The following is a 103,530-nucleotide window of genomic DNA, read 5'->3' as shown; positions in this document are numbered from 1 at the left end:
AACCTAAGGCTTTTTTTTTTTTGTGTGTGTTTGGTTTTTTTTTTTTTTTCCTTTTTAATAAAGTGTTCTTTAAAGGATATTTACAGCAGTAATTTTGAAGGCTCACGAGTCCCTTGTTTGGACCAAGAAATACCAGTGGCAGTGTGTAGTGCTTGGCTTCAATTAATGGTTTCTTTGGCAACACGTCAGAAGCACATTGGGACTTTCCTTTGCACCAGCCTTGAGGGGCAGAAGATGAGCTCTGAGACAGCAGAATGCGTAGTGGGAAATCCATTTCACCTCTCCTTTTTAAACCTCTGCCAGTTCCCACTCAAAAGGAAGAGTGAATCCTCCGTCTCTCTGTGCTGGCTATGAGGAGTAGAGTCACTGTCTGTTCTGCAGCTAGCTGAGGTGTCTCCAGGTGCTGGACTCATTGATGGTAGGAGTAGACCTTCCCTGTTTTGGGGAGGAAGAGGCCAAGATGTGGTAGAGGCAGGTCTGCGGAAGTTCTTCCCCCTGCAGGAGCAGAGGAGAATTTGGAGGACATGCCATTTACCCACAGGTAAGTGGCTGAAATGTGAATGAGCAAAGGGACTTGAGAACAAGAGCTGCATGGGTGTGGGCTCAGGTGAAAAGCCATGGGAGGGCCAAGCTTGGAAGCTGCTGAACTGGGATGGCACATTTTTGTCTGTTTTCTCTCATCCTTGACTCTCCCCAGGGCTCCTAGTTTTAGAGGCAGTGAAGATGGCTGCTGGGCACTTCGGTGAGAGAGAGGCTGGGAGGTATGTCTCCTGCCTTGTGCTGCCCTGGGTGTAGCTGGAATGCAGATTTACGGCATGGTTGTCACTTCGAGTAGACGAGAGCTCAGGTTTTCTTCCTCGGGAGAATGTGCTGTTCTCGCCCAGTGCCGGTGTGCGCTCTCCACTGTCCTGGATCACGCTCTCACTTTATCTCCATGGCAGGCATGGGGAACACCTCGGAAGTCTCTTTACCCTGGCCTTGGCTGAGATTGAGCAAGCACCCTGGTACTTGTGGTCCCCAAAGGTATTTCAGCCTTGGAGCTTTGTATAAATCGAAAGCAATTGCACATGGGAGCTCATCAGGGAGGGTTCCTCTTGCTTCTAGGACACCTGGCAATAAATACCGTTGACATTTCATGCCAGACAATGCCATGCTACCTGACAGAGCTCCCTCCTCGAGGGGAGATAATGCTGCATCCCCCTTCTTTGCCCAGACAGCTTGTTGGGCTAAGGGTCCTCCTTGGGGTCTAAAATGTTTGGTTCTCCCAGGGACTGTTTCACCAAAACTGAGGCACTGTCTTTAGGTGAATGCAAGTGATGGGACTGTTCCAGGTGTTTGAGGAAGCCACACAAACTCCCCTGGGAGATGGCTTTCGATCAGCTTTGAGCAAATACTGCATCAGTGCATCAGTGGCACATTTTGGTGGTCTGAATGTCTCAGTAAATGCCTAAATTGCACCCCTTGCCCCCCTCCAGCCATGACTGGGTGTGGGGTCAGTGCACTGAGCTTTCTGTGCTACCCTAAACTGATCAGCTCCCTTGTTTGGGTTCACAAAAGTGGTGCTGAATGATGCCAGCCTGCTATGTTTTGTTGCTGCACTGTGAAGTGGCATCCTCCCCACTGCAGCTTGTTTCCACCGCCAATGCCACCACTTCCCTGGCGCTCCAGGAAACTCTTGTGTAAGAAGGAGATAAGGGAATAACCGCAGGACTTGCTTCGAAGCAGTCTGGCATTGCACAGGCATGATTCACTCCTCAGTGTTTGTGGAGCTGGATTAGCTGCCCTGGCCTGCTGCAAGGAGCCCTGTACTGTGTGCATAGATGCAGGTGTTGGGTGCTGGGTGCTGAGTGGGAGAGCCAGGTCCCCAGGAGGAAGAAATGCTTTCCAAATCCTGCTGAGCTCATGATTGTACAATTGCTTTAATCTGCCCTTAAATCTGTGCTCTAGAAGGGCTCCAGCATCTCTCATTTACCAGTTCTCATGCAGGTAAGGTGAGCTGGATCAGGCCAAGCTGGTGAGCGCAGCTGTGAGCACAGCCGGTTCCTGGCATGATGTGCTCCAGGTCTCCCTCCCTGCTGCGAGGGGCTGGTGCCAGCCCCTGCGGAGCAGCTGGAGCTCCTACCCCACCATGTGTGGATTTCAGTGTTCATCTCTGTCCTGCAGAGAGCTGGCACCCGGGCTGCAGCCTCCGTCCCCAGGAAGTGCTCTGGCATCTGACCTACACCCGCTTAGCTCCGCTGGCCCCTTGAGTTACTGTGCTCCCGTGCGGGGTAGGCGGAAGGTGAGTGGGGGCTGCTGAGCACCTGAGCGCAGTTTTTTCCCGTCAGGGGAGCCCAGCCCTCCTAATCAGAAGGCCGCGAGCCAGCCCGCTGGCTTCCCTTCCCCACCCTCCCTCTGTTTGCTTTGGAGGGCGGGTTTTGACCACAGAAGACGTGATTTTGTGCTGGAGAAGCTGCAGGGCTGGGAGAGAGCAGAGCCGTGTTCCTGTCCTCGCCCCCGCGTTCGGGCCGGCGTCTTTCGGAAGCCCCTGTCCCCGCGCAGGGCATCAGTCCTGCCCTGAAGCGTGTCCGCTGGGGGCTCTTCCCTTCGCCTTCCTTTCCCAGCCCTGGGAAGGGAGAGCGCCCAGCACTGTGCTACCCGGATCCCTGTCCCCAGCGGGCCTGTGCGTCAGTGCTGCCCCAGGGCGCGCAGGGACGGCGCCGTCGGGGTCTGGCCGCTGCGGGGCACAGGGCAGACATCAGCGGAGCGCCTCCCCGACCCCCCCGTGGCCGGGTGCTCCCCTCTGCCCGGACTGGGCCGGGGCCCCGGAGGGCTCAGGCCGGTCGCCCCGCAGGAGCCATCCCCTGCCCAGAGCCAGCCCGGTGCCGCAGGGCTGAGGAAGGCAGAGCAGCCGGGGCTGCTTCCCCGTGTCCTTCGGCGGGGGCTGTCAGGCCCGTAGGGCGCCGGGGCGGGGAGCGGGCGGCCGAACCGGCCGGGCGAGCCGAGGCTGAGTCACTCCGGGCGGAGCGGGGCCGAGCGGGGCAGCGCTGCCCGCCACCGGCTCCATGGCGCTCAGCGTCGGCGTCCGCCGCCTCTCCCGGCTGCCGGGCCATGGCGAGCGGCAGGTGCAGCTCAGCTTCCGAGGTGGGCGCCGGCCATGCGGGGCGGGAGGGAGGGTAGGAGGGAGGGAGCACGGGGTCTTGCCTTCCCCGTGGCGGGCGGGCCGCGTCGCGATGCCCCGCTGGCACCTCACGCCTCCCCTCTCCTTCTCAAGGCTTCACCCAGAAGACGAGGAAGATCCACTGCGGCCCGGAGGCCGTCTTCGGGGAGGTGAGGACAAACCGGCGGGGCGTGCAGAGCACGGGGGCTCCTCTGCAGGTGTCATCCATTGGACAGAGAGGGGACACGGTGGTGTCTTGGTCAATGCCTCGTGGGGCAGGAGGGGGTAACGGGGGGAGCAGGGACAGGGGCTGGGCCGGGAAGTGTTCCTCCTAGTGCCCATCTTCACCGTCAGGTCCCTGAAGCCTGTAAAAGCCCGGCCATACTGGGCTGGTGGGTGGTTCTCGTCTCCCATCCCATCTGGACGCCTCTGTGCCGCCTGGGGCAAGGAGAGAAGGATTGGGGGACAGGAGGGACCTTTCCCTCTTGCAGACCGCAAGGCAGCCAGCCAGTTTGGGTGTCAGGTGAATCACAGCCTCAGGGTGCAGCTTTGTGACATGCCTTAGCCTGATGGCTCCCTGCTTGGGGTGATCTCTTCTCTCCAAGTACTTCTGTACTTTCCCATGCCCCATCTCAGCCCACAATCTGCCAGCTCAGGGACCTCAGCAGGCACAAGCATCCTCCTCTTTCCAGGGTGATGATGCTCTGGCTTCTTTAGCAGCCGGCCTGTGGCTCTGTGCCACTGGAGCGGCTCTCATTCCCCTCCCCATCCTTCCTCCATTCTCAGCTGCAGGGTCTGCCGTGGCCAGCGGGAAAGTAACTTCCCACCGTAGCAGGTTTTAGTCGTGCTCATTGCATGTCACCTTGCAGAGGAGACCAATCAGCCGCCAAACATAGGAAAGTGTGGCTGGAAATGAATTATCATCTCTTCCTGCTCTGTTTGTTTGTAGATCTTCCACTGGCCTCACTACGGGAAGCTCGTCATGGGAGAGATGCTATCCATTAAGGTTTACAACTGCAGCAAGGTTTTCAGCAACAGGTAGGTCCTTTGGTTGTTGAGGTGACCAGCAGAGGTGGGGGAAGAGACATATTGGGCTTTAAATTTTCTACTGGGAGTAGAAAATATTTATTGGAAATTTGATGGAAGGAAGATGAGCAGGATACAAGTTATAGAAGAGGGATGGAGCTGGTTGTTGTAGTGGGGCAGCAGTATTAAGTTAAATAAGGGGAATGATTCAGTTGCGCTAGCAGTAACAAAGACTACCTAAGGATCCAGATCAGACCCCCAGGTGGGACAAAGGTAAAATAGGGCCCTAAAAAATAAGAGTTACAAGGGCAGGACTTGCAGCAGAGTGGGGACCTGCTCTCACCTTGTAGATCCATGTGGTGACTGTGACCATCCTGCACCCAAATTCAACATGCCTATCAGTAGGGAAAAGCCCTGAGCCTGTGGTAGTATGGTTTAACCTTTAAAAAAGATAGCAATTTAAATTTAAAGGATCAGCCAGAATTTAAAATGCTTCTAGGTGGCACAGGCACAATACTGTGAACTCAGCAGCTATTCTAGCAGTTGTAAAACACTTCAGGGAAACCCAAGAGTAGACGTGACAGATTGAGTAGTGGTGGTGGAACAAGCGAGGGAGCAGAAGCATGTCCTTCCAGGATATGTGAAACATGAGGATGCAGGGAAGGGTGCCAGCTCTGATAAGCAAAATGTAAGAACTGAAGGAAAATCAACAGGAGCAACTTTCTAGAGGCAGCTAATAATACAAGCCTTTTCAAAGCCATCACAAGCCTGCCAGAGAGGGTGTGGAGGAAACAGATGAGTATAGCACATGTGAGATACTTAAAGATAAAGCCAGAGCAGAAAATGTGGCTGAACTTCATGTCACTGTTTACTGGATGCTTTCCTTATGGGAGCTGGATCAGAGGAATTGTCTCTGATTGAAATGTCAATAGAAACGGCTGTAGGACAAATAGGTAAAACAAACAGTAACAAATCACCAGGACCTGATGGTGCTGAGAAAAGAAGTCTAATGGGAAATTATTGGACTGGCACTGGCAGCATCTATCCATGCACGTCTGCTGCTGGGGAGTAGAGTAATGGCAGGCGACAGACATTACAGTTTAAAAGCAGTTGGTCAGCACACTGGAATGATCAAAAATAAGTAGAAGGAGCGTGTGGAAGGACAGAAGGGAAAAAATTGTTATGCTACTCTATCGATCTGTGGTCTCTGGACTTAAGCATGTGCAGCCTTTCTGTGGCAGCAGCACTGAGCTGGAAAAGCTGGAGAGGAGGCGGATGAGCAGAGAGACTCCTTCCTCGGGGTAGGAGACTAGACAGGCTCTGCGTCTCGGAGAAGAGGGAGGTGAGAGGGGATACGAGAGATCAGCAGCTCGCAGCTGAAATGGAGGTGACTGGGGAATGATTCCTCCTGTTTTGGTCCCAGGCGGGCAGTGAAACGCTCTGATGGTGGTTTCCAACAGGGAGCTCTGCTTCACATGGGGCTTAGCTTGGCTGCCAGCAGAGCTGTCATGGGGAGATGGAGGCCAACGTACAAACAGGCTCCAGACAGCAGTAACACAAGGTGGGGTTAGGAGCAGCTGAATGCAACCCCATGTGTGTTACTGCTGCTCACAGCGAGCCAGATGACCCTTCCCCAGGGAGAAGCCCCTTTGGAGTGGGTAAATTTTGGCCTGACTTGCTGCGGACATCCCTGCGGTCACGGCTTTATGTCCTATTTCTGTATTTCCTTGTGTGGAGCTTCTGCTTCCCAGTTTTGTATGGGAAGAGTCACCCCAGCTCCGCCGCGTGCCCAAACACAGGCTGGCTCCTGTGAAGCCCAGCTCTGCCAGAGGGGAGAGCTCCCTCACACTCAGTGGGACTGGATCTGCACAAGCCTTTAACCATTGATGGCAGCTCAGTTGCAAGCAGCTGCCTGGGCATGACTGGGATGGAGGCACGACCTGCTGCAGGGTCAGTGGCTCTCAGATATTTTGGCTGCCGGACTCCCTAAGGAAAGTGCTGCAGCAGTTTGCTGTCTTCACTGCAGCTCGGAGGGGCTGTGAGCAGGAGAGCGGAGAACCTGGTACTCTCTTCCCCTGGGATGTAGGCACTGATGCTACGTACGGTATTGCTGCAGCCTCTGATTTTGTTCCAGGCTTCTCGGTACCCTTGTCCTCAGCCTTCAGCACCTGATGACATCCGGGAGACTGATCCTCCGCGAGGCCCTCGTTGACAGGAACCACAGAGTCACCAATGTAAGTCCTCCATGGGCAGCCTGGCCATCAGCAATCAGGAATGCTTTGTGCGAAACCTTGTGTGGTGCTTCCCAGGTGGATTTGAGGCTGAGGGGGAATCCAAGGTGCTGCTTGGAGCCTGGGAGCACTGTGGCATTTGTGCCCTCTCTGCACAGGGGGGCAGCCACTTCATACTCATCAAGTGGTTCTAGGAGCAATAAGATACAGTGGGATACAGAAATAGGGCAGGCAAGACTGGATGCTCATCCAAGAGCAGCCTGAGACCCTCTCCCTCAGCTCAGCTGGGAAGAGACACATCTCCAAGGGAGAGAGGCTATTTCAACCACTGCTCCTTTAGCAAAGTGGGAACAAAGCCCTTCCTGCTATTCCAAGTCCTGTTCTTCTCTGGGACTTGAGTTATTTGCACCCCTTTTTTCTCCTGGTGGTTTGAAGGGTTTTTTTTCAGAGCCTCAGCTATTCACCCAGCTTTATCTCAGGCTTCTGCATCCATCCAACCTTTGCTGCTGTCTTTCCCAGCCACTGTACTACCGCTTTCTTGGGCTGTACTTCTCCTCCCAGAAACGTGTGTTTTCCAAGGACTGAGCTATGAACCCAGATTGTACATCCCATTCAGCCTACTGAGAAGTGGCCACCTCCATGGCTGTGATTTTGGCCTCTGCTGGGAAATTCTTGTGTGTTTGTGTTGGTTTGAAATCAGGCTGGTCACCTGCAGACCAAGTGTTTTCATATCTGTGCTGGCTGTGCTGATACCCAACATGCCCGGTACTTCTCTGGCTGTCCTTCTTCGTCACTAACACTAAGTCGATGTCTCTTGTGATGCAGACTCTGGGTGTGCTTATGGCGTCTGTGGTGTTTTACACGAAGCTGTCATGCCTGGGGATGCTCTGACAGCTGTCTCGTGCCTCCCACAGAGAGACTGCTCCAACCTGCTCCAACCTGCTCCAACCCCTGCACGTTAGTTTGCTCTGCTGCAGGTGTCTCCGTGCTTTCCTTGTCAAAAGTGCCCCAAGATGGCTCTCAGGGGCTTCTCCGTGGTATATTTTAGATTTGGAAACTTGAGCCAGCTTTTATTCAGTGAATCCTGGAGTTTGGGAAGCTGTAGGGGAGGGAGTTTGGTTAGCTCTAGCTTGTTGATGGAGGCAGACGAGGAAAGTATGGTATAAATAGGCTTCTTGTGGGGTTGTGCCCTTCCTCTCCACAAGCATCTCACTTCTTTTTTTTCTTCCATGCTCCCCTTCCCCTTTTCTGTGACATTTCTACAGTTGCTTTGTGACTGCCAAGCTCTCAGGCAGTTTTGTTTTCTGTTTGTAGATCTACATTGAGTTGGATTTGCGCTACCAGCCTCCAGATGGCTCAGCTGGGACCTGGGCTGAAGAGGACTTTGTCTGTCAGATGAAAGACAGGTACTGAAATCCTGGGAGGAGCAAATTTCTGGGCAGCTTGTACAGCTGCCTTTGCCAGTGGCAGCCTTTGGGATGCAATCCAGCTTCATTTACTCTCCACCTCTGGCCAGGCTAGTGCATCTCTGCTCTACAGCAGCAATAAGTGAGCAGGGATCTTAGAAAGAAAATACCTTGTGTTCAACAAAGAGCCCGTGACTGCAACAACCCACTGCACCCTGGGAGTCCTTTCAGACTTGAGAGCATTTCTTCAGCCCTCCTGGCTGACTGGGAGCAAGACACTGTGGCTGCAAAGTTGCAGAGAGCATGGCTTTGGACTGTAGCAACCCCAGGCATCCTGCACACAGGTGGTGCCCAAAGCCAGGAGAGATGCAGGTGTCTGGGCAGATAGGATGACAGGCAGCAGCAAGGTCTGGGGAGTGTCGCTTCTGGAGTGCCAGAGGCAAAGCAGGAGGCACACAGGGTGCACAGTGGAAAAGCATCGCTTAGGAGGATGCTCGTGTCCCTGACAAGAGCCAAGCAGGAGCATGACTGTGGCACTGTTACTTAAATGGATCAGTGAACAGCTGCAACACGCTTGTTTTTTTTCAGCAAAGCATCTGTTTTTCTTACAGTTTGGAGTTAATCATCCGCAATCCTGGATTTGAGCACCTGGAGTAAGTAGCCCTACTTAAGTGTATTAGCTCACCCTCCTGGGAGGAGGAGAGCGCACAACCCGCTCATCAGGACTGAGGATGTGGCATGTGATGTGGCGGGGGGTTTGTAGGGCAGCCGAGGGGCTGAGAGCGAGTGAACTGGACAGGAGGGCCGCCGCGCTGGGCAGGAAGCTGGCGAGAGGCCTGGAGACTGATGAAGAAGAGGAAGAGGAGGAGGAAGATTTCTATGATGTGTCCGAGATGGAGATATCGGGCATTGTCTTCAGCCCTGTGAAGAGGTATCTGTGGTGTGCTCTTCTCTCTTGCCCCTACTTGGGCACTGGGGTGGAAAGTGCCAGCTCACGGGGTGATTTCTGGGGGAATCCTGCATCTCTTGGCATTCTGCTTCTGAAGGATGTCAGAGACCTTCAACCTCTAATGGCCCCAAACAGGGACTGTTGGGGATCTGCTCCTTCCAAGGGCAAGGATCCATTGTTTGCCAGGGTTTGCATTGCCCCCCTTGGTGGGGGGGCTTGCTCAGGTCCATGTAGATGAAGAGACCTGCTCACCGGGATTGTTTTTCTGTGCAGCCGCTCCAGACTTTGCTCCGCACGGGACCTCTTTGCCACCCCAACCCCACAGAGCTTCCAGGTACTGCAGCATTGGGTGCGCATCCTTACAGCTGCCTCTGGCCCCCCAGCCAGTCTGTCACTGCCTTGCTGCAGGCTTGGGCTTCTCTAGTTGCCCCGTACCCTGGTGAGGCCTCTAGCATGAAGATGCCTTCTTGCTTTGTGTGGCTTCCTTGGGCAAGGTGTGAGATTCTCTGAACGAACTGCACCCACGAGTGCTGGCTCCAACATCAGTCAGCCCAGAGCAGAATTTCTTTTCAGGCCATGTAGTTAGCTATGGATGTACAGGAGAAGGGAATCAGCCTGACAGCCACATGTGCCACTGCAAAACACTCCTGAGCAGAGCTTTGGAGAGCACCCAGGCAGGGCTGGTGCCTGCCAGCTTCCCCAGGGCCTTGCCTGGACCCCCAGGGACATCTGTGGGACATGGCTGGGGGTGGAGGGCTGCTGCAGAGGCTTTCTTGGAGATGCCAGGAGGCTAGTATGAAGCTGTGGCTCTAGCCGATGCTCTGACATCAGGTTTATTTGAAACCACTGTGAAGTTTGGAAGTGGAGTTCAGTCCCATCTTTTGCCCTGCAGATTTCAGGGCAGGTCTCCCAGCCTGGCTAGGCGTTTAAATCCTTTCCTGGTTCTAAGTAAACATGGACTCTCATTTGGGTCTCCTGCCTTTCAGGGCTGGGTCCTATCCACCAAGCAGGAAGATTTTGTGGGGGGTGGAATTTCCTACCATCCTTTTCTTGAAGCTGTTTTTCTTCACCTTAACAACTGCCTAGTTGCTTGTACTGAGAGCAAACATGAGAACATTTCTCCCATGTCTTAGACCCACAACCAGTTGCAACAAATGAGACAGCCACCTTCCAGTCTTTCCAATGGTGTCCATCTCAGTAGGATTCAAAGAGAAATATTGACAGAAGATACAAAGAGCATCTTCTCCAAGATGCTCTGTGGACCCCACCATGTAGGAGCAGTGGGTTTGCATCCCCTTGGGATCAAGGACTGAGTGGGGACAGTGCCGCTGCTGGGACAGTGCCACTGGGGAGGCTGCTCTTGTCAAAGGGGATTTAACACTTCGTTTCCTTGCTTGTCTGAAAGAAACAAATATCTCAAATACCATTTTGGTTTGTCCTGGCTATAGCAGATTTCAGCAGCCATGCTCTTGCCTGCCCCAAGCATCCACCCCTGTGGCGAGAGGGCCCTGCACATTTGTGCACTGGTATTGCCAAAACAAACTCAAGATGGAGCTAGAAACGAGGAGAGTGCTGATCCAAGGGTTTTCTCCTACATTTTCTTAGGTTGGGATTAATATCATTGAAGCACAGAAGCTGGTGGGGGTGAACATTAACCCCTTCGTGGTAGTCAAGGTTGGAGAGGAGAAGAGGCACACAGCGACACAGAAGTCAACAAACTGCCCCTTCTACAATGAAGTATGTGATATGGACAGAGGCTGTGTCCTTGGCCTACCAGTGTTCCAAGTGGCTGAGGCCATTCTTGCAGGGGATGTTTGGGATGCAGCTGCTCTCAGGCAGAAGCACTTGTGGGGCCATGTTGGGAGCCCCAGGCTCAGCTGTCTTGCTCTTCTCTTTCAGTATTTTTTGTTCGAATTCCATGAGCCAAAGGACATTTTATTCCACAGACTCATAGAGATCTCGGTAAGTATGTCCTCCTCTGTATCCTTTGTTGGTAACTGATACAGCCCAGTGCTTCTGGATGTGGACGCTGGAAGTGATGGGCAAATCAAGGGTACCAGTACCAGGCAGGTTTTCCAGCCAGAGGCATCTGCCCTGCAGAGAGGCCAAAGGACCTTCCTGCAGACACAGTGGGGCAGAGACCCAGCCCCACTCTGAGCCAGCACTGGGCAGTGCTGCCTTCCCACCTCCTCTGTGTCAGGTTTTCTCTACATCCAGTGACTGAAGTGGGGCCTCTGGGGCATTTTCTTGCCCGTTGCCTTGCTGCCCTGCTGTTTTGGGGGCGATTCCTTGCTGCCCCTTACCCTGGAGCCTCATCCTGCAGGTTGTGGAGGTAAATGACTGGTGTGAGGGGAGCTCAGCAGTGATTTGTGCTTGTAGAAAAGCCCAGGCAGGCAGAGAGCAGTCTTCAAAAATCCCCTGGCCCAAAGCTCAGGGGCTTCTCCAAGACATGGGACTTTTCTGAAGATAGCTAAACCCAGCCAGCATCTCCTTTGCCACACAATCTCCAGCGCTTTCCCTGTGAAAGGCTGCACGTCTCTTCTGCTGGTGTGGGTTCAGCAAGCACTGATCAAGGCTTGGGTTTTGGGAGAGACACTAGCCTGGGGGGGGAATGGCTCTGCCATGACCCAGCAGGATATGGACATAGGATCCCTTGTGGGAAAGCAGGTCTGGCCTTGGTCTGTCGTAGGGGTTTGGCTCATCTGAGGCTGACAGAAGAAGCTGAATTGGTTGCACGTGAATTTGCCTTGGCCCAGGTTTGACTGAGGGCTATGGGCTGGTGGGCTTTGTAGGAACGGTTGGGTAGGAATGGGTTTGTCCCAGGGCTAGTTCAGATGGGTCAATGTGTATGAGGAGCTTGCAACCGCTGCCTGAGCTGTGTGTTGGAACAGGCATCTCCTAGCAGTCCTGTCCTCCTCAGAGGTGTCTGGATGTGTCACCTGGCTGCCCACATCTCCTGGTGCTCAGGGGGATTTGTGCTGTCTACAGGTTTTTCACTCAAAGAAGATACCATTCCTGGGAACATGCATAGGAACGTTTAAGATGGATGTTGTGACGGTGTACAGCCAGCCAGGTATGACCAACTGCACTGTGTACCTGCTCCCTGACCCCGGCTTTGTCTGAAACTGATGTTTCCTTCATGCTCTGCTGGGTCTGGTGAGCGCCCTGTCTTTAAAGCACTTAGTTCACATGAGGACCAGCACTTGCTTCTCCTCCCAGCTGTCTGAGGGCTGGTGACACCTCCTGCACCTTCAGAGGCAGGGTCAGGGCAATCTTTGTGCACACATAGTTGGGATGTGAAATGGTAACCTGGGCTCTTCGCAGGGAACTCCTTCCCTTCCCTCTCAGATCACAGGTTTTTCCAGAAGTGGGCTGTTATCAGTGACCCCACGGACACCCGGTCAGGTGTGAAAGGCTTTGTGAAGTGCAACATCTCTGTCACTGCACGTGGGGATGTTGTGGGCTCCCTTCCCACCTCCTCCAGCAGCCGGGATGAGGATATTGAAAGGTAAGTGCAGTGCAGTCTTGCATGGCCCTGGCGAAAACAGTCATGTGTCTCTTCACACTACCTTTTTTGCCCCATTTTTCCCCCTTCTGAAGGGGAAAGACCCAGGGAAAGAGACCTGTGGTGGAGCAGGATCCAAACCTTCTGCAGTCAGGGCATTTCCCAGCATCATGTTTCCTGAGCTCCAGGAGAGAGCCAGAACATGAATTTGTCTTTCAGGAACCTGCTGCTGCCTAAGAGAGTCCCTGCAGAGAGACCGTGGGCCAGGGTCTGCATCAAGCTGTATCGTGCTGAGGGCCTGCCCAGCATGAGTGCGGGCATCATGGGTGGTTTCTCCAAGATCATAGGGGATAAAAAAGTCTTTATTGACCCATACGTGCAGGTCTCGTTCTGCGGGCAGCAGGTAAGTCTGCCAGGGGGTCTGCGTGGGGCCAGGCTGATCCTCCCTTGGCTGTGCAGCAGTATGCACTGGGCTGATGCTGCCAGGAGCCTTCATGGGACACAGCAATCCCACCAGAGAGAGGCTGGGAGAGCCCAAGTCTTGCTGTCTTTGGCAGTGGCCTGAGCTGTGTGGCTGTGGATGTGTGGTGTCTGGATGAGAAGGCTCTTATGGGACTTTTGTCTCTGCAGAGAGCTGCACAGGGGACAGCCCCAGTCCTGAGCACAGCCACTGGCTGAGCTACAGGCTGTGCAGGCAGAGATTTCATATCCCTAAATGTAGGGAGAGGGTCAAATAAATCCTGGAGCAGAAGTCCTCTGTGGCAGGCTGGACTCAGCCTGACACCCTTGGGAGAGTTTACTGAGCTAGTGGCCCTTTTCCTGCACCTAAGGCCAGGGTTTCTGGTCCTGTGATATCCATTAAGATGAGAATCAGTCCCTGGGCAGCCTGGTGTGCCTGGGGGTGCTCCCAGGGGACCCTGTAACACCTCTGGGTCTGGTGGTGCTGCCTACTTGCTTCCAGTGTTCCCCTTGGCTGTGCAGAGCACGGCCAGAGCCGTGGGACAGCCCTGCCTTGATGAAGCACAGAGAGCAATTGATGGGATAGTGGCAGGAGCAGGGACACTGCCACGTCCAGAGCTTGCCCAGCACTGTCTGCAGGTGGGACAGGAGGACATGCTACTTCCAGAGAGGCTCTGTGGCATCCCTTGCTCTGGCCACTGACTGGGACTGTGTGGCTTTCACACTTTCTCCTTCCCAGGGGGAAACGTCGGTGGAGACCAACACCACCGAGCCTGAGTGGAACGAGCAGATCAGCTTCATTGAGATGTTCCCGCCTCTGGCCAGGAAGATAAAAGTCCAGGTGCTGGATGATGCTAACATTGGTGACGTGGCCATCGCTACACACTACATTGACCTGCAGCAGATCTCAGACCCTGGCAGGAATGGTGAGGCCTGGCACAGCTGCCCCTGGGGCAGGGTGTCCTGGGCAGCCCCATGCCATGCACCCTCTGCTCGGGCATGGTGGTCTCCTGGAGGTGGGAAGCAGGAATGGCCAAAGCATGCTCACATCCCTGTGTCCTGGGCTGTCTTCTTGGGGGAAGATCTCTCTGCAGCAGCACCCTGTGGTGTAATTAGACCCTGTCCCTGTCGCTGCAGGCTTTAACCCCATGTTTGGCCCAGCCTGGGTGAACCTGTATGGCTCGCCCCAGAACTCAGCTCTGCGGGACATCCACAAGGACCTCAACGAGGGCGTGGGCGAGGGGATCTTCTACCGCGGGCGCATCCTTATGGCCATCACGGTGGAGATCTTCAGCAGCCCCAGCATGGCAGAGAGGAAGCTTGGGGACAAGACGAAAGGTGCCCTAAGCAAACTGAAGCTGAAGAAGAAAAGTAAGAAATCCAAAGAGAAAGCCAAAGAACTGAGCCGGCTGCCAGGAGAGGAGGACGCTGGGGGCTCTCAGGAAGTCGAGCAGCCCGGGGAGGTCACTGTGGAGGTGGAAGAGCTTCATCCACTCCCTGAGGTGAGTCCTGCCATGCTGGTGTGGCTGACCCACGCCAGCCCGCAGCATGCACAGGCCTGATGGGGAGGAGGCAGTGGGATCATTTCATGGTGTAACAGTGCTGGAGCAAACCCAGCCTGCCCATTGCTGGGCCATCCAGAGCGCTCTCAGCCTCTGCAAGGGCTGAGGCCACACCTGCAGCCACAAAACTGCCTCCCACGTTAAGGCTGGAGCATCCCCACATGTGCTGCCTTCCTGGCACAGGGAGGACTCTCACGTGGGTGTTATTCCCAGGGCACAGCTGCCAGCATGTACTTTTTCTCCCCTGGAGCCAGGGAGCTGTTAGCTGGCTCTGGGTCTCCACTTGGTCTGGGAAAGGCAGGCAAGATGCAGCTGTGTTGGTACAGTAGCCATCCCTTAGCCTGCAAACCTGGTCAGTGGCTTCACGCAAGCATCAGCCAAAGCCCTGGCTCTGCACCAACCTCCCAGGATTTCCGAGAAAACTTGTCTTGCGTCTGGCAGCCCAGAAGTGGTGACCTCAGCAGCGTCCCACTGATGTCTCTTGGGAGGGCTGGCAGGCACTGGCCGTGCCCTGGTGCTCTCTGAATTTCTGCTGAGGCAGTGTTTTGGCATACAAGGCACTCAGGCTGATTTCTGTCTCCTTGCTCAGAATGCGTTGGGGAAGAAGGAGAAATTCCTTCTCTTCGCTGCCTTCTTTGAAGCCGCTATGATGGACTCATCTCTCAGCTCCAAGCCTGTCAGCTTTGAAGTCTCTATAGGTGGGTATTCCCCAGGGCCCCATGTCCAGAAACGATGGGAACAGTGCAAATCTGCCTCTGACAGCTCAAGTCAGCACTGTGGTCCTAAGGTGCCAGCCCTTGTACAGCTCATGCCTCCGAAACAGGAACTCAGGAAGGGCAGGGGATGAGGCCAGGGAGTGTTCACAGTGCTTTAATTACCTTAAAAGTGTGGACGCCCTCCTATGGGATTGAAGATTTGCAGTATTTGTCTGAACTGCCTGTTTGGGGAGAGTCGTTGAAGCTCTCTAGGGAAGTGGGGGTGAAAAGAGGTAGAAGGGTTTGAGAGCAAGAAGGGGAAGCTGGGATACTGGGGTTGGCCATGTGGTGCTGAGGGGCTGTGACAGCGGGTGATGAGGAAACAATAGTAGGAGAGCAGGTCCAAGCTCCTACCTGCTAAGCTGGATGCTGGTAAGCCTTCCTGAGTGACTGCTGCTGACCCCAGTGTAGGGATGTAGATGGCAGTTAGCAGGCACTTGGTGGAGCTGGTGGAACTTGAAGGCATACACAAGGACTTCCTTGCAATTGCCTGGGTCCTGTCAGACCCTCTGCTTGTCCATGTGATGCTCTGATGGTTGGATGCTACTGAACTGCTAGTTCCAAAAGCACTGCATGCCCATATGCTTCTCTTGGCAGGATGATTGCACTCTGATTTTGCAAGCTAGTAAACTTGTTTAACAGTGATCCCACTTATCTGTTTACTGTTTAATGCTTAACTTCAAGGAAACTATGGCAAAGCTGAAGAGGTGGTGACCAAAGCGTGGAGAAAAGTGGAAAAGGGAGAAGTGAAAGAAGAAAAGCAGCCTTTGCTGGACCCTGGTTCAGATGGTGAGCTGGATGTTGAAGTCCTGGCCCCAGCTTCAGCAGCACTGAACAAGTCAGTGACGAAGAGCCAGAGACCGGAGCCCATGGAGTATGACAGGTGAGTCTTCTTCGTCCTTCTTTCCCACCTGCCCAGGTCCTGCCCCAGCTTCCCAGGTTGGTTATTCCAGATGTTATTAGAGGTCTGCTCAGCAATGCGACTCCTATGCAGGTGTTTCTCCTTTTTGCAACCCTGCAGCTTGCCATGGCCTAGCTGGCTGCCATTGCCCATTAACCCTACAGGCCCTATGGTGTCTGCTTGATGTGTGCAGGTGGCCAAGGACAGGGTCCCAGGGAAACTATTACCCATCAAGAACAACAGTCCCTTTTCTAGTTAACAAGCAGCATCCTAAGGGCTTGATTCCAGTGAGGAGGAAGGAGAGGAGTAATCTGGAAAATGCTGTCCTATGTTGGACAGGCGAGACACATACACAAGCTCTTCTGATGATATGTTTCCTCTGGGAATGCTGCCTAGTTTGTCCCAGAGGCCTGGCAATGTCTTGGTGTTTGCATTGTGAGCCCTGTGCCTGCTACTACTCAGTCCCACAACAGCAAGAAATCTTGGCAGCTCTTGTCAGCCGCATTTGTCTGGGCATGTGCTGCTCTCTCTGCTAGAAACCCTGTGCACTAGTTTGGGATGGCAAAGGGCAGATCCAGCAGTTTGCATCCATGTCTGTGGTGCAGGGCCCAAAACAGCCGGTTCTCTGCGAGGAGGACAGAGCCCAGACGCTGCTCCCTGCACTGCGTGCACAAGCACTGCATTGTGACATAGCATGTGCTTTCTGCAAACAGCAGCCGTAACCTCCTGTGCCTGCTGCCCTTAGGTCATACAGCTACCTGCCCATGATGCATGAGAAACCCTGCGTGTACGTGTGGAGCTACTGGGAGGATCACACCTGGAGACTCTGCATTTCCAACTGGATTGTCAAGCTGGCAGAGCGCCTGGTAGCATGTTCAGGGTGTCTGTGGCACGGTCCTTCCTGGTGTGCTTTCCTTGTAGCATATGCAGTTGCTCTGTGAGACATTTGCCTTAAACATCCTCACCCCCCATGCGAGTCCATGTCTCTTGCAGGGCTCAGTCCCACCTGCTCTTTAGGCATGTGGGGTAGCTGTACCACAGTCTGGTGGTGTCTCCTGATGGTGTGAGTGACACTATGTCTGTGACAAAAAGCTCCTCTGCTGCCGCTCCTTAGCTGCGTGTGCACTGGGGAGATGCTGCTGCAAGCAGACTCTCAGCCTTAGGCTGTCATCAGCAGGGTGCAGTCTCTGCCCAGGGCCTTGTCTTTCCCTTTTGGGCTTAGAAATCTGAAAGTGGAGCTTGCCAGTGTGTTTCAGTGGCTGCTCAAGGACTGAGACACAAGGTGTTGTAACAACCAGTGTTAAGGTTATCCCCAGGCTCCAGAGTCCCTGGCAGCACAGCGCTGACCGGCAGCACAGCACTGATCTGCAGCACTCTCACGATCCTCAGCTCCACAGAAGGGCACAAGCCATTTGTGGCAAAAATCCTTGCAATGTTTCACTCTGACCCCGCAGCTAGGTACAAGCTCCCTGAACATTGTGCTTTCCCCATAGGAGCAGGGGCTGGATGATGTGGAGAAGCTGATGAGAAGGCCAAAGGCTAAAGCAGAAGAGCGGCTTCGAGAGGTGCTGGAGGAATTTGTAGCTGGATGCAGGTTAGCATGTCCCTGATTTCCTAAGGTTTCTTGTTTTCAGGTTAGGAGGTTGTATCATGTTCTGCCTGGGCTGTGCGCAGCCTGATCTCTTGTCCTCTTGAGGTGGATGAGCGGAAGGAAACCAGGATGACCTGGGGCTCTTCAAGCTTGGAGAGGAGACCCCAGTCCTGGGAAGCACAGGGGTCACAGACTGCAGCCTCGATGTTCCTGGACTTCTGGGTGTTTCCTAAATGTTAGGATGTTTCCTTCACTCTGCTCAATCATGCAGACAAGAGACTAGTGTTTCAATCACTGTGACTGCCCAGTGGGGTCTGGTACGCACTTCAGTCCCCAGCCTTGTGATGGAGACAGTAGAGAGGGAGCTTCAGGTGCTGAGCAATCCCCAGCGTACCTTTGGAAACAAAAAGCTTGCAGAAGAGAGGGCATTGCAGAGAGGGGGGTTTCTGATGCATCTGGATTAGTACCAGGGATTTGGAGCTTGTGCCCCTGCTGTTTGAGCTGAGCTCTGCTTGCTGGGTGCAAGGGACCCAGCAAAGAGCCTGTGTTGCTTTTCTCATTGCAGACAATATTCGCTCAACACAGAGAGAAAAACAATGGCACATCCAAACAACCTTGACAGATGTCGGATGAAATACCTGATGCGCAACATCGTAAGCTGTGGGGCTTAGTGGTGGTGGTGGGAGCCCTTGCGACCCCCAGTCTGGAGGATGCTTCTGGAGGCCCAGCTAGAACTGATGCTAAGAAAGAAACCTGGGGCTAAGACTCCTGGTATCAGTCATAGGCTTTTACTGCAGCATCTCCCACTTCTGCTCAGAGCAATACAACTTCCAGCACAGGGAACAGAGGCAGGGACTGGCCATGGCTGCCTCCAGTTTTATGCAGATGCTGTGCCCTGACACCATCCATCCTCTCCTGTGGGGCACGTCTGGCTGAGCACATACATGTTGCTGCCCAGTAGGTTGCTGGAAGCCTTTTGGTGCAGGCTATTCCTGCAGACAGTTTTGGGGGAGCTCACTGAGACCCACTGCCCCCGGAAACTCAGCCCATAGGCTGGGTACCCATCCAGCAGATCTACAACAGCCATCCATCTACCTGTCCCTGGAGAGGGCAACATCTAGGCACTCATAATCCTGCAGACAAGGCCAGCTAGCTGAATGAGAGCCCTCCATCACAACACAGCAGAGCATGGCTGTAGTCATAGTCCCCATCAGACTACAAAGCTTTGAAAGGCTGACCAAAATGCAATGACAGCAGCAGGAAATAAAATTTAGACATGTCTGGATCCCGGATTCCTTCCCTCTGCCTCCCTGTACATCATCACCTCAGCTATGGTGAAGGTACTCTGGTAAGTCTGAGACTCTCTTTCAGAGAGAACCAGCCCAAGAGATGAGTTTTCTGGCCTTATCAGTCTATACTGGGTTTACACCCTGAATTCCTTCTGGATTTCATTATTAGTTTTGGTTCATCACAAAGTCTCTGCTCAGATGTGTACACTGTCAACTAAAGAACATGAAAGCCCAGCCCTGTCTTCCAGTTTCCTACGTCTTTGTATTCCCATACTTCTGTGGCCCCAAGTCACTCCTTGTGCAAAGCCTCCCCCAGGCACTATCTGGAGCCTTAGACCACCAGCTTCTGAAATGTTTATTCCTTATACATCTTTCTGCCCCAAATGATGCTCATGGACTTCTGTTACCTGCTGGTATTGGCAGAGCTGATCTCTGGAGTCTCCAGTTCTTGGCACCCTTCACTAAATGGCTTGCAACAGGTTCATGGAGGTTTTCTCTCAGCAGCTGGGGAGCGAGCCATGGTGGAGGTCAGGGTGTGATGGGGCAGGATGGGTGCGATCAGCACACGGGTGCTTCCTTGCAGAGCCCCTGTGAGGGGTACCAGTGTGGCGTGCCTGGATCACAGCTGGGCATGTGACAGCCATGCTCTCTGTTCAGATCCTGTATGCAAAGCAGGGGCTCCGCATGAGGCGGCGGCTGACTCGAGCCAATGTCAAGGAGAAGGTTAAGGAGACAAGGAGGGTCCTGACAAAGCTACGCTTCATGGCTAAAGAGGTATGCTTCATGGCTAAAGAGCTGCTCCCAAGGCACCCTGTTTCTGAGCAGGAGAGGGCATGGGCAAGGAGAGGGTGCTGGGCTGGCTGCCGGGGCTCTTGCTAGCCTAAGTTGGGGCTTTTTCCCTGCTGTCTTTCCTTGCTATGTAAAATCCCAAGTTCCAGCTGCTGGAAGTTACCATATTTCATGTAACGGCTCTTATGAGGAATTAAGTTTGGCAGCTTTGCAGGGCGGTTGGTGACAGAGCAGGGGTCGAAGCAGCTCAGCGGTGGGTTGGAGGCAGAGCTGGGCCAGCTCCAGGCCACCTGGGCCTCCCTGCCCTCTCTGCCCAGCCAGTCCGAGGCCATGCCTGCAGTGGGGCTGCAGGCAGTCTGCCTGGGAAAACAGCCTTGCCTGTGCTGCCTGCACTCCCACCAGGGACTGGCCTTGGACACTTTCTGCAAATTCAAACTTGCCTTGAAATAAGGTCTCTCATCCATAGTAGAGACTCCATTTTCAGAGTTTCACTAAGTAACTCCAGCAAATGAGTGTGTTTGTGTAGTGTAAACCAGAATGCAATGTTTGCTGGAGTTAGTTGGACAGATGTTGCAGTTTGGAGACATCTTTTGCTAAGTGAAGTCAAATAATTTTCACATCTTTAGCTATGTGAGGGTAGACTTTAGCATGACCAAGATGTCACCCCTCGCACAACCAGGAGGAGAAGCTGTCCTCAGGCTCCAGCCTCACAGGCTGGCTGCAGCTGATCCCCCAGACAGAGAGGAACCTCCTCCCATTTAGCTCCCTGTGATTGGGTGGGAATGTTGCTGTCTCTGCAGAGTCAGCCCTGCACATACACTTGCCACTTTTAGTCCCTGCTTGGAGGCTGGCAGTCTTGGTTCGGATCAGTAATAAATTGCTTCAGCTACTTGTGTACTGAAAAATTGCAAGTACAAGTACCCAGTACAAGTGCAAACACTAAGGGCAGGGAAACCAAGATGAGGAAGAGAACTTAAATTAGAGTTTAAAAGAAGTTATTGCTTCCGTCTGTGCATTTGCTTTATTCCAAGTCCTGCTCTCAACCCAAACTGCAGCTTTATGCTGGGCACTCATGTTGCTGGGGTGCCAGCTAATGTGGTTCCTTCCCATGGATCAGCACTTGGGCTTCTGTCAAAGGTGTGGGGTAAAATGCCACTTCGCCAGTCTCGTGGGGGCTTCCTCTTCCCGACATGGCATGGGGTTGAGTGCATCCTGCTGGTGTTCACAATGAAAAACAAGGCGGATCACAGAACCCTCCAAGAAACCTGCAGAGCCATATTGCAGGGCTGAGACTTTCAGAAGCACGTGCCCAACATTAGGCCTTTCATTTGCTTCTGGATCTCCAAAGCACCGTGCAGCCAGCAGTCCCTCCTGCGAGGAGACGAAGCTTTCACCATGTCTGTGGAGGGAGGACAAGATATGTGCTGTTACTCTGCTGTGATGTTCCTCTCTTTCCTCCCTCCAGCCCCAGTGCACCCTCCCTGATGTCCTTGTCTGGATGCTCAGCAACAACAGGCGTGTGGCATATGCAAGAGTTCCTGCACAGAACATCCTCTATTCAGTAGTTGAAGAGGAGAAAGGCAAGGACTGTGCGAAGATCCAGACTGTCTTTATGAAGGTAGGGTTTATACCAAAACAGTGTGCTCTCACTTGCTTCATGCTGCTTCTCTCTCCTTGCTTCCAGCCCTCCTTCCTGAAATCCTGGAGTTCACAAGGAAACACAGATCTGGCTCCACCACTGCCTTTTGCCTCTGCCAATGTGGTGTTCTGTCTCCTGTGCTCTGTGGTCACTGGCTGATGGTGATCATCTTGGTCTGAAGGGGGCAAGGCTGAGATGGAAAACCTGCTAAACCTCCTGTGCTTTCAGGTCCCTCACTTACACACTGGTGAGATCTTTGCCAAACTGGAAATCTACCTGTGGCTTGGGGTAACCAAATATGCGAAGAACTGTTTGGCGGAGCTGCCTGAAGAGTTCAAGTACCTCTCTGAGAGTGGACAGGAGATAGCCCAGTTCTCAGCGTACAATCCTCCCAGCCGGCTCAGCAGGGATGGTGAGTGCAGATGCCATTTTTCCATGGCTTAACTGTGAGTAGGAGAGCAGAGGGGTGTGAGTTCCTGCCCCATGGTCAGTGTCCAAGGAATAGGACCTGATCTATCATCTCCATGTCCTCTCCAAGGCATGACTGAGACAGGCAAGTCCAGTTTGCTCTCATGAGGACGTGTTTGCACACCCACAGCTGGAGCAGCAGGCAGGACATGTGCTTTGTAGGCACTGAATGTGCTGCCAAACTGGCAATGGACATGAGGTCTGCCCCTTTGCTGAGCCTGGTAGCACTCCCCCACACAGCAGATGCTCACAGCAGATCGCTGCACATTTCACATGTCATGTCCTTCCCAGAGCTGTCTGGGGAGCCCACTGAGCTTGTCTTGCTTGGCCAAACTTTTTGAGATGTGCTGACCTTCTGAGAACCATGGTGAGTGCCCCTAGAAGTGGTACCTATTCCTTGCAGGATGTGCCCACTCCTACCTGGCTGGCCCTCTTCTTCGTGCATTTTTTGGCCTCACACAGTGCTGTATTGGGGAACTGGGACATCTCTTCTCTTTTTCTTACCAGATTTCAGCTATTTCCAGCTCCGAGCCCATTTGTATCAGGCTCAAGGGATCCTCCCTGCAGATGACAATGGCCTTTCAGATCCATTTGCAAGAGTGGTGTTTTCGACTCATTGCCAGACCACCAGGGTGAGACCACTTAAACTCTTGCCTCTGCCTTCTTGGGGACTTGGAGAGAAAAAAATCATCATGTCCTCACTGACATGTTGAAGGCCAGTGCTGTGGCAGTCCTCCTGGAAATTTTGTAACTTCAGGCACGAGGTATTTGTGTGCTCTGAGTGGTGTGACTATGTTCAGGGAACATTTGACAAAACATATATATCATTGAGCATGGTCTCAAAGGTTGATTGGCATGTGCTAGTTGGCCCCAAGTGCTGATTTCACACTTCTACCATCTCGCCTCCTGCCAGGCGCCAGCTGCGTGCAGCTGCGTGGGAGAGGGGATCAGTCCATGCTTCCTCACTCTTTTTACAAAGTGCATGTTGTTTGTCTTCACTGGCTGTGGTACGCTGAGGCCTCCTGTCTCTGTCTGCAGATGCTGGAGGAGACACTGAGTCCCATGTGGAATGAGCTGCTTCTGTTTGACCAGCTCATTATTGATGGGAAAAAAGAAGAGTTGAAAACAGAGACCCCCATTGTTATAATCAACCTTTTCAGCCACAATAAATTTGTAAGTATGGCCATGCTGCCCTCCTGCTATTGTTTCCAGGACAGGGAGGGCAGAGGAGCTCTGTATGGGTGCTGCGAGCAGGCACTTAGGAGCCACATCTCTGTTTGGTTTCCATGACTCAGCTTGATCCTGGTCCACTGGTGGCAGTGAGTCCTGGGGGCTGTGGCTGAGGTTGAGACTTTCTGCAGACTTCTTCTATGAGCTGGGGTGAAGCTGCTGGCTGCAGTGTGCATATGGCTCAGAAATGACCTGAGCTGGGGCCTGATGAGTGCTCAGTGGATCCGGGATCTCTCCTCTTTGGAGAAACACTGTGCTTCTCCCAGCTGCCTGCCCCTCTTCCTCAGCAGGGTCACGTTGCAGAGGGCTCGTAGCCAGGGGGAGACGATGTAGCTCTTAGGGCTCTTCCTTCCCCTCTGTCCCCCAGGTGTTGTCTTCCATCCCTCCTCAGTCCTCCCTTTTCTCTCTTCATTAGTACTTTGAAGTCTCACTCCTCTCCTGAGGCCTCTTTGTTATCATAAGGGGAATGGCACCGGATTCTCCTGTGTAGCTCAGCAGCTTTCCTGGGTCCGTTTCCTGGGTCCCAGTATAAGACAGACACTGACATACTGGAGTTGGAGCACAGAACAGAGTGAGGAGAGGTGGAGAGCTGAGTATATTCAGCCTGGAGAAGATGAGGCAAAGGCAGTGTCTTATTGCTGCCTGTAGCTGCCTGATGGGAGAGAGTAAAAAAGGTGGAGTCAGTCTTCTCTTGGAGGTACCCAGGGGCAGGATGACAGGCAATGGACATAAGTTGGAACAAGAGAAAAATCCAACTTGATATAAGGAAGCAATTTTCACCCAGAGGGAGTTCAAATGCTGGGCCTGGAGCTCAGAGAGCTTGTGAGATCTCCATCTTTGGAGACATTCAAACCCTGGCTGGAGGAGACTCTGAGCAACCTGATCTAGCTTTGATGTCGCCTGGTGCATGGTCCCAGGCCGTTTGTCCAGTTCTGCCTGGAGATGGGTTGGGAGTTAAGAGGAGCTACTGCAGGCATGTCTCATCTGCTCCTAGCTCTGGATAGAGCAGAGGAAATCAAAGCAGAGGATGGCAAGGATGGAAGAGTGGTCTTGTGCTGTCCCAGATTGGCTCAAATTCGTGGTGTTTTTTTCTCTGAGGTGGTGAGATAACACAGGGATGCTTTGACCCATTCCTCCCTTTCCTGTAGGGCTCCCCCAAGTTCCTTGGCCAGGCCTTTGCTGTCCCGCAGGTGAAGCTGGTTGATGAGCTGTACACCAAACCTGCCCTGCAGTTCTTCGATTTCTACAAAGGCACCAAAGCAGCGGGAGAGCTCATTGCCACTTTTGAGTTGATTGAGCTGGATTACAGTGGCTATTTGGAGGTAATGGGCTTGTAGGAAGCTGCACGTGGTTGCCAACTGTCTGGGGAGAGCTGTGTGGGTGAGGAGCTGTTTGCATGGGGCCTACCAGAGGATTCCCTCTTGAAAGCCACATCTGGCTTTCAATGGAAGGGAGGCTTCAGGGACAGAGCCTGTGAGCATGGATCAAGAGGGGAGGGAGAGGGGGCATGGCATGGAGTGGAAATGGCTTTCATCGCTTGGTGTACCCTGGCTCCACCTGTTCAGCCATCAGTGCCCAAGGACGTGGAGCCCAAGGAGCCCAACTACCTGGGAGACCCCCGTGATGGACGGTTCATCATCCCTGAGGGCATCCGCCCAGTGCTGAAGGAGTTTCGCATAGAGGTGTGCTGCCTTCTACTGGGCTGGCTCCCCACCAGGCTGCCCCAAGCAGACAGCACAGCTGGTCTGTGCAGAGGGCAGGGCTTGGGGAGGGAGATGGGTTTGGAGCTCAAATGTGCCTCTGAGGCCTGAGCAGATGCCAGAAATGCAGGCACTTGACATGAGGGAGAAATCATCTCAGCAGTTTAACAGCCAGAGCTGTTGGGTGGCTGAGTTGGGAGAGTGGCCTCATGCCTCTCTTGGGGTCTGTGTCCTGCGAGGTGAGGGGGGTGGCAGCACCGGGCAGGGTTGCAGGCTATGTGGCCATGCCATGCCTGGCATGTCTCAAGCAGCCCAGCTGCTTTGTGTTGTGCTTCAGATTCTGTTCTGGGGCCTGCGGGACCTGAAGCGAGTGAACTTGTTCGAGGTGGATCAGCCCCAGGTGATCATTGAATGTGCTGGCAAGAAGGTGGAGTCGGAGGTGATCGTGGCCTACAAAGAGAACCCCAACTTCACCGAGCTGGTCAAATACATGGATGTGGTGAGTGGGAAGGGGGGGTCCTGCCATGCCAGGGTGCACTGTGGCTGTCCTGCATCCGTGCACTGCCTGTCTGCATGGGGCAAAGTAACAGGAGGGGAGCTGCTCCTGGGATTTTGCTCTCCTGTGGCGACATGTTTCAGCTGCAGATCAAAGCCTTTGTGAAATTGCCCACCAAGAGCAGTCTCAGCCATTGCCTGTCACTGCAAGGCTTTGGTTTTTGGGCAGAGCTGCAAGGCACGATCAGACCTCCCTGCGTGTGGTGAGGCTGCCACGGGTATTGCCCTTCCTCCTGTGAACGCCGTGTGCGGTTCTTTTGCAGGAGCTCCCAGAGCAGGTCTACCTGCACCCTCCCCTCAGTATCTTCGTGGTGGAAAAGCGGGCATTTGGGCACACTGTGCTGGTGGGTACCCATGTTGTGTCTGATGTGATGAAATTCTCTCCCAGAGAGCTGGAGGAAGAACCAGAAGATGTGCCCAAAGGTGAGCTGCTTGGTGAGGTTCCCATGGAGGCAGCAGGCAGGTTCTGCCAGTGGCAGAGATCCCTGGCCCTTCCGCTCCCTCCTAGCCAGGCAGCAAAGTCCTCTTCTGAGACCCATAAAATGCCCAGCAAAAGCACAGTGTGGGGCAGGTTAGGGTTGGAGGCAGGTCGTCATCCTGGTCTGTAGCACTCAGCTCCAGACTAGTGTTCAGGAATCATCAGCAGCCAAGCGATGGAGTGCTGTGTAAGGGCTGGCATCCCTCTTTGAGAGTAGCAAAGGGCAATTTACAGACTGTTTTCTCCAAGGTTAGCTTAACATTTGCCTCCCCACCACACTGGTAGGACTATTCATCTGTGGATGTGGCATCTCCTTGGGGTCTCTTTCCCAGACACTTTTTGTCTTACATTTGTAGAAACTAGAGGAGGGAGAATTACTCATGAAGATGTCTTAGTCCAGCAGGACATTTAGCTGGGGCTAGATACTAGACTGTAACTTATCCACGTGGAAAGTTTGTGTCTAGAATCAGAGATGTTTAGCCTGCGAAGGACTATTGTATTCACCTATTTGAACCCTCTGCATAGGCAGGCTGGAGAGCTGTCCCCAGTGAGACCTCCATCAAGCTCTAGGGAGCTGGTCCACTAGGACCAAGGATTGAAAGGTTTACACTTCTCTCACATTATTGGGTCAAGGTCTGTTCATTGGGTAATGAGTTCACTAAATAGCTCTGTGATAGCACCAGCCAGAGCTCCTGATTTGGAAGTGAGTAAATAAATATGGCATGAAGGGGAAGAAGCAAAGGATTCGTCAATCTGTGGTCACTTCCTAGTAGGGAAGGTGTATCTCATAAATCTGAATTCCAGGGAGTCAGCAACAAGCATATTGATGATGGTGGCCAGTCTCAGCACTGTACTTGGATTTCCAATAATATTTTTGTAGGGTCTGCTATCAAAAGCTTTAAAAGCAATCACACTGTAGTGGGGTAACAGGGAGCTTTTTCCTGTGGAATAACAACTGGCTAAAAAGTAGGAAGCAGTGGGCAGAAATAAATGCATGGAAACGTGAAGCTCTTTCTCTTCATCTCAGCTCAGAAAGTCTCATCTCAGCATCTTCCCTCTCAGACTGTGGTAAACATTGGCCTGACAGCTGGTGACCCAGGTCCCAGCACTCACCCCCTGAGTCTTGTGAAGGTGAGTGATGTGTTGGACCCAGCAAATTTTGAAGGTTGGAAAGGCAAACTGAAGGTTACAAACAAAAAAGAAAATTCAGAAGTTCAGAGTTAAGTTTCAACTACCAGTTTTTGCTCTGGGCCCAAACACTCCTCTCCCTTGCCTGTTCATTGGCACTGCTGCATGTCTGGGCTCTGGCACAGGGAGGAGTGTTGCCTTGTGCCTTGAAAACTGCTGCTTTTGTAGCAATGCACAAACCTGGGGCTATAGGTAGCTTTGCACCTCCTGTGCTCTGCCTGAAAGCTGAGCCTCTGCCAGAGGCTCCCAGGGCTCTAGAGCAGGGTGTATGGGTGTCCTGGGTTGTCCTTTCCTCCCTCTGAACCCTTTTCTCTGTTCTTTTAAGGCTCCTTTGAAGAAAATTCCTATCAATAAGCTTGTAAAGAAGGAGGATGAATACGAAGAGGAAACACCAGAGCTGGAAGAACTGGATTGGTGGTCCAAGTACTATGAGTCCCTGAAGGAGCTGTATAACCAGGTAATCTTTTGTGACAGCTACGAGCAGAGGGGAAAAGTGGCTGCGCTGGCTTGAGGAAGATGTTTTCAACAGCACTGAGTGTCATAGGAGCCCTCCTGGCATGGATCTGCAGGTAGATGTGGGCTTTTGTGTGTCAAGCACACTTAAGGTACGCCAGGTATCAAGCATCCACCAGGTGGACTGATTTCAGTAGGCGATGGATGTTGAAACATCCCTGAGGCTAGGTGCCCAAGTGGTTTTGAGAATGCGACCGGGCTTTTGTTGAGGTGCTCTTGAAAATGTGACGTTGCTGATTTTAGCTGCAATACAAGGGCTTTCATGATGCTTGCTCTCTGTCCTGGCTGTCTTCCCAGGACATGCTATGGGAGCAGGTCTGCCCCAAATTTCCTTCCTTGCCCTGTGTCCCTTAAATCCCAATCAAAAAACCAGCAGGAAGATCTGGGGAGAAGAAAAGGTCATTAAGGCACTCATTGGATACCCTCCTGCAATAATGTTAATGATAAATGATCTCAGACTCTGCTGGCAGGAAAGCTTTGACAGTGTCCTGTGCTTGGATGGAGAAGCCTTTGCTGTCAGAGATGTGAGGTGACTGTTTGTGTGTGTTTCAGACACACAGTGATGAGGAAGATGCTGAGAATGATGACCTAAATGATGCAGGTGAGTCCTCTAGCAATACCCAGCTCTTCTGTGGGGAGAGCCAGGACTTAAACCATCCCAGAGGGTGCTGGGCTTGTGGGAATGGGGTCTGAGCAGGCAACAGCTTTGCAACATTTAGCATAAACAACACAAAAGGGAGCAGAGAGACTGGAAACATTGGTGAGGGCTAACAAAGGCTATTTCAAGTTGAAAACACCAAACCTGCCTCAGAAAAGTTTGGAAAATCATACTGAAGCAAGAGTCTTCCTGAGTGAGCAAAAACCTGCGGAAAAATCAGCTGCAAGGATCATGGGATTGTCAGGGTGAGAGGAGGAAGCAAAGATGGGATGGAGAGAGAGGATGGCGGAGAGGCGAAACTGTCCAGGAGTTGGGCATCACTGTGCATGTGGGATACTTACCTGGGGTACAGGATTCACTATGAGGTAACAGAAAGACAGTAATAATAGATGATCTGAGAACAGTGTTACAGCTGTAGGCTCAGGTTTGCAGGGGTGTAAGCAGTGACTTGCCTAGCAATGACCTGGGGAGGTGAGACAGTAAGTATAGAAATTATGTAAATCCTATTCAAGGAGAGGGCTGGAGGGTACCTGCACACCATTAGTGCTCAAGGGATCTAGGGTCTTTGGGAAATGGGGCAAGGACGCAGCCTCTCTGCCCTTGGGTCGCTGGTGCCCCGGAGGAAGGTCTAGCTATGCTCTCTCCATGTGCAGCTGCCTGTTCCCAAAGTGGTAGTGATGCTTCAGTTAGACATCCACCCAAAACAGCCGTCCATCAGATAAGCATCCATCCAAAGAAGAGGGTTAGCTCTCATTTGTGCCTTCCCTGACAGGACCTGTGGGCTGGTCCAGCCACCTTCCTCCATTTGGTCTCTGTCCACTTCCTTCCTAAACAGTAGCCATGCAGGCAGGCAAGTCTGTGCCAATTTTTGTGTCTGTCGTCGTCGTGTCCCGTCCCCCCCCCCCACCCCCCCCACCCCCAATCCAGCCATGCCTTGCTGGGAAACCTGAGATGCCGTAAGGACACCTGTTACACATAGTGATAGCTCCAGTCAAAGCCCTGGGTGAAAGCGAAAGCTGTTGCTGGGATCATTTCATGGACAGACACTTGAGATGATGGGAGAGATCAGAGCATTTCCTAATCTCCTATTGCCATTTCTAGATGGAGGGAATTTAAATGCATCCTCCATTGACATGGAAGCAGAAGATGAGGCAGTAATTGAAGCTGAACCTGCTCGACCCAAGAGGAAGCTCATTGCCACCCTTCAGGTGATTGTTGGGGTGACGTATCTGGCCTCTTTCAATCCCGGCCCTTTGTCCTTGTCCTTCTCACCTCTCTGCAGTGGGGGTTAGAGTGGGAGGAGAACCTGCAGTGTGTTCTGGGCCCCTGTCGTTGCTGGGCTTTGAAACAGCTAGTGAGACCTTGGAGCCAAGCTGGGATGTGTGTGCACATCTGAGGATGGACCTGGGGGGATAAGGGAAAACCATAACACCCTGCACTGACGAATACAGGGGTAAGGTAGGACCAGGTGAAATGGTTGAAGCAGGGAAAGGATGGTTTTTCTGACTCTCCTCTCCTTCAAGATGGCAGGAGAAAGCCCAAAATGACTTTCTACTTATTTCAGATCTACAACTCTGAGCTGGAAAATGAGTTTGATAATTTTGAAGACTGGCTGTGTATTTTCCCCCTTCATCGTGGCAAAGCAAATGAGGATGAAGATGGAAATGAGGATGAACATTTTGTGGGGAAGTACAAGGTACTGTATCATCTGAATGACACTTGTGCTGCATGTGAAAGAAAATCCTTAGGACAACCTGTATGTATATCAGAGCATGCTGACACCAGCAAAACCTTGGAGAGTGCATGTGTGTGCAAAGTGATGTGAGGCCACAGTGCAGCATGGCCAGGGTACTGTTGGTGCCTGTTGAAGCAATTGTGTACTGTAGTCCTCTGTTAGCTGATAAGTGCACCTGATTTAGATTTTTTAGCTCTTGCAAGGAGAAAACATGAAACATAAAGGACTCTTATTCTGGCTGGGGCCTCTGGGTATGTTCAGTATGCAAATAAGAATTAGTGAACTTCACTGTTTTTAAAATTAGTAAACCTTGTTTAAAAGAGGCATCATCCTCCCACCCAGGAGTTCTTGAAGGCTCTGAAATATCAACTACAGAAGTTGATTTAAGAAGGTCCCTAGAAAACCTTTGGTGCCCCCTGCCTTTGGTAGTCCAAAGTGCCTGGAGATGTTCAGATCTTCTGGCATTGGCAGTGGTCTGACAGCCTGCAGCCTAACTTGCAATCAGGGACTACCTGGGCCATGTGGATATGACAGTGCCTTTAGAAAGGACTGTCGCCATGGGCACAGGGTGTCTGTGGTCTGCATGGGGCTATGGCTCAGATTTTCCAGTTGGCAGGTGAAGCTGGTCTTGGTGGTTCCAGTCCCATCTGAGATACTCTCTTTTGTATCTAGTTGTTACTTGCAATGTTTTTTCTGCAGGGCTCCTTCTATGTCTACCCCACTGAGGAAGCCAGCACAGAGCCCAGGGTCTCCCAGGGTGTTCCAAGGAACAGACCCATCAAGGTTCTCGTAAGAGTTTACATTGTTAAGGTAAGTCTCTGGTGGTGGTGGCAGTCTTACTTGGAGGTGTGTCCCTCCCTGTGGACCTCCCTGCCATTCTCTGCTCAGTAAACATGAGCAGTGGCACTTGTGAAATCTTGATGCTGGCTTGAAGGCTCTGCCTGTCCAGTGAAAGTCAGCTACATCTTGTCCATGGGGAGCCTTCTATGCTTTGTAGCTTCAGGATGTGCTACAAATCCAGATGGGCATTTCTCGGCTCCTCATCTGCCTTGAGACAGTGAGCAAGTAGGTGGTCCGACAGCTGCAGATATCGGTGGCTTGTTGACTGGGGATTTGTATGGGATCAAGTGCCTGTTTCACTGCCGGGGCAGCTGCTGGACCTGACCAGCGGGCTTGGGTGGTCTCAGGCCTGTGCAGTGTTCCTTGTGCAGGTTGCTCTCTGCAGCTGATGTATGACAGAACCTCTTGTGTATTCCAGGCTACGAACCTGTCTCCAGCAGACCCCAATGGCAAGGCAGATCCCTATGTGGTGGTGACTGTGGGGCAGGAGCAGAAGGACACAAAGGAGCGATATATCCCAAAGCAGCTCAATCCTGTGTTTGGAGAGTATGTGGGAAGTTTTCATCTAGCAGGTTTCATAGGAACACTGCAAATCTGGGGCTCAGGCTGTGGCCCAGCATGTGTGGTCTTCTGTTCCTTTCTGCTGGAGAATCTTGTGCTGTAACACAAAGGTCCCAGGCATGTCTCTTGCCTTTGGCTGACATAGGAGCTATAAGTGTTTTGGGTTGGGAGGGGAGCACTCCCAAAGGCTTAACAGAAAGTAGCAAGCCAAGCAGCAACAGAGCATTGGAGAGCCTGTTCCCTAGCTCCAGGACCTCTATCCAAGGGCATACATTTCTGGAGAACTCCTTTGTTTGAACAGGCACACTGAAAACTGCACACACTGCACTTCTGGAGAACCAAACTCTATCAGATGTCTTTGAGTTTTCAAATACAGTTCTTAAATGTGTAGGATGATCAAAGCAGAGCACATGTTTCATTTCCATCCTCTTTGCTAATTGCACTCTCCTTGTCTGCTTTTCTCCAGAGTTGTGGAGCTGACAGTCTCCTTTCCCATGGAATCAGAACTCACTGTGGCAATATTCGACCATGATTTGGTTGGATCTGATGATCTGATTGGGGAGACCAAGATTGACTTGGAGAATCGATTCTACAGCAAGCACAGGGCCAACTGTGGAGTGGCTTCTCAGTATGACATGTAGGTACCAGTGTGACACATCAGGGCCATGAGATGCATTCTTCTCACCTACCATTTGGGTGGGTAACAGAGCACCTCCAGTTTTGCAGGACGGAGCTTGCATCCACAGTATCCTTCGAACAGGTGCCCCACAGATTCACTACAAGTCACATGGATAACTCCATCTCCTTTAGACTCCTACCAGGTTCCTGTGACAGCTCTAATTCCTACTGCCAGACTAATTTATTTTGCATATAGTAGCAAAAAAATTCTTTAATGCTTTCATATTGGTGTTCTGTGAGAAAAGCACTCACTTGACATTGATGTGATTTTGACCTCTTTCAGAAAGTATGGCTGTTTCTCTGGCAGTAGCTAGTTCTGTGAGCAGCGAGACTCATGACATCTGTTTTCCTTTGGCCTCATTCAGTATGGGTTCTCTGGTGTCTTTGGCCAGTTTTCTGTAAACTTCTCCTACCATGCTATTGGAGAATTAGCTGTGGGCATGGAGTTGAGTCCCCAATGCTGCTAAAACCTCTCTCCCACTTATGAGCTGCACCTGGAATTGCTCCTGTTGCTGCTCTGAAGCTAATGGTTCTGTGGAGTGCAAGCCTGGCTTGTTCTGGGGGAGAAGAGCTTGTTAAGCTTTTCATTCATTAAGCTTTTGTGTGCCTGTGGTTTTCCCAGTGAAAATCTTAGCAGGGATCGGGTGGCATAGTCTGTGCTGTAGGGAAGGCAGCATGTTTCACAGCCTAGGAAAAAAACCTGTTGTGTCTAAGCAGATGATGTTCTTGATGTTCTCCCTTCCATGCAGAAATGGCTACAACATGTGGCGAGATGCTTTCAAGCCCACGCAGATCTTGGATAGTTTATGCAAGAAAAACTCGTTCCCTGCAGCAGAGTACAGACGGGAGGAGGTCAAAGTGGACAATAAAATATTCAAGGTCCCTCCAGAGGCTTTTCCTGAAGGTACAGAGGGCTTGGAGAACAATGACTGCTCCCTTAAACAGCTGCCTGCGCTCAGCAGTGCCCATGCTGGTGAGAGGTCTGGGAACCCACCAGCCTCTCTTCCCTGATGTGTCCAGGCTGGCTGCCCTCACTCTGTGCCCTGCATGGCCCAGCTTTCTGGGTCACAGTGGGGAGCATCCTTGGTGCTCAGTGGCCTGGTTTCAGTGGCTGACGGTGTTGCACTGGGGGAAGATGTGATCCAGGCCGTTAGGTCCCAAAGTGGCTTCCCAGGCAGTGGGTGGAGCAAAGTAAACCTGCTTGCATGGCAGTGGTGTGCATGGGGGTTTGATGGCTTGTACAGCCAGAGATAAGTAGCTTATTCTGATGGCTGACACTGGCACAAAACTGTACTGATGGTGCTTGTGACCACCATCAGCAAGATACTGGCGTCCTTTTTTTTTTTTTTTTTTTTTTTTTTGGGGGGGGGGGGGGGGCGCTTCTTCAGTCTCCTTTCCTGTTTTCAGCTGGCTTTGTCCTTCAGGGATGCTCTCTGCTTCTGGTGGCTTTGGGTTCTTTGGGTCACTCCCTACTGCTGCTCAGTACTGTAGATTTCCTCCTTTTTGGCAGCTTCTGCTTCTCCTTTGCTGTTTTTCTTTCCTCTTCACTGGTGTTACAAACCCTGAGCCAGGGCCGTGGATGTCCAAGAACACAGCAACCTTTCATGCCCTCCGCCAGCAGTGATGGACAATTTCCCTGAGCACAGGCCTATCCCTACTGTGCCCATTCCCCCCAGTGGCCAACACCTGTGAAATCAAATCCAGCCTGGAGGAAAGGATGGAGCAGATGTGGCCTGCTTGTGGATGTCTGGGTCCTGCAAGGCAATGCTATGTAGCCCATAGGAAGGATGATCCCTGTGCCTGACCTGCCCAAAGAGGGGGGACCTATGTGTACGGCCAACTTTACTTTCTGCTCGTTTCAGTGCTGCTGTTCCTCAGCTTTCTGCTGGCCTCTATGGCTTATGTCATGAAGGGGAAAGAAATCCTGCTCAGGAGAGGGCAAGGAGCCTCCAAAAGCCCTTTTCGCCTTTTCTCAAGTCACTGGGTAGCTGGGAAGGGAGAAACAAGGTGCTCTCCTGGTATTCCCCTGAGAACCGGCTCTGGTTCACACGTAGCTGCAGTTGGTGCCACATGAACCTCTGCTGTGCTCGGGGACTGCTTGGGATGGTTTCGGTCTCAGACTGATCTCCAAAGGGCAGATGCTCTCCATAAACACAGGGGTGGGTGGATCATTGTGTCCTTGCCTGTAGGTTCCTGCTTTTCTCCCCACCAGCAGGATTTGGTCTTGAACTGCCATTTGGCTTCACTGTGTCAAATGAGTCAATTAATCACACAGACTGTTAATTAATGGGGAGCACAGCTGCATGTCACTGCCGAGTGACACGTGGTGCTTTCCTGGAGCACTTCTAGGGCAAAACCTCTCATCCATGGATCTGTTGGTACTACCAGAGAGACATGGGGGCTTAAACTGCCCCAGAGGGTCAAATCCTCCTTGGTGTCCCCTGGATCCTTTTCCCAGGGCCATAGTAAATTCTTTTTTGCCCTTTTCCTCTTATTTCTCTTAGCTTGTTTGTCTTCCTGCCTACAGTTTTCCTCATCACTGTAACATACGGACCTCATTCCCTTCATCCTCGCCCTCCTGCTTCTCCCCATTTTGTTTTTCTGTGGAGGTGCTTGTTTGCCCAGTCCATCATCTTCCCTTATTTGTGCCTGTGACTGACGTTGTGATGTGGCTCTTGCCAGCCAGATGCCTTTATCTTCTACCTGGATGTGTCCTGCTGCAGAGGCCTCTGTGAGGAACAAGAGAGGAGTGGCAGATGAGAACTGGTCAGTGGATGATGAACATAAGGCTTTGTACGTCCTGCAGCACTGGGAAGAGATGCCAGGATATGAGTACAAGCTGGTACCAGAGCATGTGGAGATCCGGTCCCTGTACAACCCGGAGAACCCTGGGCTTGTGCAGGTGAGATGTGTTTCCTTGCCCAGCCTAGATATTGTGCTGGGGAAGGACCTTCAGGGCAGCTGGTTCCCAGCCCCCTGGCTTGTCCCCTGTTGTCCTTTTGTCTCCTCATCATGGCATGAATCCCATGCGTTGCCCTTTCCTGGATGAGCAACTGGAGCTGTGTCTATGGATGTCTGGCCCTGCTATTAAGTGAGGACTGTTGGCCTTGGGTGTCCTTTGCTCAGATCCACCCTCTAACCTCTCATGGTGTTTCTGAACGCCCTTTTCTCAGGGGACCTCTGTCCATTGATGTTGTGGTCACAATGCTGGTGGCCCAGGGTCCTTCCTGTCTCCTCAGGCCATGTAGCACTGCTCTGATGAGGGTGCTGTGTGGGTGGCAAGGGACCTGCTCTGCCTTCTGAGGCCTGCCACCATGCACCACGGTGGGTGGTAGTGTCCTCGCCTATCCCTGCCTTTTCCTCTGCTTTGTCCCATATCACTGCTGCTTTGCTCCCCTGCAAGAGCCCTGTTCTGTCCCCTTGGCTTCTCCCTGAGGGCATGACATAACTGCTGGCTGGAGGAGAAACATTCCACCTCAGTTTTATGCAGTGCAGTGATCTGAGCTCAACCTTTTCCATGTCCTGCACAGAACATCTTCTGTTCCCTCAGGTACCAGAGGTCTGTAACAAAGCAGAGCTCTGCAGTCACTCTGGCTTTGGCCAGCATTGGAAACGCATGTGGGGAGGGCAGGGTTAGACCTATCACTTTGTAGTTTTCTTGGCTATGCTGAAGCATTGCATCATCGTATGCTTCTTGGTAAGACAGAGGGACACGTTTGCCTTTGTTTGAAATGAACTCAGTTCAGCTGAAATAGTTTTTCTTGGGAGCAGGGTGGGGAGGGAAATAAGCAATTTTTCATAGTTTTAATTTTTTCCCTATCTAAAATCCAGTCACATGTCACTCTGAAGTGCTGGGGATGGAGAGAGCCAAGCAGTGGCTGTCTGGTGAGAGCTTTCCTTGCAGGACCAAGCCCTTGCTCCTTGAAGAGCTGGAGGGTGGTCTGTCTTTTGAAGTCTCTCTGCTGTCTTCTCTCATCAGGGCTCCTTGCACATGTGGATTGACATGTTTCCAAACGATGTCCCTGCACCGCCACCTGTCAATATCAAGCCACGACTGCCTGTCAGGTAGCACCCATGGGAGCAGGGCTGGGGCTGGTGAGCCTGCATGGAGGGTCACTGTCCCTCACCATGCCTGGAGGGATGTGCCATGGAGTCCTGCACAGGCTGACAATCTGTGCTAGCCTGGCATGCAGTCCTCCTCTCTGCTTCAGCTCTGGCCATGGGATGGTCTCCTGGGTGTATCGGCATGGGGCATAAGCGCTTCAGCTGCATAACTGTTTGTGAAGGGCAGGGTTGATCTCTTTAAGGCTGGACATGAAGGTGATAGAAACTCAGGTCAGAGCTACTCATCTAGCTCTATTTTGGCTAGTGGACAGATGTCCTCTGGGTGCCTGGAGAAGTGAAGGAGGAGATCTGCTGTTTTCAATGATCTAATGGGGCTATTGAGATGGAGGGTCCAGATTCTTCTCAGAGGTGCACATGAAAGGACAAGAGATAATGGTCACAAGTTGCAGTGGGGGAAACTCCAACTGGATATAGGGAAAACATTTTCCCAATGAGAGTGAAGCTACCCTGGGATAGGGACGGAGTGACCCAGAGAGGTGCTGGGATATCGATCCTTGGAGATACTCAAAACTCATGCAGACAAGGCCCTGAGCATCTGATCTACTATGAAGTTAGAACAAGAGGTTGGAGCCAAGACTGCAGAGATCCCTTCCTGCCTAAGCCTTTCTGTGCTGCTATGGCTAAGTGGTGCTGGGTGGGTTTCCCAGGCACCAGGGATTTGCTTTGCAAAAGCTGCCTGTTTTGACTGTGGGTGTTTGTCTTGTGGGGTTGTAGTTCCCCAAGAAGGGCTTTGTGCATGGCAGCGAGACTGCTGGGCTGTGCTTGGCCAGAGGAGCCCTGGCAGGGGACCACAGTGCTAGGAGGGTTCAAGTCCTGCTGCTCTGCCGGTGTGGGCTTGACCTGCCCTCCCAGGCACTGGGGGCAAGAACATGTGTCTCACTCACCCCTGTGTCCTTCCCACAGCTACGAGCTGCGTGTGATTATCTGGAACACAGATGACGTGATCCTTGATGATGTCAACCCAGTAACAGGAGAGCCTTCCAGCGACATCTACGTGAAGAGGTCTGATGGGAGCCAGAGGGAGGCCAGAGCCTGGCTGCCCTGCTCCCTGCCCTGCCCCACACCCTCACTGTCTCCTCTGAACCTCTGCTCCTCCCTGCCTCAGTATGAGGTGCCCCACTCCAGTCCCCTGCATGGAATGCTGTATCCCCAAAGGTGTTGGTCCGGTTTGGCTCTTCCTTTCCTGCTACCCCGTGGGGTTCAGCCCCACCATCCTTTTGCTCTGCTTTTGGGGCTGGCTGACAGCGGGTAGGAGATAACTGAGTTTCTCCTGCAGCTGGATAAAGGGTCTTTACCACAACAAGCAGGAGACAGATGTTCACTTTAACTCCTTGACTGGGGAGGGCAATTTCAACTGGAGGTTCATCTTCCGCTTCAACTATCTCCCGACTGAGAAGGAGATCACCTACAAGAAGAAGGACTCTGTCTTCTCTGTGGAGGAATCAGAGTTTCGGGAACCAGCTGTTCTGGTCCTCCAGGTCTGGGATTACGACAGGATTTCAGCTAATGACTTTCTAGGTATGGTGTGACCTGCTGGAAGTGGGGTGACCTGTCCCTCACCTTGCTGGAGTATTACTGCATTTCCCCTGGAGCTCAGCTCTGAGAAGGGACACCAGGAGCATCAGATCAAGCTCTTCAGCTCAGCAGTCACCTGGGCTAGTTCTTCACATGTGAGCTATAGGCAGAGCCTGGAGATACACACCTCTCCTACCCAGACATGTTGAGCTTGCGTGCTTGTCCCAGATCCTTGGTGTCCCTTTTCAGGGCCTGTTATGCCACAGGACTTCCAGGTTCTGCTTCCTCACAACCTTTCTGATGAACTTGCTCATTTTCCCTACTCTCACTTAGACCTGCAGATCCCAAGACTTTCCCAGGAGCTTACGTTGTGTCACAGGGACTGGCAACCTTTGTGAGACCATTTGCACTTAAGTTGTGGCATCCCATTACCGGGGGCTTGGAGCTCCCCAGCTGCTCTGGTACTTCCTAGTAACCAGACCTGCTGAGCTGGGCATGCAGCAGGGCCTGGTGACAAAACTGGGTTGGTGGTGATTCCACCACACTACGCTAGCACAAACACTGCTGCTTCTCTCCAGCTTCTGCTGCCATCCCCAGATTTGTAGCACTCCATTCAGTTGTCCCTCCCTTCTTCAAACTTTGGCCTCCCTGTTAAAAAGCAGCCCCTTTGCCCTGCTGTCTCTTGGGCAGCATAAAACTCTCTTTGTTCATCAACCTTCCATGGTGTATTTAAAGGGCTTTACCTCCATGAGGCACTTCCAATGGTGATTGATTCAGCCATGCTACTCAGGCACTGAAGAAAGTATTAAGACAGCAATCCCAACGATTCCTCGCATGTATGATCTCGGGAACTTCTAGGCAGGAGGGGACTTTTGCAGTCTTTATTGCAACCTCCTGCTCCAAGCAGGGCTAGATGCAATGTAGGTTGCTCAGGGCATTATCTGGGTGAATTTTGAGTATCTCCAAGGATGGAGATCCCAGCACCCTTCTGGGCCCCTTTTCCTGGCTGCACCATTCTCATAATTCTCAATTTTTTTTTTACCTGCATCAACTTGTGTCTGTTGCCTTGTGTGCTTTCATCATCCACTTCTGAGGAGAGTCTAGGTCCATTTGCTCTGTAGTTTCCTTTAGGCTGTGAGAGATGCAGTAAGATCTCTCCCTTGACCTCTCTTCTCTGGGATGAACATGTATGGGTATCTCAACCCATTCTGCTATGGTGTGTACTCTAGCCTTGACCATCTCAGCCACTGGACTCTCTCTAGTTAGTTGACACCTTTCTTGTGTTGGGGGCCCAAAACTGGACACTGTATCCAGATGCAGTCTCACCAGAGCTAAGCAGAGGAGAACACACACATCCCTTGGTTGCTGACTATGCTTTTGCCAATACAGACCAGTACATGAAAAGACTGGTTTGATGCAAGGGCTTAGTGGCAAAGTGGGACAGGAGCTTCTTCCAAGGAGGACAGGGGTGCAAGGCCAAGCAGGGAAATGAACTAAGGATGTTTCAGATGTAAGACAGACTGGAAACCTTTAAAGAGTTTCCCAGATTTTATAATTTTTTATTGACATTTGCAGGAATGAGGGGGGAAGAGGAGCTTGGACATGTGAGGAGAGCAGGGTGGGACATGGTAAAGGAGTGAAAATAACCCACTGTACCACATGCAAACCAAACTGGCCACATCAGAGACGAGACAAGACCTGTGGCTTCTGCTTCTTAGTCTCTAACTCTTGGGCTAGTCCTTATGCTGAGCTTCAGGTCTCCACCTGTAAACGTGCAGGACTCTGCTAGATCATTGTGGCAGCTGGGACCTACTCATAGTGGTGGGAGAGTGGCTGAGACAGAAAGGCAAATGGTGTGTGGGGCGGACCTCAGGATTTCACCATGAGCTCTCCTCTTCATTATGCCTGCAGGCTCCATTGAGCTGAAGCTGCATGACATGGTGCGGGCAGCCAAGAGCTCAGAGCATTGCACCATCAAAATGGCCAAGGAGAATGCAACACCTCGCTTCTCCATCTTCCGAAACAAGCGCATGAGGGGCTGGTGGCCCTTCATCAAACTCAAAGATCAAGAAGACGAGGAGAGAGAGGAGAGGGAGGACAAGCAGAACAAGAAAAAGAAGTGGAGAAGCTCAGTCAAACCAGAGGATGTGGAGTTCACAGACCCCAGCGGGAACAAATACCTCCTGACGGTAAGGCAGGGTGCTGGCACAGGTGAGCAGAGAGCCAGTGTTTTGCCTCTGCCTTGACATGGCAACCTGTCCTGCATGCACATAACCTACAGAGGCAGCAACGACCCAGCTGTCCAGGACTTTGTGCAGGGTCCTGGAGACTTGTCCCATCTGCTGCAAATCCAGAGCCTCATCTACCCAGAAGTGCCAGCTGCAGTTGCATGCAGGGGGTGTCCAATTTCATGTCTTCCTCTGAGCTTCCCATAGAGCAGTGCTCAGTGAGGGGAGCAAAGCAAGAGGCATGTGGCTCCCCATCGACCAGACAGGCGAGCAGCAAAAGCTTGTCCTAGGGTCTCTGCCTACCCCAGACAGGCAGGTGCCAGCTGTCCCAGGGCAGACTCGCTGCTGATGGCCCTGCTAGTGGATCATTGTTTTTCCCCAAGGGTGAGTTTTGCTCAGTGCCAGTGTGGGAGGCTGCAGACAAATCCACATAGCCGGGCAGTTCATTACAATACAGTCCCTTGTCTGCAAAACAGTTAGTTTCTGGCCAGGCCACAGTTTCCACTGGCTGCGAAGTGAGACACTCCATCGCTAATGGCTGGAGAGAAAAGTTAATTGCTCTGAGCATCTGTAAGTGGAACTGGGAGAAAGATACCCAGTCCTGGCAGGGCGTATGGTCAGCAGGCAGGTCTGCGAAGCAACACGTGCGGCTGTGGCTCAGACATGTTCCCCCTCCAGGGTAAGGTGGAAGCAGAGTTCCAGCTGCTGACTGTGGAGGAGGCTGAGAAAAGTCCTGTTGGTTTGGGCCGAAAAGAGCCTGAACCCCTGGAAAAGCCCAAGTGAGTATCTGTGTTATCGCTTTTAACGTGGATGGACATGCCATGACATTGCTTGTGAAAAAAGGGCAGCTCTGGTTTAACCATGTGAACGCACCCGTTAGCCACATGGGTGCACAACAGCTCTGCCCGGGCTGTCCTGAAGCTCGGGTCCTGTTTTCTCCAGCGCTTTCACAGGCACCATAGTTATTGCAGCCCCTAGGGTGATCCTGTCTGGAAGCAGCAGGAAGAGCTGGCGACCCATGAGGGTGGCAGGGCACCAAAGCAGAGGGGTGAATGTGCTGCTCTGTGGATTGAGCCTGTGCTTATCTATTCTTCCCCTCCTGTTCCAGCCGGCCAAAAACTTCTTTCAACTGGTTTGTGAATCCCATGAAGACCTTTGTGTTCTTTATCTGGAAGCGGTACAAGAAATACATCATTGTGCTGTTCATTGTCGCTGTTCTGACCATATTCCTGGTTCTTTTGATCTACACCATGCCTGGATACATCAGTGAGAAGATCGTCAATGGATAAGTGCTCTCTAGCACAGGACTACTCAAAGACAGGGGTGATTATTGCAGGAATTGAGACTGGACCAGAAAGTTTAAGGAAATTCTGCAGGTGCAGAAGCAACCTTCACAGAGAGAGACCTGCAGAAGTGGCCTCTCTTTGGGGAGTCACATTTCATGCTAAGTACCCATAAGATGCTAAGAAACCAAGTAACCAACCTACTAAATAAGGCAAACTCCTTGAAGGACAGTTACAGCTTTGGGAAAAAAATTGTTCTTTGTGGGACTGGAGTGGGAGGGTGGGAAAAAGGGGTCTCATGGGGCTGTCCCCACAGACATGGCAGCTGAAACCAGCTCTTGCCATTGAGAGCGATTCTGGCAGAGATGGAGACATACAGAGCCATCCATGCCCCAGCTTGACCACACTTGGCACTTGCCAGGCCTTTGCCCGAAGAGTTCAAAACACATTGTACAGGGGGAAGGCAGGTCTGGTGTAGGGTCATGGTGGAGGTAGGACCTGGAAGACATTTGAATGGGGCTCCCTATGGAGAAGGATGACAGAGCCAAGGTAGCCATGAGCTTCCTGCCATGCCAAGACCACAGGAACAGCTCTTGGAGTTGGAGTTGATTCTGGATGTTGTAGCACTCCCCGGGACGTGGACTTTCTGGCTATCACTCCTTACAAGCTGCTTAACAGCTTTTTCTGCTTATGTTGGGTTGGATTCAGGCTTGCTTCAAGCTTCATTTTAGCTCTTCATTTCCACAGGAATAAAAGCTCCTTGGCTGCTCTCTCCGATGTTTTTTGTGTTTTGTAGCTGCATTCTGGAGCTGAGGTCCAGCCTGCTGCAGGCAGTCTTCGCTGATGCCCCTTTGCCCCTCCTCCTGGATAACACAGCGCTGGGATATTGGCATGGGGTTGTCAGCATGAATCTGTATTGTGGTGTTGGGCTGATGTAAATTAAATGAGACTTGTTCTCAGCATGGTCTCTGGTGCCCCAGAGTCCCTGTCTTCTGCACAGACAAGCCCTGACATGATCTGATCTCAAGTGGAGGTGCTTCACCCTGAGTTTTGACAGGACAGATTCCTTCTGAGCGGTCTCATCCTGGTGCAGGAGATGATGCTCAGAGGCACCATTGCATTTCCAAAGAAATTAACTGACAACGGATTTTTTTTTTTTTAAGATGGCTGCCTGATTGTCTTTTCAATGGGGCAGGAATAGAGTAAGTTTTGGGGAGAAAACTAGCTGGGCAGAGTCAGGCAGACAAGTAGAAAGCAGATGAGGACTCTGGTTGGACCTGAAGCCAGGTGCAAGTGTGGGGCAGACATGGTGCTCCCCCAGGGGGGCCAGAGTTCAGCTGCTGGGTGGGGGCCCCAGAATGGCAAAGGGGGAGCCCTCCCCCCCCCACCCCCCACCCCCCAGCAGACCCTTGGGCTGCAGGGGGAGTGAAACAGGCTGCAAAGGGTTCAGGTCATGTAGTACCTGTGTGGACCTAGAGCAGGGCCCTGGGGTGCAACAGTGCTGCTCCCAGTGCTGCCTCACCCCCAACTTTCTGCAGAGCCTGTTGCATGGGACGTTGCCTTCACAAACAGTGCCTGGTGCACCCCAGCAGTGACCAGTGCATCCCAGCACACCTGGTGCACCCCAGCAATGACCAGTGCATCCCAGCACACCTGGCACACCTCAGTGGTGGTCAGTCCATGCCAGCAAGCTCAGCGCACCCCAACACACCCAGTGCATGTCCCCAGGCAACTCCTTGGCTCTTGCAGCCATGCTCAGCTACATTTTCCACCACACCACCGGGCTGGGGCTCCCTGTGACTCAAAGTGTGTCTGCCTTAGGCTTCCTCAAAATATTTCAGCTTATAATTGCAGGATTTGTAGCCATGCTGCTGTGTGCCTGGGTGTGTGTCAGTGTGTCAAGGGGTGTGTCTGTGTCTATTCAGGGAATGGGTGTGCAAGACAAGGGGCTCCCTCCTGCCCTTGCTGCTGGCAGCAGTGTGACCCCAACCCTCCGCCCCAGCCCTGGCGTGACCACAGCTCCTGCCGGCAGTTCCCCTTCCTGGCGTTACCTCACCACAGCACCATGGCGGCCCTCATCTCTGTGTGCGACTTTGTGCAGCAGGCGCAGGAGGACCTCAGCTCACCCACCACCTCTGCCTTTGCCAGCCACATGGGCCGCTGCAAGGCCACTGTCAACAGCCTAGAGGAGGTGAGCAGGGGTGGGGGGTCACGGGGGTGCACCCCGAGGGGTTGGAAGGGCCATCCCCTCGTGGTCCTGCAGGATCTGCGCCCCAGTTCAGGCATCACTGTATCATTTTTCACTGTGATTGGAGGGTGGTGCAAGCATCTTTGGGTGTTTGCAAAACACTCAAAGCAAAGATTTGGTGAAGGCTTGTGATGGGTCGTGGTGGCCGGGTACAGGTCTCGGTGGGGAAAAGAGCAAGGGGGAGGGAGGTTTGTGCAGGAAGGCCGTACCTTGTACTGGGCTCACACTGCGTGGTAAAGAGAGGACAGAACCCTTCAAGCATCAAGCTACAAGCAAACCAAAAAATTAAAGGAAGTTCTTGGGGGTGGCAGGATGGTTTCCTCACTTGTACAGAGTTAAGCTGTGGGATAGGCTGACGTGGGATGTTTGGAGGCGAAATGCATGAGCGGTTCCAAAAATTCACAGAGCTGGGGTGAGAGCTGGCTGCTGAGCACAGCATCCAACACAAAACTTATTTGGGCCAAATGCCTTTGTTTTCTGACTGATGGAAAAAGCCAGAAGATCCCGATAGGCATCATCAGGCATGGTGCGGGCAGGGAAGGGGTTGGTGCATGTTGCTGGCACATGAGGGAGTGAGCAGCAGAGCTCAATGTCCTGGGAAGACCGTGAGCAAGGGCCAGATCAGCTCAGTGGAGGGTCCAGGCTTCCCATCGAGAGCATCCCACTGCCCACCTAGACCCGCCTTGGGACTTAACTGAAAACTACGGCCGGTATAGTGTAACCATCATGCTGACCTGTTCCTGGGCAAATCAAGGTCCTGACCCCCCATGGAAAATATCCATGAGATGTTGCCACTGTAGTGGGGCTCTCCATATGGTGGTCTAGAGGGCTCTGAGCCTTTTGGTGCCTCCTCCTGATAGGTCTGGTAAATGTGCTGGAAGCGACCAAACCGCACCACCACCATGTCACCTCTCGTTATTTTGTGTTTTCAGCAGATGAGGGGATGGTGTCCAGGATTTTATCAGGGCCTGTCTGTGCGCTGTGACTGCTGCACTGCCCTGAAGTTCCCCAGCGCCTGCAGGCTTGGAGCAGATGGGGAGCTGTGCCCCTGTAGATCATTTTGTCAGTGGTGGTCACTGAGATTTTTTTCTTCTCAGGCCTCCAGAGGCCAGGACTTACTGAGGAGCCTCTGGGCATGGGGCAATTTCCTTGTGTTGCTTAATTTTCAACTGTTACTTTATCACTTGCACCCCAAACAAAGCTAAAACTTCAGTCCTTTAAAACAAACAGAGCTGCTGCTGCATCAGGAAGCTGTGGTTAGAGAGAAACGCTGCTGAACTTGTTCATGTCTGCAGAGCTCCTGGCTTGGAACTTGCGTGTCAGAGTGGACATAAAACTCAGGACACTGATGTGTGGCAGCAACCCCCAGCGCAGTCTGCAGGGGATTTTTCTGCAGTGAAAGCAGGGAGTGGTGGTGTGAGCTGCACTGGCCAGGCAGCAGCATTTGTGTAAGCCGAGAGATACGGGGAGATGATTTCATCTTTGGGTGCAGATCAGGGCTGGACTGACCAGATGGCAAGGAGAAATTCCAACATTGTGGGGTATCCCCAGTTGCTCTTGCTTGGCCGTTGGTGTTGGCAGGAGCTGCCTGTCCTAGAGGAAGGTCCTCTCTGCCTGCATCAGCGCTGGCCTCTGTCTTGCTTCCTGTATGGAAGCATGTATGGATGTAGTCAGTGACCATCTTCTCTGCATTTCTAGGCCTTGGATGCCGACCGAGCTGTGCTGCAGAAGATGAGGAAAGCAGCCAAGGCAGAGCACAGCTGTGGACAAGGTCAGGGCAGAATGGAGCCTCAGGATGGGGGGAGGGGGTGATGGCTGCATGAGGGGAGTCCTCGCTGCAGATCAGGTTGACTGCAGCAGGGAATATGGGTCTCAGGGGTCACTATAGCTGGGTGATAATTCTGGGGGCAGCAGGAGGCAACAGGAGCTGGCTCAGGTGTGTGAGCAGAACTGGGCATGGTGACTCCCAGGAGGGAGGCAGGGGTTGGGTGTTCATCCTGACCTTCCCCCTGCACTTGCTGGAGACCATCCATGTTCCCCCAGACCTCATCAGCCACCTCGAAGCCCACATTGCTGCCCAGGAGAAGTTCTCAGCAAACTACCAGCTGGAGGGCGAGGAGCAGCTGGCCAGCGCCTTTAGCACTTTTGCTGCCTTCTCCCGGGAGCTGCTGACCGCTGTCAGGAGCCTGGTAGGCAGCTCTGTCCCTTGCATGTACATCAGAGTGGTTTGCAAGGGGATGCTGGTGGGGGTCCCCAGGAAGAGCAGCAAGCCACAGCCTGGAGGTCCAAACTCATCCCCTTCCCCAGACAGAGGCAGGAGGCCATGGTGTGATGTTGCAGAGCCAGTGGCACAGCCTGCACGGCCAGGGCCATCTGTGCAGACCTCTGAGGCTGCTCAGAAGAGGCCTCTGAAGGTCTCCTGTCCACCATCCTGCTTGAAGCTGGGCTCTCACCAACACTGGGTCAGGCTGGCTGTGGCTTTTTCCAGCTTGGTAATTTCCAAGGATGGAAGCTTTCAGCTGATTGTTTTCCAAAGTGGTTCCTCTGTAGGCTCACAAACAGTTCTGCTTTCTCTGCGTAAAGAGCGGTGCAGGGGTGCAGTGCTAGCGGCATGATCTCTCTCTTTCCTTTCCAGTGGCAGAGTTTGTACCACAACATTAACTTTTCCCTGGAGTCATTAATAAAGGGTGACATGAAAGACCTCAAAGGGGTAAGCAGGGGCTGAAAGGGCTGTGCCGAGGTGGGGCTGGTAAGTGACTGGCTGGAGACAGAGCGACTACCAGCTGTGGGGTCTCATCCCTGGCTCACATCTTGCCCTCCAGCAGGGACACATGTTGGAAAGACAGGTCTGCCTGCACCTCCTGTGTGCCAGATCCTGCTCCCTCCTGAGGCTGGTGCCTCACACCACAGATCAAGCTAGTGGTGCCCCTTAGCTGGGACCTCTGCCTGTTTGTAGGCACCTGGCCGAATCCAGGGGAGTCTGGTGGCATTTGTTATGTGGGGAAAAATCAGGGTGTTGTGCACCAAATATTGATATCTTCCCTGGCCATCAGTGCACAAACTCCTCCACAACATCACAGTGAGGTGCCCCTCCCAACAGACCCACTTGTGGCTCTTGCATTTACATGTGTGAGCACACACATGTTGGTGTGAATCTGAGCGTGCATGTGTGTATCTACCAGCTGCAGGTGCCTCTCAGGGACTGCAGAGTAGCAAGTCCTGAAGTGACCATGCAATTTGATCTTCAGCGCTGTAGAGATATCAGAGAGCTTCACAGTGCTCATTAGTGTAGATTTTAGGAAAAGCATTGAACTTGTATTTAATTTTTGCTTTTTTTAACCAATGGGAAGGTCATCATGGTCCTTGCTAAGTCTGCACACACATTCCTTCCATTAAGTCCCCAGGGCTGTACTCAGGCCATCAGGTCTGCATGACTGCCCCAGGTACCTCTGCCTGCGTAGGGGTGCCCATGCCTGTGGGTGTTTGGGGTGAGGAGGCTGGACTGATCCCGATTGCGACGCTGGAGTGAGGTCACTGTCGAGGGATTGCTGATCGTAGCCTGCATCTAACATGGTGAAGCACCTGCCAGTTGTGACCTGGCACCATTCCTCTCCGGGTGGTTTTGGGCACAGAGACTCCGCAAGCAGGGCATGTATGACTTGAAACAGTAAAGCAATTATTTATCGGCTGATGCACACACAAGATTATTAGGATTTAATGAGCTTGGCGTTAATATGCTCAGCATCATGATGAGACACCTGAGGACTCATGCTGGCTGGGCAGACCAGCTTGGGAGGAGCAGGGACAGTGCTGCTGCTCCCTGCAACAGATTCTTGCTATTGGTCATTTCTGTCTTCCACCAGACCTGCTGATACTCTGACAAACCCCCTGTGTTTTCTTCTTTCAGGATTTTATACTTTTCCGTAATACTATTTTTCCTCTTGAATGCTTTAGCTAGAAACAAACCTGTTTCAACAACCCAAACTCTGTAATTTTACCTTTTTAATCTTGTATGGTTCCACTCTGTAGATTTTCTCCTAGTGCTGCAGTTTCCTCAGATGCTTGATGAAGGTTTTGCAGCTGGGCTGTATCACATCTGGGGATCCTTGAGTAAACAGCTGAACCTCTGGGAAAGTGGAGGGAAAGTTTTGGACAGGATTGCAGAAAGAGGGATGGGAACTGTGGCAGGGTTTGGGGACTTCCAAAGGACTAATTGCCAAATACTGAAACAAATTATGACCATTTTGGCATCTGTTTGGAAGCTTGTGCTATTAAAATACGAAGGAAAAAATCCACTATTTGCATTGTTAAGAACCATGTCAAGAAGACTGGGAACCAAGAAAACAGGCAGAGAGAGAGGAAAAAAAAACCCAGCTGTCCAAAAGGAGTCATGATAAAGCTGAAGGGATCCAACAGGAATCAGAGGCTGACCTGAATCAATTTCACATTTTCCTTAGGATAGAGATAAATGCAAGATCTGTCCCTACAAGGTTCTGCCTTGACATAAATAAAGAAATTTCACCTCAAGGGAGAGAGAGGCATTGGGATAGGAGCCCAGAGAGGCTGTGGGATCTCCATCCTTGGGGTTTTTGAACACCTGCCTGCACAAAGCCTGATCTGAATCCAGTGCTGTCCCTGCCGTAAGTGGGAGGTTAGACTAGAGACCTCCTGAAGTCCCCTCCAACCTGATTTAGTTTGTCTTTCTTTGACACAGAGGTTTGCGGAGCAGTAAGTGGTGAGAACAGGGCACAACATGGGTGATCTGAGTAAATGAATTTAACAGAGAAATGCAGAGCAACACACCGAGATGGTAACCACTGGAGAGAAGCTAAAGTCATGCAAAGTCAAATGAGAAACAAATGATGGCTTTTTAGCAGCAAGACTAATTCATCTTTAAATGAATACCTGGGGGAGAATCAGATTGTGCTGATGTTGCCAGGTTTGGGTGGGTTTCTAATGTCTCTCTGAATGCTGTTTTGGTTAAACATGACATTCTGACTTCAGCAGGTGAGAGCCTGGTTGGTACTTTCTGGCTTGTGCATGTCTGAGCAATTCCTTCTGCCCTTAAAATTGTGAGTCTGTGAAAGGTGTTACGGCTGGGTACTGCTATGTACATACCGATGTGATGGATATATGCATGATGTACGTTTTGGAGCCTATTTTATTTGCGTGTGTGTGCAAGCATTTGCCTGTGAGTGAACCTGCACTGGTGAGCACACTTCACCACCATGCACTGAGGAGAGGCGAAGACCTTCCAGGGGAGGGACACTCCTGTGGACAGCCATGTCCTGGATCTGCAAGGGCCTTTATGCTAGGGTGACCCAGTGGGAACGCAGTATGCTGAGGATAAGGAAGGCTCTGTCCCAGTCGTAGTCGTTAAATGGTGCCTTTGGCTCTTCCTAGGAGTTCAAGAAGCCCTTTGAGAAGGCCTGCAAAGACTATGAGAGCAAACTGTAAGTCTTCAGGCTCCCTCACCCCAAGGTCTGGACTTGGAGGCTGTTTTTTGTCTGCCTTCACCAGCAAGCAGTCAGACAGAGCCTTTCACGCGTTTCTCCTCTTTCCTTGAGCGCCAAGATTGAGAAGGAGAAGCGTGAGCTGGCAAAGCAACACGGCATGGTGCGGAGTGAAGTGAGCGGCGGGGAGATTGCTGAAGAGATGGAGAAGGAGCGCAGGACCTTCCAGTTGAACATGTGTGAGGTAAGGACAGGGGCCAGCCTGTGCCACATGGAGCGGTGTTAGAGTCGCCAAATCGGCATCCAAGGGATGAATTTGCCTTCCATTGGTGCACAGCCCTGGCAGAGCCCAGTCTGGAGCAGGCCAACATCAGCAGTGACTCTCATACTGGTGTTTCTCACTTGCCCTCCAACCTGAGAATGTTTCAAAGCAGCTTTTTTTTCTGAATCCACACTGATTTTTCATTCAGAGCCATCTTGTATCCCTGGTCAATGAGTAATGCTTGTGTCCAGGCTATTGCAGGTCCCTTTCTGCCTTCCTGGGATGCTGAAGTCCCCCAAGCTCTGCTCTGGGCACCAGCAGCATCCGGCAGCTCCCTCTGCTTGGCCTCTGGGGACCAGCACTGAGGTGGGCTGCAGATCCCCAGGGACTGTTGCTCAGCAGGTCACGTCTGTTGTGCCGGCACAACCATGGGCATATACCCTCAGTTGGAGAGCTGCCTGGGTTGTGCTAGGCTCAAGCCAACCTGGGGCAGGGGCTGATCAAGGAGTTCAGCCAAAGCTTGAGCCTATATTAACCTGGCAGTAGAAATATCAACTTGGGAAAAATCCCATGAAGGCTTTGGATCCAAGTTTCTTCCTGACTGCCTAAGGTGGGCTCTGCGGGCACTGAGGCCCCTGCTCACTCTCAGGTGGTTCCACCATAGCCCTCCCTCTGCTTGTTGGGATAAACTCAGCCCAACTCCCCTGCAAACAGGATTTCCTGCTCCCACTGCGACACTCAAGCAACAGCATGAGTAAAAATTGGAAGACACAGATTTCATTCAAGATATCCAGCTCTTTGTAACCATGTTTTTGGAAACAGTTACTGTTTCTGTACTGAAACTGTTGCTCTACTTCAAATATCAGAAGCCCTTGTGCTACAGAGCTGCATCCTCCTTAAACAGAGCCAGTAGGTCAGGTGGAGGTTTCATTCTGTGCTAACGTGAATCCACACATGGCATTTGGGTTCCTGAGAGGCTGTCTTGTAGGAAACACTTCTTCTGAAGGATTGAGGATGTTTTGAATGGTCCCCCCAGAATAAATACAGGGAATTCTGAGGTTGACCATGTTGAACATGTATTTTGGAAGGTGAGTTACTATGTTGGCCTGTGGGTCTTCTGGAAATGGTTGGTTGTTGCTGTTTTTACAGTGGTTGCAATGTCAAGAGAGCTGATGCTGGTACAGGAGTAGTCCAGAGATGGATGAAAAAATACTCAACGTGTTTCACAGCACAACACACTGTTGCCATTGCCATTGCCAGTCCACTGAGTGAAAGGGCCAGTACTGGTTTTCATGGATGAGGTTGTTATGGTGGATGATAGGCTGGGTGAGGTGGCAGATAAGTTTGGGCTGGAAATCAATGTTCAGCTCATTTTTGAAGGTCCTCAAGGGAGGCTGAGATCCCAGCTGCATGTAGGATATAGGCAGGCAGGCTTGCAGCACTGACATTGTCAGGAGGGTCAGGTGGAGGTGGTGCAGTTCATGGATCACGTCTAGTGGATCTTGGAGGAACTTAGCTCTTGAGTGGTGAGTTTTGAAGGTTTATAGGAAAGTTGGCTGTTCTTCAGTTAAGGCACCCTGAATGGTTAATCTTTGAGGGTGTATTAACTGAGTGTTTGCCCTGCATAAGTAAAGCCCAGCAAGTCCAAGATCCATGCCACCACCATGGATCTGCCACTGTATTAGCCAGATCAAAGCACTGGGTCCTGCTTAGACCATCTTCTCACCCCATAAAAGCCACATGAGCTGCTCCCCTCAGGGCATGGCTGCCAGGATGGGCCACAACACACTGGGAGAGGGACCATCAAAAAGTGCATAAAAGGCATTTCTCTCTAAGCTACAAATTTAGTTCTTGTGTCCTTTTCCCTTCAGTATCTAATCAAAGTGAATGAGATCAAAACCAAGAAAGGGATTGACCTACTGCAAAACCAGATCAAGCACTGCGGCTCACAGTTGAAGTAAGAATGACTGGTAACCTGCCTGCATGCCCTTTTTCTCCTGAAGCACTGGCTGTAGAGGGGACCTGGGGGTGGCTTAACTTGCAGGACCTGGGTTCCTGCAGTCGGCTTGGTCTGTCCTGTAACTTGCCAAAAGTCCTCTTCTCCTGGAGGTGGTGGAGGCAAGGATCTCAGCGGGGTGTGTTTCCTCTCTTTAGCCTGACATTTTCATAAGCCAGTGTAAAGCAGAAATCTGGGATGCAAAGAAGAGTGCTGAGCACTCTCCCTGAATTTGACTGCCTCCAAATCTTTCTAAAATACATCTTCTAAGAAAGGGTTTTTGTTTGTTTGTTTGTTTGTTTGTTTGTTTGTTTGTTTTCCAACTATGAAGCTAAAGCACTACCTGCTGAAGGCATGATGGGTTCTGAGGCAGGAGCTCAGGGGAGCCTGGGGTCTGTAGGCTTCACAGCCAGTGCTAAGAACAGGATTTCAGGACATGCCCTTACGTTAGCCTCTTCTCTCAGTTTTTTCCAGGAATGTTTAAACACAACGGCAAAACTTCAGAAGTTTACAGAGAAGCTCATCCCAGAGCTGCAGAGTGTGAGTATTCATCTGAAGTTGAGTGTGGCAAGCAGGAGCAGGCTGGAGAACAGGGATGTCTTCCCCAGGGCCTCCTCTTCCTCTGCAGAAGCAGAAGTGAGGACTTTTGCAGCTTTTCACATTTATTAATCATTATTTCCTGATCCTCTGATGTGCAGTGGCCCATGGAGGGGTGAAATGCAGCCATCCCTGGGAGTGGGAAAATTACGGTGCCGTATCCCAGGACACAGAGTAGGAAGAACAAGCATAAACATGGGTACCAAGGAGGCACTAATGTATTCATCTGCCAAAGCTGCTCTGCAGACTTCCATATTTCTCATTTGTGTTCTTAGCTTTCCATGCTTGTTGCTGCCAACTCAAGCTCTTAATGCATTTCCTTGGGGGTTTTGTTTTGCTGTAGAGGCAGGTCATGTAAGCCTTGTGAACTTTAGCTTTTGACTTGGGGGCTCTGTCAGTCATACACAGCCTGGAGACGGAAAGAAGTTTTTCTAAGTGGCAAGGCTTTCAGAGACAGTCTGAGCACTCATGTCCCAGATGGTATGATGTCTTCCAAGTGCAGCAGAGGGTTTATGTCAGTTTCAAAGCATTTCTAGATCTCTGTTCCAGTTTGCTTGCTCATCCTTCTCCATACCTCCTTGCAAGTCAAGATTTGCAAAGGCTTGGGATATAGTCCTCACTCAAATACTGTGCCAGCATCACTTGTACACGTCTCCCCTGGTCCTGTGGTGCAGGTCTCCTCCGGGCACCTGCTGCTTTGTTTGAATTAATCTGCTTTAGGGGTGTTACCCTGCTTGTTCCATAATTCGTAATCATTCATATTAAAATTCATTATGTAAATAACAAAAAGAGGGGAGGCACCACCCCAGAGCAGGGTAACTGAGCATAGCAAGCAGCATCTTATGAATCCCTCATGCAGACAAACCCTGAGGCTCTGTTTCAGGGCCACATTCCTGTGCTAAGGTCCATCAACTTTTTGATGGCTTGGTAACCTTTTAATTATTTTAATTACTGACACTACCAAGGGAAAAGAAAAAAAAAACAACCACCATGGTGACCTTCAAGCTGTTGGTTGTTTTTACACTGTGGAGAGCTGCAAACAGCTGTTTTCTCAGTAAAATGCACACTACTCTCCTGTGGTCTCATATTGCAGGAGTTGTGGCACTGGGGACATGCCTGTTCCCTCCCCTCAACGAGATTTCCACTGAAGGGCTTCTTGCACATGCCACGTACCATGGCACGGGAGGGGACAAGCGGAAACCTCCCACCATAGGAATGGGGCTCCATGCATCCCACAGATGCAGGGAGGTGGCGAGGGCAGAGGGTGGCGTGGGGGCACCTCCGCTGTGCCCGGGAGGAGTGGGATGCTGCAGCTGAGGCAGAACCCTCCTGCTGCCATGTGAGCAGCTCACTGTGCTCTGGTGCCTTTCAGATGAAGATCAGGCAGGATGAAGAGAAGCAGCAGCTCTGCTCCCTTCGTGATCAGCTGAAAACGGCATTGCAGCTGGAGCAGAAAGAGGTAAAGTCTGATCCTTCTTGCAAGGGAACACAAGATCCTTCTTGCAAGGGTGGTGCCTGTAGAGGGCATGGCATGGCAGCTGTTTATATAGTGCCTGCCTGCCAATGCAGAAAACTGTGGGGTTCTGGTGAGCTCTGAGGGAACACAGGGTCCCTGGTAGTCCCATGAGAACATGCTCTTGGTTGCCAGCAGTACTGGTGTGGTAGGGCCTTGCTGCTATTTCTTTCCTTCTGCCAGGACCCTGGGAACAAGCCAGCAGGGTACAACATGCACCAGCTGCAAGGGAACAAGCAGTACGGCACGGAGAAGTCAGGGACCCTCTTCAAGAAAAGTGATGGGTAAGTTGGGATCCAGCATGCTGTTGGGATCCTCTCAATTGTGCTTTGGTGACCTGGGGCCACAAGGCAGAAGAACAGGACAAGCATGCTTGAAGGTGTGCTCAACACTGTCCCAGCCTCCAACAGGTTTCGACATAGAGCTCCAGGCAGCTTTTGTCCATCTTTTAGCTCTGAGGGCATTCCTCTCCCATGAAGCTGCCCAATGTCCTCTCAAGCCCTCTGAGCACCGGGGATGAGGACCCCTGCACTCACCATGGGAAGCCAGAACCAGCTCCCCATCTTTCCTTCAAGCAGGGATCCCATTGCCTTCATCCAACACCCCATGGTCTTGTGCTGGGAGGGATGGGAAAGGGTCGGTGCCTCTCCCCCTCTCCCAGGCACTCATGGCTTTCCAGAATCCCCTCCATCGCCTCTGCTCTGGGATGAGCAGCCTGGACCCCTCCACCCTTCCCAGGTGGGAGACGCTCAGGGGTGCCCTGGGGATTTATATACAGTCCTGATAGTGTTTTCTGTTCTCTTCTCCCTTCCCTTCCTCCCCAGCCCTGACTTGTCCTTTGCCTTCTGCCCTCACAGTTCAGTACTGGGCTCAGCTCCCTGACTGGGAGAATTAGGGGAAGAAGCAGAAATGTGGGGTGAATTAGACATGTGGGTCAGTGCTGCCTTGTAGATGGCATTGTGGTCCAGAGGGGAGAGAGCCAGCAGCCATCCTGTGCCCCGCTCCCAGGAGCCAGACCCTGAGCTCCTGGAAAGCACTCCACTGTCTTTGGAAAGAGGATCATCTTTGGAAAGAGGATCATCTTCCACCAGTGTGTGGGAGGATGTTTGCAGGGAATGTTTGCAGGGAATCACAGGGGTCCTGTACTGGAAGACTTGCACATCTGGAAAGGACTGTGAAGTGTCCTAGAAAAAACCTGAAACTGGACAGAAAATAATGAACTGGGGCTCAGGAGTCTCCTTCACTGCAGACTGAAGTTCAGTCTCTCTCCCCTTTTTCATCTCTTCCACCTTCACCCTGTACTACGGCCTGCCATGACTGGCAGGGACAGGAAAGCCAGCCTGGGAGCAGTTTGGAGGTAGTGGTCTTGGATGTTTGCTGAGGGCTTCTGCAAAGGGTTTCATGCTCTGCTAGCAGGTCCTGCTGCCCCGATTGATGCTCCGCACCTGTATCACCTTCACAGCAGCTATGCTGCCTCTCTGTACAAGCCTGTCTTATGCCATATGATGGGTCTTTCTCAGCCCAGAACAGACCAAGAGTGACAGATCCCACCCATGGCAGCCCAGCCAGCATGTCTGATGAGAGCTGCAGCGCCCCGTGCTGTGCCTTGCATGGCTCTTGCATTTGCCAGCACTGCACTGCATTGCACATCTGCTCCTCTGCATGTGTGTCCTCTCAGCTCACCCTCTGCTCATTTCCAGGTTGAGAAAAGTCTGGCAGAAGAGGAAATGCACCATCAGCAATGGCTACCTGACCATCTCGCACAGTATGGTAAGAACCGCTTCTTTTACTCTGCTCTGCTCCTGCCCCTGCAGGGTCTGCAGAGCCTGCCACTGCCAAGCACACCAGTGGCTCCCTGGGGCTCGTCAGATCCCTCGTGCCTGCTGCTTGCCCTGCTGGGCTGCCCTGACATAGGAGGCTTTCTGTTGAGACTTAAGTCCCTGCAACCCAAGAGAACTTTAGACAAACACAGGAGGTCCTCACGTGCCTGTGTGCACAGAGGGGTATGAGCCTGGGGACTTTTAGCTCCAAGCATGGGGTGGCTGTTGGGAAAGAAAAGGTCCGTGTGCTATTTCTTGCATTTCTCCTGAGAGTGGAGCCAAAGACAAAGTGCTGGGCACAAGGCAGATCTGTGGTTCTGTCTTTAGAGCCAGGCGGTGCTCATCACCACTGGACCACAGCCCTTTGATGCTGCATTCTGCTTGTAGCTCAACCGCCCACCAACCAAGCTGAATTTGCTGACCTGCCAGGTGAAGCTGAACATGGATGACAAGAAATGCTTCGATTTGGTTTCCCGTGAGTGCTGGTGCCTGCCCTGCAGTTCTGCTGGGAAGGGCCTGGAGAGGTGGCAGTGCCTGGACAGCCAGGACAGGCAGGGATGAGGGGAAGCTCTGCAGCTTTGGTCCAGCTTGGGGGGATTACCCTGGGGAAACTGTGCTAGGAGACAGCTCTGCTCAGGACCAGTGATGCACATGCAGGGTGTGAGATATAGGCAGGCCTGCCATGGGGCAGTGCGGGGTTTGTGAGGACCATACAAGTGTAGTTCCCGGGCTGCAGCTTAGCTAACACCAGCGTCCCTTGTTCCTGGTACAGGAGCAGGTCCCTTTGCCTGGGGTGCACTGGGGAGGGGCTGAGTGAGACGGAGGTGACTGTTACCCCAGCTGTCCAGGCTGGAGATTACTTCCGACTCTGCTGAGCCCAGCTCAGCTGCGGTGTGCCCTGCCATGAGCCTGGTAGGCAAGATGGATGAGTGGGGTGCCTAGAGGAGAACCAGCTCTGTGTGTTTCAGACAACCGCACATACCGCTTCCTGGCAGAGGACGAGCAGGACTGTGTCGCGTAAGTACTGCCAGTGCCTTGCTGCGGACCAAAAAGTGCTCCTCTGGCTGCCAGTGAGGAGCCAGCTCTTTGGATAATTGAGCAGTAAGCCGCAGCCCCTTGTTTGATGCCCTTTCCATCCTGACTGTGTCCTGGTCACTCTGGGGGGGGTGGGGTGGGTGGCCAGCTGCAAGCAGGACATGGAGCTTGATGGAGGCTCCTGGCATGCAGTTTTTTGCTGGAGTCCCATGTAGGACCTTTGTGTGTGGTGGCTGCTGTGCAGGCTGGGACAGAGCAGGATCTGCCCTGCAGCAGTGGGATGAGCCCTGCTGCCCTCCTTGCCCTGCAGCCTGAGTGTGGCTGCACAGGGCCCCACTCTTAAGCCACTTTCTGCCCATGCAGCTGGGTGTCCGTCCTCAGCAACAGCAAGGAGGAGGCACTGAACGTGGCCTTCAGCAAAGCGCAGGGCAGAGGCGAGAGCAGCCAGGAGGAGCTGACACAGGCCATCATCAAGGAGGTCAGAGGCATGCCTGGGAACAGGGAGTGCTGCGACTGCTCAGCCCCAGGTGAGAGCCAGCCCATGGCTGTGGGGCCACTGTGCTTCCTCCCCGCTGGCCAGGTAGAGCTCTGCCCTGCCCTCCATGGCATCCAGCTCCTAGAGACCCACAGGCACCTGGGGTCTTGCCCTTCCCCTCTGTCCTGCTGTGGAGCTTGTGCCCTGGGGTGGTGGTGGGGCTGGCAGGGAGGAGAGGGAGGAGATGTGCATAAGCCTGACGGTCTTGTCTCTACAGATCCCACTTGGCTCTCCATTAACTTGGGCATCCTGATCTGCATCGAGTGCTCTGGGATTCACAGAGAGATGGGTGTGCATCTCTCCCGCATCCAGTCACTGTCTCTGGACAAGCTGTCAACCTCTGAGTTGCTGGTAGGATGCTGCCAGTGTGCTCTGTCCTCAAGCCTCCCACTGCTTCTGCTCTGGCCTTCCTTGAAACTAAGTTAATTCAGTGGGTTTTTCACCAGTTAAACTGACCCATACCCAGCTGTAATTCCCGGGGTTTAGTGGTGATTGTGGCAGGAATTGTCATCTTCAAAGAGGAGAGTGGGGAGTCATTTCACTGTTGCTGGGTCACCTGTCTCCCTCGGTCCCCTTTTCCCATCTGTATCCACTGGTGCAGGGGAGCTGTGGGGCAAGGCCAAGCTTGAACTGGGGTGGAGCAGAGTATGGGGTAGGCAGGGGGTTGGAGACCTTGTATGGTGCTGTTTTAGGGCCACGATGCTCCAGGTTCTCATGGGTTTGGTAGGGGTGTGATGGAAGCTGCTGACAGCTGATGGGCATCAGGGCAGGGGATGGGAGTGTTTGGCAGGGATCATTGCTCATCAGATTCGAGCCCAGGGGTCAGCTCTGGGGTTGATTGCACTGCTGGAGTTGGGAGATCTCAGCAGCAGGAGTCAGGGCAGAGTCTCTGGCCATTTGGGTATACACATTCTTGACATCCCCTCAATACCTGGTCAGGATCTCAGCCTGGAGCCCACTCTCCTGCTGCCACACATATAGAGCTGCTGTATGTCCCATATCACCTCTAACTTGGCTGTTTTGCAGCTGGCGAGGAATATCAGCAACTCTGGCTTCAATGACATCATGGAAGCAAATATCCCCAGTTATTCCTTGAAGCCCACAGTGCACAGTGACATGTGAGTTGCTCTGCAAGAGCTGTCTTTTTGTGGGAGGTTATATACAGGTGCCCTCACCCGTGGGCATGCTCGCTGTGGTCCTGTGTGCTCCCTGCAGTGACCAGGCCCATGGCACTGCCCGAGCTCCTCCCCAGACTGTAACTTCTCTTTAGATGAAATTTCATCAAGTCCAGCAGGAAAGGTTTGATAAAGGAGAGAAGAAGAGTGAGGAAGAGCCAGCAGGAAAGCTCAAGGATTGGCCTTGAGGTCAGGACAGGGACTGAGGAATCAGTGCTGGAAAGGGAAAGGCAAGAAGAGAAATAAGTGGAGCTGCCAGGCAGGATGGCCCTGCCTGCACATCAGCAGGGCAGGGAAGGGTGCGAGGGTGGAGTGGGATGGGGGGCAGGGACTTGCGTGGTGCAGAGCAGTTCACTGTGTCCAGTGGCTGGGGCCCAGGGTCAGCGGGATCAGTGTAGGCGTCGAGCAAGGACCTGCTGAGGATGTGGGAACCCTTGTCTTTCATCCCGGAGCGCCCCAGCCTCTAGGCTCCGCAGAGGACAGAGGAGAGCTGGGGTGGTATGGCTGGTACCAGCAATAGCTGGGGGCTTCTCCAGGGCTTAGTGCCATAAACCTGGGGTGCAGCAGAGATCTTGGGGGAAACATATAGCTGGAGAGCTTATTGTCAGGGGCCAAGGAGACTGGAGAGCAGGCAGACCAGGCATGATCAGGTTCCATTACGGGCATGTAAGTCCTGACTAGGGCACTGTTTAGACAGCGTGGACGTACCCTGCAGTGAACAGGTGGATAAGGAACTGCACTTGGCAGGGAGAGAGCAGCAGAGCTGGGGCAGCAGGAAAATACAGCTGGAACAACATGGTCAAGGTTGCCAGATCCACCCTTCTGCTTCAATGCTGGGGAAACTGAAACTGCATGAAATTAATAATTCGGTTCTTCCTCAATGGCCTTTTCTGTTTGGAGCACTCCTTCACACCCAGGGCACCTGCAGCCACCCCACATCCTCTGAGCGATCACCGCTTCTGCTGTTCTTGATCTCTCCAGGGGTAGAGACCCAGCTTATTCGGCTAGTCCTTGTCTGGAAGCTGTTCCTGACCCATGAATACTCTCGGCCAGTTCATGCCACGTAGTGTTTCCCAGTCCTTTAGATTACTGCTCCTTCCCCTAATTCTCCCAGTCAGGGAGCTGAGCCCAGTACTGAACTGTGAGGGCAGAAGGGTCTGAAAGGCAAAGGACGAGTCAGGGCTGGGGAGGAAGGGAAGGGAGAAGAGAACAGAAAACACTATCAGGACTGTATATAAATCCCCAGGGCACCCCTGAGCGTCTCCCACCTGGGAAGGGTGGAGGGGTCCAGGCTGCTCATCCCAGAGCAGAGGCGATGGAGGGGATTCTGGAAAGCCATGAGTGCCTGGGAGAGGGGGAGAGGCACCGACCCTTTCCCATCCCTCCCAGCACAAGACCATGGGGTGTTGGATGAAGGCAATGGGATCCCTGCTTGAAGGAAAGATGGGGAGCTGGTTCTGGCTTCCCATGGTGAGTGCAGGGGTCCTTGCCCCTGGGGGCAAGTGCTTGCACTTTAAATGCATGAAAGTCAAGTTCTTGTTTAATTATGTAACTGCAGGAGAGGAAGTTTTAAGACAACCACAGTGTTTTGTAAGAGTTACTATGAATGTTGATGCAGAGGAGTTTGGGGAATGGGACAGAGAGAGGAAAGGTGCTAAACTGCCTGGCAGGTCTGAAGGAGAGAGAGCAAAGGTGGCTGGGGCAGTGGGAGAGGTGGGGGGTGGCCCTGGGATGCTCACTGCGTCACTCTGTGGCCCCTAACTCTCATTCGGCTGGCCTCTGCCAGGGCCTTTCGGAAAAATTTCATCATTTCCAAGTATGTTGAGAAGAAATATGCCAAGAGGAGCCCTGCTGCTCAGTGCTCCAGCCTCCCAGAAGCTGTCAAGGACAAGGACATATTTTCTTTGCTCCAAGCATATGCGGAGAACGTGGATTTGAGCGAGCCTGTGCTAGCACCTCTGCAGGTATGGCCACCCATCCCATGGGCCTGTATGGCAAACAGCTTTGCCATCACCTCTCCAGCCTGTCCATAAGGGTGCCTGTGCCTGGGAGGGGACAGGAGTTTTCTGACAAAAACGATGCTTTCTGTGAGCCAGGAGCAACAGGCAGACTCAAGAACATCACAGCAGAGGGAGGTTTTCTGGCTGCAACCCCACAGCCCTCCTCATGCTGGGGGGGAGGGGGCAGGGTGGGCCAGAAGTCATAACCACAAGCCCAAGGCTTTCCAAAGGCCAATTTGTAACTGAGATTTGCTTGTAAACTTCTAAACAGATTTTCTCAGGACATCCAAGTCTCACTGTAGGCTGAAAAATCAGGACAGCATTTTTTCCTGCAAAACTACAGCATGGGTCCTTGCTGTAAGTGCAAGAAGAGAGTGCAGCCCTAATTCTCGGAGCTGCGGGCATGCTGCTGTGCCACCCCCTTTGCTGGCAAGGACACTGGTGGGTGTCCTCCACAGTAAAAGCGAAGGAGCAAAATGCTGCAGTGAGCAAGAAGCACCATCATTATGGGGTGTCTTGGGACAAACTGGCAAACGAAAAGTAGCTCTGTGGGGAGCAACCGTTGCACACCTCAGGGATCTGGTGAGATCATGGACTTGGCAAAGCTCAGCTACTGGCCTGGGGAGAAAAGTCACCCTTGGTTGCCTCAGTTTCTAAATGTGAAAAGGGGATGATTGATTCTTCTTCACGAAGCCATTAGCCATGGCTCTACACATGTTAACTAGGTTCTCACCAGCCTTGGTGGCCATGACTCTGAAGAGACAGTCAAACCTGTTCATCTCTTAGGGATTTTAAATGTGTAAGGACAGTCCCTAAAGGACAGTGCTCCTGTCTGTGGTGGTGGTGCAGTCAGACACAGTCTCATCTTTGCTGTATTTTTCTTCATTACAGGAACCTGGGGAGACCATTCTTCACCTGGCAGTGCTGTTGTCTGATCGAACCTCTTTGCATATTGTCGATTTTCTTGTCCAGAACAGGTAAGCTCATGACACCCAGTCAGCTTGTCATGGCTAAACTGTGCTAGTGAAAGGAGCAAGACTGATGATCTTCTCCAAAATGCTGCCAAAAAAAGACAGAAATCACCAGGGCTGGCCTCCCAGCAAAAGTGACTTAGGCTGGGCTTGGGGTAACTGCCCCTAGATCAGAGCGGCCTTGGGTTCCCTCATCTCCTCTGTGTTGAGGTGTGACGGTGGTGGTGACCACCTCTTCAGGTGAGGTGGGAAGAAGGACATATGTGCCAACACCAGGCAGTGTTTGCTGTGGCTGGGGCTGGCAGCTCTTCCTGGGGATGCTGACATTATCCACCCTCTGCTGCAGTGGGAGTCTGGCAAAGCAGACAGTGGAGGGGAACACGCCGCTTCACTACTGCTGCTATCACAACAAACCCGAGTGTGTCAAGCTGCTGCTGAAGGCTAAAGCCAACATCGCCATCCGTGAGTGGCCATGGGACCCCTCCCTCCCTGTGTACACATGGTGTCTTCTCAGCTCTTCACTGGAAACACCTCCTTAGCCTTGCTAAAGTGCTCAGCAGTGGTTGTCTGCAGCTGGGGAGAGGCAGGTTCATGACAGCGTTGGGTGGGGATCCTGCCCGCGGGGTGACAGCCTCAGCCCCAGGCTCTTCTCTGCATGTCCAGCAAGGTACCCTGCTCTGACACTGCTCTTGGTTGGCTCTCCAGGCTCAGCAGAGTTCACAAGCCGGTTTGGGGTGCACATGGCCCTCCGTGAGTGGGGTGACCACATCTCACAGGTTCCTGCTCTCGGCAGCCTGGGACAGAAGCGGTGGCTTTGCTGTCCAGCTTGGAGCAGGGGATGTTCCTCTCTGCTCCCTAGGGAGGAACCAGCTTGCTCTGGGGTGCTTCTGACCCCAGGGAGCTTGTGCCTCTGCCCCACTTCACTTGTCCCCCTCACAGGTGGGCAGCCACAGTCCTGCCTGTGACTGGCAGCTCTGTGGTGGGACTGCGCTAGGGGAGAGGGTATCACCGAGCTGGCAGAGCCCAGCAAGGGAAACACTGCCTGAGCTGCTCTTCCACATGAAGCACATGCACAGCAGGAGCTGAAACAGGCACTTAACTCATTTTCAAAGCCAATGCTGGAGAGCAGGTGGGAGGGCTGCCAAAGTGCTGGTTAAGAGGCAGTGTGTGCTGGTGCGCTGGAGCCCAGATCACAGGTCCAACCATTTATACTGCCAGTGAATCTCCTCTTCACAACACAGAAGTGAGCTTTAAAATTAGGATCCTGGGTGAATCTAGGGAAACTAGGCGATCCTGGGAGGATACGTTTCCACCATCAGGTATCTGCTGAGCTGGTAGGTGCATTGAGCCTTGCCTCCTGAGATGCTCCTGTTTCCTGCTCCAGGCAGCATGGTGGCAGCCCCTCGGCAGGCAGAGAGACCACGGCAAGGCAGCAGGAGCTGGTCCCCCAGTCGCACAGTGCTTTGGCAGCCAGATTTCTCACTGCCTCAGCCATGCCGGTCGCAGCCATGCCTGATCTCTTTACTGACTACCACTGGTACCTCAAGCATCTTGAGTCCACAGTGCAGACCCTGCCACTGGTCTTGGGATGCTCTGTGATCCTTCAGGGTGCAGACCTCTTGCTGTTCCCTTCTCCCACCCTCCCCCTTCCCCAGAGTCCTTCCAGCCCACCCCTCGCCAGCCAGACCTGTGCTGCAGCTCTGCAAGGAGAGGTTTTGCAGAAATAATAATGTTGCAGAGTTACAGCAACACCATCACAGGTCCCACCCTCAGACCTCCCAGGAATGCAAGGGGTTTTAGTTTAAAGTGAAACAGTTGTCACTTGTTCACACTTGCACTCACATTCCTGCTTGCAGGGTGTCTGGGCCGTCTGTGTGTGCATCAGGACACACATACTGGGTCTGCCCAAAGCTCCCTGTGGTGACACAGAGGACAAGGGGTGGTGGCTATGGAGTCCTCCTCTGGTTTTGTAACCTTTAGGCTCTGGCAGTGACTGAGCTCTTCTGTCCCTCTATCCTATCCAGTCTCTGCTCCTGCCCTCTTCTTTGTCTTCGCACCACCATCCCTTAATGGCCTGAGCCTTTGTTTTGGTCTGGGTTTAGGCTGCCCCTTCTTTTAGGCTTATTTGCTCCCAGGTGCCCCGAATGCAGCAGTGCTCTTCAATTCACTGAACACAGGGTGGGCTCGTGGTGTTCAAGGCTACTGTTTCCCCCCCCACAGCTAATGAAGCAAGAGAGACCGCCCTGGATGTTGCCAGGAGGATGAGACATCCTCTGTGTGAAGAGCTGGTAAGATGCTGTGTCTCATCACCCCTCCTGTTTTGGGATAAATCCCAGTAGCAGAGAGCGGTGGGGGACCCACACCCATGTGGACTGCAGGGCCACCCGTGCCCCTCAGCATCTCCAGTGCCAGTGTGGGATGCAGAGGAGGGTGTGGAGGGTTCCAGTGGGCGCTGGCCCTGCTGGCATGGGGTTCCTCAGGGCAGAGCATTTTGGGCCAGGCCAGGCCAGGCAGGGGTTGCACCGTGCCTGGGCGGGAGGACCTGGAGCTGTACTGAGGCTGCATGAGGTGAGTGCATCTCCTCAGTGAGTCCAAGTCTTGCTTCTGCCACATCCTGATTTGTGTGTTTGGAGACCTTCACAACCCCCCCCTCACTTCTGGGAAGCACTGCTTGCAGACATTGGCCTCATGGGCAGGTGGTTGGAGATGGGGCCAGCAGCTGCCTGTGGGGTTGGTGGGATAGGACAGGACTGGTGGGTCTTCAGGGAGCTCCTCTGTGCCCCAGCTGCTGCAGGCCCAGAGCAATCAGTTCAACCCCAATGTCCACGTGGATTACGAGTGGTGGCTGGGCCAAGATGACGTGTATGAGAGTGATGAAGACCTGGATGAGAAGGTGAGGTTCTGACAGGCTCTGGCTTGGGGTCATGTGTGCCACTGTTGCCCCCTTTTCCACTGTGCTGGAGCCATACCTGCTCTGTCTAACCCACAAATATCCCTTTTCCAGCTGGGTCCTGTGAAGAGGGGGTCTGCCCATCCCCAGAGCTGCTACCACCCCCCTGCCGCAGTCCCCAGGCCAGAGGCAGCAGGGGCAGTGCCCTGGGGGCAGTGGCCGCACACCTGCCCCCCACCAGCTGCCCACCTCTGCAGCCTGGACGTGCCGCCAGCCCCCTCCTGTGTGCCTCCATTCTTGCCCCAGTGGACAAAGCCAGGTGAGAGCCTGCAGCAGGGTCCTGCAGGGACTGGCAGGGTGAGCTGCTGCTGCTGCTGCAGCCCGGCTCTATCAGCAGAGGGGGGGTCTGGAAGGGAGCTGGGCCCCTGATGGCATGTGAGGGATTGTCTGGTGCCCTAGGGCACCCTTCTATCCTCTGCTCCTTGAGGGACCAAAGCTGGCTTGTGCTGGCTGGTGTGTCCTAGCACTGATCCCTGATTTGAAGAGCAGCACAGTGTATGCTCGTCCTTGGAGCCCCTATGCTGGTGCCATTAGGATGTGCCGCCCCCTCCCAAATGCTGCTGCTCTTGGGAGAGGCAGAGGAGCATGTCTTTAGAGACAGGGCTGGGAAGACAAAGCTGCCGGCAGAAACAGCAGCAGCATAGCAGCTCTGCTCCTTGGCAAGACCAGCTCCAACTGTCCTTGCCCAGCCTTCCCATGGTATGTCCCACGTCCAAGAGCCACCCTGCTTTCTGGGAGACTCACCAAGTCCTGCCTAACTTCCCGTCTGCCAGTCCCAGCTCTGCTTCCAACCTGATGCATTTCTCAAGTCAGACCTGCAAGCAGAGAAAAGAAAATCCCTGCCCATGCATTTGTGCCCGTTCTCCCCTGGAGCTTCGCCCCAGGAGCCCTGCTCAGTGCCAGCTTGGTGCTGACCCCTTATCTGTTCTTGCTCTGTGTTTAGCTCCCCAGGGGGCATATTCACCCTTCCTTACCAGCTCATCAGTCTTTGCTGAGGACACAAGAAGCAGGAAGAGCCCACCCCTGCCTCTGAGCATCAAGCACAAGCGCACATCCTCGGAGCCAGCACCTTGGGTACCACTCAGCCCTGAGCAGCCCAGCCCCACCAGCCTGGCTTCAGGTAACAAAGGGACAGGCTCAGGAGGGGCAAGGAGCCAGACCACACTGGTGGGAAGGACCTGCTGGAGGTCTGCAGGCCAGTACCTACACGAGGTCAGGTTGGCCATGGCTTTGTCTGGCTAAGCCTCATTTGTGGATAAGGCTCGCAAGGCCTCTTGCTTGGAGACAGGGCTGGGAGAGCTGTGGGAGCTGTGCCACTGGACAGCATGCCCACCGCTGAGCACGGGGCGGGGGGGTTCTCCCCGCACCCTGGCTGTTAGACACCGGTGTCTCCAGGGCAGGGTTATTTTGTGGTTTGCTAGGCTGTTGGAGATGCTGAATTCAGAGAAGGGAATGATCCCGTCCCCATCTTTCAGGCAGTGGATTTGTTTCCTGCCCTGTGGCAGAAAGATGCCCCCCCCTTTCTGCACCCAGGCAGGGTGGCAGGCTGGGGGCTGAGGCGGTGGCTTGCACAACACAACCCTTTGACAAAGGGGTGAGCGCTGTCAGGAGCAGCCCCAGGTGCTCCAGGATGGAGGTCTGGCCAGCTGGAGCCTCCAGGTGCCTCTAGGAAACAGCCTCATCCCAGCAGAGTTCCACAGTGTGGGGAGCATGGGGGGATGGGAGGGTGCCAAGAGCACAACCCATGGCACCTGCATCCTTCCCCTGGTCCTGGAAGCTCTCGAGACACCTTAAAGCTGCGCAACCCATCTCCCACCTCCTGGTAACACGCTTCTCACCCCAGCCTCCACTCTATGTCCTTCTGCTTCCTGGCCATGTCCCTTCCCCTGCTGCCCCTCTCCACTCCATCCCGAGTCCCTCCCCTTTCCAGCTGCTAGACTGATGAGGTGCTTGTTGCCCACACTGTACCATGGAGGAGGACCACGTGGCACTGTGTTGCCTGACAGTAGTGGTTGCTGTTGTCCACCCATGATGAAAAGTGGGAGGAGATGACCAGCATGATTGTGTCATAGGTGCCCTGAAAGCCACGGACCCCCTCTGCACGCCTGGCCCACACCGATCCCTCCAGGAGCCAGATCCATGTTCTGGCAGTACCCGGGATGTCCCACCTCTTCTTCCTCGGAGAAGCAGTTTGGTAGGTGGCCAGTGGTCAGGGTCGGCTCAGCTCCCACATCTGTCCATATTTATCACTTTCGGTTTTGAACTGAGCTGGAGTCAGCCCCAGCAACTTCTCCTTCCAGCACTTCTGCTGTGACTCCCTGGCATTGACATGTCCCTGCTAGGTGCTGGGAACACTACCAAAATCCCCACAAGGCTGCACTGCCTTTTGAGGGAAGTGTTGTTTATTATTTTGGGTTGTTGGCAGGTCAGGGTGCAGTTTTGGACATGGACAAGGGTGCAGCATCCACACTGGCCCTACTTCTCTGTGCTCCAGGGGACACCCTTCTCCCTGAGGACACGCTGCAGAGCCCTTTCATTAGGGGGACCTCACTTGGATTGCTTGGTCTTGGGGTTGTGCTGAGCAGCACCGCTGACTCCTTGCACAAAGCTGCCCTGAGAGAACCGGGACCCCAGACAGTGCAACTGCACATGCCACAGTCCTGGGGCACAGAAGCAGGTGCCTCTGGAAGGATGCTCCAGCAGAAGGAGATGTCTTCTGGATCCCTGTCCCACCCAAACTCCCAGCAGGTGACCTGCCACCTCTGCCCTCCCTCTGCACAGGAAACCTCCCAGTCTCTCATCCTTGCTCCTCACATCTTTGCCAGGGGCTTTGGGATCAAGACACTAGAGCTATTTTAGTTTGTCTGACAAAGCTGAGGAGGCCTGATGATGCTCTCTCCTGCTTGTAGAACAGACTGCTGCTCCGCAGGGTCCGTGCTCTCTATGACTGCAATGCTGACCGGGAAGATGAGCTGACTTTCCGCACAGGCGAGATCATTGTGGTGTCTGAAAAGGAGGACAGCAACTGGTGGGTGAGTGAACCTGTATATGGTGACTGGTGCTGGGATGCACAGGATCTGCTCTCCATCCGTCTCTTGCCTCTGTTGCACCCATTGTCATCTCCTGTTCTGCATCAGTCTCTCCATCTTCCATCTTTTCCGTGGCAGCCAAAGGCAGCTGTTATGGGGCCAGTTCCTCATCCCCTTGAATGCCCCTGTGCCATGCTCACCAGTCCTTTTCCTTCCTTTTTCCCTGCAGAAAGGGTGGATTGAAGGACAGCCTCACAGGCAAGGTGTCTTCCCCGCTTCATTCGTTCACGTACTCAATGAGTAGGAGCTGCTTCAATTCAAGAAGGAAGATCTGATCAGCTGCTTAAAATGCAATTCCCCAAGCTCCCATCTCCCAGCCTCCCTTCTGCATTGAGGGCCCCAGCCATGAGTGGGCTGGGAGCACCAGTTCAACCGATGCTGCCTCCCTCACCTCTGCTGCCCCAGCATCCCTGTCCCCCCAGCCCACTCCTCCCGTGGGCTGCCAGCAGTGCCAGGCTGTCCCGGAGAACCCCTTAGCCAGGCAAAGGGAGAGAACACAGCAACCTACATGCACCACAGATGTGTTCCTACCCCAGTCACATCCTCATGCAAGAAACAGCCCTGGGTTACTCTGCTGCCAAATGCCCAGCTCCTGCCTTGCCCTGACCATGCTGCCAGTGCTGTGGTGCTCCATGCTCTGCTAGTGCTAATGGAAGCAATGGTAGAGCAGAGCAGCGCTGTGCCCTGCAGGGCTCTGGAGCTGCAAGTGGAGCCGTGCTGGCATGCAGACCCCTGGAAAAAGGGCTTCTGCTGAGGGCTGAGCATGCTGGGACCTTGGAACTGCAAATGATTGCTGTGGAGCCAGCATCACTGGGAGCCTGTGCTGTCCCTAATTCCTCCCACCCAGGTTTCCCTGTTTGTGCTCCAGAAAATGTGCTCTGTGGCAGCTCAGGGCATTGCTCCTTCAGTGTCTGCTCCCCCCAGCAATGGTGGAGAGGCCCTTTGAACCCACCACCAATAAATACTGGCTCTTTGGTGCTCTGTATTTTGCAGGGCTGTTCTAGTTTGAGTTTCTAGATTCTTCCTCTTCGCCACTCTCCCTCAGGCACCAAACCTCCTTGCAGGCATCAGAGCAAAGAGGGCTGACCTCCCCTTGCATAAAATTACTCACACTTCAGTTTGCATGGCTTTTTTCCACTGGTTGTGTTTTTCCAGTTGCCAAGGCACATTTTACAGCCTTCCTCTGTCCTCTCTGAGCCAAAATCCCATCCAGGTGAGCTAAAGAAACCAGCTGGTGAGGTGCTGGATGCACGAGGCTGTTGAGATCTCAATGTTGCTAGTGTCAGTGTCAGCAGAAGTTGAGCCAGCCCAGCAGGACCCGTAGGGACAGGAGAGCAGTTTCACTCCAGGCAGCTTCTCCCACCCTCATAGGAACATTTTAATGATGAATTTCCTCCTTCAACCCTGGGAACATGGCCAGGGCATCTGGCTCCAGCAGAACTGGTGGCCGCCGCGGTGCTGGGCTGCGTGGGAGGGCTGTGCTGGGACACCAGGGTGGTGGGCACTGCTGGAGGAGGGACGTCAGCCCTGAACTCGCTGTGGCACTCGCCGTGAGGCTCTGTTCTCCCCGACGTCATGGTGCAACACTTCCTCTTCCCGTGGAGGTTGTTGCAGCTTGCAACAAGCACTGGCAAGGCCACTGAGCCTGGGAGCGTCACCTTCGCCTGGCCCTGCTGCACGGCGCTTCCTCTGAGGAGGTGAGGGGCCCTGGGGACAGCTGGCTGGGGACCAGGGGGTCATGACACCATGAGGGTCTTTTTCGTGGCTGTGGGGCTGGGGAGTTCCTGGTGGTGTCCCTTGAGCTGAGTGGGGATGGGGACAGGTCTGTGGCCACTGGGTGCAGCCTGATGCAGCGGCCACATGGCTGTGGTGCAGTGGCTTGTGGACGATGATGCTGGGCTGGGAACCCCAAGGTGAGGGCACCTCTGGGCACTGGGCCGGGGGAGGTCATTTCAGCTGCCATGGGAGTGTGGGTGCAGGTGGAGAGGTCCTGTCTGTGGAGCAGGAGCTGCACATGGGCACAGGCAGGGAGACAGGGCTGCTCAACCCTTCCTGTCTAGAGCCCTTCCCTCCCCCGTGATGGGTGACTGCAAAAAAGCTTAATGAAATATTCACTGCGCTGCCTGAGTCCCTTGGCTGTGGGTTTAATGGAGCTGCTGGCGCCAGCCATGCAGCTGCTGGCCAGCTCATCCCCCTCCATGGGCTGTGGCTTAATAACCCCCAAGGCTCCACTAGCAGCTGAACTAGCTCAGGGGACCGCTTGCTCCTGGCCCATCCAGCATGTCACATGGATGCTTTTTGCCTCCATCATGGCAAATGCTCGTGGCTGCTGCAGGAGGGCAAAAGACTAAGTCACAGGGATCTGCAGCCACCAGCAGGGAGAGTATTGGGGCCCCTTGGGGTCCCCTCAAGTCTGCAGGGTATAGAGCTGGCATTCTGTGGCCTCTTGGGCCCCACATCTGCATTTCCGGTACACTGGTGGTGGCTTGTTTGTGCTTCCCTTCAAGAAGAGGTGATGGTTCAGTTGCTTTTTGAAAGGGCAGGCTTGCGAGTGGGGGCGCAACCTGCTGCAGCTAGCTGAGATCGTCCAGACATTCTCCCCCCCCACCCCCCATCTTTCATCTCTGCTCATTGCTTGGCCCCCCAGGATCAGCAGTTTTCCTGCAGGTCCAATTTGAGTGCAGCTGGTTGGATACCACGGCAAGCAGGTACATCCATACTGCAGGAGCCACAGAAAATGGTTAATGATGTGGAGAAACAAAGCCAGTGCTGACCTGTGGCCCTATCTCAGCACCCCAGGGACTGGGGGAAGCATAGGGTGCTCCTTTGAGGACAGGAGGGGTTTTCTCTCCTTCAGCTTTCCCAGTACGGGGGGGGGGGGGGGGGGGGGGCGCGGGGGGACGGGACAGACAGACAGACACCCTCCTCCCCCCAACTGGCTGCTGTTGCTTCTGACTCTGTGATGGAGGCTGACCCCACATCCCCACAGGATGGCCCACAGGAGCCAGGTCCTGAGAGGCTGAGCACTTCCTGAACTCTCTGAGGGTGAGAAAACCCTTTTCCCTTTTGCTTTAGGTTTACATGAGTGCTTTTAGACAGAGAACAGAAATGTCACTTAAATATGGGTATTTAAGAAAGGTTCATGCACACAGATAGCAGTTAGCACCTCCTGCTCCTTCCTCCTGGCAACGATTCAGTGCCCCTGACGCTGCAAAACCCCAGGGCCACTGGGGAGGCAGAGCCTCACTGGCTGCATGGCGCCTGTGTTGGCTTGGTGGTGGCGGAGAGGCCAAGGGGCTCCTCTGCCCAGCGGCTGCTCTGCAGCGCAGGAGTGCGTGGGGAGGAGGCAGCAGGGCTTGCTGTGGGCAGAGGAGCTGCTTCATGGGTGGGCGGCTGCTACTCCAGAGGGGAGCTGGAGTTTGGTTCATGGCCAGGGTGACGATGCTTTGCCACTTGTTCATGGGTCAATTTGCAGACCCTAAAAGTGTTGCAGGCAGAGAGCAGCTCCTCGTACAGCATATCCTGCCAGCCAGCCAGCCCTGCCTGGACCTAAGTAACTGCAGCAGTGCCAGAAGCAGACCACAGCAATAAAGCCATTGAGCAGTTTGAAAAGGAAACACATGCCAGGCTATTTCAGGTCCTTGTAGGGTTGGTGAGCAGCCAAGGGGTGTCCCAGGATGCTGGGCAGGGAGGGTGGGTGGGAAGAGGTTCTGTGGTGGCACTGCCGGTGGTTCCTGTGGCCTCTTGCTGCAGGTGGCATGAGGGATGCTGTGCCAGAGGCACATGCAGGTGATGCTGGCCCTGTGCCTGTTGCTGGTCCTGTGGCAATGTTTCCGAGCCCCCACAGACAGCCTTGGCCCCTTCCCTTGGGCTCCCTCCCTCCTCAACATCCCCGCTGCCTGCTGCACCGCTAGTGCCAACGGCTCTGCATGGTTCAACGCCCGCTACAACATGGCCATGAGGCCTCTGCTGACGGGCGCAGCCCATGAGCTCTCCTCCGACGTGGTTCAGTGGTGGCTGGTAAGTGGGGGCATGGGCAGGAGCTTGGGGCTCTTCCTGGGTGCCACAAATCTGTTTGCGGTGGGGCAGGGCAAGTCAGTCAGTCTGTCAAGTCAAACAGATGCAACTGGGGATGAAGGGGTTGCAAGGAATCCAGCTCACCCTCCCCCCACCAACCTCTCTGGGTTGTCCCACACCCTTTTCCTGATATTCCATTGGGGTTTTCTGTGCCTTTCCCGGGACTCTGCTGGGAGGAGTGGGGCTCCATCCCCTTTTGGGGGTACCGGCAGGGGGCTGATGCTGCCTGTTGCTGCCCTTGCTCCCCCAGACCCTGCAGGGTCCCCCGAGTGGTGTCCAGCTTCAGGCCATAATTCGGCAGCTCTTCACTGTCCTCCCAGCCCTGACCAGTGGTGTGTGGGACCCATCTTGCTGCAGGACTTGTGCGGTGGTGGGGAACTCGGGGCGGCTGAAGGGGTCTGGCCATGGGTTGCAGATCGATGCCCATGACTGGGTGCTGAGGTGGGTGACCTGAAGGGGCTTGGCCCCTCCCTGGGACACTGGCGTGCCCCAACCCCTGGCCACCCTGTGAAATCCTCCAACACAAGCCCTGCAATGGGGGCGGGGGGGGGGGAGGGGAGCTGCTGGCCATGCTACCTGGAGCTCCCCCCCACCCTGGGCACACACTGGCCCTGTGTTGCCCATGTCCCCTCTTTGCTGCTGGCCAGGATGACCTGGTGTCCCTGCCTGGTGGGACCAGCAGCCAGGGCCCGGCATGGTGTGCACCTTCATTTCTGGATGTGCCTTCCCGCTGTCCCCTAGGATGAACAGAGCAAAGATCACTGGCTTTGAGCTGGATGTTGGCATGAGAACAACCCATCACTTCATGTACCCAGAGAGTGCAGTGAACCTTGGGCCCGGTGTCCACCTTGTCCTTGTCCCCTTCAAACCACTGGACCTGCAGTGGGTGGCCAGTGCCTTCTCCACGGGAGAGCTCACACAGTGCGTTGGCTTTGGGGGATGACATCTCTTGTGCTGGAGACCTGGGGGGTGGTCCTGCGGACCCTGGGGCCCTGGCACCACAGTTCTGGTGGGACGAAGGGCCCCTGGGCGAGGGTCCTGGCATCCCTCTGCACCACAGTTTGGGGAAGTGGACACTGACCTGTCCCTGCAGGGCTCAGGCATCCTGCAGTCCCATAACTCCTGTGGGTGGGATGGTGGCTGTCCCCACTGTGGGGCCATGTGCTTCATGTGTCCCTTCCCAGAACCAGGCTAGGGGACACTGCTGGGCCAGCCCAGTGGCTGGGGGTGTCATGGGGGCAGGTGCTGGCAGACATAGCCACCTCTGCAACCTAGTTGCCTCCAAAGGAGATACCCTGGCAGTGGGAGTGCCCCATGATCACTGCTGTCCTCTCGTTTTTGCAGCACATATGTGAGAGTGAAACAGTTCATCAAAGCTGATAGAAACAAGGTAAGGGCTCAGTGGTCTCCAGCTCCTCCTGGGCAGGCAGGGCTCCTCTGGGCAGAGACTGGGCTTATTTTTCAGTGGGATGCAGGCAGAGCTGGCGAGTGGGAGGGCTGGTGGTTGTGCTGGTGGTGGGGGCTGGCTGTCCCATTCACAGCACGGCGAGTGGCTGATGGCTCCCTCTGCTCCCCACTCAGGTGCTGATCTTGAGCCCAGCTTTCCTCAAGTACATCCATGACAACTGGACACAGCATCATGGGCGGTACCCCTCCACTGGCTTCACAGCCCTGCTCTTTGCCTTGCACACCTGCCAGCAGGTGAGCAGGGCCAGCAGGACCGGGTGCTGCCACTGTACCACCACTGCACCGCTTGTCTGTGCGCTCTCAGGTTGACTGAGCACCCGCTTAGTGATGGCTCTTGCTGGTGTGTGTGCAGGTGTCCGTGTTTGGCTTTGGAGCAGACAGTGAAGGGAACTGGCACCACTACTGGGAGAAAAACCGCTGGTCTGGAGCCTTTCGCAGGACAAGGGTCCACGATGCTGATGTCGAATTCAGTCTCATCAAGAGACTGGCAGCGGAAGGCAGGATTTTATTCTACAAATGATGCATTTCCAAGAAACTGAAGCCAGGCGCCGTTAGCACAGGAACTGGCAGCCCCCTGCACTGCTGGCACCTACTTTGGCTCTTTAGCTTGCTTCTCCCCGCCAGCACTGCCACATACCCAGGCTCACAGATGCTGCTATTCGCGGCATCTCAGTGCTGCTTGTGCTGGTCCCACCAGCTGGGCACTGTGGGTGCCAGGAGGTGACATGCTCCCATGGCACCAGGGACATTGCATTTGGCTGGATAGGGAGAGAGGAAGGGGAGACGGTGGGGCTGGAGGTGGGTGTGGGGCCCGTGAGCTGCTGTGCGTGTCCCTGCAGTGGCTCTGAAGCTGTTGGGTGACAGCGGTGGTGGTGACGGCAGCCACTTAAACGTGGCTGTCCGCATGACAGAGCTGGCATTTCCACCCACTGACGGCCTTTGCGGGAGGTTTGTAGTTGTTCCTTGGGGAGGCGGAGAGAGGCCTCTTCCCTTCCTGTCTTTTTATAACTACGGAAGTATTTTTGAAATTGTATCAGAGTAAGAAAGGAAAAAAAAATCAAGCATGCTGTCAGAAGACGACAGAATCAAGTACAGTTGAAATGATCTTGTGTTAAATAAACTTTGAAAACACACATGACTTATTAACATTCGCTTTTCTTTTTGAGCCCTTACTGCTTTGAAAAGACAGCACAATCTATCTCAGCCCCACCCTGCAGAACAAGATTGCAGACCCTGGAGACTGAGCTCCCCAAAGGAGGTTTTCTCCTCCAGAGCAGGGTTAGCAGGATTTTTTTTCCTACTTTCAATTACAAACACAAACATACTTGAATCAGACTCAGCTTTTCCATGGCTATTAGTCACTCGGTCTTTCAGTCTATTAAAATCACCAGATCTCTTCTACTCATAAGCTCCTATTTTATAGCAGAAGTCTGTATTACTTGAGTTAACTATTAGCTTCATTCTTCTCCAGGTAGAATCTCTATTTCTGTATGTCTTCTGTTTCTCTTCTCCATTATATCCAGTTTCCCACGCTAAGTACAAGTCTTGAACTTACCTGCCCCTTCACCTTCACTCTATTTACTCTCGGTGCTAAGCAGAGCTCTGTGTGATGTTCTCCAATGCTTTCATGAGGTTTACAAGTAATTGGCTTTCTTATCAAAGACAAGTGATTAGCTGGTAATTGTTTAACTGCGGGTTAAACTCTTGCTACATTATTTCCATTCATCTTCCTCCTCCCAATTATTCTTTCAAATTTAGTTACAAAGCTGTGTGCTCTGCTGAGCGATTGAAGCTGTTCAGGTCATTTTCTGTTCACGATAAAACATATAGATACTATGTCCCCTTCCTCACATTGTAGTAGTACTATGTGATCCTGACCCAATGGATTTATTAAATATCCTTGTTTCAAATGTTTTTTGGGTTTTTTTTGTTTGGGTTGGGTTTTTTCTGGTTTGTTTTTTGTTTGTTTGTTTGTTTGTTTTTTTACAAAGCCATTTTTTCCAGTATTCTAGCTTGGAGATTAATCAATCCGTCTCCTTACCCACACCTCAAATAATTGCTTCTCTCCCCGATTGAAAAAAACAGCTTTTAGTCTCCCTGGTTTGCAGATAAATCTGACTAATAAAAAAAAAAATCCACAAACAAAAATTACTTTCAAATGAATTATAACAAATTATAGCTTTCTCTCTGCATTATCTGATCCTGTGCCTGTCACACTCATTGTGCACTGTTCGACCAATTGCTTGGACCAAGTTTAGAGTCAATACCAAAGCAAGTCCAGAGCTGAGATTTAAGAGTAATGAGTCTGTTTTGCCTCAAAACAAGGCAGGAATCCACAATATTCTATTTTTCCTCATTATTTTCAAATTTCTCCCAATATAATTTCATATACTCAGCACTTCACTCACTTGTGTAGATCATTAAAAAGAAAAAAAAAAAAAATCATCATCATTATATTTACATACTTTGCCACAATGCAGGTGTGTTTTTTAATTATAATTTCCAATTCACTACCACGATTAGTTCAAATAATTTAATTTTTCTTCCAAATGCTTTACCAAAACACACAGAGGATGGACTTTATTTCAAAATATAAACAGAGGGGAAGTGAAGAACACAATCCAATTTAAAAATCAATTAAAACTCCAAACACGTTTTTTGCTGAAACATCAACTTGCATCTTTTGTAAGAGCAGCAATCTGGAGCAACTGCAGTGCCCCACGGCACAGTAAGCACATCCCAAGTGCTAGGTCTCACCACATTGCCCAGGACAGCTGGAAGGAAAGTGCATGGGATTCAGCATATTTCAACAGAGGTCTGGCATACAGCACCAGCACACTCAGAAACATTTTTAAGAAAAATTTAAAAAGCTAGATGGTGTTGCTAGAAAGCTTATTTGATGGTAACTTCAATCCATTCCAGGTTTCATGACAAAACAGTATATTATTCCTGGAGGCAAACAGAATGCAGTATCTCCAGCATCTCTTTCAGGAAGGCAGAACTGGATGAACATGAACTGACAAAAAACGGTTTTTACAGTAGGGTCTGCACAGCCAGACGTGATGGCTACTCTTTATAGCAGCAAGGTTCAAGCAGTTCCATCCACAAATTAATGCCAAACAAAGACTGATAGGACAGTAATGTAAGAGCAGTCAGGGCCATCTGATAATTCCAAACCTCTTCTCTTGTGCACGCAGAAGATCACTTGTGTTTCAAAAAACCTGTTTAGTTCTCCTTAGAGTTTTTTTTGTGGGGTGAGGTCGTTGCTTATTTACGTTGTCTTCCCAAGTTCAATTTTCTTCTGGATGGCACGTGCTGAGTGATAGATCAAGGAGTCAATGAATCCTGCAACTAAAAGGAAAGAACACACGGATCAAGCCAGACATGCCTCAAAGAGAGAACAACTCCCAAGGAAAGAAAACACAAACCCTTCTGTCAGTGAAAAGGAATTCCAGCTCCCCCAGACAGAAAACAGCTGCTGCTGCACAGAAGAATAAGGTCCTCATCTCATTAGGACAGACAAGATCCAGCTTGCAGGGCAGAGGTGATCATGCTTCTCCAGAAAAAGAAGTAAAAATGAAACAGGCCAAGTCACGTGTGTTTACTGATGAGTGAGAGGAGTTTGGAAAGGAAGCTGATGCGGAGAGCTTTATGCCATGTCATTGCCCTGACCCAGCTTGCCAAGGGCATGTTTCCCATTTCTTGCTCATTTCACAGTAACCTTAAAAGTAAGCTACTCTACCTGACGCTGCACTTTATGGATGCCCTTTATCAGAGACTGCAATGTTTACCCATCAAGGACACAAAGCAAAACAAACCAATGCCTTTAGTTCTTTCTACAGTATCTTCCCCAAATCTCTCCAGCACTGAAGGAGCCTATTAATTCAGTGCTTGTTTGGGACCACAAAAAAGCTCAAATAGGTCTACTGCACCACAAAACCCAGACAACCCTGCATCCATGAGCTCCTGCCAGGGAGGGAACACAGGGTGCCAGTCAGCGAAGGTATTTTCAATGCCTTTATGTTCTTCTTTTATTCAACACCTCAATCTAAGGAGTAAGTAAGCAATTACTTGGCCCTACACAGACATTTCAATACTATATAAAGAGTAGAAGCTAAAATGGGAACTGAATCTTCTGTTTATTACTGTAGAACACAGAATTATTGGCCTTACTATCTGGTCTTTGAGTAATGCTACAGATGACTGTCTTTTGTGGTTGTTTTGCCCTGAAATTATCTCTACTTGTGGAATCAATTTGATGCTCTAACACAAAAACTGTTACACAGTTGATTTGATCTGTCCTCTAGAATATAGTCTGAACATGGAGTACGGCAGCAAACACTATGCACTGGCTGTCAAACCTAATCAGTGCTAGAGGGCACTTGCATTTGTCATGAAAATAATTTTTGAAAGCCTTTCCCCGACTCAACCATAGAAATGAATACGACCAAATTTATTAGAGACAGAAATCCTGTTTAACAGTATCAGGTTAATTGAGCATTGTGACACCTGGTGTCACAGGTGATGGGAAAACCTTGCAGATAAAGGTATTACGCAATATAGGTACGTGATACAGGCGTTACGTGATACAGTAGCTGGCTTCTCAGGTCCAGTAAGATTTGCTGACCAGATTTCCAGGCTGGCCCTTTACAGCCACGTGAACGTTCTGACTATGTTTCAGAGCACCCTGGGTTATTGGCTGGAGTGCAAGGCTGGACCAAAGCTGGGCTCTGTCACACACATGGAGCTGAGCAGATACTGATTAGGTATTCCAGAAACCAGCACGGAGAATGAAGTCCAGGGACTCAAATGGTTCTGCAGGAACAGCCTCTCCTTACAGGACCCCATTTAGCTGTCAGGGCTATTTATCAAACATATGTAAAATTATACATGTTCCTTTTCTGGGTGGCCCGTCCACCTAGGTAAAGACTGGTAATGTCTTTTGGCAGGATAGATGACACATCATGATTCCGAGCCCATTATCGTCCCTACATACTATCGCAACCCTATTGTGTTGCGCTCACCCTTTTGCCTAAGATTTTGTTGCCCTTGGCACTCTCCTGGGGGGTCCAGCTCCTGCCTTAGATAGACAGAAAGAATCAGTTTATTTACAATTCATTAAGTAATACAATTACAACTCATTCATTCATTAAGATCTTAAAACAGTCCGTGCTTGACCAGCAAACATATGTACAATATCTACTGAATAAAATAACGCCTGATGCAATAAACAACGAGCGACCTTTTCCTGTCAGGAATTAGAGAGTCCTAATTCTTTTAATAACTCATAATTTCCTTGATACCATTTTCCATGTGCTCCTAAAGGAAATCCTATAAACTTAATAGTATTGGTATTCATCAGTTAGTTAGATCTTTTTTCTCTGCCACTGCATCTGCCAGCACTGAGAATGAAGTCCAGACACTCAAACGGCTCTGCAGGAACAGCCTCTCCTTACAGGACCCCATCTAGCTGCGAGGGCTACTTTTAGTCCCTGCAGAGCACTCACTGGAGCTCCTATGTCTGGTTACACAATTTGATACCTCTGAGATGGTTATGCCCATGGCGACCTGGGTTCACAGATTTTACTGGCTTTGGTTCCACATGAAAGCAGCTATCTGCTTACAGACCCAAGCTGGCCAAGAAAACAGTACAGATACATTCATACAGTATGTGAAAGACTGCATTATTTAAAAACAAAATGTTCTGTAGAGCATCAAAATGAAATATTATGACAGGTCTACATCATAATGAAATGAAATATTTCATCAAATGAAATATTATAATAGGTCTACATCATCTACAGTATCTTTAAAGTCTGCAGTGATAATTACAATCTGATGCCACTTCTGTGGCTCTGCAGAACATGTTATAATCCCTCCTGAAGGCTGAAATCATCTCTCCCCATCAAACAGGGATTTATTACCAGCCAGGACAATGCAGACTTTAGAAAGAGTACGATGGCAAATGTTTACACTTTAGAAAGAAAAAAGATTGAAAGGTGCAATACCTGTAAATATGCCTCCAACGATGGCACAAACTCCTGTAAGAAAGTGTGTAAAGGACCTAGAATGAGGAAAACAATTTTAACAAGCAGCATGAGCTCAGATACCAGTATGTCAGATAAGTAACCATCAACTAATAAAAACTAATTCATAATTATCATGTTCATCATAGCACATAAGTATGCATTATATAAATATTAATGCTGACAATTAACAGATGTAACAATTAAATAACACCTAATAGCTACAGAATGGAGTTTGTTGCCGATACTGTTACTGAGCAGCACTGAGTAACATTAGAGCAGTGTGCTTTAATGAGCACAATGGAAACCCTAGGAGGCAAGTACTGAATTTATAAACCTAAAGGATGGACTTTTAATCCCTAAGATTTTATCCATTCCCACCCAGACAGAATGCACAGCAGGCTGCTGTAACACAAAAACTAAATCCCCAAGCACATGTCAATACATTTTAAGGTATAGATATTGGCTGTCCCTCATTATGATCCTAAAAGATTGGGCAGCTACCACCTCTTCCATTCCCCTGCAATTACACGCCTGTGATTAACGGAGGACCCGGAGAGAAGAAACAGGTTCCGCACTGACTACAACATGCAGAAAGGCTATAGCAAATGCAAAGTAACCAGGTTGGATCAGTGTGGGTGCTGCTGTAGGTACTGCTAAGATGGGTACCCTACATAAGTCTAGTCTTCCCATTAAAAAAGACTTCGAGGAAATTAGTCTGAACTGAGAACCATTATATCAGACTTCTGCTTGCTCCACCAATTTCCTTCTCCATCTTGATACCGGATTAAAACACTGCCGGTAATATCAGAAAAACCCCAGTCCCTTTCAGATGTTCGCACTGAGAGGAGGGGCATCTGGGAGTGCTTCTTCCTTTCCACTGACTGAGAATGTGCTTGGATGGCTTTCAGGTGTTTGCACTGTTGTTTCTAAGCGAGGAAGGAGTTTTAAGCTATGCAAAATGACATCATCAGTGGAGGGTGAATGAAATAGATTGAAATGTCTCTTACCTGTGTTTCTCTGTCAGCTTCACCATCATGGGCGAAAGTTCATATAGCACAAATACACCAGGCAGACCCTGGTCTCCTAGTAGCCCGTTGGCTATCTTCTCATGTCGTGTAACTGAAAACTGGTTAGTCCTTACCACCTAGCAGGAAACAAACACAGCAAACGTTGTTTTGTTAAAAAGGAAGAGGAAAGGCTACTAAAACACAAGTTCAGTGAAGCATATCAATATTGCCCTGCCCACTCACTTGTGGGGGGCCTGACAGTCGTTACAAAGGGTCATAAAGAGCACCATCAGGATCAGGTCTATTTTTACTACAGGGCAGAAGTTAAAGTCCCAGCTAGCCCAAAGAATGAGTGATGCATCAGTCCCCAGAGGTTGGATTGTTTTGGTCTCTGCTGGCAAGTAATGGCATAAGTTGTGCCTCTCGATCTCAACCCCAAGTCCACGTCATCCTCTACCAAAATGTAGTCCACCTAAGCATGCTTCAGGGGACAGCACCAATGTCAGAAAGCCATATATATTAAAGAGTAGAGAAAAAAGGAAATAATACATAAAGGCAGAAGAGTGCCAGGGCTGCAGAAGGACACAGATTGCCCATCTTTATATAAATGAAGATCACCCTGCAGCATTCTTCTATACATTGTGCATACCAGTCCTATTCTTAGAGCAAATAAACTGGGTTTCTGTAAAATGAAATTATGTTCTATCATCCCTAAGAAGCTATCTGACACAAATTACGATCCGAGCTGAGAAAGACACTACCCAGTTTCTCTACCAAATTCCACATTTGGGGGTTCCAAGTACTGAATGTATAACATGGCCCCTGGTACACATCTGGCAGCACACTTGGATCCATAGTTACCATAAGTATAAGCATCATGGTCTGTATGGATTCCTCTCCTGGTGACTAATAAAAAGCAATTCTGTGTTGTTCTGATTGAAAGGATATGTGGTACATGCCCGAGAGTGGCATGAGTTTGGGTGAAGAGCCTGAGGTGGTAAGGGTTCCCAGTGTTGCAGGGTTTGCACAGCATTATAAAACTGCGTAGGACAAGGGAGTCAAATTCTGGTGTAGTTTCACCCACAGGTAGATCAGTCCTTGCACTGAACGAGGCCCAGAACCACACTTGGGTTTCACCTCAGAGGAACCTGGTTTGGTGGTAAAGTGAAGCTGCGAATGGACCACCCATGCAGCGTAGAAGATATAGAACCAAAACCTCAGAGACAGCTAGGGAGCTAAGCCATCTTGTACATGAATGTTCACAGAGGTACTGGGCCATGTAGCACCTGTCTCTTCCTCACAGGGTTAGGTAAGTACACTGGGTAGCACTGGTGGTGAAGTCTGCACAGCAGTAGAGCTGCTGCCTCTACTGGTGCTTTTGTTGCAAAAGAAACATAACAGCTTACATCTTCCTGCTGCCCTAAGACTATGGGGGCCCAAATAATGATAACTGACAGGTTTGTTTTGTTTTGTTTTTTAAAAAGTGGTTCTCCGTAGCTCTTGAGATCCCCTGCAGAATGACAGCAACCAAAATAAACACTTCCAAATGAATGAAAGAAATCACAGTTCTTTCTGCTCCCTCAGGCTGGCTTCAGGAGAGAGCATAAGTGTGTCTCTGTTCTCAGGATCTTCGTCTCACCCTGGTATCTCCTTGGTAATTTGTTTATCCTACCTGTCCCAAAAGGACATATTCTGAAAGTAGGGATGGAGATCTAGCCACACTCTTCTGGAGGCTAAAGGAGTTTTTAAATTGGAGACAAGCTGATCTTGGGTTATTCTCCAAAGAACCTTTTTAGGATCTCCTTGCTGCTTTGACTTCTCCTGAGCATGTACTAGGAGGGATTCATGAGGGAACAGGACGAAAATGGCACGGTCACTTTGATCTAGGTGGGATGGAGGAGGTTGAAGTCTGCTTCATCCCTGCTGCAACATTATAGATAACATTACACCATAACCATTGTTATTCTTGCTGGGGTGGTTATATGAAGAAAGTCAAACAGATTGTGTTGCTGCCACCAGAGGTCAGGTACGATCAGCATTAGAATGCAAGGAGAAAGTCTGAAGGCTTTCACTTGCCAAAGCAATAGGGGAAAAAAGATACTTACTTCACCATCTACTTTCATATACACCGTGGGGACCACTTTGACAAAATACTGAAACATCATGGAAGCTATAAGCAAAGACAGAGAGACACAGTTAATAACAGGCAAAGAGCTGGAAAGCTTAACTGACAGGTTAGGTAGACACCAATTGGTTTTGTTCAACTTGTCGGGGAACATCTTTCTGCACAACAGCTACTGGAGGTTTTCAAGGACAGTAAAGTTAATGTCTGACATGCGTTTTCCTTTTGCCAAAGCAAATCTCGTTCCCGTTCCAACCAAAACCAAAACTACCGGCATTTTGGCCTTGACTAAATGGAAATCTTTCTACAAACCAGTTATCTTGCTATAGTTTTACCAGTACCACCTCTTGAAAATTCTTATTCTAGCACATGAAAACCTTTATATTTAACAGCATAGCCCTAAGAAAACATACTCAACTCTACATGAGTACCCTATATCAACTTCAATTAACACTACAGTTTATTCCTGTAGAAGCACGATTTTTATCATACCAGGAGACAGAAAGGAAGATCTGGATCAGTGAAGAAAAAAATAGGAGGAGAACTCCTGCTGCCTCAGGCCAGCCTCTCCCTTCAGTTCCCTTAAGGATAATGGAAGGCAGGAGTCGCTTTGAAAACCTATTTTCTACGAAATTCCCTAGAGGAGATTATTCATCCATTTCTACAGCAGAAGTCATTCTCGTATATAGTATCTTTAGCTGGTCTGCAATAAACATAAATTTGACCTGCAACCTACTTCTCCCACTTCTTTTCCAGAGCATGTCTTCAGTCCTAATTCCTCAAGAATTTGCCAACTGGTTCTCCGAGGCCCAGGATGGAAAGCTTCAGCTCACAGAGAGAATTTTACCAGCCAGCTACGGGCCCCCTCTCAGAGAGTTTGTTACTCCACAGAAAAACTACGGCATCACGATCGTATCAAGCATTATGACACTTTTTCATTTTTCTGTATTTCATTTTAAGCACCATCCTTTGATTTGGGTACAAGAATTAAAATTGATGGTGGAAAATTTAAAAAAATCAATTCAGATCTCAAAGCAAACGACTTCTTTTGCCAAGCTTTATTATGTAACAACAGGACCCCAAATACCTGCAAAGACAAACTTCGCAGACTTCATCAGATCTAAAAAAATAAGTAATCTCTGCAGTAGCATATAAAGCAGTACGGTCAGGATCTTTCATGGAAAATGAACACAAGCAGGCTTGTGTGAATAAACCAAGATTACAGTTTGAGCAGCAGTAGCATGAGGAGAGACTTGCCTTTCCTTCTCAAGCCAGCAAACTGGAGCTACCTAGAAAAGATCGGCAATGTTTCAACTTCACTGCAGCTGTTCAGCTGTTACTGTTGGGTAGATGAAGGTCAGGCAGACACCACGGCTCTCCAGCAACTATCAATTAGGCCTTTTTCTCTCTAACCTCCATCTTCTGGTTATCTCCTACTGCACACAGTAGCTAGACAGGGCTCTCCCTGAACTACACCTGATGTAGGCGTTTAATAATGACATGCTGTACCTGCTGTTGTGCATCCATGAACACTGAAAAGAGAGATCTTTCAAAAAGGTCACAGACTCAAAACATGTTGGCAGATTTGTTCCAGATGAATGGAGGCAGCTGTTCCAGAAAGAGCACAAGGTGGAGGAGTCCGCGTTTGACGCAATGCTGTCAGGGTTCTTGTTAAAGACTGGGAACTCTGCTCTTGTTCTCTTCTAACACTTATTAATACAGACACTTAAAAAGAGATTTCTCTCAGCTGGCTTTTACCTTGCTGTGCAGTGACGTCCGTCCCATCCAGAGGGTTCACAATGCCTGGATAATCCCTCCCAAAGGAGAGGTGTTTGATATAGTGCGTCATATTGATCTGAAATGGAAATGCTAATAACTCAAACAACTGCACAGCATCTGAGGGGCAAGGTAAGGGGCCTAAGTTAATTATTTGTATATTCTTCTGAGCGTGGCTCTGAAGTGTCCTCCCTTACACTGCACGTGCTAACAGTAAACTCCAAAGCACTTGCTCTTCTTTTTTATTCATGGGAGATTCCAAGATGTGGAACTTCTCCTTTTCCTGCTGGAAATCCCCAGATCCCAGTGCCCTTCTCTCCCATCAACAGAGCAGGCTCTCCCACCCACTTCTCTCCCTGCCATAGGAGCACCATCCTGTCAGCTGCCTCGGTGGCATAGGTATGGGTATCATCTGCTTTCCTCCCAGCACAAGGTAAACTCCAACAGATCCAGAAGCAGTTGTGAAAATGACAACCTTAGAAAACTGTGAAGCATAGCTTAAGGAGCAAGGCCGTCTCTGGAAGAGGGGAACAGGCTTGCCAAGCAACATGAAGATGTCCCAGAACATACTTCAGAGCCCTGTGTGAAAGCAGGTCCCAGGTTCTGCTAAGACTCATAAAGCCAAGTCTGGCCGGGATCAGTACACTAGGATCTCAGTGTGGCAAAAGGAGGGAAATCCAGAAGGAAAATAGACCAAGAGAACTAGAATATTATCTTGGGAACACTTACATTATCGAGTCCAAAGCTCTGCAGATCGTGAACTGTAACAGAAAAACAGTTTAACAATATAGTTCAGACTGTGATAACAAGCATTCACCTTATTCTAGCTTGTAAGGGAGCTCCTCTCATTTCCATCACGATCTAAAATGGCAAGAAAATCACCTGCGTTTCTCTCTTGCTTGCAGTAGGGCATGTGTTTGTTAGACAAAACTGCTGCAATTCCCCTCCTGACATAGACTAGCCACTGCTAGAGTGAAGGAAAGTAACTTTAATTTGGGGTTAATTCAGACTGGTATTTCAGTCCTCTTAAACTAGGGCAAAAACAAGATCCCAGGGGCAAGCAAGGAAAACCTCACTATTAGCTCAGTCACCGCCTGATACACATAACTCCTCTAACTGCCGTAAAACACAGAGGCACAGCAGATCTAAACTAACAACTGAGCAGAGCACGTGCCTTAATATCACAGGCAAGAGCCAGAAAGAAATCATCATCATCTCAGCAACTCTCAGCGCTCTGCCTGTCAGCCTTCTTACTGCTGCCCGGAGAATGCACAGGGAAAGGAAAAGTCTTTGCAGGGATGGCCTGAGCAGGGTATTTGCAAACCACTGGTGAGGCCAAGGTTGACTGTCACCAGTGCTAGGATTTGGGGAATTTGGCCTGCCCTCTCTCTGTCCTTCCTGCATACAGCAGTATGATGATGCCGGCAGCACCAAGCACCCCCAGAAGGGATCTGCCAAAGATACGGGCAATGGGAGGCAATGGATAGATATCTTTTGATTGGCTACTTAAATGACTTTACGCAATGCCAGAAGAATGACCTAGGACGGCTCTCCTTTTAGCTTTCAGGAAATCTTCTCAAATCCCAGCCTAGATCAACAGCTCCTCCCAAAGGAGCAACAGGGGAGACCTTGCGTCTTTCAGCACGACGACAACCAAACTCTGCAAGGAGTTTACCAGCGTAAAAAGTCCTTAGCAATGCTAAGGATGAAATAAGAATCTCAGCCTCCAGTATTCAGTTTGGGGATGAAAACGGTTAATCCCCTGGCAGACGCTACTTTGGGACAGAAGTTAGAATGAGCTCAACACAAACACTCTCTATGGAAGGAATACTGTACAGGAGATCAGCCAGAAGATTTGGATCGCCTCTACACTGAAATGGCGTCCTCAACTGATGGAGATTGAGTCCCACGTTATTTTTCTTTCAAGAACGCTGATGGGCAGAAGAGCTCAGATGAGGAACTGATGTCTGTACAAGGCCTGTGCAATAGTAACAGCCACACAACTAGTAGGGCTGCAGGAAAGGAACAGAGAAAGAGGCTGCACTCTCTGCAGAAAAAAGAATTAGTGTCACTTGCTCTTGGTTGCCAATGAGGAGATGCCAAGGGACATAAAAAATGACAACCAGCCTTCAGTCAAAGACCGTACGTCCTTTTGCAATTCAGCATTCCCAACATTAAAAAGTATGTAAAATAAGAGAGGCTATTAGGGGTCATCCGTCATGTCCGAGGATGCCTTCAAATAGGCTCTGGCTGTCAAACAAATCTCTAGTAGAGAAGGGAATAAACCCTCCCTTAAGTACATAGGCAGAACATTAATGAAGATGTACATTGACCAGTGAATTTGTGCTCTTAGAGAGCTAACAAAGCTTCACACATTTCTAGGCAAAGCTTGGTGGCTCTGAGTAGGCAGCTCCTTTTCTAAAACCATCATCGTCTCAAAGAGCAGCTTACTTGGGTTTTTTCCTTCCACAATCACCACCACAAATGAGGAGGAAAACAAACAGTAATCACAAAACCAGTGCCTTCAGTGATAACTTTGATCCTTCAGTTGACCATGTAGAGTGTAAGAAAACCACAAAATCCGGACCACATACAGAACTGCTTCACACACAGAAATCATAACGGTCATTGAGAGTGTGTCTTTAGGACAGAGAATGTCCTGAATGTTGTCATCAGCACCAGCTTCTTTTCTAGGCAACTGAAGGAATCTAATGATACATTTTAAGGAATCCTGAAAAGCTCTCTGGCTGTCAACAAAGCACGATGGGCAATGTCCTCCCTAATAAGTAGTGATGATGGCACCTCAGCAACAGAATGGTCCAAAGATAATCTAAAGGATGAATGAGAAGCCTCAGCTTCCCCTTGACTAGAAGAAATATGGCAAGGAAGAAGGAAGCGATATGACAATCACCTCTCTCCTGAGGAAGCTATCACTAAGGACTCTCCCGCACGCTGCAAACTCGCTGCAAACCACGGCAGCCAAAGCAGGAGATGGCTGCTACTGTACAGGCATGGTCAGAAATGGCAGCAGCGCCTGAACCACAAACCTCAGGAGGTTAAAAAGCTAGATCATGCAATCATTCCTCTTTACTCTGAGACAGGAAGGAAAGAGAGAAGGTGTGAACTGCTGCAAAGAAAACAGCTATGATATCCAGAATCACAAACAGGCACAGCTGGTGCTGGAGGCTGTCTTTAGAGAGGCACAAGTGAGTGCTTCAAAAGCAAATTCCCGAAGCTTCGGCTTGGATTCTCCAGGAAGACAGCATGCAAAGGACAGACACACAGAGCACCTGTCCAAGAAGTACAAGCAGTATATTTATGCACTAGCTAAAAGGTAATCAACCATTATAGATGGCACAAAGGCGTAAGATCAGCCGCGTGAATTCTCCTAGATAGAACAATTTTGATGACCTGAGATGAGGAATGAATAGCAACACACACTAAAATATCCAGTAATGATGAAACCTAAGATAAAATACGAACAAAGTCTATGCTGCACAAATACCTCTAGTGATAAAGGGCACAGCCTCCACTGGTCAGCTGAGAAGGACAGCATCTCCTTGCTCGTGAACCAGCCAAGAGGGAAAGCACAGAAGTCTGTCCTTTATAGATACAATAGGGCTCAAACTTTATCAGTTCTTGAGGCTTCCAGTTAGGTATACTGGAAATGTGAATAGGGATGGATAAAAATTGCATTAACCCAGCAGAGCTAGACCGAAAGGTCTAGCTTTTCAGTCATGTGAAGGTCTAGCTCTTCAGTCATGTGAAGACACAAAAACACCCCCCCTCAATTTCCAAATTACATTTCCTTCAGGGCCTGGGAATTATGAGAAACCAAAAGGAATGCAAAGTTGTATTTAATGACTGTGCAGAACATTTTTCACCTAGGTTGGGTACATATGTATAAATAGGGAACCAACACCAAAAGAACATGAGAACAAAGGTTACATACAAGCGTAGAGAAACATCCACGCAAACAACAATAACGGAAGGGAAATCATCTCACCTGGAGTTAACATTCATGCAGGCAGAAACAAAACAAAACAAAAAGGACAAAATGACTTTTTTCTTACAAATGGACAATTTTTTTTTTTTAACATAGTTTTAGTTTTTCAGCATTTCCAGTGTTTCTGGTTCCTTCAGACACATGAATATTGCAGAAAAACAGGAAGGAGAACTTGTGTTAAAACAAGTGAAACGTCAAACACTTACTTTGCAAAAAAAAGATTTTCAGGAGACCATCAGAGGTCCTTGGGGCATAAAGATTACCATGGTATCAGGATATTTAAGAAATAAGTCTGGGGTCACATAAGATTTGGCTAATGCATTTTGCTGACAAAGTCTGAGATGTTAGGGGCTTGATTTTTTATGAAAAACTCTCAGGACATTTAGAATGCCAAACACAAGCAAAATATGGTTTGATTCAACAAGGCTAAGTGCCGGGTCCTGCACTTGGGTCACAACAACCCCATACAATGCTATAGGCTTGGAGAAGAGTGGCTGGAGAGCTGCCCAATGGAAGAGGACCTGGGGGTGTTGGTTGACAGCCGGCTGAACATGAGCCAGCAGTGTGCTCAGATGGCCAAGGGGGCCAATGGCATCCTGGCTTGTATCAGGAATAGTGTGGCCAGCAGGACTAGGGAGGTGATAGTGCCCCTGTGCTCAGCACTGCTGAGGCTGCACCTTGAATACTGTGTGCAGTTTTGGGCCCCTCACTACAAGAAGGACATTGAGGTGCTAGAGTGCGTCCAAAGAAGGGCAACGAAGCTCGTGAAGGGTCTAGAGAACAGGTCATACGAGGAGCGGCTGAGGGAGCTGGGGTTGTTTAGTTTGGAGAAGAGGAGGCTGAGGGGAGACCTTATTACCCTCTACAACTACTTCGAAAGGAGGTCGTAGTGAGGTGGGGGTCGGTCTCTTCTCCCAAGTAACAAGTGATAGGACAAGAGGAAACAGCCTCAAGTTGCGCCAGGGCAGCTTTAGGTTGGATATTAGGAAAAACTTCTTCACTGAAAGAGTAGTCAGGCACTGGAACAGGCTGCCCAGGGAAGTGGTTGAGTCACCATCCCTGGAGGTATTTAAAAGACGGGTAGATGTGGTGCTTAGGGACATGGTTTAGTGGTGGACTTGGCAGTGCTAGGTTAACGGTTGGACTTGATGATCTTAAGGGTCTTTTCCAACTTTAACGATTCTATGATTCTAATCTATTTCAGCAGATTTTACCCTACGATGAGATAACACACTTGCATCTCCTTAGAGCATGAGATTCATAGGCTACCTACTTCAAAACTTTGATTCCTGTTAGTCATTATACACGTCTGCATTAAAACACATATACATACCATATAGTCAATAAATAACTCAGAATCGCCAAATGTAACTAATAAAACCTGATATTCAGTAAGCTCAAGAAGGGCGGCTCTCATGAGGCTTACCCACTTATACAGTATTTAAAAATGAAAAAAAAATCAGAGAGCAATTGCTGATAATTCAATTTTGGTGGCTACTCATTAGCATTCTCTTGATTAGGAAAGTAACTGAATTTAGGCTGCCATGATTAGCTAATGTCAGCAAACTTGAATGTAATTTCAATCGTTTTTCCTAATGTAAACAAGGACCTCTGATCTTCTCTGTCTTAATGGAAAGACTTCTGCCAAACCAAAGAATCAAGGTTCATGGATAAGAGAAACAGGATGAACTCTTCTGGGCAAGGCCACTCCCTGCCTTTTACCTATATTCCTTGCACATTCAGCTGGTGCTATCAAACCTCACCTTATGCTGAGTTTTAGAATCTGTAAAGTATTATTTCAGGCAAATTATTTCTGGGGACAAAACATGAGTATGCGAGAACAAAAACACAGGCAAGGAGAGAGAACTGTGTATGGAAAAGGAAGCCCAAACAAGAAATGAATAATCCCTGAAAAATAAGACTTCTTCTGGGTCATATCTATCCTAGGGCAGCTACTCAAAAACAAAATAAAAAGACCTAAAGATTGAACTACACACAATTAAAGCTAACAGAACTAAACAGAAATAAAATTGTACCTTATTCAGTGTTGGTTCTGGTTTGCATATGTGTTAGCCCCGTGTCTCCTCTTACTTCTTATTCTACTTTCTGAAAAAAGCAATTTCAACTTGCTTCTACCCAGAAGAGAAGTTACAATTTTGAAGATGTTAACACCAAAAGCACACGACAAAAGTTCAGAAGCTCAGAACAGAATTACATTTACAGTCAGATTTGCTAAGTGCTTCTCAATAGGACCCTTTGCACAGTCACGAAGACACCTCTGCAGTTTCCCTAGCTGGAGAGCTATTAAAAAACAGTAACCCTCAGGAGAAGGGGAGAGTAACAGCGCAAGAAGCAAAAGCTGGTGTGCTGGCTTCAGTATTTGAATAGCACCAAAAAAAAAAAGTATGGACTCAGGTCTAACCATCAGCTATACAAACATGGTATAGCTACTGCAACGTGAGGCAAGGAGAGCGGTGCAACGGAATGAAGTTCCGGAATGAAGTTTCCATAGTACTGACATTCTTGTTCACCCCCTTATTCTCTACTGATTCAAATAGGTAGGGAATAGAAGGCAGGAGCAAAAATACTGTCAGTCATCACAGTTTTGTATCAAATAGGTCTAGTAAAATTATTATTTTCGCTGGATTGTTAATGTGTTTTTTGACGATAACACTTTGGAATATTCAGACTTCTCTTAGACATTCATCTTCATCCTGCGTGACATTCTGTTAAGTGTATTAATAGGACTGAGCATTAATGTAGATCTTCTTAAAGGGATCAAAAAATCACACGCTCCTAAGTTCTTGTGTGGAATTACAATCCAAATGAGATATTTCCAGGGGAGCTCTGGAAATATCTCAGAGCTCTGTGCTCTGACTAAGACTAGTCAAGTTCTTTATCTGTAACTAAATGGGAAAAAAACCCCTTCCTTCTTTCTGTAACCTTTTAAAAAAAAAAGAAAAAAAAAAAACAACAAAAAAACAAAGAAAACAAAAAAGGATTATGAAGAAAGGTTATACTGAGGCAGAAAACAATCTCAGCTTCATGTACAAGAAAAAGACCAGGCTCTGAGCTGTCCATTTCCCTCGGGGTCAGGGAGAACTCCTTGACTGTTGGTTGGTGCCATGAAAACACTGCCCAGGAAAAGGTTGGGAAAAAAGGCAAATAATGTGTTATGAATAACTAGGAAAGCAAGAGAGAACAAAAGGAAAAAAATCATTACGCCACTGCCTGCATCATGCTTAGCCTGGACTTTAACCCTGGGTGCAGTCTGGTACTGTAAGACAGAGCTGAACTGAAAGAGGTTCAAGAGAAATCCAGCAAGAAAGCTCAGAGGTTGAATGGCTTCCACAAAGGACCATCTGAGTAAGCTGGGACTCTTCCACGAGGGAAAGACATGGCCTGTAGGCTGGCACACAGGAAAGGTCTACATCATCCTGAGAGGCAGGTAGAGAGCAGGCAGTGACAGTTCACTCTTTTCCAACAGAGGAACAAGGGCCATCAGATACAGCTAGTGGGAGCAAGCAAATGAGGGGAGGTGCTTTTTCTTACAGCAGAGCAGACCTGCTGAACGCCATGCAAAACGTTTACACGGGTTCATGATGAGATGGGAAAAGTACCTGAAAGAGAGCCACTGAGGAATCTCAATAGACCGTAACAGACTCAGGAGATCCCGAGAGCTGAAAACAGGTGCACATGGAGAAAAGTATCAGGGGCTTTTTTTCCTCATTATTTAATGTGCAGAATTCCCAGAAAGCAGAAAGTTTGTCTGCCCATCATCCCTCCTCCTACTCCTTTTCATTGTCCTCAAAACACCAATACTCCTAACTGTGCCTCCAAAAGGTTTGCAGCAACTACATAGTCCTTTCTGGTTTTCACCAGTACTTTCCCACTGAATTTTCAATTAAGTTATGCAAGACTGCTGGGGCACATGCAATTAGAGAGCTATCCTGACCTCACCCCCTCCTCTATGTACACAAAGTACTTGCTCTCAGGACAGCTAGTTTGCATTCATGCCTATTACAGAGAATAGATGCAATGCAGAGATGCTTCTTGTTAACTTAGATACATGCTGTGAAGTTGTAAATACTGGCTGTAGCGAGGTTGCTGTTGTTATGCTAGTTTAAGCACATGAAGCAAGTTCTGCAGGAAGTGAAGTATGTTGTTATTAACAACAACTAATATTGTGGGGAAAACCAGGCTTCCCACCCCAAAGTGCTTCATCATCTGTAGAAACTGTGCTCAAAAGCTTGCTTGTTTTTCTCCAAATACACCAGTTACTCTCACAGAGCACATTCACATTCTCCCCTGACCTTTACCTCAGTGGTACAGGTTAAACTGGAGTGAGTGACAGGAAGGGGAAAAATCAGGCTGAAATTAAAGCTCTTTGTGAAACCTTTACTACAAATTTCACGCTTCAAAAACTTGATCAAAGGAACTGCAAACATTCCATTAAACCACAAATATTTTTAATCAAGTTCCCGTTAAAGATATAAGGCAGGGACTGGGGGAGCAAAGTCCCTCCCACTGTAAGAGGTCAGGTTCAAGACCACTTGAGGAGCCTGAACATACAGAAGTCTATGGAACCCGACAAGATGCATCCCAGAGTCCTGAGGGAATTGGCTGATGTAGTCGCCTTACCACTGTGCCTGGGAAGATCACGGAACAGATCCTCCTAGAAGCTATGTTAAGGCACATGGAGGACAGGGAGGCGATTTGAGACAGCCAGCATGGCTTCACCAAGGGCAAGTCTTGCCTGACCAGCCTAGCGGCCTTCTATGATGGAGCGACTACATCGGTGGACAAGGGAAGAGCTACTGATGTCATCTATCTGGACTTCTGTAAGGCCTTTGACATGGTCTCCCACAACATCCTAATTTAGAGAGATATGGATTTGATGGGTGGACTGTTGGGTGGATAAGGAATTGGCTTGATGGTTGCATCCAGAGAGTAGTGGTCAATGGCTCAGTGTCCGGATGGAGATCAGTGATGAGTGGTGTCCCTCGGGGGTCCATACTGGGACCAGTACTGTTTAATATCTTCATCAATGACATCAATGACAGTGGGATTGAGTGCAAGTTTGCAGATGACACCAAGCTGAGTGGTGCAGTTGACATGCCTGAGGGACGGGATGCCCTCCAGAGGGACGTGGACAAGCTCGAGAAGTGGGCCCATGTGAACCTCATGAGATTCCACAAGGCCAAGTGCAAGCAGTCCTGCACCTGAGTTGGAGCAACCCCCAGTATCTATACAGGCTAGGGGATGAAGGGATTGAGAGCAGCCCTGCGGAGAAGGACTTGGGGGTACTGGTGGGTGAAAAGCTGGACATGAGCTGGCAATGTGCACTTGCAGCCCAGGAAGCCAACCGTATCCTGGGCTGCATCAAAAGAAGCGTGGCCAGCAGATCGAGGGAGGCAATTCTGCCCCTCTACTCTGCTCTGGTGAGACCCCACCTGGAGTACTGCATCCAGCTCTGGAGTCCTCAGTACAAGACAGACATGGACCTGTTGGAGCGGGTCCAGAGGAGGGCCATGAAAATGATCAGAGGGATGGAACACGTCTCCTAGAAGGAAAAGCTGAGAGAGTTGGGGTGGTTTAGTCTGGAGAAGGCAAGGCTCCAGGGAGACCTTATTGTGGCCTTTCAACACTTAAAGGGGGCTTATAAGAAAGATGGGGACAGACTTTTTTAATAGGGCCTGTAGCGACAGGACAAGGGATGATGGTTTTAAACTAAAAAAGGGTAGATTCAGACTAGATATAAAGAAGAATTTTATACGATCAGGGCGGTGAAACACTCAAACAGGTTTCCCAGAGGGGTGGTAGATGCTCCATCCTTGGAAACATTCAAGGTCAGGTTGGACGGGGCTCTGAGCAACCTGATCTAGTTGAAGATGTCCCTGCTCATTGCAGGGGGGGTTGGACTAGATGACCTTTAAGGGGCCTTTCCAACCCAAACCATTCTATGATTCTATAAACTACTACTATTATTCTGGCCACCGTGTATTTATATGTATACTTGAGGAAGTCCTTTACAACTTAAATTTTACTCTAAAAGTTCTGAATTGCTTTAAAATTCTCCTGACATATTCTCCAAAATATCCCTTCCAGAGATACTGATATTCAGGTCCTGGCCTGAACACCTTACTTGAGGTTGTTTTACAGCAGAGCAGCAAAGTTCTGTGGAACAAGTGACAGTGAGAGACTACCCAGTAACATTCTCCTCCAAGTTCTTCCGCACCCACATGGCAGCACCTCCCGAAAACACTTTTCTATTTGTTCATGATGGTTCTAAACCTCTGTAACAAAACTTCAACAATGTGCTCCCCACTGAAGCAGTGCTGCTGTTATTATGGATAGCAACGCAAAGATAATCAAAGAAAATGGTCAGATGCACTTGGAAGCTAAAGGTCACAATAAGCAGGAAAAGAAAATACTTTACCGTGGACATGAGACTGTTGGAAACTTTTTCCTGGTGCAAAGTGGAAATTTCCAGCTACCTGCAGGAGACAGTAATCTTTCATTAAAAGGTCTGAATCTATATAAATAAAGCAGTTGTACTGGTGCTTGGATTTTTAAATTTTTGTTTCAACAAGGTATACACCAAGCAACTCATTTTCATGGGCGACAATATCAGCAGATATTGTCCTAAAAGAGAGACGAATTTCCCCTCTTCTTCACAGGCAGTTATGTGGAAAGCCATAATTACATACTGATGTTGATAATAAAGTGTTCTATGCAGATTATTTTAGTGGACACAAAAATGGGAAGAAGAAGGAATTAAGTCTATTGGGAGGGAACTGACTGCTGCTGCAGGAAATACAAAAAGGTATCACAGAAAAGGAGTGGAGAAAGTAACTGAGAGGGAGAGTGAGCAGGGTAAAAAAAAAAAAAAACTTAACACAAGAAACAACAGTGATCCTATGTATACATCCATGAAAATAAGCTGCATGCAAAAATAAAGCACTAAACCTACAAAAAAAAAAAAAAAAAAAAAAAAACCACAAAAACCACCAACCAAAAAAACCCCAAAAAACAAAAAACCAAAACCAAACCAACAACAAATCCCAAAACCCCCCAAAAGTCAAAGGTTGTTAAAATTTCATCCTGGAATCTGAAAGGGGTATGGATATCAGGTGCCAATCCTCCCTGACACTCACCAGCAATCATAGACACTCTCCCCTGAAAGATCTGAATATCCCAAGCTCACATGCTACGCTACACCTTTGATGTCTGTGCAAACCTATCGCTTATGTTAACTGCAGACGTGACGAGAACAGAGACGTGCAAAATACCAAGCGCATAACAATGGATCTCAGAAATTTCCCCAGTGACACCCACCCCTGGACCCTTGCTACCTCCAGCAGTCCCCTTTGAATCTTTCCTGCTCATCACATTTTGTGATAGAGGGTCATGCAATGGTTCGGTACCCACAATGATGCTCAAATCACAATGTCTGGCTTCGTGAATAAAAGGTTTACTTTCCAGAAATAAAGAATGTGGTCTCCAGAAAACGTACACAAAGATGTAAAAAAAAAAAACAAACAAAACCCACAAACCAAAAAAACCCAAACCCCACAAAAAACAGATTTTGAATTAAAAAAAAAAAAAACTAGCCTGGGCCTGACTTCTAGAACGTACTTGGGTATGTATGTAACCTGCACATCCAAGTGTTCTGGGTTTTGGTAACCCACCAAATGACAGGGTAGTTACATAGTTATCTGGTATATCTCGTACTACGTTTTCATACACCAGTTGCAAAACCCAACTCCCTGAGCATTTTCGGCTTTGACAACCAACTCCAATAGTCTTGCTTCCACTGTTTTTCTAAAGAAGTTAACGTTTCACTCTCTCCAGCACCTCTGCTGGCAAGTCGTTGGTTACTGTTATCTCCAGCATCCACTGGTGGTCTCTGTTTTAAGACTAGAAGGGCACGTGGGACAATCTAACCTCAAAGAAGATGCCTCTCCTCCTCCAGAAACCTCAGCAAAAAGACTCGCTAGCTAGACAGTAGGAAAAGCTAAGCTTCTCCAGCCGGCATGCTTCCTACCAGCCCACACAACGAAAAAGAGAATTAGCCCCTTCCCAGTGCTTTTCCTGACTCTCCTACTGAACCCCTTTACGGGCACAAGCACCTTGCTGAGCCCAGGAGTTATTATATGACGGTCCTGTGAACACCTAAAGATGGAAAAGGAGAGGAACGCCCCGATTCTGCCTTTTCACAGTCATCACCATCATGCAGCAGGTTCACAGCAAAGCCCATCTCTCACCTTGTTGACCTCCAGGAAACCATACACTTGGCAGCCCTCGTTCTTCTGCTCTTGCATTTTCTGGCTAAACCCTTCCCTCTTGCACTGCTCTATGGTATCCGGGTTCTTGAAGGCCCAGCCTCGCCGCCTGTATGCTTCTCTGACATCGTCACAAGTGTTACAACACCTGCAAAAGGACAAGCACCATCTTACCATCTTTATCGCTATAAAGAGATGCTCCAGCTCAGGACTTGAATCCTTGGTGGAGTTTTCTTCCACAAAGCAATAAAGCAAACATCAGGGACTGGACTTTGAAAGGAGGCTTAATGCTCCTGGAGCAGCTTGAGCTTCTTGATGTACTTTTTGAGATTTTGGCATGAGGATGCAAGCTGATTTAATGCAGAGCTTGAGTCTAAAGACAGCTCTGCCTGTCCATTTAAACAGCCAAGTCACTCCTTGGCAAAGAAATTTGCTACAAAAACGACATCAGTGTCCCACAGTTCTGAGCAGTTTGGAACTTCCCTGTGTGAACAAAGCATCTGGCTGTTTCTATTCCTCCTTTCCTCTTCCCTGAAGGGCAAGACTGTCAACACTGGAGGGAGGCTTAATGGCAAACTTTCTTCATTACTTTTTGACCTCTGGGTAACATCTTGGTCACCAGAAAAAACAGTTTTCTTTCTTGGTTCCACGTTTTGCTGGACCAAAGAAGAAGTTGAAGGCTGGAATCATGAATCCCTCAAGATGGAAACAGCTCTGGGGAAGGATGCGGCTTGACAGATGGGACAAACCAAGTTACTACAGAGACAATTATAGCAAAGGGTAGTCCAGAACCCATGCACTACCACGGATCCATTCTTACAAGAATTTGCAGGTAGGAGGAAAGAGAAACACCAAATGACACCTGTTGTTTGTGCGAGCGATAGATGTCTGGTCTTTGCTCCTGTAAGGATGCAAAGCCTGCAGCAGAAGTGAGAAGGCAAGGCCATAGCCAGGTTTTATTCCAAGACAGCTCACGTAACAGTGAAATAATTTACGCAGCTCCCCTCTGGACACCAAATAATCCCGGAAAAGATACCGTTTGCCGAGATACAACCTTTGTGGTACTGCGAAGGTAGTGCAATTTGCACTGCCCTTAAACAGGCATGTAGACAAACTAGACAACCTAACTGCACGTTCTTAACAATCGTGAGTGCAGCTTCCAAAGACATACCAAAACCACAACAGTTCTCATCATTCTCTGAACACATGCCCAGGAGGATTTCATTGCCCAGACCTTCATAGACATTTTGGGAAAAAATGTGCATGCAACATAACTGTATTAATCCAAGTGCTACGAAGATACGAAAAAGGTGTAAAGGTTACCGAATGTCCTCTGACTCTGCCCCGTAACAGCTCTCGCAGCGATCGGCATCCAAAGAATTTGGATCAAACACTTTTTCTTCTTCTTTCCCCAGCTCTAAGACAAAAGATGATGCAAAGTGATGAGGCATGTCTAGAAACACTATCTTGTACTCTTGTTTTGTTCTATGCACAGTAACTGTTCTACACATGAACGCAGCGATTTTGTGTCGGAAGCTGCACATCCTGCACCCAAAGCCCACCTGAAATGGCACACACAGAGCCTGTTGTGGCGTGGAAGTAAGACCAAGAAGCAGAGTAGTGTTTGTCATCTCAAGAACACCCTCCATAGAAAGAACTGGCTATCTGTAAGCCTTGCTGGAGCACTGATCAGATGTTACGTGCGTAAAGGCTTTGTTAAAACATTTTCTAAAGTAGACAAATCAGTAAATTGCAACTGATACAGGACACAAACAAAATTTTAAATAGCAGTCAACCGCAGTCAACAGTGCATAACGCATAATCCTGTCCCAAGACATGTGTAGGGAACATGGCTATCTATTGCTGTGAAACGAGCTCAGAGAGTAGGAGTCTCCCGACTGGAAAACTGACAGCCAGTCCTCCAGGATGACAATGCTGAGAAGGCACACACGTTAACCACTGCTCACTAGAAATCTCCAAGGCATTTCTACCTTCTTCGTGACTTAACAATTCTGCCAATGTCTGTGCTGCATGTGTGTTGAATGCGCAGCCGCAGTATGGCTGGAGCACGAACTCGTGGAGTTTTATGTTCTTATGTGCAGAAGGCTGAAGAGTAACAGACTTGTAACAGAGGAGATGACAGCTGGTGACAGCTGAACCCCGCCAAAGGGCAGGAGATGCCTACAGAAAACTCAAACAGGACTTTTGTTTTGTCAAGAACCAAAACAAATATCGAAGGTCTGCAAATTTTGGAGTTAGGAATAAGTGAGCCAAGGAATTTTGCGTCTCAAATTTTCAAAAACATTAGCTCTTATAATAAGAGGCCCCCTTAAAAATCAAGCTGTTTCAACTCACAAATCCTGAAGGACAGGACCAAGTCCCCCGGGTTACAAAAGCCCTCCAAGGCTCACTATCTAGGCACTGCTGCACTACCCTCTGTAAGCCTTGAAAAGATGGCTCCTTTGATAACTAATGATGGGGAAAGCAACAAGGTACATCGTCAGACACTGCTGAGGGGATATAACGTTATCAGGGCCTTGTTCGCTGGAACTGGAAGGTATAACAGGTGGACAGAAGTGAGCATTAAAGATGCCTGTATTTCGTATTAGCCACAGAAAAAAAGAGATTTTAATTAGAAAGTATGAAATACGACTGAAAATTAATCATTAACCTTATTTCCTTAATCAAATACTTTATGGTAGTCACAATCAAGCAAACAAAAACTTTTTAAGAAAATATACCCATTATTAAACAACTGTGCGAGACCTTCTTTCTAAGGCTTACAACATTCAAAGTAGTTGAAACTGCGCTTAAGAAGTCACTATTTAAAAAGTGGCATGGCTTTTAATCTTGTAATTACACTAAAAGGTAGCGTCAGGAAGAACACAGCTTAATAACTGCTATGCTTTGTCAAAGCCGTGACTGCCACCATTTGAACAAGAACACCTGTACACTACATGCAGTCTTTCAAGATACTGCAACCAGTAACAGCTTTGTAAATGTAATCACTAGCTGCCTGTTGTCTCAGAGCCAGCACCCAGAGGTAATGCACACAGTTCAGACACTATAAAGAAAACGCAGTAGATAAAACTCTACATGCAGGGTTTCTTGCTGTTAATGCGGTCCTCAACTTGCACGCAGATATGATACGTGAAACTGGAAAACTCTGTCCATGTTAAAAGGAAGGAAACGATAAGAACCACCAATAAAGAATTCAATCGTTTATTGTCACTGAATGGAAATGAGTAAGATGACATCCAAGCACAGAATGCAACCTACCATAGAAATCACTAAGCTATGAACTATTTTAATGTAACTATGATTAGGAAAAGCCTCCAGACACTACTCCATAAAATTTGGGTATGCTTTCCTAAATTTAAGGTCAATACTGCTATAGTTGCCATTTAAATAACTGACTGAGCGTCAGTGTTACTAATAGAAACTGATAATCATAGAGTTTAATGCAGATGGGCGGATACTTCTGATCTAACTTGTAACACGGGTGGTGGAAACCAAACTAGCCGCATGCTTTTCCCAGACTGCAGAAGAAATTGCTTCTTCCATGCAATGCATCTGATCTCTCTTAAAATGCCTCTTCTAGGTGAGATGGTTTGCTCCCTACAAGTTTCTCTTCCTCTCCATTGATTATGTAAGGAGTCAGAGCAACCGGTTCAGACAGACTAATCCCAATGGACACTGGCAATACAAGCAAGGCAGGAGGCCTACACGTGTTAACAGAGAATTAGATACAGAAAAGCTGTTTTTGTCCCTGGACATTACGTTTGTAATGCCACAACCTCTGAACACAGAAAGGCTGCTCGCTGACACGATAGTAAGAACACTATCACCACATTCCCGTGACAACGGGAGACACTCTTGCACCTACCGATCGTTCAGCTCTTGCCTTGGTTTAGCCTTTCAACCTCAAGAACAGAAAAGTTAAATCTGCGTGATACAAATCAACAAATCTAGTTCATGCTGACAGGCAGAACTATACTATCTCCCAGAAAAGGTAATAAGCAGCTCACGTTTTGGAAGGGAAAAGTCAGGACGGTATTACCGTTAGATTGCGACACTTTGACAGAATCGCTTCTGGTGTGTATCGAGGTACAACGATGAGCCATAACGCGTAAAAACGGTAGAGGAGAAGTTTTGTGTAGCCAAGGACCACTTACTACAACTTGTAACCGATAAATCAGCTAAAATATGTTTATCAGGTATGCATTAACACACACAAAGTAAACGTAGCAAGGTGCAAGTTTGGGCTTAAGGGTCGAGTCACTGGAGCCTTCCCTGAAGAGACGCTCTTTCCTCTAACCAGGTCGTCCCATTTGTCAGCCCACTGTGATTTAAAGATACAACCAAAGTCAAGTTTTGCCAGAACAGCTGCTTGATTTCTAGTCGCAAAAGACCAGGAACTCGGCAGCTTTATGCCTGAAATGCATCCATGAGTCCTTGTCGTAATTTCAGAGGGAGTACGCAAAGATTTGCCTCACAAAAGTAGCGAGTATAATAGGAGTTTGTCTGATCCACCAGTTTAATAGATTGGCGTGCTATAAACTCTTCAAGAGCTTGTGGTGTTTAAATGCTCTTCAGCTGCCACTTGTTCCCGTGAATCTCAAAACAGGCGTACAGGGATGGAAAGACTACGAGAGCATGCATCCAAGAAAGGCAGAATAGCATCTTACCGTGTCTCTCGGCCTCTGGCGTCACACGATTGCCAGCTTTATCCAAACGTTGTTTAAACAGATTGTGCTCTACATCCAGCTGCTGCTCTCCTGCTACATCCATGGCATCGATGCTCAAATCTGAAACCAGCGAGAAAGGAAAGTGGTCTATAAACACACATTTGTTATGGCAGGCTGAGGAAGCGCTCAACCAGTGAAAACACAGAATCTTTCAGCGAGGGGGATACCAGCGGGCCAAACTGGAAGAGCTGGTACGGTTGGGGCCAAATGACGCACAGGGAATAAAACGCACGTTGCAGCACCCTAAATGACCCTTCCAAATATGGGGTCTGGTTTGGTGTACAAGAAGGACTGTTTCCAACTGCCACAGAAAGCGTTACCCCGAAAGGTAATACACTCAAGGCAAAAAAACAAAACCAAACCCCTCAAAGCCCATAACCATTTTCAGGAGCTCACGAGTTAAGCTTAAAATCGGTTGAAAGCTGTCTCCTACCTCTACCCCCCCACCCTTCCCCCTTCAACATCAGCACATTTCCTTGCGATCCCTTTTCACAAGGAGGATTGAGAAGGTCTGTGGTCTCGGCCTGGTATCGAAGCACCATGACACACTGGCTGGCTACATGCTCTCTTGTAAGACCGACAGCTTCTCTGCACAAAACAGCAGAGGCTTCCAGCCTCTCTGGCCTTCCCACGCCCTTTTAAATGTGAGGAAGGCAAAGACCAATAATATCTTGGGTGGTCAGAAGGAAGTCAGACTCACTACATTTAGAGCCCAATGCATGACCCAAAGGAATTACTACAACAGAACAAGAGGCAGGGAAGATTAGCGGACAGTCGGATAATGTGCACAGCAGTAATACCCAGCAAGACTTGCAAAATTCTCCATCGCTTTGTCCTGCAACTTTTGTTTTCAATTTAGTTAAAAGGTAACCAGATTATTAACACGCATTCTGATTTTAAAAATTCTGGAGAAAGGTTACCACGTGGCATTGGTGTTACAGTCAGAATTTAAGTACCAAAGTCAAGGAAAAGTCGTGCCTCGTCAAGTAACTTCCAAACGAGACTCTAAAGTTTTTCAACAACAATACAGTCAAATCTTGAGTCCCAAGCGAGCTCTGTGCCAGCTTTTTCGGTATTACTGAGCTCTCTGACAAAGTACACCACCACACAGAAATGTAAGTGGCTTTATATTGTAGCCTCATTTATAATCTAGAAGAATAACACTGCTCGATTGGAAGCGCCGGTTTAAGCGCCCAGTGGGACTGGCTGGAATCACCGTGTAACCGCAAGGGATCAGCAGTTCCTCCCTGTCCGCGGCCCAAGCAGCAGCGCAGCACGCGGAAGCACCAGGCACACTGAGCCTCTCGGGCCCTCGGCAAGTATGAAAATTATTCCCAACGTTCAGAAGTCTGACTCACAAGCGCAAGGCATGTGTGGAAAAATAACGTCTAGATTGATCTTCAGTTTATCTCCCCTTGATTTGTCAACGTACAATTCCGGATGAACCTAGGAACAGAGGAAAAACAGAGAGTCCTGTTTCACTTGGAAGCAAACCAAAAGGCCTCTTTCCCTCGACTGCTCTGGCTCAGGAGCTGATTTTTAAGATGTGGGATTCGCGAGACACCTGAGCTGCTGCCTCCCACACCTTCCATGGTAGCTAAGCGCTTGCCATTTGTGATACTTTTAAAAACAACAATAATTTGGGAATCTTAGAACTTGGGGTGGGGACGGGGGTTCCTGCGCCTGCTTTCTTTTCTTTGGATTGCCTGCTTGTAGACAGCAGAGACAGCGAGAAGAGACTTTGAGACGGTCTCCTGCGACAGCGTTACAGGAGGCCACAAGCCAACCTTTGTGCCAAGCGGCTTTCGGGGGAGGGCAGCCCGCTCCCATCGTCAGGGCGACCAGCTCGGGGAACGAAGAAAACCCAAACACAGCTGCGGCGCCTGAAGCTGCTGCGTGGGGAGCCCGGAGGAGGCGGCGGAGCAGGCGGCGGCTCGGCGCGGGTGCGGAGGCACGGCAGGCCGCCACGGGCCGCCTCTCCGCCGGGGCACCGCGGGCAGGAGGCAGCACCGGGGGGCCGGCCCCTCACGCCCCCCCGCCGCTACTCACCTCCTTGGTGAGGTAGTACTGCAGCTCCGAGAAGAAAAGCAGCACCACGATGAGCCCGCTGACAACCGTCACTGCCAGGGAGACGAGAACCGCCGTCAGCCCCGCCGCTCGCGGCCGGCCGCCCGCCCAGCCCGCCTCGCCCCAGCCCGCCCGCCGCCACCCCGAGCCGCTGCCGAGCGCCGCCGAGCGCCGGCCCGCAAGGTCCCCCCGGCCGGCCGCCGCCCCACGGCGAGGCCCGGGCCCCCCGCCGGCCCCCCGCCGCCCTCACCCCGCCCGCTCACCCAGCGCGCCCCCGCACGTCTTGACCCGAAAGTCTTCCAGAGTCTTGGGGAAGGCATCGAACCGCTTCAGCCGCCACAGCGAGCCCATGGCGCCGCGCGGCCCGGAAGCAAACCCGCCTTCCGGGGCCGGGCCCGCACCGCCCCCCGAAGCCGGCCGAGGCGGCTGGCGGGGCCGGGGCTGCCGGTCGCCTCCGGGGCGGGAAGGTGCTCGCTGCCGCCGCGCCCTCTGCCGACCCACCCTGCCAACGGCCCCGGGCCTCTGAAGGACACCCGAGGGACGCTGACTGTGCCGAGAGCGGTTAGCTGAAGGGGCTTGATACCGAGGCGAAGCTGCTGGGAGAGAGCAGTTTTCACTCGGTTTGACATCCTCCCCCTCCCATCCGTTGCCTCCGTCGCCTCCGTCTTTGGAAGGTCTGCAGTTTGCTACCAATGCCCTTTTGAGAACAACCCAGCTGTCCCTCGGGCTGGCTGTCGCAGCCACAAAGCGGAAAGCAGATCATCTCGGGAGAGTACCAGCGCTTTTTGTGCTGAAGCATGAAAGGAAGGAAAAAAACCCCACTCTCCTGCCCCACCTTCAATCCCTGGCGTGTACTCTCCACCCCTTCATTTTGATAACACCTCCATTTCCCTCTCTCGTCACAGGGAACGGCTGTGAACTCAAGAGGTTAAATCAGACAACAGCTCGTAATAGCTTACCCGTGCAGGTCAAAAACTAGTATAGTCTTTTCCTAAGCCACGTATTTACCGAGCACTTGCTTTTTGCTACTGAGAAAGTACAGTTCTGCGAAGTTTCTTTTATTAAAAAAAAAAAAAAAAAAATTAAAAAAATCACTTGCACTAGGAGATGCTTCCAAACGCAAGCAGAACAAATGCACCCCCATTTCCCACAGCAAAACATAATTCATTTCTGGAAAGGGCACAAGACAGGAACCGCATGATGCTGCGGCTGGTCCTCTAGGGGACAGGACGGTTCAGAGACTGACCCAGCTTCCGAGTCTCTGCTTCCAGAACAGCAGCTTTGGGCTCCCTGGCCACAGCTGCTG

The 103,530-nt window shown here is 50.6% G+C and overlaps 4 protein-coding genes across 7 annotated transcripts; 3 read left to right on the top strand and 1 right to left on the bottom strand.

Annotated features, from left to right (window-relative positions):
- Positions 1–3,044: 3,044 nt before the first annotated feature.
- LOC309596910 (fer-1-like protein 4) lies at positions 3,045–41,234 on the top strand (the record flags this gene model as incomplete). Its single annotated transcript, XM_082325674.1, has 45 exons — positions 3,045–3,123; positions 3,254–3,309; positions 4,089–4,177; positions 6,300–6,399; positions 7,711–7,802; positions 8,414–8,455; positions 8,566–8,733; positions 9,025–9,085; positions 10,357–10,488; positions 10,651–10,713; positions 11,740–11,824; positions 12,100–12,259; positions 12,476–12,659; positions 13,455–13,641; positions 13,853–14,217; positions 14,867–14,975; positions 15,717–15,915; positions 16,679–16,799; positions 17,427–17,527; positions 18,090–18,177; positions 19,471–19,587; positions 21,068–21,220; positions 21,470–21,653; positions 22,217–22,341; positions 22,748–22,882; positions 24,088–24,261; positions 24,505–24,621; positions 24,977–25,138; positions 25,458–25,617; positions 26,700–26,803; positions 27,186–27,317; positions 27,926–27,974; positions 29,133–29,239; positions 29,596–29,727; positions 30,466–30,576; positions 31,025–31,152; positions 31,634–31,804; positions 32,595–32,749; positions 34,569–34,747; positions 35,825–35,910; positions 36,874–36,972; positions 37,247–37,488; positions 39,397–39,674; positions 40,392–40,492; positions 40,822–41,234. The coding sequence occupies 45 exons, from the start codon at positions 3,045–3,047 to the stop codon at positions 41,000–41,002; spliced, it is 6,063 nt and encodes a 2,020-aa protein (XP_082181800.1). The 3' UTR covers positions 41,003–41,234.
- A 1,759-nt stretch (positions 41,235–42,993) lies between these two features.
- LOC309597177 (arf-GAP with SH3 domain, ANK repeat and PH domain-containing protein 1-like) lies at positions 42,994–67,650 on the top strand. 2 transcript variants are annotated; one of them, XM_082326301.1, is made up of 26 exons: positions 42,994–43,187; positions 44,943–45,015; positions 45,288–45,433; positions 45,880–45,954; positions 48,648–48,697; positions 48,812–48,941; positions 50,831–50,916; positions 51,420–51,495; positions 52,925–53,011; positions 53,249–53,349; positions 54,766–54,835; positions 55,273–55,360; positions 55,854–55,902; positions 56,284–56,447; positions 56,673–56,806; positions 57,482–57,573; positions 59,417–59,594; positions 60,522–60,607; positions 60,948–61,063; positions 62,822–62,889; positions 63,387–63,494; positions 63,606–63,810; positions 64,495–64,671; positions 65,624–65,745; positions 66,461–66,583; positions 66,810–67,650. In XM_082326301.1, exons 1-26 carry the CDS (start codon positions 43,062–43,064, stop codon positions 66,882–66,884), a joined length of 2,805 nt encoding a protein of 934 aa, XP_082182427.1. In that variant the 5' UTR covers positions 42,994–43,061; the 3' UTR covers positions 66,885–67,650. The 2 variants fall into 2 exon arrangements, with proteins under 2 accessions (XP_082182427.1, XP_082182428.1); XM_082326302.1 differs by lacking the exons at positions 44,943–45,015; positions 45,288–45,433; positions 45,880–45,954.
- A 608-nt stretch (positions 67,651–68,258) lies between these two features.
- LOC309597046 (CMP-N-acetylneuraminate-beta-galactosamide-alpha-2,3-sialyltransferase 2-like) lies at positions 68,259–72,958 on the top strand. Of its 3 annotated transcripts, none has more exons than XM_082325940.1 (7): positions 68,259–68,337; positions 70,394–70,660; positions 70,968–71,158; positions 71,459–71,638; positions 72,062–72,107; positions 72,299–72,418; positions 72,537–72,958. In XM_082325940.1, exons 2-7 carry the CDS (start codon positions 70,406–70,408, stop codon positions 72,702–72,704), a joined length of 960 nt encoding a protein of 319 aa, XP_082182066.1. In that variant the 5' UTR covers positions 68,259–68,337; positions 70,394–70,405; the 3' UTR covers positions 72,705–72,958. The 3 variants fall into 3 exon arrangements, with proteins under 3 accessions (XP_082182066.1, XP_082182068.1, XP_082182067.1); XM_082325942.1 differs by lacking the exon at positions 68,259–68,337 and adding an exon at positions 69,669–69,685; XM_082325941.1 differs by lacking the exon at positions 68,259–68,337 and having other exon boundaries at positions 70,383–70,660.
- Positions 72,959–74,761: 1,803 nt separating this feature from the next.
- Positions 74,762–102,623, bottom strand: ERGIC3 (ERGIC and golgi 3). Its single transcript, XM_082326231.1, has 13 exons — positions 102,488–102,623; positions 102,207–102,277; positions 101,516–101,603; positions 100,098–100,217; positions 96,733–96,826; positions 95,392–95,557; positions 93,564–93,621; positions 83,848–83,879; positions 83,101–83,197; positions 81,326–81,390; positions 79,221–79,357; positions 78,193–78,248; positions 74,762–75,535 (listed from the first exon to the last, which is right to left on the bottom strand). Exons 1-13 carry the CDS (start codon positions 102,573–102,575, stop codon positions 75,456–75,458), a joined length of 1,152 nt encoding a protein of 383 aa, XP_082182357.1. The 5' UTR covers positions 102,576–102,623; the 3' UTR covers positions 74,762–75,455.
- Positions 102,624–103,530: the final 907 nt, after the last annotated feature.

This window comes from Platalea leucorodia (genome assembly GCF_965183815.1).
Source record: "Platalea leucorodia genome assembly, chromosome: 13".
Classification (NCBI taxonomy): Eukaryota; Metazoa; Chordata; class Aves; order Pelecaniformes; family Threskiornithidae; genus Platalea; species Platalea leucorodia.
This window is presented reverse-complemented; position numbering and strand designations above follow the sequence as displayed.

Bases quoted from the DNA above. Each gene is read 5' to 3' on its own strand.
- LOC309597177 (XM_082326301.1), top strand. From the start codon at position 43,062: ATGGCGGCCCTCATCTCTGTGTGCGACTTTGTGCAGCAGGCGCAGGAG. The intron at 45,434-45,879 runs GTAGGCAGCTCT...TTTCCTTTCCAG, and splicing joins TGACCGCTGTCAGGAGCCTG to TGGCAGAGTTTGTACCACAA. The intron at 48,942-50,830 runs GTAAGGACAGGG...TTTTCCCTTCAG, and splicing joins TCCAGTTGAACATGTGTGAG to TATCTAATCAAAGTGAATGA.
- LOC309597046 (XM_082325940.1), top strand. From the start codon at position 70,406: ATGCTGTGCCAGAGGCACATGCAGGTGATGCTGGCCCTGTGCCTGTTG. The intron at 71,159-71,458 runs GTGGGTGACCTG...GCTGTCCCCTAG, and splicing joins GCCCATGACTGGGTGCTGAG to GATGAACAGAGCAAAGATCA. The intron at 72,419-72,536 runs GTGAGCAGGGCC...GTGTGTGTGCAG, and splicing joins CCTTGCACACCTGCCAGCAG to GTGTCCGTGTTTGGCTTTGG.
- ERGIC3 (XM_082326231.1), bottom strand. From the start codon at position 102,575: ATGGGCTCGCTGTGGCGGCTGAAGCGGTTCGATGCCTTCCCCAAGACT. The intron at 100,218-101,515 runs GTGAGTCAGACT...CGCTGGTTTCAG, and splicing joins TCCACACATGCCTTGCGCTT to ATTTGAGCATCGATGCCATG. The intron at 78,249-79,220 runs GTAAGAGACATT...TCCTCATTCTAG, and splicing joins AAGCTGACAGAGAAACACAG to GTCCTTTACACACTTTCTTA.